This window comes from Lepisma saccharinum, chromosome 25 (genome assembly GCF_977018435.1).
Source record: "Lepisma saccharinum chromosome 25, izLepSacc3.1, whole genome shotgun sequence".
NCBI lineage: Eukaryota > Metazoa > Arthropoda > Insecta > Zygentoma > Lepismatidae > Lepisma > Lepisma saccharinum.
Window position 1 is genome coordinate 49693257 of NC_139253.1, and position 144179 is coordinate 49837435.

Sequence of the window (144179 nt, forward strand, 5' to 3'; positions counted from 1 at the left end):
TTCCAAGATAACCCCACTTCCGGTCGCCATTTTGGATTTCCGATCATAGATTCTATTCATACTTTTTCTCACGTATAGGTGTACGTGATGAATCCGCAAACAGATTTTTCCCAAGTCTTACCGTTTCCTAGATAATCCCACTTCCGGTCGCCATCGCTTCTTCGAAAAGATGATCGAGGAGGTTGGGAAAAATTGGATGCATGCTAAAATTTATATTTAAATACCGAGAAACTTCTATTTAAATAACATCTTGTAAAAAAATGACAACTTGTATAACTGACTTACCACTTGAACTGCTGTACAAGATTTTTTGAGTACACAGTCGACGGAGGTGAGGATGTTGCGAGGCTTGTTGAGTTAAGCAAAAATAGTGCCTGAATTTCGTCCACCGTGCGAGATGATTTTTATGGACAATCTTCGCAAAATAAGCGGTATTAAAAGTTTGCAGAATCCCGAGTCCCTTTTTCGGGCTGCAGGCAAAAAGTTAGCCGATAGGATGGACGAGCTTTATGAGGCGAGAGAAGGAAGGCGATGATATACAGATAGATGATTGGTATGAGTCAAATGCGGAAACAGGCAACATCATTACACAACTTATCGCATTGACTGAGGCGCGAATTTTTTTTCTAACCTGACATGATATATAAATAAAATACTTGAGAAAAGTGGGAATATAATTAAAGTGTCAACCCGATGTGAAAAAAAAAATAATCTGTTACGTTTAAATCCACATCGATAACCACATATATTATTTCATTAGTATATGGGGGTTAGTCTTGTAAAAGAAAATGTTATATAATATTTTATATGTTGTTGAGAGTAGAGAAATTCCACGATAATTATTGCAGTTCATTTTATCACTGGAACAATTGTGGATTCTTTCCACTGTTGAGGAATTTCTTCTTTATTCTATATTAAACAAATTAATTTATGAATTTGACACATTATTGAATTCCCATCATATTTAATTAACTCAGCTGGTATGCGCTTTCTTATTTTTTTTTAGTTTTTTTAATAGCATCTTTAACTTCAATCAAATTAGGTTCTGCTGTGTGTACTTCATTTACTTCCGATTTATCTCCTACATGAACATTTAAATAGTTCTTCCATCTGTTTAAAATATCGCTTGGATTCGAATTCTTGAAGTGGTTGAGTTTTTCGAGAATATCATGCATTGCACGTTTATAAGTAATTATATTTTCGATAGAAAGCACATCCTTTATCGATGTTTCATGAGATTTGGTCACCTGCAAAAAATTAATCTGTTTATCTCCTTGTTCTATCACGATAAGAAACTCAAAATATAGAATTTTCCTTATCCTCTGCTTACACATTTTCTCTTTTCACATAATCTCTATCTCAATCAATTATATCCCCATACCTCTTAGAAACATGTTCCCTACCTTCTTTAAATGTTCAACAGTCGCAGCAAGAGCGAAGTAAAATGAAGCAATTTAATCAATAGAACACTACAAGAATAAATTTACGCTGTGTGTGTGTTAGCTTCTTTGGAAAAATAATTGCAATTAAGAAATTATTAGCCCCGTCTAGTTCGCTGCACTTTTAGAAATATAGTGGAGTGCAGGTAGAGCAAAACTGTATTCAACCAAATAGGCGAATAGCTGTATTCAAGTTAAAAAAAAATTCAACAATTTGCCTCTGCTTTAATCATTCATTTTGTTTAGTTAGCTTGCACCATACACCACACCTCCAAGACATAATACTACACATACTAACACCAAATACACTACTTAACACCAAATCAATAAAATAGACGAATTAATGTTGCACTGTGTAACCGTTTATCTGTGGTGTAAGAAACTAGACGCACATAAGTAGTAAGCATATATTATATTTATAACCTCAATTTACTAATCAGTGAATTCCTATCAACACAATTCACGTAACTTTGTTACAGGAGTCATGACATTCCCGAGCCAGTATTATTGATGTGACATTCTTAACAAGTTAATGCCCACACATAATTGTAAGTACAAACATTCTTAACAGGTCAATGTCTTAATATTTACACATACATAAGTGCATCAATCTTTACACACACACACACTCACACACACATAGGAATATTTTAGAATAGAAAGAATTTCCCTTAGCCAAGTCCGCCTATGGACATCACCTTTGGGTTTCATAGTAATAGTATTTTATTTATATATCATGTCAGGTTAGAAAAAAAATTCGCGCCTCAGTCAATGCGATAAGTTGTGTAATGATGTTGCCTGTTTCCGCATTTGACTCATACCAATCATCTATCTGTATATCGTCGCCTTCCTTCTCTCGCCTCATAAAGCTCGTCCATCCTATCGGCTAACTTTTTGCCTGCAGCCCGAAAAAGGGACTCGGGATTCTGCAAACTTTTTAATACCGCTTATTTTGCGAAGATTGTCCATAAAAATCATCTCGCACGGTGGACGAAATTCAGGCACTATTTTTGCTTAACTCAACAAGCCTCGCAACATCCTCACCTCCGTCGACTGTGTACTCAAAAAATCTTGTACAGCAGTTCAAGTGGTAAGTCAGTTATACAAGTTGTCATTTTTTTACAAGATGTTATTTAAATAGAAGTTTCTCGGTATTTAAATATAAATTTTAGCATGCATCCAATTTTTCCCAACCTCCTCGATCATCTTTTCGAAGAAGCGATGGCGACCGGAAGTGGGATTATCTAGGAAACGGTAAGACTTGGGAAAAATCTGTTTGCGGATTCATCACGTACACCTATACGTGAGAAAAAGTATGAATAGAATCTATGATCGGAAATCCAAAATGGCGACCGGAAGTGGGGTTATCTTGGAAACGGTAAGACTTAGGAAAAATCTGTTTGCGGATTCATCATGTACGCCTATACGTGAGAAAAAGTATGAATAGAACCTATGTTCGGAAATCCAAAATGGCGACCGGAAGTGGGGTTATCTTGGAAACGGTAAGACTTAGCAAAAATCTGTTTGCGGATTCATTACGTACGCCTATATGTGAGTAAAATGTGAATAGAACCTATGCTCGGAAATCCAAAATGGCGACCGGAAGTGGGATTATCTTGGAAACGGTAAGACTTAGGAAAAATCTGTTTGCGGATTCATCATGTACACCTACACGTGAGAAAAAGTATGAATAGAACCTATGCTCGGAAATCCAAAATGGCGACCGGAAGTGGGATTATCTTGGAAACGGTAAGACTTAGGAAAAATCTGTTTGCGGATTCATCATGTACACCTACACGTAAGTAAAATATGAATAAAACCTTTGTGCGGAAATTCAAAATGGCGACCGGAAGTGGGGTTATCTTGGAAACGGTAAGACTTAGTAAAAATCTGTTTGCTGATTCATCGCGTACGCCTATACGTGAGTAAAAGTATGAATGGAACCTATGCTCGGAAATTTGAACGAAGCGAACAGGGAGATCGAATACGACGTGGACGTAGGCGACGGGTTCGTTCATCCTCACAGAGCGGACCTCTACCTTCAATTCGACGTGGTGAAGAAGGAAAGCGGATAAGCGTTCCCCCAGCAGCAGCAAATTTGATACTCGTGGACAACTTCGTGCCTCACCTGTTCTCGCAGGTGGAGGTGAGGAAACACAACACCGTCATCGACAGAATCGATTATCCAGGCATCACGTCGACGGCAGTGGGAACATTGAAATTGTCCAAAACGGACGCGGCATACTATCAGGCGGGAGGTTTCGAAGCGGGGACGAAAATATCGACGAGAAATCACACGGTGCTCTTTCCCATGCGTCTGCTTCCCGGTTTCTTCTCGGACTACAAGGAGATCATGTGGAAGGGAGGATTGCGCGTCACGTTTCGAAGAGCGGCCAACGACAACGACGCACTGATGCGATACACCAACTTGAACGCAGACGGCACGCCGATAGCCAACACATTACCCGAAGCAGCCAAGTGCGTCATCCGGAGCATGGAGTTGAGAATGCCGATCGTGGAATAGGAGACGAACTACGCCCTCAAGTACAAAGCCGAGATATTGAAAAGTCCGCAGGTGCCGATTCACTTTCACGGTTACCAGTGCGTGCAGAAGTTGGCGTCGGGAAGTCACATGGAATTCGACGCGACGACGCAGTTCAACAACATACAGTTCGACATGCCAGATTTCGTCGTAGTGCTCTTTCAGACCGGGCGCGATAAGAATCAGGAAAAAGATTCCAGCAAATTCGACGACTGCAAGATCAAGAACGTTTATCTCAAGAACGGTAGGAACGAAGTGTTCCCGCGCGAGAATTACAACCTCGACATGACCAAAGACGATTACCTCAAACTTTACGAAGCGTTCTCGGCTTACAAACGCGTGACCGAGGGAAGCGTGGACATGTGCTACACGCCCAGCGAATTCAAAGCACGGAGACCCATGTTCGTCATCAACACGACGAAGAGGAAGCAGGTGGTGGTCAACGATCGCACCAACATCAAGATCGTCTGCGAGTTCAACAGTCCGTTGCCCGAGGATACTCTATGCAGCGTCATCCTGGTCGCAGAGAAGTCCTTCGTCCACGACGTGAAGAACGAGAGGGTCACGGAGCAGTTTTAAAAAAAAATTCGTAAAAAAATTGCCACATACTAAAAAAAATCAACAAGGTTATATAAAATACAATGTAAGTTAGTTCGGTGCGCAAATAAAAAAAATAATAACTCGTGAAACTCTACAGAGGCATGGCTTCGATAGCCATGACCATTTAGAACTGGTGTTGGGCACTACGCACCCCTCTCTATGGCGGGATATCATTTTTTCTATTTTGAGGGCCTTAACAAAAATAATTTTGATTATCACACACACACACCGCAGAAGATCACACATGAGGTTTTTTTTTAAAAAAAAAACAACATCGTAGCAGATTACGCTGAGAGCACAAGGTCGTAGTAGATTACACTGAGGGACCTTACAGTAAGAGGAGACAGCAGACTTATAGGAAAATGTCGTAAGTCATTTCAAAAGTGTAGGTCAAAGGACGAGGTAGCATAAGAGCAAAAATTTGCAGGAGGAGGAGCTTAAAAAAGTGATGCCAGAGCTTTTTCTGTCCACTTTTCTTTGGGGGTTGGCAACACTGAACCTCACTTAAGGGCGCAGAACTCTCTAAAGTCCACTACACATCGTTCCCGAGAGAGGTTTACAAAGATCACGATATATAAACACGCTGTGAAACATCGTCAGCGCAATAAATGAGAGAAAGTGAGTTTTTTGAAGTTTTGGTGATCCCCAAATGAGTAAAGTGAGTTTTTGATGTTTTGGTGCTGTTTTCTTCGCTGCAAAACATCGTCAGCGCAATAAACGAGGCGCGGAACGTGGAGAGAAAGTGAGTTTTTGAGGTTTTTTTGATCCCCAATTGATGTTTGTCAACCCGGGCACTACCACTACTACGTGAGTTTTTGAGGTTTTTTTGATCCCCAATTAATGTTTGTCAACCCGGGCACTACCACTACTTTAGCACGTAATAAAAAAAATAGGTTAAGTTATATCACGTAAGATCGTGGCATTCGTACCAAGTACGAGTGGGAAAAAAAGGGAAAAAATGGGAAATTTTACAAAAACATCGCTAAACGCTAAAACGTCGACAAAAAATTGTCAAAATATGTCAAAAAGTGGTATTCAATTGATAAAAAAAGAGGCTAAAAAAGCACTCGTACCAAGTACTACTTTGAAACAATCAATTAGCACTACTCAGTGAATATGTTAAAGTCATTTTGGAGAATTTGCATGTCTGATGGCTGTTTTATTTCTCTATTAATCTTGCAATCATCGGCAAACATTAGAATTGTGCTTGAGATGGGGGAATTAAAGATGTCTGTGAGATCATCCAGATATAATACAAATAACAGAGGGCCAAGAACGCTTCCTTGCGACACACCAGATATAACAAGAAGACAGTTAGAATGAGTTTCAGGAAGTATAACGCGTTGTTGTCTATTTCTTAGATAGTCTTTCACTAATTTTAACGTCTTTCCAGTGATGTTAAATCTGTTAGATAATTTATGCAGTAAATAATGGTGATCCACTGAATCAAAAGCTTTGGACAGATCAAAGTAAACAACATCTAATTGATTAAGATTAGTAATTGCGTTATGGCACAGGATTGCATAGAAGACAGCTATCTTATTGACTTATTTGAGACATTTTAAAATTAAATGAGGGAAGAGATATGGTTCTATGCAGCATATAATTTTCCAAGGTGTAGCAATCTTGATTTTCAATGTAAGCGTCTATATGTTCAGCTATATACTCGGTCTCTAAAATTCCTAATACATTTGGGGAGAGAAGGTAAAGATTATTGAGGCTGTGTAAACTCTTCCACATCTACAGGAAGGATTAAAATTCTCTGTGTAATAACGGTTTACGTTTTCACTTCAAAGTAACGCTGGCGGGTAGTGATTTATTCGTGTTAGCAGAATTTCCTTTCGCAACGTTTCCTTCAAATATTATCTGTTCACAAGAAACTGAACAAATTGAAGCTAGTGTTACATGCCGCAATGCTAACACCACAATTTACGTTATATCTTCACAAGTTTGGCAAGTTTATTTCCTCAGTAGTTACCTGTAAGTTTTTATATATAGGTGCGTTTGCACCAAATATTGATGGAGATATTTAATAAAGAATACGAAGATGAATTAATTAATGAATAAATAAATAATATGAATTTATGTGATATTGATTATTTAGGGAGAAAATTGAAAAAACCAATTAGCTCACTGAATTTAATATCGTACTGTGCTCTTGCCACCCTTAGAGTTAGGGTGTGAATTAACGTCACAGTAAATAAAAGTTACCCTTTATGTTTGTAATAAATATTTCTGAAATATGAACTTGTTTATGAATCAATAAACGTTTCATGCACGAAATATTACGAAATCAAATTAACAGTCCAGAGACAGTATAATTTAATAATGAATTGAATGGAAGGGGTTTATATGACGGGAAGATAGTAGTATGATTTGTGGTACAACCAGCACGAGAAAGTATGAACCCCCCTCAGGCAGATTTGCCTACACTTAAAACTTGCTCAACATGCCCATATGAGCTTTTTGCTCAAGTGTGGAACCCCCTCTAATCCAAGATTTTTGTAAAAAAACCCTCGGGAAGTTTCTGAGAAAGTATGACCCCCCTCAGATTGATTTGCCTACACTTATAAAAGGCACATCTGCCAGATTGTTGTCCATAAATTTGTTAAAAATAAGCCCCTCTTGATATTTTTTTGGCCACACTTAAAACTAAGCCAAAAATGCTCATAAGAGCCACACCCACAACCACCCACACCCACACATATTTACTTCCGGTCCACTTCCGGTCCACTTCCGGTCCACTTCCGGTTTGCCTACTTCCGGTCCACTTGTGGCCTATTTCTGGTTTATTTATATTGCATCATGTTTTGCAACAAATTATTAGACATGTGTTGTTTTCTGATTGGTTGCTTATGACATAATGTAATGATGTGTTATATTCTGATTGGCTTATTGTTTCAGATGTTTTCAATGCGGTCTGTGCTTAGGCTATATAAAGAGATTTTGCATTGCATATCAGCCAGTATTGTGAGAGTTGTTGAAGAGTAAGGGTGTGTTGTTGCAGTGCTGCTCATATTTTTTTAAACACACAAATATTGCAAATTTATATAAATTGAATTACAAATCTATTTGATTTAATAGACAGAATTTTTGACAACCTGTCATAGGTTTATTAAGCATAGAGTTTTGATTTGAACCCCAAGAAATTTTATATAAATACCAAAGCCAAAAATATTAACACACATACACACCCACACACACTAAATATACAAAACACACTGCTGAACCCAACTGATATTTTTTTATTAAGCATAGAATTTTGATTTGAACCCCAAGAAATTTTATATAATAAACATAACAAAATTCTAATATTTATTTTTGTTTAACAGGCACAACAAGTTCTGAGCACATAAGCAGTTTCTGAGGAAAACAAGGCAGCAGCAGCAGCAAGCAAATAACTTATAGAAGGCAGTGTGTATTTTTTCTAATTGCATGGATAATCTTGACACAGGATTTTTTGAGAGAAGATGTATTTCAAAATACATAAAATCTAAGTCACTTGTTGATGATTTAAAGCTTAGATTCTTTGGCCTGTCCGAGTATGACCTGTTTGCTGTGCAGAATGAAACTGAAATGCAGTGGGTGCTTGCCAGTGACAGGCCATTCCAATGCCTGTATCTCAACTTTATCAGTGAGTTTGAAAGGCTTGTATACAACAAGTACAAGAGAATTGTTGGATTGTTTGTTAATTTTTATACAGACAGGTGCCATTATAATTTAAGGTTGAAATTGTTTGACAATTATTGGTTCAACAATTGCTATGAGCATTGTTTTGAGTATAGGATGCCCATGATTGCATCTCAGAGTTTAAATTGGAGACATTATAAATATTCAAATAAAATTATTAACAAGATATCTAAAAATAAGAAGATTGAATTTGTTACAACTGATAATGGGAATTTGTACAGTGGTGAAGATTTCAATCCAGAGTTTGTATCTTATTCCGACTATATATATATTTGAATGAGCTTGTCATGTATTTTATAAGGCAAAAATTTAGAGATTGCACTTATGATTGTATTGTTGAGGCACTGGGGCAGAATAATTTGCATGACATATGCAACTGTGGGAGAGTTTTGTCCAGCCTCTCAGTGTGATTTCAGGCACAGGAATCTGGCAGTTGGGAATCTACCCGCAGCAGGCAGCCCTGTTTATTTCAGCAGAGACAGCAATCAAGGTAAATAAATATTTGCTGCAAGTGTAATTTAATTCTCTTCTCATCAGTGTAACACATTTCCTGTCTTATGCAGTTCCAAATCCCTGCCCCCACCAGTGCTGCAGCCAGGCTCGGGTCTGTATGCAGGAAGAGGCAAGATATTTGTTTGAAATCTGCTTGGGTATAATTTTCTGAAGCCTGTACCTAATCACAGCACAGCTCTGTCAGAGATAGGGACATTGAGTATAAAATCTGTAATCAATATTGTCAGTAATCAATTCTAACAAGTTTAATTCTCTTCCCATCAGTGTAACAAATTTCCTGTCTTGTTTCACATGCAAATCCCTGCTCATCAGTGCTGCAGCCAGGCTTGGGTCTGTATGCAGGAAGAGGCAAGATATTTGTTTGAAATCTGCTTGGGTATAATTTTCTGAAGCCTGTACCCATCACAGCATAGCTCTGTCAAAAATAGGGACATTGAATAATAATTAATAATTATTCTTGTCAGTAATCAATTCTAACAAGTTTAATTTTTAATAGGTTCTTCTCATCAGTGTAACAAATTTCCTGTCTCATGCAGTTCTAAATCCTTGCCCATCAGTGCTGTAGAAATATGAGCCAGGCTCCGGTCTGTATGTAAGAAGAGGCAAGATATTTGTTTGAAATCTGCTTGGGTATAATTTTCTGAAGCCTGTACCTAATCACAGCACAGCTCTGTCAGAGTGTAACAAATTTCCTGTCTTGTTTCACATGCAGTTCCAAATCCCTGCCCAGCAGTGCTGCAGCCAGGCTCGGGTCTGTATGCAGGAACAGGCATGATATTTGTGAAATCTGCTTGGGTATAATTCTCTGAAGCCTGTACCCATCAGAGCATAGCTCTGTCAGAGATAGGGACATTGAATAATATCTGTAATCAATAATTAATAATTATTCTTGTCAATAATCAATTCTAACAAATTTAATTTTTAATAAGCTCTTCTCCTGTCTTGTTTCACATGCAATTCCAAATCCCTGCCCATCAATGCTGTAGAAATATCTTCCAGGCTCGGATCTGTGTGTAAGAACAGGCAAGATATCTGCTTGGGCATAATTTTTGAAGCCTGTACCCATCACAACATAGCTCTGTCAGAAATAGGGACATTGAGTATGTATTATTACTGCACCTGCCCCATCTAACATGTTGCTGTATTTCTTCAATACATTAATCATAATCAATAAAATATTCAGAACAAACCTCTATAAGATATGACAACCTGCAATAATTTGGATGTATGAGATGTTTTATTTTCTGTATTTTTCAGCCTCTTTTATTACAATCTTGTTTCTCTCTCCAACATTGCCATCACTATAATTCCACATGTTCTATGCTAACAACTTCAAAACTGAAAACATATCTGTAATCAATAATTAATAATTATTCTTGTCAATAATCAATTCTAATATTTAATTTTTAATAGGTTCTTCACATCAATGTCCTGTCTTGTTTCACATGCAATTCCAAATCCCTGCCCATCAGTAAAGTAAAAAAAATTTGTAATTTAAATCTGCTTGGGTATAATTTTTTGAAGCCTGTACCTCATCACAGCATAGCTCTGTCAGAAATAGGGACATTGAATATAAAATTATTACTGCACTATATTTTAAAACCTGTCCCATCTAACATTGCTGTGTTTCTTCATAATCAATAAAATATTCAGAACAAACCTCTATAAGATATGACAACCTGCAACAATCTGGATGTATGAGATGTTTTATTTTCTGTATTTTTCAGGCTCTCTTGTTACAATCTTGTTTCTCTCTTCAACATTGCCATCACTATAATAATATCTGCCACATGTTCTATGTTAACAACTTCATAATCGATGCAAAAAAAAATAAACCTGAAAACATATCTGTAATCTAATCAATTCTAACATTTAATTTTCAATAGGCTCTTCTCCTGTCTTGTTTTACATACAGTTCCATCTCTGCTCATCAGTGCTGTAGAAATATCAGCCAGGCTCGGGGGTCTGTGTGTAGGAACAGGCATAGTTGAAATCTGCTTGGGTATAATTTTCTGAAGCCTGTACCTAATAACAGAATCACAGCATAGCTCTGTCAGAGATAAGAACATTGAGTAATATCTGTAATCAACAATTAATAATTATTCTTGTCAGTAATCAATTCTAACAAGTTTAATTTTTAATAGGCTCTTCCTGTCTTGTTTTACATACAGTTCCAAATGCCTATCAGTGCTGTAGAAATATCAGCCAGGCTCGGGTCTGTGTGCAGGAAGAGGCAAGATATTTGTTTGAAATCAGCTTGGATATAATTTTTTGAAACCTGTACCTCATCACAGCATTGCTCTATCAGAAGATAGGGACATTGTATTATTACTGCAAAACCTGCCCCATCTAACATGTTGCTGTGCTTCTTCATAAATCAATAAAATATTCAGAACAAACCTCTAAAAGATATGACAACCTGCAACAATCTGGATGTATGAGATGTTTTATTGAATTTTATGTTTCTGTATTTTTCAGGCTCCCTTGTTACAATCTTGTTTCTCTCTGAAACATTGCCATCACTATTCAAACCTGAAAACATATCTGTAATCAATAATAATTATTCTTGTCAGTAATCAATTCTAATAAAACAAATTTCCTGTCTTGTTTCACATGCACATGTTCCAAATCCCTACTGATCAGTGCTGCAGCCAGGCTCGGGTCTGTATGTAGGAAGAGGCAAGACATTTGTTTGAAATCTGCTTGGGTATAATTTTTTGAAGCCTGTACCTCATCACAGCATTGCTCTGTCAGAGATAGGGACATTGAGTAATCAACAATTAATAATTATTCTTGTCAGTAATCAATTTCTAACAAGTTTAATTCTTCTCATCGGTGTAACAAATTTCCTGTCTTATGCAGTTCCAAATCCCTGCCTATCAGTGCTCAGCCAGGCTCGGGTCTGTATGTAGGAAGAGGCAAGATATCTGCTTGGGTATAATTTTCTGAAGCCTGTACCTCATCACAGCACAGCTCTGTCAGAGATAGGGACATCTGTCTTGTTTTGTATGCAGTTCCAAATCCCTGCCCATCCGTGCTGTAGAAATATCAGAGCTATGCTATGATGCTGTTATTAGGTACAGGCTTCAAAAATTATACCCAAGCAGATATCTTGCCTGTTCCTGCATACAGACCAGAGCCTGGCTGATCAGAAATAGGGACATTGTACTATTACTGCAAAACCTGTCCCATCTAACATGTTGCTGTGTTTCAATCTGGATGTATGAGATGTTTTATTGTTCTGTATTTTTCAGGCTCTCTTGTTACAATCTTACAATCTTGTTTCTCTCTGCAACATTGCCCTGCCACATGTTCTATGATTATATGCTCTAACAACTTCATATGAAAACATATCTATAATCAAGTAATCAATTCTAACAAGTTTAATTCTTAATAGGCTCTTCTCATCAGTGTAACAAATTTTCTGTCTTGTTTTACATGCAGTTCCTGCCCATCAGTGCTCAGCCAGGCTCGGGTCTGTATGCAGAAAAAAGCAAAATATTTGTTTGAAATCTGCTTGGGTATAATTTTTCTGAAGCATCACAGCATAGATCTGTCAGAAATAGAGACATTGGGTATTCCCTCCTTATCCTGTATTTTTTGTTTTTTGCAGCAACAGTGTCCTCTGGATTTACCTCCAGGGTAAACATGACTACTGTACTTATATGTTTTCAAGAAACATAGGATTTTGTATCTCCGAAACGTTTCAACTGCTGGGCAGGGATTTGGAACTGCATGTGAAACAAGACAGGAAATTTGTTACACTCTGACAGAGCTGTGCTGTGATTAGGTACAGGCTTCAGAAAATTATACCCAAGCAGATTTCAAACAAATATCTTGCCTCTTCTTACATACAGACCCGAGCCTGGCTCATATTTCTACAGCACTGATGGGCAGGGATTTGGAACTGCATGAGACAGGAAATTTGTTACACTGATGAGAAGAACCTATTAAAAATTAAACTTGTTAGAATTGATTACTGACAAGAATAATTATTAATTATTATTCAATGTCCCTATTTTTGACAGAGCTATGCTGTGATGGGTACAGGCTTCAGAAAATTATACCCAAGCAGATTTCAAACAAATATCTTGCCTCTTCCTGCATACAGACCCAAGCCTGGCTGCAGCACTGATGAGCAGGGATTTGCATGTGAAACAAGACAGGAAATTTGTTACACTGATGAGAAGAGAATTAAACTTGTTAGAATTGATTACTGACTTATTGATTACAGATTTTATACTCAATGTCCCTATCCTCTGACAGAGCTATGCTGTGATGAGGTACAGGCTTAAAAAAATTATACCCAAGCAGATTTCAACTATGCCTCTTCCTACATACAGACCCGAGCCTGCCTACAGCACTGCTATGCAGGGATTTGGAACTGCATAAGACAGGAAATGTGTTACACTGATGAGAAGAGCCTATTGAAAATTAAACTTGTTACAAATGATTACTGAATTATTAATTACAGATATTACTCATTGTCCCTATCTCTGACAGAGCTGTGCTGTGATTAGGTACAGGCTTCAAAACAGATTTCAAACAAATGTCTTGCCTCTTCCTGCATACAGACCCGAGCCTGGCTGCAGCACTGATGGGGCAGGGATTTGGAAATGCATAAGACAGGAAATGTGTTACACTGATGAGAAGAGAATTAAATTACACTTGCAGCAAATATTTATTTACCTTGATTGCTGTCTCTGCGGGTTGATTCCCAACTGCCAGATTCCTGTGCCTGAAATCACACTGAGAGGCTGGACAAAACTCTCCCACAGTTGCATATGTCATGCAAATTATTCTGCCCCAGTGCCTCAACAATACAATCATAAGTGCAATCTCTAAATTTTTGCCTTATAAAATACATGACAAGCTCATTCAAATATATATATAGTCGGAATAAGATACAAACTCTGGATTGAAATCTTCACCACTGTACAAATTCCCATTATCAGTTGTAACAAATTCAATCTTCTTATTTTTAGATATCTTGTTAATAATTTTATTTGAATATTTATAATGTCTCCAATTTAAACTCTGAGATGCAATCATGGGCATCCTATACTCAAAACAATGCTCATAGCAATTGTTGAACCAATAATTGTCAAACAATTTCAACCTTAAATTATAATGGCACCTGTCTGTATAAAAATTAACAAACAATCCAACAATTCTCTTGTACTTGTTGTATACAAGCCTTTCAAACTCACTGATAAAGTTGAGATACAGGCATTGGAATGGCCTGTCACTGGCAAGCACCCACTGCATTTCAGTTTCATTCTGCACAGCAAACAGGTCATACTCGGACAGGCCAAAGAATCTAAGCTTTAAATCATCAACAAGTGACTTAGATTTTATGTATTTTGAAATACATCTTCTCTCAAAAAATCCTGTGTCAAGATTATCCATGCAATTAGAAAAAATACACACTGCCTTCTATAAGTTATTTGCTTGCTGCTGCTGCTGCCTTGTTTTCCTCAGAAACTGCTTATGTGCTCAGAACTTGTTGTGCCTGTTAAACAAAAATAAATATTAGAATTTTGTTATGTTTATTATATAAAATTTCTTGGGGTTCAAATCAAAATTCTATGCTTAATAAAAAAATATCAGTTGGGTTCAGCAGTGTGTTTTGTATATTTAGTGTGTGTGTGTGTGTATGTGTGTTAATATTTTTGGCTTTGGTATTTATATAAAATTTCTTGGGGTTCAAATCAAAACTCTATGCTTAATAAACCTATGACAGGTTGTCAAAAATTCTGTCTATTAAATCAAATAGATTTGTAATTCAATTTATATAAATTTGCAATATTTGTGTGTTTAAAAAAATATGAGCAGCACTGCAACAACACACCCTTACTCTTCAACAACTCTCACAATACTGGCTGATATGCAATGCAAAATCTCTTTATATAGCCTAAGCACAGACCGCATTGAAAACATCTGAAACAATAAGCCAATCAGAATATAACACATCATTACATTATGTCATAAGCAACCAATCAGAAAACAACACATGTCTAATAATTTGTTGCAAAACATGATGCAATATAAATAAACCAGAAATAGGCCACAAGTGGACCGGAAGTAGGCAAACCGGAAGTGGACCGGAAGTGGACCGGAAGTGGACCGGAAGTAAATATGTGTGGGTGTGGGTGGTTGTGGGTGTGGCTCTTATGAGCATTTTTGGCTTAGTTTTAAGTGTGGCCAAAAAAAATATCAAGAGGGGCTTATTTTTAACAAATTTATGGACAACAATCTGGCAGATGTGCCTTTTATAAGTGTAGGCAAATCAATCTGAGGGGGGTCATACTTTCTCAGGAACTTCCCGAGGGTTTTTTTTACAAAAATCTTGGATTAGAGGGGGTTCCACACTTGAGCAAAAAGCTCATATGGGCATGTTGAGCAAGTTTTAAGTGTAGGCAAATCTGCCTGAGGGGGGTTCATACTTTCTCGTGCTGGTTGTACCACAAATCATACTATTGAAGATGTACACCATTACAACGCTCCTCATATTGTCAATCACACATGAAATGTTTGCACAAGAATACTGAGTTGGCGAACTCTTGTAGGTAATTTATATGTAAAGAAGTACCAAAAATATTAATAAGTTTGAATGTTAGTTCCAAACATTTGTTGCTTGACAAATAATTACTAATATCCATGTTGAAACTGCAATAAGAATTAGTGAAAAATAAAGAAAAAACAGTAGAGAACAGTTAACGCTCTGGAAAGATTCGTGTAAAAAATGAATGAGCCGATGTGTCTTTTAAACATTTTAATATTTTGCTATAGATAATGTTTTAATAATATAGATAATTTTAGCTTATCAAAGTGCAAGATTTTTGTAATTAAATACAATTTTTGTTTGCGCCTGAATCGAGCAATGTATGGCATCGCTTGAAGCAAAAAGCTTAATTTGCATACTCTTTAGTGTTCCTAGGCAGAGATTTACTTTTCTCAAATTTCACAGAAAACTATCTTGCAAATAAAATTACACATAACGCCGAAACCCACAAGATAAAACTGAATCAGAATTCTGATATTAAAAAATACATCTGTTCCATGCAAAGACAAACCCAATATTGAGGAATGACACTGCGTCGACGCATCTGGTATGAGAATGCCACATTTCTCGATGTGAGGTACTCTTACCAAAATAACATTTTCCTTAACACAGTAGTTAAAACTATATGTAACAAATGTGTCGAATGAGGCGAAGAAAGTCGTTTGTGTTAAGTGCCTGTGACATTGAAAATCTCTTCAATATAATTTCGATTTCCTTTTGGCTCTGTCAAACAGAAGAAAGCAAATAAAATATTAATGTAACATTATTATACTACAAATCTAATGTGTTCGAGTTCTTATAAAGTTTTTAATCGATTATGAATTTCCAGTCAAACAATGCAAGACCATTAACATTTCATCGTTCCGTTCTATACCCTGTACCAGCTAACTGTGGAGCAGGGCTGCGCATAGCGACAGTGAAGGAGGCATTGCCAGAGCGAAGCAGGAAAAGCTGGTAACTCCAATCGCCCATTACGTAATCCCGATTCTCTCACTGTTCATTGGTGGAATCGTCTTGCGTGCGTCACTACTTGCGCAGATACTTGTTCTCGTTCGCCTGCTCTACATTTAGCTGGTACAGAGTATATATTTTAGCTGTTACACCAGGTGTACATAAAGTATTGTTATAGTTCACTTAGGATCTCAAGTGTATACATTTCACAACTGTTTTACATGTTATTTTTCAATTTTCATTAATCATACTAATGTCAATAATTGTAATGTTTCTAAATGCCTGGATTTGCAGCTTGAAATACTTTACATAATATACAAAGAATTACTATTTCTGGAACTGAAATTAAAGAGGATAAATTGGTCAGTATACAAGTACTCTTTTTCAAAACAAAAACTTTTTGATATTGATGAATTTAATTTTATAGGGGTGAGTTAATGTTATATTATATAATTTCAACCTCAGGATAGAGAGAGCAATTTCCTTGGCATGTTAATGAATGAAAACATTGTGTCTTACCGTTTCAATAGATGACGATATCTTTGTATAATTGGGTCACGTTGTCACCAAAGATACTTTGCAAGAATAGCATTGTTATCTTCTACAACAACGATCCGATTGTCAGGAAACTATTGAATTATAATCATGACAACGACCCCGGAAATAGTGTCTGTCGAAGTCATAATCCGATTCCTCGGGAACCGTGAAAGATTTGAAAACAAAAAGCTCGAAAATGTCAACATTGTTTTCTGTTACATTTGTTAATATATTATACATCATGTAAACATAGATAAACACGACTAGAGTTACTGCGAATACGTAATGTAAACGAGTGCTGCTTTACGTTGTTCTAGGCATATGTCGTCGGTGATAACAGTGGTTTAGCCAATGATTTTTAGCTTTTTGAGAAGAGCAGGGCTTTTGCACTATTTCTGAAGTAGTATTTGAACTATACTTATATTTTATGTTATATTTATTTATTAATTAACGCCTTGTTTTAAATGGCGTTGTGTTTGTCCTACGCAGGTTCATTTACAACCTGCATTTTTAACATTTCCAAAGTAACTTCTTACACCCCTTTTAAGGTACATAAGGGGATCTTCTCCGTATACACTGAAGGGTGCAAAATGGCTATGCGTGCCGACGCATCCAAAATTTTTAACTCAATTCAATCCAAAATTTATCCAAATTCCAATAACAACCCCTTCGAAATAATGACCCCTTTTCTCGCGAAACGGGAACTGTAGACTATAATTTTATTTATATCCATGCCACAAGGAGAGACACTTCAAAAGGATTTTCCATGAGACTGATGTTGATGAGAAACTTAATATAGGCGAAACCACGAAATAGACGAAAGGAGATTTGTTTTGAGCTCTGATATCGGCTACGTCACAGGGATGAGACCTACGAGTTCGAAGGCATCGTGTTTCCAATTTACAGTGCGTTGAGATAGAAACAACAAAAGAGGTCATTATTACTTAATAATACCTTCCCTAACAGCAAGCAATAGCAAGTGTACGTATATTGTATGGACTTTGTGCAATGGAAAACGTGACGTATGTTTCAACGCATATTATCAGGTTGATCAGCGCTATTGTGTTTCATCTATTGTGTACATTTGATAGTAGTTAGAAAGTTTTGCATATGGCAATAATCTTGTTTGATTTTTGGATCCCAAATGCCCTGTAACTACAATACAGTTACATATTCTCCTCCCCGATGGCACAGTGGTAGCGTTGTCGCCTTGTAATCAAGGGGTCCCGGGTTCGATACCCGCTGGAGGCACGTAGTGGTTCGGATCCCACTTTAAAACTGTAGGTCCAGTCCCGATTAGCCTTATTGTGCATAAAGTGGACTTAAAACACCAACTCAAACCAAGCCAAACATATTCCCCACCAAAGAAGTATTGTGGCTTCTTTTCACTCTTGCATTTTAATATTCTTTCACGTATGATACATTATTTTATTAATTAATTATGCGCCAAAAAAGGGTCTTGGTGAGAAATAATGGTTTCAACTTTCTATATATTCAGGACCACGACCCTGATACTTTGTGGTCTTCTCGTGACATAAGATTTGGAGTGAGTGGCCTTACACCACAAGGCAACGACTATCTGTGAATAGAAGCTTAAACGTTCTTCGACTAAGGTACATTCTTCTAGAATCCACTGACGTACCGTACCAACCCTTTGGAATGGAATGAAATGGTCGGACATACCTATGTATTTATGCTGCTGATAGTCATTACGTGGATTATTTCCATTTGTAAATTAATCGCTGCAAGCAAAGGATTAGCGGGTGAGGATTTCAAGCTAATGGTGAAACATATAATTAAATTAATTTATTCCCCTCAAACATCGCGGAATAAATTAGGAAAAAAATAATAGAGAAAATTGGGAAATTTTTTATGGAAGTGTTTTCGAAGCTATTTACGAACACGATCTTTAAATGATTAATATTGAGATGAAATGTCAACATAGGATTTGAGAATTGATTATTTTCTATAAAGCTATCTGTGGCTTCACCTGTGTCACGAACTAATGCATTGTGGGGTTGACGGCTCCCATTAACCCCCGAGGTAATGTCCAGCTTCTGGGAAGGGGAGAGCCAAGCAATGAGTAAGTTTTCAGTGTTGCCCTCTCTAATGTCGCTAGTTCCGAAAATGGACGAGCTGCGGCTTATTGTAAAGGAGGGAGACACTGGTTTGTTTGTTATTACCGAAAGCTGGTTAAAGGATGGAACGCCGCTCTCTCTTATTAGTTAACAGGGTTACGAAACAATAATAAAAAATAGAACCAACAAAAATTGTGGCGGAATTGTAGATTTTCACAAATCTAACTCAACTGTCTGTGTAATAGAGACGAGAGTAAATACTGAAGGGATTGAAACATTAACTTTAATTTCGAAGTGCATGAACAAACAGCTTGGTGTATGCTTTATAGACAGACCACGTAATGTCCCACACACAAAACGTACATTTCTCGAAGCGTTTATATTTGAAATATATCCACTCGTGAACTTTCTGCTAGGAGATGGAAACTGTGATTATTTTACCCCAAAGAAACCAGAAACACGGTTCATAAAGATAAATTTTTGATTCATAGTTGTTACTATGTTCCTAAACCAACTCGAATCACAGAATAAAAACACTACTTGACATAATAGCCGTTGACAACATCGAATTACTATTCAAAACTGACGTCACTGACGTCACTGTTCCAATTGGTAAATCTGATCACCGGCACCTCGCACTAGCTATATATACTGCAGGAATTTTAGAACTTTCAACGAAGAAATGTTCGCAAAAGATATAAGTGATGTTGATTGGTTGGAGGTACATTCCCTCGATGATGTTAATGATAAAGCAGAGTTCTTGACAGTGGCGGCACCAGGATTAATCATCTAGGGGTGCTTTGGGGGTGCGGAATGAAATTTAGGGTGTGCGACGTTGAAAATGAAGAAAACATGAAATATGCATGTATGTTTTAGTCCCTAAATCAAATATCGATCAACCTTTAGCAGGCATCTTTGATAATATGGTAATGGTACTGAAGAATACTAACTTGCTTAATTCTTGCCTGATTTTAGCACAACAACGAAGTTTGGGAATTTGAAAAGAACAGCTTGTTCAAGGGAGGCCAATAACAAATATGGACGACTGGAGGAATTTTTCCATGGAGAATCAAGCAAGGCAAAGCATTTTTCCACGGAGAGGGGTCGAGGTATATTTCCTCCCTCTCTCTAAAAATATTCTTCGGTTTTGAGTTACCATGTCCCTGCAACGCGCTTATAAACATTAAAATAAATGACCGTGGCTGAAATATACAATTCTAGATTGACATCCATGGCTTTAAGTCCACTTTGTGGACATATAGGTTAATCAGGACTGCTTCACTTTTCTGAAAATGTTCCGTTGCATTGTTGTTCGTTTTACATAATAGCCTACCATCCGTCTGTCCAGATGCTGTGGTGTCAGGACAAAACGCTAAGTGCACAGCAACTTCTTAGTTAAAATCCCTTGGGCTGCACTGTCCCCAATAACGAACTATAACATTTCTTCGCAAATGTCTGGGCTCTTGGTAACAGTCTTTGAATAACTCTGAAGTGGTACGTTTACTAGAACAAATAGAACGAATTAACAAGGAAACTACCGTCACGATACAACTCGTGTTAAATAATTTCCCGAGAACGACCTGATGATATATTAAAAGCAACTGACATTTTTGTTCCAATTCGACTTCAAGAAAAGAGGAAGACCAAGTAGATGAACAACAAAACCGTGTATCAACAGTGCAACATACAACTAACACTGAGATATATACATTTATCGAAAAACACAAACAGACTACTTGAAACACAAGAAGAAATAATAATTCTCAACAACATATCTGAAGAAATAAAGACAAGGGCCGCTGATTTTTATAGACTGCCGACAGTACATGAAATTATATGCGGAATGTCATTGAGAGTGAGAGTCATTGTTTGCCGGTTGTCAGTCTCGCTTCAGTAGCTAACATTTGGATCTCAATATGACAACGACATGACATAATATGACACTGTAAGAGGTAATATTTTAGGTAGAATATAGGTTTTGGATAGAGGGTGCTGAAGGGGGTGCGGAAGAAAATTAGGGGGCGCACAAATACCCCTTCGCGCCCCCCTGGTGCCGCCGCCGGTTCTTGACCTCGAATATACAAAATGTGTTTGACACACACGCATCTCTAAAAATGATAAAACAAAGTAAGAAAAGTGCACCGTGGCTCACCGGTAATGTTAAATTGTTGATGCGAATCAGAGATAACTCGCTACGAAAGTTCAAACGTTCGAACAATCCAAGCGACTGGGAGCATTATAAGGAACTCCGAAACTTTACCACGTCCGTCATAAGGCAAGAAAGGAAAGCTTATCTTACCTTGAAATTTGGTATGGAAAAATTAAACCGAAAAGAAACATGGGATGAGTTGAAACAACTTGGTATTGTTAACAATAAAATGTGTCACAATAATGCATCCTCACTCATAAGTACTATTGAAGATTTAGATGCAGTTAATGTTCATTTTGGTAAAATTTGCAATGAATCTGAAATTCCTCATCCACTCAAGGCTCAGCAAATAAAGTATTTCGAAAACAAAACCTGTTACACAGGAAAACAATATTTTAACTTCACTGAAGTAACTGAAGAGGATGTATTCATCCATTCATTCATTGTTTTCTGCCCAGGGGCAGGGCTTTTCTTGCAAGCTGCATGCTGTTCGATCTTCAGCTCTTCGCTTTGCAGCAGCGAAGGACCCATTTACTCTGATGTCGTCAATCATTTGGTATCTCCTTCTTCCCCGGATTTTCTTCCCTCGACCACTCCTTAAATAGATGCTAGGATACAGTTTCTTCTCATCCAGTGGCCCAACCAATTTATTTTTCTCTTCGTGATTATGTCCAGCATTAATCTCTTTTCCCCCAACTCTTTCTAGCACCGTTTCATTTCTCACTTCTTCTGCCTATTTCACCCGTCACTTCGTCCCCATAACCACATTTCCAGAGCTTCCAGTCGCTTTCTCTAACTTGTTCTCGGTGTCCATTTTTCCGCACCATATAGAGCTACACTCCATACAAAGCATTTCATTAGTCTTTTCCTCAGTTCTTTGTTCATAGGATGTATATAAAACTATTTATAGCTTACGCTCAAATAGCTCCGGAGCAGATGGTATCAGCACTAAAATGCTCAAACTACTTTGCCATTTAAGTATCGTCTCCGCTAAGGCATGTCATTAATTTTTCACTTTCCAGTGGCGGTTATATATATTTTTTTAGATTAACATTTTTTTGAGAAATCATATTTGAAAAATCATATTTAGCCTAACCACACTAGGGTTACAGAAATAGGACTTTGGAAACCTTACCTCAGTTGGGTATATATATATATATATATATATATAATTTCTTTACTACAGAAAGGATGTTTAAGAGGTGATGAACTGATGATGATTCGAATTGAGAATGAGCAGTAACAACGTAGTCGAAAGAAGGTGAAGTTGCAAAAAAAACCGTTAAGATCTAAAAAGAGGCTTAAAAAGGACCCATAAGCCAAAAAAAGGCCGAAAAAGGCAAAAAAGGACAAATAAAACCCACCTTTTTCTGGCCTACAATGACCCAAAATGAACATATATTATGTTGGGCCTCGTCTTCGGACACTAGGAAAAAGAAGGATATTTCCTCAACTTCCGAGCCCTACTTATTAGCTATCCCTTATTTTAAGTCCTCCTCCGTGGCCTTGCGGTTTAAGGCGCTGTACTTTAGGCTCCGATTGCGGGTTCAGTCTCTGGGTTCTCGGCCTGTGTGTAGGACAGCAGCAACCCACCATTGTTAGGAAATTGGGGAGCTACGAGTGAGTAGCGTAACCCGGTCTTGGAAATCTCCTATAACGGCTGGGGGTTCGACGTGCTGACCCCACGTCACCTCATTACCGGTTGAAAAACTCAGCACCTCTAGGTACGACTGTAGGAGAGAGACTGGCAGTCGGGATATAGCCTAAGGCCCTTACGGGCTGTAGAGCCGCTGGTTATTATTATTATTATTATAAAGGAAAGTTGAGAGTATTTGTTTCTCGTTACAAATCAAGATAATTAGACCTATAGGAAGCAGTGATTGATATACCCATCTCAACACCCCTCAATATGTAATCAACTATTTGTGAATTTTTTTCGCCACATTTCTATTCACGTCTTCTAGATTGTAACCTTCGGACTTTTCATTTTTTTGTCACAGATTTGCGTCAGTTTTTAATTCATTATCTCGCTTTCCTTGGTGTTAATATAATGAAGCAAAATATATTCATATTGGTTACTATTTTTGAACTCTTTATGTATTTTACAATGGATATATATTTTGTAAGAAATAGAGATGCAAGTTCTTTTACGTTTTGAGCTTTCTGTTTGAAAAAAAATGTTTAATTTTTGTTGTCACAACTGAATTAATGGCAATGTGGAGAGGGACATCTTTCTCCGTGTATATACTTTTATCATTGTTATTCATTTCTTCATTTTTAATAGAAAGACACTAAACTACACTAGCAATTCTTCTTCCTATTATCAGATTTCTTTAATACATTTGATATTCAATTAAGACAGTTTTGAGTTTGTATTTCTTAAATATGCAAATTGGGTTTCTCGAGAAATATTCTATAACCATTAAAAGTACTTAAAGACATCTAACTCAAGGGGGTATCATTTAACATTTCTACCATATTTAAATATATATATATAGGGTGTCGCAAAACTCTTTCAACAACGCTTGGGTGCTGGTAGATATCATAAAAACAAGTAACTTTTCCCTATAAAGTTTACCTCGAAAGCGCTTGGTTTCTGCGCTATAAGCGCTTAAAATCTATCCTGTACGTATACAACCCAACACAGCAAACGCTTGCTCTGACATAACTGCCAGGGGCGCGTGGCAGGGTTGCCACTAGCGTTCCTCGTTAAGGGAGACGACTTGAAAACAACAACTTGGGAGTCTTGCCTGGGCAAAATCAAAAACATTAATGATACTTGCGATGTTGTAAGAAGCTTTGACAGTATTTATAAACTTACCAAGACAAATAATGGGCAGACTGAAATTAAAGATTACTCATTCTAAAATATCTCTATAATTGATTGATTGATTGATTTGATTTATTTTAATTCGCTTTTCTGCCACCTTTGGCTAATCGCGAAGATGAGGATGATATGATGAAATAACAAATGACACCAATGTCTAGGCCAGGATTTTAACCCGAGACACATGGCGTCGTAGCGAGTTGTGTTTACCAGGGAGTGTGCCTTGTATCATGTAATATCAACAATTGCAAGGGACACGTGAGATAGGGGAAATCCACGAACGAACAAATGTAAACATGATGTGTTTGTTGCCTCGTTTCGACCACGCAGACTGTAATGTTATTACAATTTATTTATTAGGAAATTGTGAACTATCGCTATTGCGAATCGAATTCGTTATAAAAAGTAGGTTGAAAGGAAACAAGAATCTCCGGCAGATGAATATTCTTGAGCCACTTCGGTGACTGAGTACGTTTAGTGATCAACACATGATCTCTCTACCGAATGTTCCGGACACGAGTTTCAACGTGGACAAAGGTGTCACTGGATCTTTCGTCCTCGTATTTACTATTTGCCTGAAAGTGCAGAAAAATGACGTACAATGAGAAGAATATAAATTCACAAGAATTTTCCCGGAAATTCACCTAGATGTCAAAATTCCGCTCGTTTGCTACAAAACATTGTTTCCAGGGTGAACTAAAAGTTGACATTTTGGTGCCTTCCAAAAATGTTACTCTTACATTTCAATGTTGATATCAAGTTGCTACAATGAATGTACAATTTATGACGTGTACTCAATGGTTTCCTTTTGTTCATTTTTTTTCATGTTCGATGATCAGAATGCAAAGCAAAGACACAAAATGAGAAAATTTTTCCTACACATGAAAAGAGTGTAAATTACAAGATTTCTCTTGATGTGCCAATATCAAACGATATCGTGAAGTGCGGAACAAACTAGTACAGGCAGTAGGCACCGAACTCACTGTAATTCCTTTCAATAAAATATTAATTTCTTCCTACAAATTCTTTAGTAGAACATTCAAGATGAACCAGTTTGAGTGAAGAGAAAGAGAGATAGAGGAAGAGAGGGTGTTTTTAATTCGCATGTTCCTAGTATTGCAAATAATCGTTGGAATTTGTTTGAAACCACTTTTAAAACACACAATTTTTCTTACACGCATATCAGTTCTCGCTAAAATGTATATGTTACCACTGTTTTCTAAAATAAGCCAGGGGTCTTGGGTTAGAATCCCAGCTTGGGCATGGATGTTTGTGAGTGTCCATTCATCAAATTCATGATATCATCCATCACTCATCCCATCTTCGCAAATTAGACAAAAGTGGCACAAAAAGCGAAGTAAAGAAAGTAAATCAATGAATGAATGAATCAATCAATCAATCATTCAATTAAATGAGCCTTGCAATTAATTGCTCATGAGACGAACACGATTAGTCATAACGCTAGCACACATAGCAATAATTTTCAAATGAATTGTAATAACATTACAGTCTGCGTGGTCGAAACGAGGCAGCAAACACATCATGTTTACATTTGTTCGTTCGTGGATTTCCCCTATCTCACGTGTCCCTTGCAATTGTTGATATTACATGATACAAGGAACACTCCCTGGTAAGCACAACTCGCTACGGCGCCATGTGTCTCGGGTTTAAATCCTGGCCTAGACATTGGTGTCCTTTGTTATTTCATCATATCATCCTCATCTTCGCGATTAGCCAAAGGTGGCAGAAAAGCGAATTAAAATAAATCAAATCAATCAATCAATCAATTATAGAGATATTTTAGAATGAGTAATCTCTAATTTCAGTCTGCCCATTATTTGTCTTGGTAAGTTTATAAATACTGTCAAAGCTTCTTACAACATCGCAAGTATCATTAATGTTTTTGATTTTGCCCAGGCAAGACTCCCAAGTTGTTGTTTTCAAGTCGTCTCCCTTAACGAGGAACGCTAGTGGCAACCCTGCCACGCGCCCCTGGCAGTTATGTCAGAGCAAGCGTTTGCTGTGTTGGGTTGTATACGTACAGGATAGATTTTAAGCGCTTATAGCGCAGAAACTAAGCGCTTTCGAGGTAAACTTTATAGGGAAAAGTTACTTGTTTTTATTATATCTACCAGCTCCCAAGCGTTGTTGAAAGAGTTTTGCGACACCCTGTATATATATATATATATACAGGGTGTCATTTTAATGGCGCCCACGGACCACAGATTCGTATAGAGGACATCAAAACAAACGACTTTTCTCACTAACATTTTTCTCTTTGGTGCGTCGATACGACGCTACAGCCGTTCAAAAAAGACCGTTTTGCCGCCTGGATGCTGGCAACCCAACACAACATTTGATCGTATCTGTGGCGTCATTTCCTGTGGCGAAACAGCGCACGGCAGGGTTGCAAGGAACACACAAATTTTGTGAAAAATGACAAACTACTAACCACACTATTAGCTGTTAAACGAAGCGAGAAACGTGTCCAGAAGACCGAACATCATAACCTACCAACCAGAAGATCAGCAGTCATCTCCGGTGAAGGGGGAAGTGAACCAACGATATGAGAATGGTAAAAATACGTATTCAAAATGAAGTGTCAATATCGGATTTTGTCTCAGCCTACATATCAAATATCAACAACAATAAATTTTATTGGATTTACAGCTTACATGTGGCTGTTTACGCCCAGTTACATGTCAAATATTTGCAAATCTCGTTGCAAGGTTGATATCTACAGGTTTGTGTCCAGATGCCATGTGGTACTTTTGTGCTGATAAGGGAAGTATCCGAGGTTCACGTTGTTACATTACGGCTAAAACACGTACAGCCACAGTAACAATCTAATGATGAATCAGTAGCTAATATACTGCCCTGTTCACAGTTGTAAACTATTACTTGTGTATCCGGTGCATAGATAAACACAGTCCTCGGAGAGCTTGCATTACTACTACTTATATCCCTGTATTTTTAACCATTTTTGCCACTTGCCTCATAATGTCCTGAATATACATTATATTATCCTTTGTGTTGCTTACCTTTGGATTTTGATTTGATTTGATTTAGTTTATTTTACTTCGCGTTTTGTGCCTCTTGGCTAATTTGCGAAGATGGGGATGAGTGATGAAATGATGAAATTGATGAATGGACATTCACAAACAACCAAGCCCGACCGGGATTCGAACCCGGGACCCTTGGCGTCGCAGCGCGATGTGCTAACCACTCGGCCACAAGGTCGGGCGCTTACCTTTGGAATTTTGAGTTCTTTCATTTCTATTTTGTCATCTGTTCAGTGTGTCACAGACAACTAGTATTAGAAGGACAAAGTGGATAAGACTAAATTGTAGATGCCAACTTGGTAACTAAATTTGCAAATATTTGACATGTAAGCTGATACAAAATTCGATATGACCACTTCCACTTGAATTCGATTTTCATTCTACCATTTTTCGTATCGTTTGTTTACTTCCTGTTAGGTTACAGAACGTGTTTTCTCGTTTTGTTTTACGGTACATAATGTGGCTGATTGTAGCTATGTCATTTTTCACAGAATATGTGTGTTCCTGGCAACCCTGGAACGCATCGCTTCACGACGGGATATGACGTCACAAATGCAATCAAATGTTGTGTGTGGTTGCCAGTATTCAGGCGGCAAAACGGGCTTTTTTGAACGACTGTAGCGCCGAAACGACGCACCAACGAGAAAAATGTTACTGAGAAAAGTTGTTTGTTTTCATGTCCTCTACACGTTTCCGTGGTCCGTGGGCGCCATTAAAATGACACCCTGTATATATATATATATATATATATATATATATATATATATATACAGGGTGTATATAAACATGTGTCATAAACTTTAGGGATTTATTCGTGACATCAAAACATAACAAAAAGTTCATATGAACATGGGTCCGCAAATCCTTCGTTATGGAGGTATGAAAGGAATTCCCTGTAGTGACTCTTGGTTGTGTAATGTACCTCAAATGTGCATTTGTACTCACTTTCTTGTGTACAGTTGGGCAGGGCATTTGTTTTTTTGTTTTTTGTGTCTGATTGTCGTTTGTTCTGTTTTACATTAACTTCCATCACAACACATCACAACGATGTATTCAGTGTCTGAAATGACGGATATGCACTACATGTACGGCCTAGAAGGTGGGAGTGCGGGCGCAGCACGTCAACGTTGTGCTGAACGTTAACCTGGGAGGCAGTTACCTTGTGCAAGAACGTTTGTACGACTACACCAACGCTTGCGAGAGACAAGCACATTTGAGAAGAGAGTTTCAGATGGTGGGAGACCACGCGATGTACGAACGCCTGAGCTTGAAGAACTGGTTCTTCGGACTCTGGATGAAACTCCATCAACCAATACAAGGAGCATTGCGAGAAGTGAAGGCGTTAATCACATGACGATCTGGAACAGTCTGCATGAAAATCGTCTGTACCCGTATCACCTTCAACGGGTGCAAGGATTAAATGAGACACACTTTCAGCCACGAATAAATTTCTGTCAACGCATATTAGGGCAGTGTTCTGTGTTTCTGCAGTTCTTAGCATGTACCTTATTCACTGATGAGGCTGGCTTTTCACGTGATGGGATCTTCAATTATCATAGCAATGACATCTGGGCTTATGAAAACCCTCATGCAGTGCGACAAGACAAACATCAACAGACGTTCAGCCTCAATGTGTGGGGTGGAATCATTCATGATCATCTCATTGGTCCCTACTTCTTTCTCAGACATGAGTTGCTGCATTTACTTGATGTTGTACCTCTAGACGTCATACAACGAATGTGGTTTATGCACGATGGTGCTCCACCGCATTTTACACGGATAGTTCGCCAGTATCTCGATAACAAGTTTCCGAACAGATGGATTGGTCGCGAGGGATCCATTGCATGGCCTGCCCGATCGCCAGATTTAAACCCAATGGATTTTTTCCTTCGGGGACATTCAACTCCCGTACCCAATGTCGATGTTCTGAGGGAGCGTATCCAACATGGATTTGACCAAATACGGAACACACCAGGAGTTTTCCACAACGTCCGGCAAAATATGTAACACAGGCTCAGGGGATGCATGGAAGTAGGAGGTGGTCGCTTCGAGCAATTTTTGTAAATGACAATGTGTTTGGTAAATGTGTCATTTTTGTGCCATGAATATTAAATCCTTTCATACATGTAAATGTGTTTGGTCAAGGTCTCATTTTTGTGCCATGAATATTATTTCCTTTCATACCTCCCTAACGAAGGATTTTCGGACCCATGTTCATATGAACTTTTTGTTATGTTTTTATGTCAAGAATAAATGCCTAAAGTTTCTGGCACATGTTTTTATACACCCTGTATATATATATATATATATATATATATATATATATATATATATATATATATATATATATATATATATATATACACACACAGGGTGTCATTTTAATGGCGCCCACGGACCACAGATTTGTATATAGGACATCAAAACAAACAACTTTTCCCAGTAACATTTTTCTCGTTGGTGCGTCGATTCGACGCTACAGCCGTTCAAAAAAGACCGTTTTGCCGCCTGGATGCTGGCAACCCAACACAACATTTGATCGTACCTGTGACGTCATATCCTGCGGCGAAACAGCGCACGGTAGGGTTGCAAGGAACACATAATTTTTTTGAAAAATGACAAACTACCAACCACATTATTATCTCTAAAACGAAGCGAGAAACAAGTGCAGCAGACCGAACATCATAGCCTACCAGCCAGAAGATCAGCAGTCATCTTAGGGGAACGGGGAAGTGAACCAACGATATGAGAAATGGTAAAAAACGTATTCAAAATGAAATGTCAATGTTAGATTTTGTCTCAGCCTACATCTGAAATATCAACATCAATAAATTTTATTGGACTTACAGCTTACACGTGGCTGTTTACGCCCAACTACATGTCAAATATTTGCAAATCTCGTTGCAAGGTTGATATCTACAGGTTTGTATCCAGATGCCATGCGGTACTTTTGCGCTGATAACGGAAGTATCCGAGGTTCACGTTGTTACATTACGGCTAAAACAAGTACAACCACAGTAACAATCTAATTATGAATCAGTGCCGAATATACTGCCCTGTTCACATTTGCAAACTATCACATGTGTATCCGGTGCATAGATAAACACAAAGTCGTCTTAGAGCTTATATTACTACTACTTATATCCCTGTATTTTCAATCATTTTTGACACTTACCTCATAATGCTCTGAATATACATTATATTATCTGTTGCGTACCTTTGGAATTTTGAGTTCTTTCATTTCTATTTTGTCATCTGTTCAGTGTGTCACAGACAACTGGTATCAGAAGAACGAAGTGTATAGACTAAATTGTTGATGCCAACTTGGTAACTAGATTTGCAAATATTTGACATGTAAGCTGAGACAAAATTCGATATGAACACTTCCACTTGAATTCTATGTTCTTTCTACTATTTTTCGTATCGTTTGTTTACTTCCGTGTTTTCTCGTTTTGTGTTACGGTACATAATGTGGCTGATTGTAGCTATGTCATTTTTCACAGAATATGCGTGTTCCTGGCAACCCTGGGACGCATCGCTTCACGACGGGATATGACGTCTCAAATGCAATCAAATGTTGTGTGTGGTTGCCAGCATTCAGGCGGCAAAACGGGCTTTTTTGAAAGACTTTAGCGCCGAAACGATGCACCAACGAGAAAAATGTTACTGAGAAAAGTTGTTTGTTTTGATGTCCTCTATACGTTTTCGTGGTCCGTGGGCGCCATTAAATTGACACCCTGTGTATATATATATATATATATATATTTGAGTTAATATAGCTCTATGAAAACTGTATGATCATGGAGGCTATACGAAAGAAACGTAATGATCCAGAGAGGTGTTGAAGGGAAAAGAAAAATATTTCTTGACAAAATCGGTTTAGAAAAATGTTTTACCTTTGAATAAGATGATTATAGTAATTTATAGAGATACGCTTTGCATGTGTTTCATAAGAAGGAAATTTACAATTTTTAAAACTAAATCTGAGGCAGGTCTCAAATTCGTCGACTTTATTTGTATAAAAACTACATTCTGTATGGAAAAATTTACTTTCACTTTTCAAGGAAAACAACTTTTATTACAAAATACTTCTTCTTCTTTTTTTCAATACCATGGCTTATTTCCAAGATATTTCGAAACAAAAATTGACTAATTAAAAAAAAATGTAATCTGTCTCCGTGTGTGTTGAATGTTTGATTCATGATCTCATTACCTAAGATTCTTGGTTCAAATCCTGCTGTACAAGTGTTCCGTTGCCTTTCCCTTTCTTCAACTTCATATAATATACACGTGTGAGAAATAAAACAAGCAAAATACAAAATACAAAAAATCTAATGAATGACTTCATGAGATTGAAATGTATGAATTGTTCGGTTAGAAATTCCCCAGTTTCCCCATTATCCATGGCCAAAGTATTCGCGAATTAAAATTTCCACCTGAGCGCTAGTGTCGCTTCCAATATGGCCGCTCAATATAGGATAAATCTTTGTTTACGTTCAGTAGTAGTACTTAATAGCAGCGTGTTGTCATGTCTGATACGGAAGAAACATTTAAATTACGCGATATTTTTAAATAATGCGAATGCGATTTACAGGAGAAAACTGTAAACATACCGTTGCAGTTCTTCCCCCAAAGAGGAAGGCTGGTTTTAAATAACACAGAATAATAATAATAGAATTCACAATTTCATCGAGGCTATCTTCACTGAAAAATGACTTATTGAATGAAACAGCAACATTAGCATGTCAATTTTCTTTTCCTGGTTACCTTTATGATTACAGACAATAATTAGTAATTCTCAAACTATTTTCATCTTCCCACTTAATCGACTTGAACCTGTTCCAAATTTCATACATAATATCACCGACAAGGTCTGTGCTGATAATACATTGTTTTCGAAGGAAAATGTTTTATCTATAAAGAACAATTTAAAACTTTACTTTCATGGTAATATAATATCTTCCGGAAAATAAAGTGAACAGACTCGTGCATTCTTCGTAATTTCCTTGCCGTATTTCAATGTTATCCTCCATCTGTCAATCAATTCTCTTTTTCCATGAGCCGGTCCCCGTGGTAGAGTGGTTAGCACATGGCGCTACGACACTAGAGGTCCCGGGTTCGAATCTTGGCCTGGGCATGAATGTTTGTGAGTGTCCATTCATCATATCATCACTCATTCCCATCTTCGCAAATTAGTCAAAAGTGCCACAAGAAGCGAAGTAAAATAAAGCAAATCAATCAATCAATCAATCTTTTTCCATGATTTATTTACAAATTTCCTTTTGTTGATTCCACGGGGTGGAAACGCATGTGAACTTTTCACTTGTCCTGGTCCACAAAACGATTTAGAGCAAAAAACTGAACAGTAGACGTTACTCCTTTGAACATTTCCCATGCTTTGAACGACTTCAACACAACATAGTATCCTACAGAGACGTAGTTCTGGATAATCCCACCAGATGCCATATCGGAAAATTTTAATCGCGAATAGACTTTTCCTTCGGATTATTTTTAAAAATTATTTGATTGAGCTACACAAATACACGGTTCTAGGTTATTGTCGTATTACTCACAACACAACTCACGAGTTAAAATAATTAATCTTAAATAGATTTGTATAATAAATGTTTTTGTTTTTCTGTAAAGTGGATTTAAATTTTGCAGTTGTTCCTCTCATTCCAGCTGGAATCTGAGTAGTCCTTTGCTATGTACATATAAAATATTATTTTTGAACAGTTTTATGACAATATATCGTTCTGGATAACGCTAAATGTATATTTTGTCAAAATTCTCGACAACACAAGTTAAACATTAGCCCATAGACTGAGAGCAGATTGTTTCAAGTCTCTCCGAGAGATTTCAAAAGCATAATGAAGATAAAATTCCAGAAACTATCAAATCGAATAAAATAACCAACTCCATAACATTCTTAAACCCGAAGGTTTATGGATGCATCAACAAAAGCCAATTCTGGACAAGATCATTCATTTAAGTCCATAATAATCGAATAAAATACAATTATAATATTGATCGAATTTTAAAAAATGTAATTGCGTTTCCGTCGAGAGTAACGTGGAAAATCTCTGTTGATAAGTGAATTCAGTTGATGCACCGTCTATAGTGGCAGGCACAGAGCTGTGAATCTTGCTCTGTACTTAAAATGGTGTAAATAATGGTTGAGTTACGGAAGAGATAAATCACATAGAAAAAAAGTCTTGCAAAAAAATAGTTCATTGTTTCATTTTACAATTTTTCCATTTGGATTTACACTCTCACCGCTATCAAGCTGTTATCTACTTTCTAAACAGATAAAGTATATATCCTTCAACCCAGATGCTGATACACTTAATATGTAGCGTTTGTGAACCAAAAGCACTCAAACACGAACATTGATTTTGCAGCGCTGATATAAGGCTCAAAGGTGCTGATATTAAGATAAAAAGTTCTTGAATGTAATCAGATTCCACTTGTACTAAAATATTAGAAATACCTTACTTTATAGAAAAAAAATACAAATGTGAAAAACCTAATCAGCATAGTAATATGAGCAAAATATTTACGTAAAGAGGTTGTTCATTTCTTCTTACCCAGTAGGGACATGAAGAAGCCGTAGGCAATGCAGAGAGGTCTTCCAAATACCCACTCCCTGTACATGGCAGCAGTGAACGCCATTGGATTCCCCAGCACAGAAATGGAGAAATCGGAGCACACCAGGTTGAAGAGAATCACATTTAATGGTGTCCACAGCTGAAAAGAGGAAATCCATAGTAATTATATTTACAATTAGTTCACAATTGTCGAAAGCTAACAATGAATTAAGAAGTGATTGAAATTACTTGTTAACATTGTTTTGGGATGTGTATTGAGCATTCTCAGCCAAATAATGAACGAATCGATATAGGTCCACACAGCAAAACCAATATATATTTTCAGGTCAATGAATAAGTATATTGACAAATTTGCAATAGAAAATTAACATATAACAACATGAATACAAATCCAATAGTACTACTGAAACAATGTCATCGTCACAGAAAAACGTATTGTGGTTTTATCTGCGTTATCATACATTTACATTTACAATTTTGTAACATTTTCCAAGCATCCATGGCGGAGTGTTTAGAACAGCGCTATACGACGCCAGAGTTTTCGGGCTCGAATCCCGGCCTGGACATGAGTGTACTTTGTGAGGTCCCTTTATCAAATTCATCATATGATCACTTATCCTCATCATTAGCCAAAGGTGGAAGAAAAATGGCGCTAAAAAAATCAAAGCTTAGATTTTCGTCGAGATTGATACTGTATTTTGTTCTAGTTTTTAGGAAAAGATAACAAATGATAAATAAATGAAGTATTATTTTCTTCCAGCACTGACAAATACTTCCTGGATATCCTAATTCTATTGTAATTGTAATAATGGCCGTACATACACAGTAATTCCATATTCCTACAGACGCATGGTACAGATGTCGGACTGTACGGTCTTATATATATATATAAAAAGAATTGTCACATATGAAACTGTGCTGAGGATGATTCTGCTTCTCCGATTTATGTTTATGTAATCAGGAATTTCCGAAAAACTAAATATGCTGACCAAGGCAGTAATTTATTTTATTAAAAACATAAACTAAACGTAACGTTTGAACCTTCTAGCAAGGTCTTCTTCACACTCTGTATCAAGTACAAATGTAACAAGATACAAAAACAGGGCATTATATATACACACAAACATTACTCCTTCCAGACTATTAGAAATTGTTCTGGAACTTTCTAGCAGATGTCTTTCCCTTGTCAACTGTACTTTCACCTAAAAGGCTATACATATTTACTACCATATAGAATGTGGTTGAACTTTATATCTCACGCTTTTCTTCCTTCATTTTTCTTCCTTCTCCTCTCCTCTTTCTCTCTTGTCCTTTCCACTCTTTTTAACACCTTGTTCCATTCTTTGTTTAACTTCAGTCCCCCATTCCAGTTCATTGTGTCTTCTTCACCTTTCTTCTCTATTTCCTTGGCCTCTTTCCATTTTCTCACTAGCATTCTCTTCTCCCTTCCTATCTGCTTAGCCTCATCCCACTCTATGTCATGTCTCGTTTCTCTCGTGTGTTTAAATATTGCATTTCTCTCTCTCTTAAGTCGTACATCATCCCTATGTTGTTTCAACCTGTCTTTTAGCTTTTTTTCGTTTCTCCTATGTACACACTCAGACATTCTTTACATTTCACTTCGTAGATAATCCCTTCCTCTTCCGCTTCTCTGTTTTTCTTTTTCTTGTTTGCATTCTCCGCTATTCCTAAGATGCTTCTCCCTCCCTTCCTGTAAGTTTTAATGCCCACTTTCTTAAGCACTTTGCATATCTTTTCTGTGGTCTTCCCCATACTTCTTATTCCGAACCTTCCCTCTTCTTATTTCTCTTCCAATTCTTCCCTGCACCTTTTCTTCCTTCTTCTGTTTATGTCCAGTTTATCCTGCTTCTCATACCCATTCTTTTCCAGCTGTTTCCATAGGCTATTTATTTTACCTTCTCTTTCACATTCTTTCACGCATATTTTCTTTATTCTGTCCTCCATATTCTTTATAAAATTTATTTTTGTCACCTCACTTACATCACTTCTTTTGTGGCAGAATACCCCTGCTGCACACTTCTTCTGATGCCAAGCGGTTTCAATTTCTTGTCCTCTCTTCCTTTTCATCAATATATCTAGGTAGCTTAACTTGTCTTCTTCTTCTATTTCAAGTTCCAATAATATCCCTCTTTCTTCATCTTCTATTTCTTTGGCAAAAATGTCTAGCTGCCTCTTCGTTCCCTTCCATATGCCAAAACAATCGTCCACATATCTGCAAAACAGAATCATTTTTTCACCTCCTATTTCTATCACTTTCTTTTCCCATTCATTCATAACCAATTCAGCCAATGCTGGGCTTAGGCTAGAACCTATATTCAGTCCTTCACTTATTAACATTATTTTATCTCCCATTATACTGTAACGGTTATTCCAAATGGTTTCCAGCGCCTTCATTACCCTTTCACTATCCCATTCTTCTATAATTTCTTGTCCTATTCTCTTTTTAATAATGTCCAAAACGTGTCCCCTCTTGATGCTCGGGAACATACTTTTCACGTCTAAGCTAAACATTGTCGTCTTCATCTCATTTAACTTAAGTCCTTTTATGAGGTCTAGTACTTGTTCACTGTACTTAACTGCTCTGCTTTCTTGCTGTGTTACTAACACTTTAATAACTTTCTTTAATTTCTTTTCCAAGGGTTCCAAAATATTGTTTCTGCAGTTCATTACTGGTCTTAACTTTATCTCCTCTTTGTGAATCTTTGGAAAGCCATTCAAACTTGGTAGTCTTCCTTTATGCATTTCTTGAATCCTCTCCTCCTACAGTCTTGTATGACCCTTTTCTTTTATAGTTTGTTCTTCTTCTCTTCCACAAATCTCCTCATATCCGCTTTCTTTTAGGTCTTCAAACTTCCTCTCGTGCCATTCTCTTTCCATCACTACAATTGCTCCTCCTTTATCTGCCTGCTCTATCACCATATCATTTTTTGTCTTGATTTTCTTCATCCCTTCCCTTTCTTTTTGACTCAAATTATCTACTTTTCCTTGTTTTCTCATTTCTTTCTTCAGTATGGCTGCTGTTCTTCTTCTAATCTTGTCTCTTTCTGGTTCTTCTTTTATATGGAGCACTGCTTCTTCAATGTCATATATAACTTCCTCATAATCTACATTTCTTTCTTTAACTATAAAACCTCTTCCTAGTTTTAAAAAAAGCTTCGTCTTCTTTTTATAGGTCTACATTCCCTATTAGCACAACACTTCTTCTGGTATCCTCTTCTTCTTCCTCTTCTAACCTTTCTTCTTTCCATCCTAGTCCCTCTCCTTTCTTCTTCAACTTTATTTTTATTTTCTCTCTAAATTTCTCCTGCCAGCTTTTCATTTCGTAAAATGTATATTCTCTCGTAAAAATGGTGAGACCATCTTCAATAGCTTTTTCAATTCTTGTCAGATTCTCCTTTATTATTTTTATCAGAGAAGAGGAAGAGGAAGGGATTATCTACGAAGTGAAATGTAAAGAATGTCAGAGTGTGTACATAGGAAAAACGAAAAAACAGCTGAAAGACAGGTTGAAACAACATAGGGATGATGTACGACTTAAGAGAGAGAGAAATGCAATATTTAAACACACGAGAGAAACGAGACATGACATAGAGTGGGATGAGGCTAAGCAGATAGGAAGGGAGAAGAGAATGCTAGTGAGAAAATGGAAAGAGGCCAAGGAAATAGAGAAGAAAGGTGAAGAAGACACAATGAACTGGAATGGGGGACTGAAGTTAAACAAAGAATGGAACAAGGTGTTAAAAAGAGTGGAAAGTACAAGAGAGAAAGAGGAGAGGAGAAGGAAGAAAAATGAAGGAAGAAGAGCGTGAGATAAAAAGTACAACCACATTCTATATGGAAGTAAATATGATTAGCCTTTTAGGTGAAAGTACAGTTGACAAAGGAAAGCCACCTGCTAGAAAGTTCCAGAACAATTTCTAATAGTCTGGAAGGAGTAATGTTTGTGTATATATAATGCCCTGTTTTGTATCTTGTTACATTTGTACTTGATACAGAGTGTGAAGAAGACCTTGCTAGAAGGTTCAAACGTTACGTTTAGTTTATGTTTTTAATAAAATAAATTACTGCCTTGGTCAGCATATTTAGTTTTTCATAATCATGGAAACAAGACTTAATGGTGTTAAGAATTTCCGCTAACACCAAAACATATCAGTAATGAGGTTCTTTAAACAACGAAACTTTACAAAATTACTAGTAACATTATTAACAGTTATAAAACAATTGCCGGTCTGTACATCAGTACACACTGCAACAATAAGCAAGAATAACACAAAACCTTCGAAATATACTCCACAGTTTAAAGTTGGACCTATTTGTTTATGATTACAATGGTGTAGTTCGTGTATGTGTAAATATATTACATATGTATATACTGTACGTACAGTCACGGACACTGTTGGGTTGTAACGACCTTATTGAAGAAGCACTGAAGCAAGCCATCCATGTCTGACCACCAAGCGCCATGTGACTAGACAACCTAACCAGCACTGAAATTCTGCGACTCGTATACCAGTCACGGGTATACATCTCTGTAAATTGAGTAGTGATGCCAAAAAGAAATACGAGATGAAGATTGTCGATCGTAAAGTCTCGTGTTCTCGACATGGAATAATACTCGGTCCACGTTACGTTCCATTATTTACTGTTGTTTGGGAACGAACCTGACGGACTGGGTTTATATTTTCACTCCTTGCATTGCAGTAAATTCCATATTTTACAATTATATTAATGCTTTGAACGAAAATAATGCCCAGAAAAACATCGAACACACGTTCACACCATTCGTCTCACACACATGCACGTGAAAAAAAAACACACAAAGCTAAGTTTTAACTTCCAAGTGAATGTCCAAATAACAGTAAATAGAGAAGCACGATGTGCGAAACATGGGATTTTTCACAGAAATAATGCGTCTATTTGTGACATACGTGGTTTCTATTAATACACAATGACGCAATTATGAGAGAAATTAACATGCATTTTCGTCTTCAGGTGTTGAGGAAGGAAACAGACGGACTGGAAAAAAGAAAACATGGTGCTATTGATAGAGTACTGGTTAGCGTACAGATCTTTCATTAGTGAGGTGTAGGTTCGATCCCCACCAAGGTCATTTTTTTATTCTTTTCTATTACTGAAGAAGTATGAAATATTGTTTTCTAGGCATTTTGACGAAAGGATACGCATCAAATTTGTTCGTATAATCTGTATTTTCATTCTTCTAATAAATTCTCTATCGCAATGGAATATAGAGATTCTCTATCTAGGCGATGGATATCTTCTCAATGGTTACGTAGCTACTATTCTCCAGTCCCTTCCACCCACTTGTCTTATTTATTTACTTCATTTCATATCTGACGAAAACACACAGATATAGTTAGAACAAGAAACACACCTCGCGTCGAAGGTTCCAGACTCGAGTTCTGGCTTTTTTTTTGAGAGGGTGATTATTCTTGTGTGTCTGTTTATCATCTTTGTCAAAAAAAATATTCCTCATTATTGCCGTGATTAACCTAGGGAGAGACCAAACCGACTGAAATATCAAAAGTACAGAAAATGCAAGACACATCTGCCTAGGCATGTTATACCTTCGGAATTAGCAATCTGAAAATTAAGTTGAGTTTCAGTCGACTACTTGCGAAGGAGTTTCGAGTTGTCTCGTTTGGGGTTTTGGTTATCGTGTCGGACTAGCATGCGGGCAACCCGAGTTCGAGCTCAACGGAAGGAAAGTTTTTTTTTGTCTAATTTCATCGAACCTTATTTATAAAACTGAGGTTTCTGCAAAACCTTTTGAATTGCATGCCACTTCGTATGTTGGTAATCTGAAAGCAGCAAAGATGAAAATTTGATGTTCCGAAACGACGATGTATTTGTGTATGTGTTGAAAAAACGCAGTTATTTATTAGCGAAAAACATGCAGCCACGTGATCATTGAGAACGCTTCCTAGTTGTCAGTGCTAATATGGCAGTAGCTACAGTCTGTCAACACACACCAACTTTCACGTTTCCCGTAAAATGATTACCTTTCCACGTTTCAAAATCATGAGTGCTGTCTAAAGCAATACACTTTAATACTTGCGTTTGCATGTTCGAATCTAAATTAATACGAAACTTTTTTCCCCAACAAATGACATTGAAACCATTAATAACTGTTTGCAATGTGATATTGATATCATATATGGAAAGAAAAAAATGGAGAATTTCGCTTAAAACAACTTATAAATAGGGAGCGGAAGTTGATGAAATGTCATCTTTTTTTCTGACATCTCGGACACGATGCCCATTAAATATACACAATATTAGACTTCATCTAGAACCCAAAAAAGGTAATTATAAAGTGCATTTTTTTTTGCATTTGTTGCCATTTGTGAGGTTTTAGGTAATTTTCCCCGATTTTCGGCATTTTCCCGTCATTTTTTGCAATATTCGGTATATTGTTTTATCAAATTTTGTTACTTCTTTAATTTTGGTAATATTCTTGAATCTTTTCACCAAGGTGAATATATGTCTATATATATCTCGCAGGATTGCAATTTACGAGCAAAAGAAATGCTGAACTGGTGACAGTCTTTGTTGTGTCGGGGGAAACCACCAGGTGCCCGTCTGGGGCAAACTCAGATTTAAGATCAGATAAGGAGAAGCTTGAAATACCATAGCTAGACCCCGTTTGCACTGAAAATCCTCGTTGCATATTTTAATTGAATGTGCATGTGCTATCATTTGGTGCCCTTTTCTTTAAAACAAGATTGCATTTTGTTTAATTTCATTTTCATTTCAATTTTTAAACTGAAACTAACAAATTTAATTGTCATTTTACGTCATTTTTTCCCCATTTTTTAGGATATTCTATAGGTCATATACCTATAATTTTTAGGTCATTAACTTCCGCTCCCTACTTATAAATATATTAAATTATGTAGACCTGATGCGAAACGTACGATGCACGATCAGAGAGCCTGAATGTTGCATTCAAAACTGCAGAGAACAATGACTGACTTATGAACAGTGAAAGGTTTTTCCATGCTCCAATGGGATTTTATTTATAACTATAAATAAACAAGGGAGAAGGACACAGGTTGGTATGATGAACTAAATTGTAATCTAAAAGTTTTAATTGAAGCAACAAAACACGTTCGCATTCAAAAATAGGGCATTCAATTTCAGGCACATTACACTAACTGTAAGACTATTTTCAAAATTAATAATATTTGGATAACCGGTAAATCCAAACTTGATGTTAACCACCTAATGCACTTGATAATCAAAGAAACATAATTTTTCTTGAGTATGCCCTTTACTTTGTGTCTTGATTGTTGAAATAATACGTTGAAACGAACAGTAGTATGTTTTAGAGTGTGTTTAGAATCTCTTGTGTACTGCATGGGAATACTGAAGTCATTTTAGTTTCCTAATCAAATAACAATTATTCAGTGTAATCTTTAAAAAGGAAAGTCTTTGTTTCTTTGCAGCTGTTCATGACAGAAAATCAACTGCAAGACAAGTTACCAAATTAGCAAAAGTTCTCTTACATATTTGTGGCATGTGCTTGTCTGCACATATAAAAGATAGACAATTACTTTTCTTGGGTAGCTCGTCCTGCTTTTGTCAGAAAACCTGATCAGCATACTGAACCAAGCCATCACACGAGACTTCAATAATATAATTCTGTTTCTGGGGTCAAATAACTCCAAAAAAGGCAATAAAATTGTCAGTGTGAGGAGACGGAGAAATAATTTCCTTTTATCTTACATTATACTCTGTCTGTATGCCTACTGTGGTTTGTCTGTCCCAAAGCTGAAGACAAACCGCTGTCCGTTGTAACGAGTGGCATGTTTTCTGCCAGCTTACAAATCACGTAAAATACCTTCGTTCACTTCAGTGTGCTGGTTCTGCAGACTCAAGGTCATGTCGACTGATAAGGATATACCACGTGACTCCGGGGCCAACTTTAAGCACCGAAGACAAGCTTCAGTAACTTTGCGAGGTTCCTTCTAGTCCTTGACAGAGCGCATGCTCCGTAATTATGTGCAGAAAACCCATGTTTTCTCTGTATAAAATTTACGTATGTTTGGATTGTGTGCTCAAATGTTGCAGTAAACATAACTCCGTGAAACACAACAATAAGTACAAGCGCTTCAAAGATTAGAAACTTAGCAAGCGTTACTCATAAGCCGATTAGATTGTCCGACTGACAGAAGACCAGGTGGTGGGTTGGTAGCGTGTTAGTTTGACACGCAGGGGATACTGGGTTCGATTCCCGTTTGATTGCCTCCAATTTTTTTCTTAACTCGAGCGACTATATATTTCAATTTATTTATTGCGAACATTCTTATTTTATTTGCTGTGCGAATTGTTGAATTTTGTTTTCCAAACGATTACGATAATTTCTTGTGAATAGTATTATATGTATTTTCTCGAAAGAAATGTATACTTTTCGCCAGGCATAACATTTTATTGAGTATGATTGTAAAATGATGAGAAATGTGAAAAAAAAACTATCGTAAAAAATAATATTCACAAATAAAATTTAATACGGTAAAGTAAAGATTTCCACACAAAAATAAAGTAAAAATGTATTTAACTTTTACTCCAATAAATTATTAAATAAAATGCAATAATTAGTTGCTGGAGTTATTTAAAAGAAATAGGGCAATAGAACGGGAATCGAACTCAAAGCTTTGTTTACGTGAAACTTACCCGCTACCACGGGGCCACTTGACCACTTGAAAATCATGTAATAACTTCGCCTCATCAAGGCACTTGGAACTCATCGAAACTTTCAAGCGCCTTTTCCATGATTTTTTCCTTCTTTTTAAGTCCACTTTATGCACAGTAAGAAAACTGGATCTATAGTTTAAAGTGGGATTCCAACCACTTGTGCCTAAACCGCGTATCAAACTTTTCCTCGGGAATTGTTGGCTAGCGTGCGATATTACCAATACTCGGTTCGGGCATAGATGTGGGTGTTTGTCCCAATCAGAATACACAGAATATAGAGGAAATTGACATGTGTGACAACTAAGAAAAAGGTGAATAACGAGCATACTATTAATTTTGAAAATACTCTTACAGTTAGTGTAATGTGCCTGAAATTGAATGCCCTATTTTTGAATGCGAACGTGTTATGTTGCTTCAATTAAAACTTTTAGATTACAATTTAGTTCATCATACCAACCTGTGTCCTTCTCCCTTGTTTATTTATAGTTATAAATAAAATCCCATTGGAGCATGGAAAAACCTTTCACTGTTCATAAGTCAGTCATTGTTCTCTGCAGTTTTGAATGCAACATTCAGGCTCTCTGATCGTGCATCGTACGTTTCGCATCAGGTCTACATAATTTAATATATTTATAAGTAGGGAGCGGAAGTTAATGACCTAAAAATTATAGGTATATGACCTATAGAATATCCTAAAAAATGGGGAAAAAATGACGTAAAATGACAATTAAATTTGTTAGTTTCAGTTTAAAAATTGAAATGAAAATGAAATTAAACAAAATGCAATCTTGTTTTAAAGAAAAGGGCACCAAATGATAGCACATGCACATTCAATTAAAATATGCAACGAGGATTTTCAGTGCAAACGGGGTCTAGCTATGGTATTTCAAGCTTCTCCTTATCTGATCTTAAATCTGAGTTTGCCCCAGACGGGCACCTGGTGGTTTCCCCCGACACAACAAAGACTGTCACCAGTTCAGCATTTCTTTTGCTCGTAAATTGCAATCCTGCGAGATATATATAGACATATATTCACCTTGGTGAAAAGATTCAAGAATATTACCAAAATTAAAGAAGTAACAAAATTTGATAAAACAATATACCGAATATTGCAAAAAATGACGGGAAAATGCCGAAAATCGGGGAAAATTACCTAAAACCTCACAAATGGCAACAAATGCAAAAAAAAATGCACTTTAAAATTACCTTTTTTGGGTTCTAGATGAAGTCTAATATTGTGTATATTTAATGGGCATCGTGTCCGAGATGTCAGAAAAAAAGATGACATTTCATCAACTTCCGCTCCCTATTTATAAGTTGTTTTAAGCGAAATTCTCCATTTTTTTCTTTCCATATATGATATCAATATCACATTGCAAACAGTTATTAATGGTTTCAATGTCATTTGTTGGGAAAAAAAGTTTCGTATTAATTTAGATTCGAACATGCAAACGCAAGTATTAAAGTGTATTGCTTTAGACAGCACTCATGATTTTGAAACGTGGAAAGGTAATCATTTTACGGGAAACGTGAAAGTTGGTGTGTGTTGACAGACTGTAGCTACTGCCATATTAGCACTGACAACTAGGAAGCGTTCTCAATGATCACGTTGCTGCATGTTTTTCGCTAATAAATAACTGCGTTTTTTCAACACATGCACAAATACATCGTCGCTTCGGAACATCAAATTTTCATCTTTGCTGCTTTCAGATTACCAACATACGAAGTGGCATGCAATTCAAAAGGTTTTGCAGAAACCTCAGTTTTATAAATAAGGTTCGATGAAATTAGACAAAAAAACCTTTCCTTCCGTTGGGCTCGAACTCGGGTTGCCCGCATGCTAGTCCGACACGATAACGAACACTCGAAAAGAGACAACCTAGACCTCACTGATGAAAGCTCTGTACGCTAACCAACACTCTATCAATAGCACCATGTTTTCTTTTTTCCAGTCAGTCTGTTTCCTTCCTCAACACCTGAAGACGAAAATGCATGTTAATTTCTCTCATAATTGTTTCATTGTGTATTAATAGAAACCACGTATGTCACAAATAGACGCATTATTTCTGTGAAAAATCCCATGTTTCGCACATCGTGCTTCTGTATTTACTGATATTTGGACATTCACTTGGAAGTTAAAACTTAGCTTTGTGTGTTTTCACGTGCATGTGTGTGAGAAGAATGGTGTGAACGTGTGTTCGATGTTTTTCTGGGCATTATTTTCGTTCAAAGCATTAATATAATTGTAAAATATGGAATTTACTGTAATGCAAGGAGTGAAAATATAAACCCAGTCCGTCAGGTTCGTTCCCAAACAACAGTAAATAATGGAACGTAACGTTCCATGTCGAGAACACGAGACATTACAATCGACAATCTTCATCTCGTATTTCTCTTTGGCATCACTACTCAATTTACAGAGATGTATACCCGTGACTGGTATACAAGCCGCAGAATTGCAATGCTGGTTGGGTTGTCTAGTCACAAGGCGCTTGGTGGTCAGACGTGGGTGGTTTGCTTCAGTGCTTCTTCAATAAGGTCGTTACAACCCAGCACTGTCCGTGACTGTACATGATATATATATATATATATATATATATATATATATATATATATATATATATACACGTATGTGTGTGTGTGTGTGTGTGTGTGCGTGTGTAGCAGGGCATAATATTTTTAATTTAATTTAATATTTTAATTGATACAAGTCGTTCAAATTACACACGTTAGTACGGAGAAACTCTTCCTCTATACTAATGTATTAGTGTTAAACATTCTCTCCTTCACAAGCGGTGCGTTTGCATCATCGTTGAACCGAACTCTCGAATCCTCTTTGAAAGAATTCAGCGTGCACTGTATGCCATTCTTTACAGTCTTCTTTTGACTTGGAGAAGAGGTGTGACACCATTCCAAGGACAGATCTTTCGTTTCCGGATCATAAAGACTTGCCCATTTTCCATTCCTCGTTACCAGATCTGGAAGAAAAACATGTCTCAATTGGCTAAAAACTCTCAGCAGACCAGATCAGACTTTCAACCCTCTCTTCTTCATGCCGGGTGTCACCTGCCGAAGTACACACACTTTCCGATACCTTAGACGTCCACCATATCCTATATGGCATTATGAGAACAGTTCAGCTGTTCATCGAGCTTACGGATTGTGGCTCGTCTGTACGAGCAAATCGTTTCGTCCACTCGCTGAAGATTCGTGTCGCAGTTAATGGTGTTCTACTTCGTCGTTGCTGCCCAGTGCTGGTTTTCCCTTCCTTAAACTTCATAATCCATCTGTCAGGAGCGTACCTTCCAGTCTATCTATGCTATCTGCGAATTCCAAAAAAGTGGACTAAAATTCAGAAGAAAAATCTATTGTACAATATGCATAACATCGTTCACTTTAATGAGAAGATAATGATGCTTCAGGATTTACAGTTTTAAGTCACTTTATGTACAGAGAAGGTAATCGGGACTGTACCTACTGTTTGAACTGGGATCCGAACCTCTATGTACCTCCACCGGGTATCAAACCCGGGATTCCTTGATAACAAGACGACGACATTACCACTACGCCATCAGGAAGGCCCAATGGCGCTTCAGGAGTTGACAACCTCGTTTCTTAGGAGTTGACAGCCTTGGCCGCCTTTGTAAAGCACAGAAGGGTTAAAATTAGCTAGTCTTCTCACAAAATCCATTGTTCCCTTTCCAGCATGGAACTTTCCCAGGAATGGGGAATTTTGAAACCAAAAAATTACAGGAAAGAGGGAAAGTGTGGCACGTGACAGGAAATAATACCCTATAAGCCAGGAATATTACTGGTTCAAAGAGAAAGAGGCCGTTGACCATTTCAAGCAACCAGGGTATATAGTTTAGTATAGTGACGAGGATTTTTGGTCGAGAGACGAGTGACCGCGAATAGTTTATGACTGCAGCTAAAAATAAGAGAAGCGATACTTCTCTCTCTCTCTCTCTCTCTCTCTCTAGTTGTAGTTAAAGAGCGGTCAGATGAAACGTTTCATGAATATGTGAATCTGAAATTTACGCAAGAGAAGAGGAGACTAGAGTTCCTGTTCAAAAGAAGCATTAAAGGCGATAAGCTTATTATATCTCTCTTATTCAGTGTGTTTGACTTAAAAGTATAATAGAAAAAAAAACTTGTAAGTTTCTTCTACCTACAGAGTAACTCAAAAAGTTTTTGTTTTTTTTTTACGTACGTAACACACTTTGATATGTGCACCATTAGTTACATGATAGATGTCCAACCTATTTTGAAGCTCCACCCATGTGTTGAACAGCATTACTGGAGCCATATTCCGGACTGCAGCACAAATGTGACATCGTAGATCAGGAAGGTCACGAACTTGTGTTTGGTACACTTGAGACTTTACAAAATCTCATAGAAAAAAAAAAACAAGCAGAGTAATGTTCGGGGTTCTAGGAGCCAAGCGATAGGAGCAACTCTCTCAATCCAGCATCAAGGAAATCCCTCACTTCTTGCACGTAAAGGCACGGTGCTTCGTCTTGCTGGAAGATTACATCAGGTGGTACAGCTGAGGTACAGCATTCATGTCGAGGTATGTTCTTGCATTCACAGTTTCTATGATCCAATTCTTCATGAATGCGCACCACACAATCACCTTGGGGGAATCACGTTGGATGCACATGGGCAACCTAATGAGTGCTGACGTTTTGCAAGCATGGTAAGAAAAAAATGAGATTATCTTTCAATCAATTATGAACGGCTTATTGTGCCTTTGATTAAATATTACACGTTATGATTTTTTCTTGTATTATACTTTTATGGTTGATCTAATATAATCTATTTTACTTCGTTTTTGTGCCAGTTTTGGCTAATTTCCGAAGATGAGGATGAAATTGATGAATGGATACTCACAAACATCCAGGCCCCGGCAGGGATTCTAACCCGTAAGCCCTGTCGTCGCAGTGCTATGTGCTAAGCACTGGCTTATTATAGTTTTAAGCCCGACACACTGTGTAAGATATAATAAATATTTCACTAGTGGAATCTCACATAAATATTTCACGAGATTCCACTATTTCTTGTAAATAAGCATGAAATACTTGAAACCCTATCCTTACCTTGCTCTTTCAATGGCATATTTTCACGATTATTTGTGATGTACGTACACCATTTAAAAGGACTTCGTCAAAACTGATTGAAAGTTAATATTTTTTTATTAAATCTAATAGTCAGAAGAAACAACTACCATTTACTCCATGACTTCTTTCACGGGCACTGTCTGTTCCTTCCGACATCATTACTACCGTAATAGAAATAGAAATAGAAATAAAAATTATTTATCAAAACTTTAAAAAAAAATAGTGTGTGCTCTAAAATTGAATTTTCCATGCTCCCTATATATGTGTGCGGGCGGGGATGTGCATGAGAAATTCAATTTTAGAAATATGTATATATGTATGTGTGGAGGTTGAATTTTGTACCCCCAAATGAAAAACGTTCCTGCGCCACTGCTTTCATGTATTTCCCCTGTGGTTCAGAGACTATTTTTCATATAAACATGGTTTCATACCCATACACAATAGACTACTCAAAATTCGTTAATTTCCAAGAGTGATGACGATTAAGGGGCGTGAGGGGGGGGGGGAGAGTAAGAAAATGTAAACTAACCTTGCCCCTTCCCCTCCACACTTTTGTCACTCAATCGCCGCTAGTGATTTCCAGTGCATGGGCAATATATTGTGTAAACACACGGAGGTAGCAACTAACTAATAAAGTGGGTGGAAGTGTTATTAACAAGAAATTTGCTATAGAACGACGTTGGATAGTTCAATCTTTTTTCGGCAAACAATACAACACATACACCTTCGTCCCCCTCCGTAGTTGCTTGATCATTCGTCGGCTTGAAAATACAAAGAACATAATAATATTGTCGTGATATTGTTTAGTACGATGATAAAATTCCTCTGCACTAAATTTCCCCTCTTTAACCCCCGTGCGCACGCCTGTGAAGGCGACGACGTTACCACTATGCCATCGGGGAAGCCCCTAAATTATTCAACTATCACTCTTTTGTAATTTATGAAAAAAAAAGGAAAAGGTTTAGTTCTCTTAACATAAATAGTACATTTTTCGTCAAGACCCGAAAAACTGTGAAAGGTGGGGAGCGGCGGTGAGGTTGGTTGAGTCTTGTGCATTTTCTGCGATCCCGGGAAAAGAACGTAGCATGAGCTGGACTGTCTTATCAATTATCCTGCGACGTAAAATTAAAATCATAGCATTTCAATACCAAAGAAAAAAATACAAATATATAATTTGAAAAAGGACTTTATTTAACTTACTATTATTCGACGTTCCATATTTTTTTTTAAACAATAGTAACCCACATTAACGAGAAATGCAAAATATTGCTGCTTTTGTGCGGTACGCAACTATTCGTAAGACCCGTGAGCGGGAGAAATAATGTCTGCTCAAAGTTAGTGTCAAACTTGAATGTGTGTTGTGTTGGTTTGTCTATCAATTACACATTTAAGAATAAAATGATATTATTTGGCGTTCTAGAAGTTAAAGGTAATGCTTTGTGCTAATTGAAAATGCTGTTTCAAACTATGATCATAGAACACCGAGCCTTGCTTCTGTCGGCCAAAAATGTCGCGTTGACCTATTTCCATTAGTATATTCCTTACAATGTATGTTCTTTGCAAACGCAAGGTTTTTTATCACATAAGTCTGTAAATCGTCGTGCTTCTATCAATCCGAGATTTTTATAAATTGCATGTTAAAAAAAGTCAACTTAATCTACAAATAAAGAGATGAAACCGGTTTCAACAAAACATTTTTTCTCTGATCACTCATAAATTGCTTTTATTAATTTTTCCTTTGTTGCGCATCAACAATTTTGTTTTTAACGTTTTCTTTACATTCATTGTGTTATAGTTGTGATGTGTTTGTGTGTGTCTTGTATAGCAGTTATGCTGTCTAATGTGTTTGTGTTCGTCTTGTGTAGTAATTGTGCTGTCCAATGTGTTTGTGTTTGTCTTGTGTACTAGTTCATCCATTCATATTGGGGGTTAGGCGTAGAGCTGACAACTCTGCACTGTAAAAAGACATGTCAAGAAACAGCAATATAAGGCCATGGATGTTATCAAGGTAAAATATTCCGGAGGTAAAATAGTCCCCCGTTCGGATCTCCGGGTGGGGACTACTTTGGGAGGTCGCTGGACTAAGGATAAGATCTACGTTAGGAATAAGGATATTAAATTAGGCACCTGGAATGTTCTGAGCCTTTACCGGCCTGGGGCATTTCAGTGTACAGCTAATGAAATAGTTAAGTATAAATTAGATGTAGTAGCTGTCCAGGAAGTTAGGTGGCCAGGAGAAGGGAATCGTAAAACTAAAAATTAAACTTTTTTCTATGATGGTACTGAAAATCATAATTTTGGAACAGGCTTTTTCATAAATAATAGAATTATCTCGGCTCTTAAAACAGTAGAATTTATTAATGATAGGATATCATATGCAGTTTTACAGGGTAGGTGGTGTAAAATTATTTTAATAAACATACATGCACCAAACGGAAGATAAAGATGATAATACTAAAGATGATTTTTATACCGAGTTAGAACAGGTCTTTGATAAATTTCCTCAGTATGATATGAGAATTCTGCTAGATGACTGTAATGCACAGATTGACAAAGAAGAGACATTTAAACCCACGATTGGTAAAGAAAGTCTTCATTAATTAAGTAATGATAATGGTATAATATTGATTACTTTTGCAACCTCAAAGAATTTAATTGTGAAAAGTACCACTTTTAAACATAACGATATCCATAAATATACCTGGTCTTCTCCAGATGGTAAAATTCATAATCAGATAGATCATATTCTCATTGATAAGAGAAGGCATACTAGTATAATTGACGTTCATACACATAAAGGTGCTGACTGTGCCACTGACTGCTAAATTAATTGCTAAATTAAGAGAAAGACTCTCAGTGATAAATCATAAGCAACAAAATCTAAAAGTTCTAAAATTTGATACAGGAAAGTTTACTGATGAAAGAATTAAGAAAGATTACCAAATCAAACTGTCAAATAGATTTGATGTTTTGCAGGATTTAAATGATGATGAAAATATAAATGAAACAGACGTAAATAAGAATTGGGAGCACATACGTAATGCAATGGAGTCAGCAGCTAAAGAAAGTATAGGATACCATAAACCGAGAAAAAGTAAGTGGTTAAATGACTCTGATGATACAAATCTAAACAATTATAATAGAATAAAGCGAGAAGTTAACCGCACATTTAGAAGTAAAAAAAGAGATTACTTGAAAAGCAAAATTAACGAAATTGAAACAAACAGCAAAAATAAAAATATCAGAGATTTATATAAAGGTGTAAATGAGTTTAGAAAGGGGTGGCAACCTAAAGTAAACTTGATAAAAGATAAAGACGGTGATTTTCTAGCTGACCCAAACGATATTCTAAATAGATGGAAGAACTACTTTAATGACCTTTTAAATGTCCATGTAGGAGATAAATCAGAAGTAAATGAAGTACACACAGCAGAACCGTTAGTTCCAGAACCTAACTTGACTGAAGTTATTAAAAGGCTAAAGAATAGCAATGCACCTGACATTGATTTAATACCAGCTGAGTTAATTAAATACGGTGGAAATTCGTTAATATGTGAAATTCATAAATTAATTTGTTTAATATGGAATAAAGAAGAAATCCTTCAACAGTGGAAAAAATCCATAATTGTTCCTGTGTTTAAAAAAGGTGATAAAATGAACTGCAATAATTACCGTGGAATTTCTCTACTCTCAACAACATATAAAATATTATCTAACATTCTTTTAACAAGACTAACACCATATGCTAAAGAAATTATAGGTGATTATCAATGTGGATTTAAACGTAACAGATCAACTACAGAACAAATTTTTCACATTCGACAGACACTTGAAAAAAAGTGGGAATATAATCAAAATGTCCATCAGCTATTCATCGATTTCAAAAAAGCATATGATTCGGTCAAAAGAGATAAATTATATAATATATTAGTAGAGTTTGGAATACCTAAGAAGCTTGTTAGTATGATACAAATATGCACCAGTGAAACAGAAAGTAAAATTCGTGTGGGTATTAATATGTCTGACAAATTTACAATTCAAGATGGGTTAAAACAAGGAGATGCATTATCTCCATTGCTCTTTAATTTTGCCTTAGAATATGCTGTTAGGAAGGTAAAAGAAACTAAAGAAGGACTAAAATTAAATGGTGTGACTCAGTTGTTAGCATATGCAGATGATGTAGACTTACTGGGGGATGATGTGAATACAATTAAGAATAATGCTAAAATATTTTTCAAAACTGCCAAAGAGATAGGTTTGGAAGTTAACAAAGAGAAAACTAAATATATGCTTACAGGCCGAAACCAAGTGTTAGGTAATAATCAAAATCTAATTATTGATAACAACTCGTTTGAACCAGTTTCCAAATTCAAATACTTAGTAGTAATATTAACAAATGAAAATTATATTAAAGAGGAAATAAAAAGTAGGCTTAATTCAGGAAATGCATGTTACTTCTCTCTTCATAAACTTTTGTCTTCTCGTTTAATATCTAAGAAACTAAAAGTTAAAATATACAAAACCGTAATTTTGCCTGTAGTATTATATGGGTGTGAAACTTGGTCCCTTAAATTGAAAGAGGAACATAAATTGAGAGTATTTGAAAATAAGATCCTTAGGAAAATCTTTGGACCTAAAAGGGATGAGGAGACAGGTGAGTGGAGAAGGTTACATAATTTAGAACTACATAATTTGTATTCATGTACAGATATTATTAGAATAATTAAATCAAGAAGACTTAGGTGGGCAGGCCATGTGGCACGAATGGGAGAGGAAAGAGGAGTTTACAGGATTCTTGTTGGGAAGCCTAATGGTAAGAGACCTGTAGGAAGGCCAAGACGAAGATGGAGGGACAACGTTGAGATGGACCTAAGAGAAATCGGTAGGGATGGAAAAGAGTATATAGATCTTGCTCAAGATAGGGAAAGATGGAAGGCCTGTGTTGCTGCAGCCATGAACCTTCGGGTTTAAGAAGGCTAGAGAGTTAGTTAGTTAGTTAGTTTATCATTACTACCGTACTATTGATACGTAAGAAAATATTCCCCATTTATTTCAACACTGGTTCACACTGGTTGCATGAAAAACTAGTAGTCTAAAAGCTTAGCACAGTTTACGTATCTTGCCTGAATACTGTATATAATAATAATAATATAATATAAATAACCCGTGGCTCTACAGCCCGTAAGGACTTAGGCAGATCTTCCGTCTGCCAGTCTCCCTCCCACAATCCTACCTAGAGGTGTGGAGATCTTCAACCAGTAATGGGGTGACGTGGGGTCAGCACGTCGAAACCCCAGCCGTTATAGGAGATTTCCGAGACCGGGTTACGCTACTCACTCGTAGCTCCCCAATTTCCTCACGACGCGACGGTGGGTTGCCACCGGTCCTAAACACAGGCCGAGAACCCAGAGACTGAACAGAGATTTGGGAAGCAAATCGAAGAACCTGATAATAAATAACGCGTGAATATATTGATTTAGTTATTTTCGGCTCTCATTTCCAACTAAATATTTTAAATAACAATATCACATCACTTCAAAATCACAAAAAGTTATTCTTCCCCCCTCCCACCCACCCCACCCCCATGCACGTTGCTGTTGTCAATGTTGTTATCTCCGTAAACATTATGTAGGCCTTCTGTGGGTGTCAGAGAGTATGCAAAGATCCTTCGTCAAGAACATAATGACGACACGTTGCTTCTGATTGAAATCCATTATTTACAAGTAATGAAGTAATGAAGGAGAAGAGTTATTACAGATGAAAAGTTACTTTACCAACAATTTTACGTACAATTTGAACATTCTTGGGAATGATTCACTTTATTTCAAAGTAGAGCAAGTTTCAAAGCATTTCAATACTCCATACAAACAAATTTAATACCCACGACTGTTTATCCTCTGGTATGAAAATCGGCATGGGAATGGCTCTACGCTCATTGTTATTCTGACAGGAGATTGCAATTTTTCAGAATGAAATGGCTTGGAAGCGATACAATTTAATGCACGAATAAAAAGTTAATTTCCAACAGTGATTTTCATGTGGAATAACATGTAATAGTTAAACGGTAATAGAAAATTTTATAAAGTTAATATTACACACACAAACACACACCCACACACACACATATACACATCAATAAAGTATTGCCGGCTCCGGTGGAGGAGTAGTTAGCACATCGCGCTACGACGCCAGGGGTCCCGGCCTGGGCATGGATGTTTGTGAGTGTCCATTCACCAATTTTGTCATATCATCACTCATCCCCATCTTCGCAAATAAGCCAAAAGTGGCACAAAAAGCGAAGTACCGGTAAAACAAAGCAAATCAATCAATCAATCAGAACAAATAAAGTATTGTATTAGTATTTTCAGCGTGATGGCGTAACGTTACATATCAGTGAGAGAGATTAAACATACTATATTTCCTACTTAAGAACTATTTACGCTCCAAGTTTTTTTTACTCTAAAATATGGAATTATTTTTTCAGTCCGGTGGTAACAAAATGTTTGAAATTACTGGCCCCCCTACAACTGCTATGTTCCGTTTTGTATATTTCTCTTCCTCCTCGTTCAAAATCCTTTCATTTTGTTTCAGGTTGTTTTGTCAATCTTCTACAGTAAGACTTCTTCCCAACTAGTGACTAACGAATATTTTTACCTCTCATTTCGATCCTGAACCTTTTCGCAAATGAAGTTCATAACTGGAATGGTGAGTGTTTCAAAAGTCAATTTGATTTGTTCTCAGAAATATGCTCGGTAATAGCTACAGCTTTGAAGACTTTTCTTAAGAAACTCGCAGAATAAGACAGAAGCATAATTACATTGAGGTTGTGCTAAAAATAAATAACAACGAACTTCTCAATTCCTGGAAAGGTGTTAATTTTTTGCGAAGTCATACAACTGCAGAGGGGGAAAGTGGCACAGAAAAGAATGTTATTGGGGAAAAACAGTCTCCGCTATAAAATTGTTGAAGTCTTCAACGGTCATTCTGAATTTAATTAAAATACGAATATTGAACAGGTAAATTTCAAAATTAAATTTTCGTTTTTTCTAATATACTCTCTAATATCTTGACTCCAAATATAGTTCTGAAATGTTTCTGACTTCTATCTCCTAAAAATGTATAACGTTTCTCAACCTTAATCAAAAACACTTTGTAAACTATCTTAATAGAGTCCATAGATTATATTCTTTCTCAGTGTTACCATCCTTTGTTGTTGTTTTATTAAACTTACTTTTTGGAAGAAGCCGTATTGAAGGGATTGACTCCCTATAAGCACTGTAGCGACACTAATTCCATGAACTCTTAATTCGTTCCTTTGAACGCACCCTTGGGTTTCTCTACTGATCAAGTTACAAAGTGGATGTGACAAGACAAACGAACCATCTTTTGCGCAATCTATTCGATGAACAGTTTTTCAGATATTGATTCCAAGATTTCCACTGAACAAGGCAAGGAAGGAAAGAACATAATACTGAGGATGACAATGGTTTTAAGAGATATTTCCGAGTAACTGCACGGCCGAGAATCATTCTTATATTAGAGTTTCTTATAGAACATATTCATCCTAATAGTTTAGTTACATCTTATCAGAAGTATTTATCCTACTTCTTACGGATAGCCCAAAATCTATTTGGGATGATTTATTTTCCTTTAGATTTTTCCGAGTAACAGTTCTGGGGTTTCATTCCTGCTACTCTCCGTGCTTTCAACATTTGATCAAGATACTATTAACTTTGCACAAGTCATTTTCTCAAACTTAAATTTCGCATTAACTTACAATGCAAAACAACAATTTTGAAAAATCCATTTTCAAACCAAAGTGCAATTGAAGCCCGTTTGATTTCGAATCAAAAGCTATAATCTGTTCTAAAAGAATCTTAAACAGTATCTACTGGCAAGGCAGCGAACTACTTAATCACGAGCAAATTTTCAATCATAAAAATACCCACTGGAACATTCAGAAACTGCATGAATATTAATCTTATAATTTCATTATTTTATTTTATTCCACTGTTATTGTTGTTGTTGTTTTTATTATTATTATTATTATTATTATTATGTTATTCATTGTTCCAGATTACTGAAATATATATGTATACTAAAGACGAGAGCAACAAACATTAGATACCTACGTATGTAAACCTTTTATTTTTTCATTATATATATATATATATATATATATATATATATATCTTCTTATTTGTATTGATTTGTAACCCTTTTCATGTTTCTTTCAGTGTATACCATTTACTCCAACGGTCTATTGTAAGAACGGTCCAGGAGGCCGAAACACACCTGATCTAATAAAGATGATTTTATTATTATCATTAGAGTTGGTTCAGGAGTTCACAGGATTCTTGTTGGGAAACCTGATGGTAAGATACCTGTAGGAACGCCAAGACGAAGATGGAGGGACAACGTTGAGATGGACCTAAAGGAAATGGGTAGGGATGGAAAAGAGTATATAGATCTTGCTCAAGATAGGGACAGATGGAAGGCTTGTGTTGCTGCAGCCATGAACCTTCGGGTTTAAGAAGGCTAGAGAGTTGGTTCAGTCTCAATGTAGTTTACTTTAATTGACGAAAAAAATAATAACACAGGCTCCAAATCGATTACTACCACACAATTTTACATTAAAATTTTATTCCCATTAATTATCAGTGAGGTTAACATTGGGTCTCCTCGTGGGAATATATGCATACATCATGAAGGATCACGACATCTAAAATAATTATTCTGAAGGTTATGATGCACATAGTCATTGTGCAGTTTACTGAAACATGCTCCATTTGTTACAGTTTTTGAAGCATTTCATTTCAACTATCATCATTAAGAGCCCGTATCACCGCTGGTGACGATACCTAAAAAATAGGTTCTTGCGTCGACCTTCTGTGCTCGAACAGTCAAGTGTGTGCCATGTAAATTTTACTGAGTTAAAGATCGAATATGAAATTAGTTATGCCGCGAAGCCTTTTTTTAAATACATTATCTATTAGGTAGTTTTCCTTATCTCAATTTCGTAAAATTCACTTGCTCGCCAATTGTATGTAATAACTTAAATCAACATTTTAAAGCACAAGAAAGCTTCAACTGTTCTTCTACAGCAAAGAAATGAAACTGATCTTACATAATTTTCTTTAGAATGTCTGTAGTTTTTCGACGTACAGAGCAATGTATGTAAATTTTAACTTCGACTTTTCTAAGCTGGTCGCTCTAGCCGTTTCCCCCTCTGTACCGCTCGCGCTCAACGCCGCCCCCCTCCACACTCCTCCGCCGTCCCTTTTTTTTTCACAATCGGCCAGTCTTCCAAGAAAACCGCATGCTGAGAGCTAGGAAAAGAAAAAAGAAGGCAGGGAAAGGTTTTGGGTGAGAATCAATGGTTTGGGCGATGCTTGTAAACAGTTCTTCACTACGCGATATCCATGAGAACAGTGAAGGACGGGGGATTTCCCCAGTATATTGTTCACAAATGGGAAGTTCTGGTTGCACAGACTGAAGTACACCTTTACAAAAGGTTTGCCTACAAAAGAAAAATTGTGCCAAATTATAACTTTTTTTTTGTGTGAGAACACGAAAGTCCATTACCAAGGGATTTTTTTAGGGGGAAGGTGACTTTACCCAAAGTTTTTAGGTAAATATTGTGTAAATTCTATCTGGTGGTGGATTATCAACCAGCCACGCAAATGAATGACTTTTCAGCTGTCGATCATATTTCTGAGGGTCAATGGTAAAAAATACTTGATGATCTGTTATGGAAATAGTGCTATTTTTAAACATTTTGAACGTCCGTTCAATTTAATTTCGGATTTGACTCCTTTCATGATTTGTAAGTAGGGGGATAAAATATATTTACTTAATACTTTACTGCGTTATTTTATCACCAATTATATATATATATATATATATATATATATATATATATATATATATATATTACAGTCAGACCCAAAGAAATCACAACATAAGATAGTTCTGTGTCATCATATACAAAAATACTTGTAGGCATAGGTCTTATGTAAAATAAAATACATTAATTATATGTTGTTTTTTCTTTTCCAAAGACATTATTTAGTGGAATAATATGACAGACTTACTATTGATAATGACCATACAAAACGCACCATAAAAATTTCATTCACTTTCAATTTTCTGGGGCCGGCCACCGTGGGGGAGTGGTTAGCACATCGAGCTATGACGCCACGGGTCCCGGGTTCGAATTCCGGCTTGGCCGCGGATATTTGTGAGTGTCCATTCATCAATTCCATCATTTCATCACTCATCCCCATCTTCGCAAATTGGCCAAAAGTGGCACAAAAAGCGAAGTAAAATAAAGCAAATCAATCAACTTTCTGGATATACGACAAATAACACTATTTCTGTATAAGGAATTTTAGGCGTGCTCAGATCCTCCGATTATGGGGAGCAAGGGCCTTGATAAAAGTTTAGCTGACGAAATAAATCCCTCATTCCATCTCACTGTTTTATTACATTGATGGGAACAAAACAGGATCGTGTGTGTCCCGACCCACCTAAAATCACTTTATTAGATTAATTTCAACTTCAGTGTCACCATTGTTCTCTACTGGCGCTTTATTTTCCATCTCTGTCGTTCAAAGACTAATTTACGTATAAACGTGGATTAGTACCGCAAATTCAAAACAACCACACATAATTTATTCATGTGCAATATATGGGCAATTTATTCTGCAGACACAGACATAGATAATACAACTAAAGAATAAAATATGTGGAGGTGTTAATAAGAAATTTGCTAGTGGGAGAGTCCAATTACATAGGAAGTAATACACTACCCTTTCCTTACGTAGTTACTTGGAACTTTCGTAGGTTTGAAAATAGTATTAACTTTTATTTCTATAAAAGCATAATGTTGTTTAAGAACTTTTATTAGATTCCTCTGCACTAAATTTCTAAGTGAGACTATTAAGGGGCATTCCCCCCATTTACCCACCGTATGCAAAGAATGTGAATACTTTTTTGCTGAAATGGGAAAATGAACCACAGCAAGAAACTAATAAAATACGTCTGTTTTTATGAACAGCTGCAGAATTATCTACTATAAACTTGTTGAAATTCACAGTTTTGCTAGCTTGTACTCATTGGACGAAATACATACAGCCAGGGACGGCGCTACAAGGAGGTTAGGGGGGATGAAACCCCAACAACAGATCTAAGCTCCCTGTAGCCGCCAGATTTTTATAGTACGGTAGACTCCTTTCGATCGAAAATAAAAGAACTAGAAGCTATCTTACGTAATATTTTCCATTATAAAACTTTCCTTAGGGCAAGGCCATTGCGATGTTCAAGTACATTTCCTGCTTTTATAAGATCGCAAGATTAGTACAACGTGTTGTACGTAAAATCGTGGTTGGAGGTGGCAGCTGCAGATCTGCATGGATCAACAACGGACATTGATTATTTAGTACGTACTAAGTAATTGTTAAATCACAAGTCTCCAAACTTGCCAAAAACATTTACAGATACTGCTGCGTATCTGGTAGGTGGATGTGTTCAGTGGCTTTGGGATTGCTGTTTGGTTGTTGGAGGGTGATGATAATACGATGCCTACGAAGCTACGAAGCTAAATGTTAACAATTATTATCCTATGTAAATCATGTCACTATTTTTGGAACGAGCGTTAAATATTAATTTTTATAAGTTGGAGGATGTTACCAATTGTATTGTGAAGATAACACTGAGAGAACAAACATATTTTCACTGCAAATTCACGTACACTAGGAGACAAAAGCGTTGACTATCAATATCATTGACATAAATCAACGGATACAGATGCAGCTCTCGCACTGAGCAGTTGTGATTAGTAGTGAAAATAATTACCAATAGTTTTATACGTGTTTCATATTTGATTCTTATCCATGGAATAGAAATTGGCCTCCGTGATGGAGTGGTTAGCACATCCGATAGTTCGAATCCCGGCATGGATGCTCTTTGTGAGTGTCCGTTCATCAGTTTCATCATATAATTAATTCATCCTCAGGCGGAGCACAAAGCACGACGCCTTAGGTTGTAAGACACGTTTTTATTATGTTAAGAAAAGAAAGAACATCAAAATCATCTGATCTAGGATAATCCACCAACTGCAGAAAACACAAAAGAATGTCTTCAGCCTGTTCTGCACATGTGTCGCAACAGGCTGAATAGCTATGCACTACTACAAAACATCGTCATTATTTCTCTAGTTTACAGCACCATACAGGAGAGATATCCTGCTCCTCGATGTTATAAACTATTCCATATATGTTGGTCATAGGCGTGCGCACGGGGGGGAGGGTTGCCCCCTAATCACGGATGATCGCAGATTTTTCCACAAAGGGACAAGAAAGGTATTTTTTTAATGGAGCATATTACCCCGATACTAGTGCTGTCCCCTCAAAAAACACCACTTGAATTTGAAATTATCGCATTCCTGCGTCCCCATTACATAATAATTAATGTAAATTACTATCACTGAAATCTATTATACTTGTGAAATATATACTTTTAGGTTGACCTTCGTTTTCGAGGTGTGGTCATCCTTGCCCCCTTCTAGACGTTCCATGCACCTATATTATTATACTTTCACCTAGAAATTTAGTGGAGAGCAATATTGTCGCTGTTATTAAACAATATTATACTCTAAAAGGAAATGGCGCAACCACAAGGGGACAGGGGGGCATTGCCTTATGCCTTTTTCCAACCTTGGACGGAAATCAATTATGGGGGGGGGGGCATAGATTGAAGTAAAAGAAAGCAAGACTAGCAGAATATACTAGTAGCAGGACAAAAGGATACTCAAGACGGAATTAGTTTTCACGTCCATCTTGCATTATTTCTTCCAGACGGTCAGGATCACTTGCAGGGGGTTACAGAGGGACAATTGTCCCCTCGACTTTAAATTTTATACAAATAAAAATACATTTCGTAAAATTTTCTTTCTCGCTTCGCTCGCGGTACCTGCTTTTCTTGCAGTCTTGTCAACTTCCGAGCCGTAGCTAGGAAGTAGCGGGATTTGGCCCTGGGCGCCGAACAATCTGATTGAGAAAAATTGTAAAAGAGAATGCCATGCCGTCCCATGAAATTTTTTGCGCCCTATTAAATCAATACTGTTTTCAACTTTCAAAAATATGGATCGAAAAATGTTCTTCCTCGCTTTGCTCGCAATTTCTTTTCTCCAATACATTGTAGATTACCAGAGAGAAAGTAAGTACAAATAAGTAATTCAGACAGTTGCTGCTATAACAGTTTGGTTTGGAGGAAAAGAGCGCTCACATTTCAGAGACAATCTATATATTTTTTGCTGTTGGTTTGTTAAGGGGCGGATGAATAGATTACGTAATGTATTTAAATAATATGTTAATACCTGGGTGTATATATATATATATATATATATATATATATATATATAATATACACACGCGCGCGAACACATACACACACACACACACACACACACACACACACACACACACACACACACACACATATATATATATATATCACATCAATGCAAAAAACTAAAACAGTGAGATAAAATAAGGTTTTTCTTTCCCGATCTGACTGAATTTTCAAGGCTTTTGCCCCCACCCCCTTATCAGAGGGTCTGCGCACGCCTATGATGTTGGTACCTTCTTCTAATAATAAAAACAAATTAAAATAACTGTAATATTAAATTAAAATATTAATTAATATTGTTATTCCATGAATGGGAAAAAGACGACATAAGAATATTCATTATCTAGCTCATGAATAGTTCAGATCGCTTCAATTTCGATAAAATCAACTGCCCTGGCAAGGTGATTGTGAAACAGATAAAGAATTGAATATTTATTGAATAACGAAAAAGGATGTTAGATCCATTTGACGAAAAGAAAAGCTCTTAATTTAATATTTAAGCATATTATTTAAGTAGTGGTGTGCATAAATCTTCTTTGATACAGTCATCCAAAGTTGTATGACCCCAATGTAATCCTTCCCTTACAATAAGTTTGACGGAAATACACCTCTCTCGATTATACGACAGATGCTAAACAAAACAAGCATATTTACATTATTTAATTTTAATACTTCGTAAGTCTCTCGTGGAAGAGTCGGACTCCCTGGACACACCACATCCCCTAAATAGTCCTTGGCTCTATTATGTTACATGTAAGTTGTATACCGATGTTCGTCAATGTGTCTTTTTCTTCTTTCAGACACTCGGAAAAAGTGTTGTCTTGTCACAGAAACCCTCTCGGAGTTATAAACGTGCGGGCTCAAAAGAAAGGTATGTTATGGTCAGAGTCTGACCTTCCAGGCGGGGTGGGGGTGGGGGTGAGTAGCGGACAGGTAACCTTGTCTTCTGTTTCTTTCGACAGAGCAACCCTCTCACCAGTAAAGTCTCAATAGGTCTCCCATGCAATGGATTTGAGTTCGAAGGGGGAAATGGAATCAATATTGGTAAGACTAGGAAGAAAATTTGACATCTGTCCGGTGCTTTTTTCGAGTAACGCTGATACGGGCTCTTAAGGAACGAATTTTAAGGTGCAGCCCCTTTCTAAAAATAGGCTATAGCTGTTTTTATACCGATCGTTTGAGATATGTATTTTCGTTGCACTTATTCGTGAGATTAGCACATTTATCCCATTTTTACCCACCCTTTTACTCGTTGGAAGTGGGCACTTTAAGGGGTTCCCCCTTTTTTATCTCCTACAGCATCTTTTTCCTTCCTTTTCTATAATGTTATGTTTAAAAATTGGACAGAAAAATAAATGGTTTTCACTCTTCTTAAGCAGTTACATAAAATCCTATAGTTTCATTTTGTAGAGCAGAACGAGAGCTATAATATGGTGTAATATTAATTATACCAGGTTTACCATGTTATTTGCTACACTGTCTAATAAAGAATGTTAATGTAACTGGTTTTGACCTCAATTTTGTCAGCACCTTTTTCTTTTTTTGCACCTTTTTGAAAACATTTTCAGAACCTTCTTATCCCTTTCTCGGCCATAATTTTGCACCATAAAAGCCGTTCTATAATCATTATTAACTTGATGAACCTGTAACTTATTTATTATGCGTCTTTTAGACTACTTGTCATTTATCTTGAAAATCCATGACTGACGGATACAAGCAATTTTTCAAGAATCGTCAATTCTCTCTCTCTTTTCTCTCTAGACACCTGTTTTACTTGGTTCAGTTGTATACTGTTTTCAGAACCGTACCCATCCCTTAATATCCATAGTTGTTCAACACCCTAGATCAAATTAAGCTAATTGCAATCCTGTTTTTTTTTCAGTGAACGGAATAAAATGAAATACAAAAAATTATACAAATACCAAATTAATATCCGTTATATATATATATTTTATATTTGAAACATAATATAAACTTAGGTATATTTAGCTTGCTTTTGTGGGTTCCAATTATTCGTCTAGGGACAGTTGAGATTATAACCAGTTGACAAGGAGACACTCAACATTGGTAATTTGCTCACTTCAGAACACTCTCTTCTTCAAGGGAAATATCACTAACCATTAAGCACTACTTGACATATCAAAGAGCTCAACTACATAACGTGGCAACTCTACTCGTGAGAAGGCAGTGGATTTACCTTAATTGGGAAACAGGTTCACTAATCACACAGCCACTGCTTGTTTCACGACACTTGGACGAGTCTAGAGCAGTAAAGGAAACAATATATTTATTTTCACTTCTCCTTAGATTAAGATTCCACCTTTCTCAAACGGTTTTAGATTATTTCTAAACTAAATGTCCAACAATGTTATGTTCTCACCATAGCATTCCGGAAAAAGTTTGTTTCCAGTTAGTGTAAATTGCGAAAATTTTATTATGTGTGACGGATGATCTTCCTGCATCTCACCAAAATATACTTCCTTATTACAGTTAAGGGTTCGCATGACATAATGGTACTTTTATTAACAATGAGAAAGAACCAACACTTTGAATACATTGAAGATTTATTGTTGTTTTGTATCTTCTGCACGTAAGCGCATACTGAATGTATGTCGTTGGAGGTGGGCACATCAAGGGGTTCCCCACTTTTATAATCTCCTACAGATGGCAATCGCTCTCACCTCTCAATCCACCCTGGGATCAGTTTGCTCCTCGAATTTTCTCTCTAGGTTCATCGCAACGATGACGATGATGAGTGGATGTCTACGTACACATCCATCTTCCACAAGATTCGAATCCATAACCTCTGGAGGCAATAGAGTTATAATGTACCCACCGCCACAGGGGAAGGCATAAACCATCACGAAACTAAATTGTTCCCTGTGTTCAAATAAATACACTACTAGAGGAAAAGGTCTAAATATGGGCTCTCTTAGGGCCTCCCCCATGGCGTAGTGCTTTTTGTTTTATAAGGACATCGCTTTACAGGTATGCTACCAGTTATTACGACATGAGACAATTACACCATCTGTTAAAAAGTTATATAGAGAAATCAATAGTTTCAAGCACGCCGTACCACGAATAGTCAGGGATTTCAATACACATAATTGGCCACAAATATGGGAAAATGTCTCCGCCAAACACCTTTCAAAAGCGGGCCAATCAATATGGTACAAAGTGGTTCATCGTGTTATAGTGACAAGAGATAGGACATACCAATATGGAATCAGTGACTCTCCTAACTGTATATCATGCAACGTGCCTGACTCTTTAGCCCACAGGATAACGAAGTGTCGAAACTCCTCCACGGCATGGAACAAATTACGAACAATGCCGCACCTCATTAACAAAGTTTACGGATACAGATATAGTTTTTCCTGATTTCAATTTTTTTCCACCAACAAAACAACGAGCAGTACAATGGTTGATAACTGAATACTTATTATATATATTTCACAATGACGAGAGCAGTTTTCAGAAACAATTCAGTATCTTCTTGCAAGAACAATACGAAAAAATTCCTCTCCAAGCAAGGAAGAAATGGTATGCAAATTTCTTATTAGTGCTTTATACTTAATTTAGGTCAAACAAAAATGTAAATGTTAACCAGATAGAAATACAAATTGTAATAGCAGTAATACACTTATGTAAAAACAATGTAATTCCATAACTTGTATATCAGAATGAGACAATAAAAAAAAAATAGTGGTAGCGTCTTTGCCTTATAATCAAGGGGTCCTGGGTTCGATACCCGGTGGAGGCACAAGTGGTTCGGATCTCACTTTAAACTGTAGGTCCAGTCCCGATTAGCCTTACTGTGCATAAAGTGGACTTAAAACAGCAACTCAAGCCAAACTAAATATGGGCTCCCATTTTATGTTGTCATTTTCGGAGGAAGAAAATTAATATATCAAGCACCTGCCTTTAAAATGCATATCTATGAAATATATACTTAAATGTAATAGCATGCTAAAGTATAGAAGGTCTCCATTTTTTTAAAAAAAGAAGCAATTTCCAAAAAATGGTAAAATGATGTATTTCAAAATTGTGGTCTTATTATGGGCTACTCCATTTTTTTTAAAAAAGAAGCAATTTCCAAAAAATGGTAAAATGATGTATTTCAAAATTGTGGTCTAAATATGGGCTACTAGTGGCAATATCACAAAAAGCAATTAAAATTTTAAAAAACAGTCATTTATCGCTAAAACATTATAAAATTCCTATTTATTAATGATCTGTTGTTTTGAAAATCACGCGGAATGGGAAAAATCGAAATTAAGAAAAACATCCAAATATTTGTTGAAAATGTGATCTCAACATTAGACCTCATGTCATAGCCCATATTTAGACCATTACGCTATTTTTCTTCTTCAATTTATTTCCGCTGTCTCTGGTACATATTTCACAAACAAATCATGGCATTATAAAAGCCCACATTTGTTTCATGTACCGCTAATATCATAACATATACAAAGCAGATGAGAATTCAGAAAACGCTGAGTTAAAACATACCTGCAAAAAGTTTTCGGAGGTCGCAATTCTAATACAGCGTCTAAGGCCGAAACTAACCACCACTTTCTCTTGCGAATTGGCGCCGCAACCTTTGTCCTCATCAACCTACAACTGAATCGAAATATTTTTCTGAGAAATTCTTTAAGGATATTGTTATTATTATTTTTGCCTTCCTGGCTCTCTTAAATGATCGTTTATTGCCTCTATTCCAAAATAACGACCGCAACGGAAATTTGATTTAAGTACTCACATGGTTTTCGACTATGATATAATATCTCATCGAGATTCTATTTTGACCTTTGGCGATACGTTTCAGAGATATGTGTCATGTGTTTTGAATTGTAATCAATATATTTGTGCTTTTTATGTATGTTTGGGAGCTGGAAACTATCTAGAAAGCAGTCAGTTATGCTATCATCACAAAGTGCTGCATACGGAAATAGCAATCTTAGAATCATTTAAGTTGGAAGAATTTTGTATCCCTTAAGTGATAACTCTCCTGATACCTATTAATTCTGTGTACATTTTATTTTATGATATTCTCAAAAGTAGCCATTTCACTTGCGTATCAGAAACTAAAAGAGACCACTTAGTTTTTCATCCAGCATAGAAGCTCTCTGAAATTGGTATATCTTTAATTATTCCTGAATAATTCTTATCTTATTGTTTTCAGTTATGCTGTTTCTGTAATTCGCTTATCCTCTGGTATTCTGTAGTTATTAAATAAACATTGATATGCGAACAGTGTCTATATTAAAGTACATAAAAGCAATTATATGTATGCGTATATAAAAAAAAACTATTACACGTTCGAGGCAGAAATTCATACCAAAGCAAAGAAAAGAGATATTAGATAAAGAGAAATTGAAATGTGGAAACAACTTCCAACCCTTAGACCATTTCCATTTGCACCGAGAAAACAAAGTTACTAGAACCGCCAGGGGGAGACAGAGGGAAGGGGGTCACGTTTCATCGTTACCCAAGCGAACTTCCCTTAGCAAATTATTCTCATACCGACTAGTTTCTCTGTTAGAATGTGGAAGTTTCTGTCGTCCTTTTTGCCTCTGATCTTTCTAGAATAAATTTGTTTGTTACCTGGAGCGAAATGAGAACCTTGCCAACACTCTCCACCAAGCATTTCTCTGACACGTAACCTATGCTGCGAGTTTCATCAATTCTCTTTTCATCCTCTTCGTTGCAATTAACTTAAAGAGACGTAAAAATGGCAAAATTACATTCTTTCATTCTTCTTCTTCATAAGGCACTACAACTTCATACACTGAAAGTTTTCGCCTTCTCAACAATTTCTCTCTATTTTTTCTGTCCTCGATACACTCCTACCATTTGTTGATCTTCAGATCTTTCTGATCCTTAGTAAGATCATCTATCCATCTGTGTTTGGTCTGGCTTTTGCTCTTGTTTCTACTGGGTTCAAGCTGTATATCCCTTTAACTTGCCTTTCCTCTGGCATTCTGTGAACATGTCCAAGCCAGATAAAGTTTATTATGGTGTTACTTTGAATTATTCTGTTTGTTTCATTATTATTTCGGATTCTCCAAGTACCATCATCTTCTTTAATTGGGCCATAGATTTTTCTTATTACTTTTCTTTTATGGTATAATAAAGCCTCAGTTTGGCACACTTTGATATTGGTGTGAATAGCTCCAAATTGGCATAAAAAGCTTTGTTTCCGGATACAATTCTCTCTTTGATTTCTTCTTTCTCGCACATCTTAGGGGTTTTGCTTTTTGTAGATTTATTACAAACTGTTTCAGCTGTTGAAATGTTTCAATGAAGGCCTTTTTAGATCTTGCTGTGAGTACTATGTCATCTGCATAAGCGTTGCATTGTTTTAGTCTCGTAGATATATTGCCTCTTAGATTCAAGTGTTTCATAACACTGGTCTACATGGGTAAAATTGTTTTTCAAATTTTGGGTGTTTTATATGTATTTTAACTCGCTGATTCTGAAAATCACAGTGGTTTTCCCCTATCACGTAAGATTTTCTAACAATTCAATATTTATGAACTTAGGTACTCTAAGCTACGTTCTTCAGAAGTTCAGACGTTGGTCGCTAGATGTTTCGGCTTACATTGACAGCAATTTTTACACGATCCTGAAGATAGTTGAAAAATATCTTTCACAAATGAATCTGCTAAAAGCAGTATTATATAACTCGTTTATTTGCCATAATAACAACGCTCTAACGAACAACCTTATTGTAGTTCATTTAGAAAACTTTCATTTCCCGTTTTCGTTCACAAAAGCCCGTAATGTAGTAGTGCCATATGATGAACAACATGGCATTGCGTGGGTGTCGTAACAGTCCAGATGTGTTTTGCTACATTTGTGGTGAATTTGTTCCTAAGAGACAAAGACAGAACATTACAGATTTTGTAAAGAAAGCTTATTACGCTTACTTTTATATCAAACTTGGCGATCAAGATATATCATGGGCTACGCATAAAGCATGCCGCTCCTGTGTGAAATCTCTTCGTAACTGGACTAAGAAGAAATGGGAAGCTATGCCTTTTGGATTTCCCATGGTATGGAGAGAACCTAAAAATCATAGTGATAATTTCTACTTCTGTTCGTGTGAAGTTATAGGACATAGTGCTAAAAGTAAGAAGCAAATATTTTATCCAAATATTCCGTCAGCCATCAGACCTGTGTTGCACGGTCCTGACATGCTTGTTCCGACAGCGCTATCCTTTCTTCAGTGTGGTGCTAGTGATTCTAGCTCAAAAAGTGACAACATAGATGTAAGTGAAAAGGAATATGACATTTATGAACCCCCGAGTAGCTCTTGTGACCCGAAACGTTTCACACAAGGCGAACTAAATGATTTAGTTCGAGATTTGAGGCTAACTAAGACATCGAGAAAAACCGTTTGTGTCCTATTTTTTGGAAGAAGAATCCCTTGTGTATTGATGTAATGTATCTGGTTTAATGAAGGAGTTTCGTTTTCCTTACGTATCAACTGATTGGAGACTATTCATCGACTCGTCGAAAACAAGTTTAAAATGTGTTTTGTTGCACAATGGAAATAAGATTCTGTCTGTTCCTATTGCACATTCTGTTTCACTAAAAGAAACGTACGAAAATTTGAAAATGATTCTGGTTAAAATTAAATATTTTGGACATGGATGGGTAGTGTGTAGTGATCTGAAGGTTTTGGACATCATACTTGGACAACAATCTGGATATACCAAAATGCCATGTTTTATGTGTGAGTGGGACTGTAGAGCAAGGAATGGACATTGGATAAGAAGACGGTGGCCACTATGTCCGTCGTGGAATCCAGGATCACTAAATATCGCACACGAAAGTATAATAAATCATAAAAAGGTTATACTTTCCCTTCTTCACATTAAACTAGGGTTAATGAAACAGTTTGTAAAGGAACTTGACAAGGAGGGACAATGTTTCAAATTTATTTGCAGTACATATGGGAAGATAAAGGATAAAGGAAGGTGTTTTTGTAGGACCCCAAATCAGAAAGTTAATAAAGGATGAAGCCTTCGAAGCAACAATGACTCAAGCTGAGAAAGAAGCTTGGATAACATTTAGGAGTGTAGTAGAAAATTTTCTGGGAAACAAAAAGAGCACAGACTATGAAGAAATTGTTGAAAATATGTTGGAAAAATTCCATAACCTCGGTTGTAACGAAACCAGTGGCGTGCGGTGCTAAATCAGGCAGGGGAACAGGTGACCTGCACTTGCCCACTCCCCTCCCATACCTGTCGTAATATAATACAGTAAACCAAGTAAAATTCAACCCTTGTTGAAATAAACCAAATAAACATACGAAACATATGTTTAATATTTTCAGAAGTGACATACATGAAGCACGTTAAAATTATGAAAATAACAATGTTAAAGCAAATATGATATAATGTAAACAAAACATTAAAATCAAACATTTCCTTTGTTGATGCGCAACAAAGGAAAAATTAATAAAAGCAATTTATGATTGATCAGGAAAAAAATGTTTTGTCGAAACCGGTTTCATCTCTCCATTTGTAGATTAAGTTGACATTTTTTTTTCTAGAGTTGAGCATTGTAATTCAAACGTCCTTAATGAAATAATGGCAATCAGATGGCCGAGTTTTCATGACGTCCGCTAGATTTGTAGAAATTGTGACAAAATCCGAACTGTTCCAAACTTCCTCTCGGGAACAAACAAGGACAACAAAAATTTGCCACTGGAAGAGTATCCAGTTAATCATTTTACAGAGTTGTAGTAACTTGTTTGAAAATGCCTTATGTACGATTTCGTTTTAGTTTCTAATTAGGTTAGGATAGGTGTATGTCTGCTGTCTTTTCTGTAAAATTCAATGAACTAAAAGCTTTCGTCTTCAGCCGGTTAGTGTTGCCCACGAGACGAGACTTTGGCCTGTCTCGTCTCGTGGAGTCTCGTGGAAATGCTGTCTCGTCTCGAAAATATTCGTTTGTCTTATGACACATGGTCAATCTCGTCTCGTCTCGAATTTTTAAAAGCCTGTCCCGTCTCGTCCCGTGGGCAACACTACAGCCGGTCGATCATACAACATTCGCAACATTCGCTGTCTTGTCCTGCGCTCCGCTTGTCTTGCTGGTGGAACAGGTGGATGCGAGCTGTTCCCTCGGAAGCTATTTCGCAGTGTTTAGCCAAGGCATTTAGCAGACGCTTAGACTCTAGAAGATTTTTCCAGTTCGTTATGACTGGCCGACGCAATTTTGCAATGAGATTAGGAAACTATAGACTTACTACACTCCAAACTATCACTACGACGCACTTAAGCTTTAGCACATAGCAAAAACTCGAAGGAAAACGAATTCGCTATGTCTCTCGTAGGGAACAGCTTGAGAGTTCAGCTTCCGCAGTGGGAAGTGGCTCCATGAGGATAGTTTACCTTCGCGCGTGGTCGGAAATACTCGGCGTCGGAGCAGAGGGTGGGACGACGAGGGTGGGTGAAGTAAACAAACTTCCAGTCAGGGTGAAAGTTTTCCTTCGGCGTGTTGATTTCGGAAGGAAGAAGTGCACTTATAATGTTATTATAGATAATTTAAATAGCTAAAAAGGGCGATAAGTAGAAGGGAACAGCCTGTTCCCTCTGTTCCATGAAGGACCGCCACTGAACGAAACTAAAATTGCACTTTTTACATTCGCACCTTGATTACTTTCCAGAGAACCTAGGACAAGTGAGTGAGGAACAAGGAGAAAGGTTCCACCAAGATATGAAAGAGATGGAACAAAGATACCAGAGACGTTGGAGTGTAAATATGATAGCAGATTACAGTTGGACATTAAACAGAGAAACGTTAGATGAAGAGCACAAGAAACTTACCAAAGCTTACAGAATGCAGCGCATGAAAGAGAACTAGAAACATCAAACAAATAATACATTTTCATTTTATTGCATTTGATTGAAAATAAAACTTCAGTCATATACTCTTCTGACGAACTTTTGTGTCTTATCTTCGAATCGACGCGACCGTTTCTTAAGAAAGGTGTACCCCCTTACGCAAAAGAGCATTCGCCTGGAGAGTGATTTTCTGAGAGTAGACTAAACTTTATCTTATTCCACTGTTTCACACACATTTTGAACAATTATCATCTCCTTAAAAAGGTTTCCAAGAACACAGGTCAATGAACTAACTCGTAGCAAGTACAATATAGTAGAATAAGTTTACAATGGTTTAAATTTCTGTGGTACGGAAGATAATGCTTATAAGTTATAAACAATTTAAACTTTTTTTATTGAGCTAATTGAAAATAGGTTATTTTAACAGTAGCATCTTGCGTCTGTCAAATTATCTAAGGGGGGTACAGGGGGTACAATTAGATTTACGAATTTAGGGGTACAGTACCCCCTTCAAAAATTTAGGAGATACAATGTACCCCTGTACTCCCCCCCCCCCGTTCCTGCGCCACTGAGTGGTAATGTCGTAGCCTTGTGATCAAGGGTTCCATATCCTGTGGAGGCACATGGCACAGTGGTGTGGATCACACTTTAAGTTGTAGGTCCAGTCCCAATTAGCCTTTCTGTGCATAAAGTGGTCTTAAAACTTAAAAGAACAATTCAATCATTTTCATACGTATTTAATAAGATGTAGAATAGTGTTTTTGTGCATAGAATTACGAATTATACATATAATATTTCACTTTATGGTATAATTATTTTCTTCGCCTGTTCAGATGTTAATTTCAAGCTAGAAGAAACTATAATGTGTTTTTTTTAAAGGTCTCTATCTTTGGTAGCCGAACAATTGCGATGGCGGACAATTGCGATGACGGAGAATTGCGATGAACACAGAAGTGAAAGGGCGGGTGAACAATTGCGATGATATTTTAAATCTTCTATCAAACAGAAGGTTGACTGTTAAGTCACGGTGTGTTAACCCCGTACAATACCTCTTACAAGAGAATTATGTGAAATATTAATATTTTCGGTTGGAATTTGGTTCAATCAAGTTTTTGAACATGGGCTAGAGCCAACAGACCACCTTTTGAAGTGTGCCGTTTCCTCATATTTGCGAATACACTTCCAAACTCTCGTCGATTTTGATGTCACGCTTCTTCCTTTTCTGACTTCCTAGATTAAGTTGCAACCGCATGTACTTGATGTTGGTGGCTCTTGAGGAATGAATTTTTATTTTTGGATGCGGTCATCCAAGCCATCATTTATTTTGTTGTTCCAACGTTCTACAGCATTATTAGTTCTGTGGCGCCCTTGGTTAGGTTAGGTCCTGACCGCCGGAATCGTCCTACCATTAATTTGTAAAATGACCTTCACCGTCAAAATCATCGCAATTGTCCGTGATTTTGGCTTCATCGCAATTGTCCTCGGCCCCTTTCTTTAGAGAGACAACATGAACTCGAAGCTAATTCTACATTCTTGAAAACCTTAAACAATAATTTTATATCTGTAACGTAATATGTTTCATACTGCCCAGCAATAAACAAGTTCGATCTATTCATAGAGTAAAGTAATATGTATGTGTGATAAAACGATGTTCTCGCACGTTCAGTTACAATAACATTGAGGCAAATGTTATCATGGGTGGATGGACATACCTCATAGTTTCATAATCTTCTTGCATGTCCATCCTGTCATAAAGTGAACTTGGCTTCATAACTCAATTGTGCATTCTAAGAGTACGTTGAACATAACTTTGAAAGTGCCGGAAGCAACCAACCAACCGTGAATCTACTCTTCCATTAGATATTCTGTGTAAGAAGAGATTGAAGCAAGACGATCTCTGTAATTTAAACTTAGACACTAGCTTAAATTTAACAACTTGAAACATATTAGGCTTGCAGTATTTCTTTACAAAACAGTTACAATATTCTGTACGTAGTACATATTTTGCATGTTTTGGCTACATGAAAATTCGGCGTTAGCCATGACAAGCCATGCAGTGCCAGTAAACCTTATGAGTGTTACAATCATTTCGTACCAAGAATATGTTTAGGTATTTTTTTTTACAAGTGTGTCATTATTGTCAATGACAACAATTAACTACCTCATTATTGTTGAATTCTCCCGTTGCTACGCATTACTATTAAAACCTCTGTAACAGGATAACGTGCAACTTGCAACATGGTCCATTAACCATATTTCCAGTGATCAGCAAGGGAGAAAATTAATCTGCAGGTAAGTGAATGCAACAATTTCCAAGATTAAACTATTTTTACAGCTTGTTCAATGAAGAAGAACTTTAAAAAATCGACATGGATAAGAAATGTATTTCCCTTTTCCTCAAATCCAGAAATCAAGTTTCGTAGCTACGTAGCTGCAAACGTGATTCAAGTTACAGTTACTGATTTTAAAAATATAAATCAAAACTTGATCTATTTACACCTTAATATAGCCTACATAAAGAAACAAAACATCAATAACATGAAGATTTTATGGATCCACAAAGTACTTACAAAGTACACAAGCAACATGAAAGGAACTGCTAATTTATTAAGTACATTTGAAATATTAGTAATTGCCTATATCCGAAACTTAACACTGCAATTACTGCTATTTGTGCAGGTAATACTAATAAATATGTATTCTACATTCTGACGAATGATTTTTAAGAATTCAATTTACCTGATGTTTCTTCTTCCTTGCCAGTACCTATTACTGCTTCAGGAAAAAGGATATAGCTCTTCTTCTCTTTTCTATCTGATTTCTAGGATTCTTTTGTTTCCTTTTCATTCAACACAGCTAGTCTTCCCTTCCAATTATCTGAACCTCTCTAGCTGCGCAAATGCAACGCATGGCTACCGAGAAATTATTAGCCGCGTAGGTCACATACGGTGTTATTTCCTGTCTCTTCAAAGAAGCGGAGAAAAGTGTGCTTCAATTTAGACTTTCCAAGATAATACATACCTAATACGTGTTTAAAATTATATTCTCTCGTTTGTGAATTATAATTTCATTTATACTGCTTTCTCTTGATTCATGCATGACTGGGCTTAATTACAATAGGCCAATTATGTACTTTCCAATCTTTTTTTTGACCACAAGTAAAGTCAATAATTAAGTTGATATTAAAAATCCACATTGTTATTTGTATAAGCTAACGTGACCGCCAGATAGATAAAAAAAAATAGTCTCAGTGGTTTTGAGCTATACTCAATTATCCATAAAGAAACATTAAAATTGCTACGAGTATCACTGGTCTAAGTCCATTTTGCTGACTGGAGGCTGATGGTTGTTTTTTTAGTAATTCGTTTTTTTCTATCACGTCAGGTTTCTGAGGAAAATAGAAAATTATCTAATATTAGGGATGTATATTTCGAGCAATGAAACAACATAGTCCGTAAAGAGGTCAGAAGATGGCAGTACATGGAATATTACAATGAATATTATTTCAATCAGTTATTCGAACATTGTTAAATGTAGAAACACAAGAGTATATTAACTAAAGAGAATATTCATTTAAAATTCTATCCAATTACAAATGGAACTGAGTATCGTATACGGAAGCAGAGTTAAACGATCATATTCGTGATCTTGATCTACCAAAAGCGCCAGCAGAATTACTAGGTTCTAAACTAAAGGAAAGAAATATGTTAGCGTCTGGAACAACCTTCATGTATCGGGACAGAGAGAGGCATATATTAAGATATTTTCAAAGGGACGACGGACTTGTCTATTGTACAGATGTGAAGGTACTAATTGAAGCTATGGGATATACATATAATGCAGAAGAATGGAGGATTTTTATTGATAGCTCGAAGAGGAGTTTGAAGTGTGTGTTGCTCCATAATGGCAATAAGTTAGCATCCATTCCTGTTGGCCACTCCGTACATTTGAAGGAAAGCTACGAAACAATGAAAGAACTGCTTCGAAAGATAAAGTATGCAAATGACAGTTGGCTTGTGTGCGGAGATCTCAAGGTCATTTCAATGTTACTTGGTCAACAAGCAGGTTTCACGAAATATACATGCTTTTTGTGTTTATAGGACAGTCGAGCAAGGAACGAACATTGGGTACGAAGACTGTGGCCTGCCAGGAAAAGCTTTGCAGTCGGGGCGAAAAACGTCCAGAACAAACCGCTTGTTGATCCTAACAAAGTGCTACTTCCTCCTCTGCACATTAAGTTGGGATTAATGAAGAAGTATGTAAAAGCTCTGGATAAGAATGGGGCTTGCTTTAAATACATTTGCTCAAAATTTCCTGAATTGACGCATGAGATAGTAAAAGCAGGTATTTTTGATGGTCCTCAGATTAGGATGCTAATGAAAGAAGATGAAGATTTCTTACAATGAACCGCACAGAGAAAGATGCATGATGTGCCTTTTCTGATGTCATTACAAACTTTCTTGGAAACTTCAGGGCGCACAACTACGAGGTTCTAGTTGGAAAATTTGTTGGTGACGTTTCAAAAGTTAGGAGTAAATGTGAGTGTAAAACTTCACTTCCTGGACAGCCACTTAGATGTATTTCCGTCCAATCTTGGTGTCGTAAGTGAAGAACAGGGCGAACGCTTCCATCAAGACATAAAAACCATGGAGCACCGATATCAGGGGAGATGGAATGAAAACATGATGGCCGACTATTGCTGGTGCTTGCAGCATGACGTTCCTGAGGCCACATACTCCAGAAAATCAAAGAAACGAAATTTTTTGCCTAAGTAGGTGTGCATGTTGTGCTATTCTGTGGTGTATGTTACTTTTAGCATAAGTACAGGCATCAGGTGTTGATTGTATGTGCTCGTGAAGCAAATTGATCAATTTGCCGGAATTGCCTAAACTTTTTGTCCATTAAGAACTCCCTATTGAGAAAATAAAAACGTATGTTTGTTAAACAACGTGACGTGATACTCTGCATGGACATCTGACTACGTCCCATTCTCTTTGCAAGTGCTGTTGGAATGTAAGCCGGATATAATTTTCTGAAAATTTTGAAATGTTACTTGTGAAACAATGCAACTTAATACCCGTTATCAGCTATGCCACCTATGTATAGTCCTATAATTTCATTATGTGCAGATATCTATCTATATGGAAAATTGTTGGAGTTAGCCCAGTATTAAAATATTGTGAAAATTTTCAAATGTGATTTGTGAAAAATGGTGACGTGATACACTTTTTCTGACTACATATTTGGAATCAGCGACCTCAAATTATATAGAATCAGTTAAAATATCTAAGTCAGCAGAAAAAATAATTCATATGTAGACCAGTGGTATATACACTAAATGCATTGGTGAAGCGTGACATCTTCACGTAGTCATCGCAAGATTTGCCAAAAGTCAGGGTTGATCTTTCAATGGGGGGACAAGAAGGGGGGGGCAAGGAGGAGATTTCTCTATGATAAACGTCAAGGTCATTGCCAATTCAATGTAAAAGCTCATGCCACAGATCTTACGACTACAAAATGCATAATTGTATCCCATACGATGAGAAGTATTAAATATGATTATATCGTTCAATATACGAGGTTTTCCCTCTTAACAAGTGGAAATAGCAGACATTAGCAGTGTCGTGCCCATGATTTCCGAAAGGGAGAATTACGTGTACTTTTTTATAGTAATCATTTCTCATTCTGCCATCTTTTTCTACCTTTGACGATCTTATTTTTATATTGAGCCTAATCAGGGATTATAAACCTCACCAACCCCTCCTAGAGCACGCCACTGGGCACTCGGAAGAATCTTGATGACTCAAGAGAGACCCTGTCGTGTGGCTGTAAACATGGGAATGGGGGCTGAAAAGAGGTCTGTTATGACCGAGACCTTCAACAGTGGGGAGGGAGTGGGAGTAGAGGTTGTTGGACCATGTCGTAGAGTCTGCCCGTTCGGAAGCGTTGGACTGTTCTCGTCACCGGCAGAGACTAGAGAGATTCGCACCGTTCTGCGATGAGCTGAGCCGTCCAACACCCTTGCCTTCAAACTTCGCGGGAGGGTTCAGTGCGAGCCACGAGGGGCAGTACCGAGCCCTCATTTCGATGCGCTAAACTTTAGCGAATCTCTTGCATATTTCGAGCTGTTTCATGCTGTCACTTGGCTTATTTCGCACAAATATGCGAACATCCTGACTTCTTTCTTTTTACTTCTTCTCTAAAAATTTTAAAATGCAATATTTTTAATATTTTGCTTGGTCATCGCCGACGACCGGACTGACTAAATGTATAGAATTAATCTTGGCAAGAGAAATTAAATATGCCAACAAGTGATGTTTTACGCTTGTAAATTAAATATTTCCCAGTCTTCGTGGCGAAGAGATTAGTGTAATGATATTCGAAGCGAGCAAGCGTCGTTTCCTTTGTTTCTTCATTTATTCCATCAGTTCACTTTTCATTCTCATCGTAGCTGTTAATCTAGCAAGATATAAGGTGACGTAAAATAATAAGAAAATGCATTTATCGAAGGCTCGATCTGCAGATGGTCACAGGCGGAGATAGCATGATGTAAGTTCTCTGATTGGTGTCAGATTCTTCTTCCAGGAGGAGGGGTCACTCATTTTTACTGTCACTCACTAATCATTACGCCATTCAAGACTTATTATGAAATTCGTAACTCTTGTGGGTGTGACACCTTGATTTTTGACACCTTGCAGAATTTGTCAAGCTTTAGATGTTAATTGAATAGGGAAATCTGTGTTAGATTATTTTTTAGTCATTTGGCTAGTTAATTATCTCTAATGAATTCCATTGGGAGATATAAAGGGCGAAGATCAAAGCCTCCTACGCAGCTACATCTAATTACTGCTTTGATGATCGACATCATCCATTTTACATGGCTTATCATATGGTCAAAGTGGATTCGGTTTCGGCCGAACTCTTGCTCTGTTGTGTCGTTCTGTGAATGTGGAGGTCACATTGTGTCAGGAAAATCGTCAGTGTGCTGGTAGAGTTTGATATGCAGAATGTGTCGAAATGGCCGTCGAAATGTTACTGTTGGAGATAGTAAACGGAGTCGTAAATAATATTTTTAAATATTTACATTATTTATTAGTTTTTTAATAATGAAAGATTGTAGTTAGTGCATTGCAATTTCTATGTAATTTTAAGCCGAAGTTTATTGGCCCCGATTGCGATACTTCTTGATCGGTGTGTCTCTCAATAGTCTACGTTCATAAACCAAAGACTTTTATTGGCCACTATTGTCACTCAAATAACGCAAGAAGTCAAGTACTCGCTCATGCACATTATATTCCATGCCACCCAAGAAGTATGCTTTCGACCCACAACATTCCCTTGTGCACTCTTGTAACCTTTCTCAAGAGGAACAGAAATTAACCAATGTCATTAATTTTTTTTATATCTACTCATGTAAGTTGCATAGAGTTTTTCATTTGTATTTTCAAATTATACTCTATTGGTGGATAGGTCTATTAAAAGAAATATTCAAAATAAGAGATCTGGGATTTAAGTAAACAAAGACAAATTTGAAATGCTCTATATGCCTAACAATTAACGAATATACATTTCTAGGAAATCGTAATTCAAATATGAATTGTCAAGGACACTCGGTTGCAAATAAAATGGACTACACAATGAACGTGAGTCTTCTTCTGTCTTTTCTTGTTTTAAGGTAGAACGAACAAAAATAAGATTTGAAAATAACTGCTTTTTTCTCTTCTCAATAGAAGTTTAGTACGTACTTCTTCTCTTAGAAGTGGAATGAAAGCAACTAGGGCATGAAAATGATTCCTGATAAAGTAACGCTTGGGGAAAAATCGAGATACATTCCTTCAAGGATGATGGAACTCAACAAGCAATTAAATAAATGATATGAACTGAAACTTGAAATCCATCTGGAGTAGAAGAGTAATATGTACACTAAACTACTGTACACAGTATCGTCAATAAAATCTCTCTTCCTCTCTCCCAGGGACGGCGACAGGGGTGGGCACGGGTGGGCAATCGCCCACCCAAAAATTCCTGTGCCCACCCGATTGCCCACCCAATCAAATTGAATAAGTGCATATACTTGGAGATAGCTATACGAATGATTCGATAAATAAGTGTATTCTGGTGTTCATATCATGTATATTTTACTTGTGAATTGCCACGTCCTCTCACGTGAGCATCTACCAGCTTAGCACAGGGTAGAAACGATGAGATACCTCTGGGTACAGATCAGGGTGACTAACACTACGAATATGTGGAAAGAAACAATAGATTTAACCCACTACGGAGGGTACAATTCGTACTATATTCTTGAATAATTATATACAAATATTAATATCTTTGTGAATCCTTTTATACAATATTCTTCTTCTATTGTAGCTAATCTTCTTTATGCTTCTTCTTCTTCTTATAATCAATATGGCCTCTTCTTCTTATGGCCTCTTAATTAATATGGCATCTTCTTCTTCTAATTGATGTGGCATCTTCTTCTTATAATTAATATGGCATCTTCTTCTTATAATTAATATGGCATCTTCTTCTTATAATTAATTAATATGGCATAATATATCATCTTCTTCTTATAATCAATAGAGCATCTTCTTCTTAAGGTGCCTTCTTCATGCAGTTAATAAGGCTTCTTCTCCTTATAATCGCTAAGGCTTCTCCTTCTTGTAATCAATAATATTTCTTCTTCCTTTTCTTTGTCGATCCAAATAAAATCAATCCCCCGACAAACAAAGAAAAAGGGGTTAGTTAAAGATCGCCGCCTAGCCGGCGCTAACCTTAACTTGGAGCTACAGTGTATGCGCTTCCAAATGTGCTTGGGTGCTGCCGTGAAATGGCGCTACACCTGGTGAAAAACAACCCAAAAACCACACGAAACTCTCAGTTCGTGGGAACCGTAATAGACACAAAATCGAAATTACAATTCGACTTCTCTACCTTTGTATATTAATCACTTATGCCATTACTGAATAATAATTCCCCTTTTCTCCTTTTTTATATCCTGTTATTATGTTAAATTTATTTATTTATTTCCTCATAATTAGTATTAATATATATAATCGCTATTTCATCATATCTGCTCTTTCCGTTGTCTCTATTTACAATCGTATAAGTTCTCCTGGGTGGTGCCATCTCTTACCCACTTTCTAAACTGCTTTATGCATCACCTCATATAACCGTTGTTCCTTTTGCATGCTGCCATCTATTGTACTTTATTTCAAAGAATAGCAATGCAGTTTGTGTACGTGACACAAAATTCCCCTCCTCTGGGTAAAATTTTTCCTTCTGAGAAGATTCGTAGGCAAGGAAAAATTTTCTTCAACATCCATTCTTACTATTCACTTCTCATGTGTACTTTTCAACATTTGTTTAACGTCTTCCGTACAATTATATATTTTTACATTATCTAAGTTTTCTCTTCTTACTTCCTTTGTCACCATATCTTGTATAACTATAGTGTTCCTAAACGTTTCTAATACAATATACGGACCTTCGTATTTGAAAAACAGTTTTTTAATTGTGCCGTCAATGGCCTTACTTATTGGGTGTGTTTTACAATAAACTATATCACCCCTCTTTACTTCTATCTTCTTTCCTTTCACTTCATCTTTTGACGTCCTCTTCTTTCTTTTGTTATACAGGTCATTGAAAAATTCTTTCCTTGTTCCTCTTTCCATAACCTTCTTTGGCCATTCTAAATCATCGAAAATCATCGGCTCTGCTTCATATCCCAAGAAAATCTCTATCGATCTCATATTAGCCTCAGCTGATATAGAGTTATTTAATAACATAACTATCCTATTAATTACTGCACACCACCTTGCATGATGATCATGACAGTACATTCTGAGTAACCTCACAATCTCTCCATTGTAACGCTCAATTGGATTTGAACTTGGATGATATCTTGTTACATTAATCAATTTTATCCCTTTGAAATATGTATACTCCTTGAAATACTCCGAAATAAATTGAGTCCCGTTGTCTGTCAACATTTTCTTTGGACTACCATAATGTTTGATAAATCCTTCATCCAATTTCTTGACTATCTCTTTGGTTGTGGCTTTCTTTAAAGGATAGCACATGATAAACTTGCTACATATGTCCACACACGTCAATATGTACAAAAATCCCTTAGACCTAGGTAATGGTCCTATTAGATCTATCGAAACCATGTCTAATGGCCATTTAGCGATAATATGTAATTCTTCTTTCTTAAATTTTATCTTTGAAGGTTTAGTTTGTACGCAAACTGTACAATTTCTAACATGGTTAACAACGTCACTCTTCATAGTCTTCCATACGTAAAATCTTCTAGCTAATCTCAACGTTTTGTCAACTCCGAAGTGGCCAGATCCTTCATGCACGACCTCGAGTACTCTTCTTATCAAGGTTCGTGGAACACTTATCCTTACTTGGTTCGGATTCTCATAGCTAACTTGGAAAACGATGCCATTTATAACTTTATATCTACTCTTTATCTTAGACATCCTTGTTTTCTTGTTTCCTTCCTCTCCTTCCAACACCTTGATAATATCCCTTAATTCCTCATCTTCCTCTGTTCCAACTCGCCATTCCTCTTCTTTAATACCATTTACTTCTTCCTCAGCGATAGCGTTGATTTCTAGCCTAATGACTTCCTCTGGTTTCTTCAATTCCTTTTCTACAGCTTCTCTCTTTGCAAAGGGTATAGGATATTGCTTTGACACTATTGGACTTGCTGTGTCTACCTCAATCCTATAGGTGTATACATCCGTCACTCCTGGGCGCTGGCTAAATATTCCCCTATGTCTCAACAAAATATGTCTTAAATCTTCTTCTTCATTTTCCGAGATCCAATGACACTCTTCCACTTTGGCTTGTATTTCTTCTTTCGATGCATTATATTTATGGTCCTCTCTTTCGACCTCTTTTTCATATTCACTTTTTATATTTTCATTTTCAAGTATATCATCGTAGTATTTCTTCTTATATACTGCATCATGTTTATGATATACAAGGCTTTGCTTCCTAATGCCTATTTCGCTCTCAGAACCTTATATTTCATCTTCCATAGGGATATCTACTTTCATATTCTCTATTGATTCTAAATTTAGCCGTTTTTCTTTTATGTGTATGTGTCCATTGTAGTTTTCTAAGAAAGGTACTCCTAGGATGATATCACACCTCAAACCCTTTATCACCAAAAAATTTACTTCGAAATTCGCTCCTTTGATGCTCATCATGATGCGTACCGTGCCCTGAATTTTGTAGTCTTCATTTCCCGCAGCCATAACTAATCTGACTTTGTCCTTTTCAGAAGCGTCTAATTTTGCTTGTGGGTATTTCTCTTTAATTTTTTGCCAACATTTATAGCTCATTACTTCGACGACACTCCCACAATCGATCAAGCATTTAATCTTAATTTCAATTATTTCTGCTTCCACATACAATGATCTTCCAGGTTTTAAATTTTCAAAACTCGGCTCTCCAATTAAAAATAACTTCAGAATTCCTTCTTCATTTATCTTATATTCTCCCTCCATATATTTATCAGTTTCTTTTGCTCTCACACCTGGGAGTTGCTGCGAGAGCTCTACAAGTTTAGCCTCTCGGCCGCTTCCACGTTCCTCGACTCCTCATTTACCTGCTGCCATCCAGCATTTCCTACTTCGTTCTGCATTTTGTTTCTGACTAATTCCACTGCTTCTCTTCGCTCTTCATGTATCTCAGGATTTCCCCTCTCGTTGTAATTGTTTCCTCTATGTTGCCTTTCATCTATCTCCATCCTTCTTTCTGAGTTTCTTCGATTCACATTTTGCCAATAATCATTTCTTCCTCTATATCCGCGGTTTTCTCTCCACGATCCTGTATTCCTTCTATCATAATTTCTTTGCTCTTCCTGAACATGATTTCGCCTTCTGCCGTTTTCGTTATCTTCTAAAAATCCTCTTCCTCTGCCTCTATATGCATTTCTGACTTCTATGTTCCTAATCCCGAATTCTTGTTTCCGGAATTTCTGCTCTGGACGTTGTTCCTCTTCAGGATGATGCCTCTTAGGATAATATCTACCTTCCTTTTCTTTATCCCATGACCTTTGAGTCTTTTTCAGCATGTCATCTGTTCTAAGGTATTCAATCAATTCTTCCACCTTCCTTATCTTTACTACAGCCACCGCTCTTTGCGTCCATATTGGTAGTGTTTGTATCACTTGTCTAACCAGCTCTTCCTCATTCCATTTTTCATTCAAATTTCTGAAGCTCCTTAACGTTTCCCATGTGTGTGCTTCCAAACGTTCAACCTTGGACCAATCTATATATTTTCTTTTTAATGTCTCCAATTGGCTGTCCTTAATTTCCTCACTACAATAATATTCCAAAAATCTTTTACTGAACTCTTCGAATGTTCCAAACTTGTGCTGATTTAACTGATACCAGCCTGCCGCAGACTTTTCAAAACATCCTTCGATTAAGTCTAGTATCATATTTCTTGGTATCCTCAATAGCTTCACGTTAGTTGTTAATTCCTTCAGGAATTTTCGTGGACACTTGTCAGATATATTTCCATTAAACTTGGGCAAGTGCTGTAATTCATTAGGTTTAGGGATTCTTGTCTTATATCTTCCCTCTTCTAAATTACATCCGTTTACTTTTTCCAACCATCTTCCATTGTCGCTCCCTTCTTCACTACTTTTCCATTTCCTTTTCTTTCTCTGATGATTCCTTTCGTGCTTTATTTCCTCTTCTGTATTCGATTCATCACTACTACTTTCCTTTTTTATTCTTTTCTTTTCGTACTCTCCTTTTCCATCATTTCCTTCTCTATTGAAACCTATTGGCTTATCTTGTCTTCTCATATCCTCTATTTTAGAAATTATTTCTCTCCATTGTACTTTACTCTCTTTCTTTCCTTTGTCGATCTTACTTTCGAGGGTTTGTATTTTCTTATTACTATCCTCTAATTCTTCCCTAACTTCTTGTCGTTCTCTAATTATCATTTCTCTGAATTTCAAAGTTTCTTTTACTATTGTTTCTTCTGTCACAATTTTCGTTTCTTCTACTCTGTTTTCTACTTCCTCTATTTTGGATATGTTAATATCTATCTGCTTCTTATTTGCAAAAATTTTGTTTTCGAAACCTGTACTCCTCTGCTGACCTTCTTCATTCACCCTTGAAGCTTCCCTTTCGATCTTTCTATTAGTCTCTTCATATCTTTTATCTGACATCCTCATCATTTCTTCTATCTTTCTCTCAAATGTTTTCCTGTTTTCTTCACATACTTCTGCCACTTCTTCCAACCTTTCTTTAACTTATTTGCTGTTTTCTTCCATTCTTTCTTTAACTTCTTTGCTGTTTTCTTCCATTTTCTCTTCCAACCTTCTGCTGTTGTGATCTTGACTTTCTTTTATATCCATCATCATTTTCATCAACATCGTATTTTGTTCTTCTTTCTTTCCTTCCTTTTCTTTAACTTTGCTTTCCTGCATTCCTTGCATTCGTATCCTTCTCCCCTTTCACATATCTTCTCATATTTTTCTTTCCGGATTCCTTCACATATCCAGTGTTTAATTTCTTCACATATCTTACACTGTATTATTTCTTCCTTATTTCCTTCTTCGCCACAACATATATATTTTCCTTCTTCCATTTAAGCTTTATTTATCTTTCCAAAATCTTATTCTTTGCGTTATTTCAACCTCTGATCTGTATCGTGCCCCACACGTTGGTCGCCATTAATCAATGCCACGTCCTCTCACGTGAGCATCTACCAGCTTGGCACAGGGTAAAAACGATGAGATACCTCTGGGTACAGATCAGGGTGACTAACACTACGAATATGTGGAAAGAAACAATAGATTTAACCCACTACGGAGGGTACAATTCGTACTATATTCTTGAATAATTATATACAAATATTAATATCTTTGTGAATCCTTTTATACAATATTCTTCTTTATGCTTCTTCTTCTTCTTATAATCAATATGGCCTCTTCTTCTTATGGCCTCTTAATTAATATGGCATCTTCTTCTTATAATTGATGTGGCATCTTCTTCTTATAATTAATATGGCATCTTCTTCTTATAATTAATATGGCATCTTCTTCTTATAATCAATATAGCATCTTCTTCTTAAGGTGCCTTCTTCATGCAGTTAATAAGGCTTCTTCTCCTTATAATCGCTAAGGCTTCTCCTTCTTGTAATCAATAATATTTCTTCTTCCTTTTCTTTGTCGATCCAAATAAAATCAATCCCCCGACAAACAAAGAAAAAGGGGTTAGTTAAAGATCGCCGCCTAGCCGGCGCTAACCTTAACTTGGAGCTACAGTGTATGCGCTTCCAAATGTGCTTGGGTGCTGCCGTGAAATGGCGCTACACCTGGGGAAAAACAACCCAAAAACCACACGAAACTCTCAGTTCGTGGGAACCGTAATAGACACAAAATCGAAATTACAATTCGACTTCTCTACCTTTGTATATTAATCACTTATGCCATTACTGAATAATAATTCCCCTTTTCTCCTTTTTTATATCCTGTTATTATGTTAAATTTATTTATTTATTTCCTCATAATTAGTATTAATATATATAATCGCTATTTCATCATATCTGCTCTTTCCGTTGTCTCTATTTACAATCGTATAAGTTCTCCTGGGTGGTGCCATCTCTTACCCACTTTCTAAACTGCTTTATGCATCACCTCATATAACCGTTGTTCCTTTTGCATGCTGCCATCTATTGTCCTTTATTTCAAAGAATAGCAATGCAGTTTGTGTACGTGACACAAAATTATCTGTGCTAGAAATGTTCACATATTATCAACTCATAAAATGCCAATTTTGTCATTAGAAAGTGAAAGTAATTACTAGAGCTATTGAAACAAAAACTGTGATCAAATGAATACTTCCATGTTTAAAAGCAGCAAGTAGGCTTAGGAGGCTCAAAATTATGCAGGGTATGATCAAGATTAGATCAGAATTTAGGTTGAACTTGAGGACTGCAGCTCTGGGCCTCCATATACGTATATAAATCCCGGCTCGGATATAGTTAAAATAATCTCCAAACAAACAAATAAAAACATCATCTTAGCGTTACTTCCTCCGGCAACACAATACATTATTTCGACTTTTTAATTATTATTATCATAATTTAATCAAGAAGACTTAGATGGTCAGTCCAGGTGACACGAATGACAGAGGAAAGAATAGTTTACAGGATTCTTGTTGGGAAACCTGATGGTAAGAGACCAGTAGGAAGACCAAGACGAAAATAGAGGGATAATGTTGAGATGGACCTAAAAGAAATTGGCAAGGATGGGAAAGATTGAATTGATCTTGCCCCGAATAGGGACAGATGGAAGACTTGTGTTGCTGCAGCCATAAACCTTCGGGTTAAAGTATGCTAGAGAGTATAATATAGTTTTAATTAGCTCTGCATTGAAATTCCAGAAGTGTCCCTTTTTTATTTCATTACAATTTTTATATACCTGTTATCTTCAAATATCAATATGGTATGAGAAATATCAACTTTATATTCATTCTACTAATAAGAAGGAATCACAATAATCACTACAATACTGAAGTGAATAAATTTTAATAAACCAGTTATGTATGAAAGTCCTCTTCCGTGGCCGTGCGGTCTAAGGCACCTTGCTTTGGACGGCGGCTGCGGGACGGCAAGTGTTCGATCCTGGGTTCAGTCTCCGGGAATTTTCGGCCTGTGTATAGGGCCGGTGGCAACCCACCATCGTGAGGCAATTGGGGAGCTCCGAGTGAGTGGGCGTAATCCGGTCGCGAAGTCCTACAACGGCTGGGGGTCGGTCGGGCCGACCACCCGTCCCCCTAGTCTGGCTGCAGACCTCCACGCTCCCCTGGTGCCCTGCGTGGGAGGGAGGCCAGCAGTCGGTAGGTAAGCCAGGGCCAAATATTGGGCTGTAGCGGTATAGGGTTACAAGTTATGTATGAAAAAAGCTACAGAATTATTGAATTACTAATGAGTGGCTTATCCTATTTAGAAATCCTCGTCCCACACATAAATTTTGCCACATTAATCAACCGAAAATATCAACAGAATCTGTACATGCAGCTGAAGTAAAGAAAAAAAAAGTTATGTCACGAAGTATCCAGAAGACGATTTTGTTAGTTTGTTTTTAAGCCCACTTTTATGCTCAGATAGGCTAATCGGGATTAAACCTACAATTTGATGTGTAGTCCGAACCCGTGTGCATTGTGCTTCCACCAGAGGAGGGGGGAGTCGAACACAGGACCTCTTCATTATAATGCGACAGCGTTATGCCATTGGGGAAAATATACAGAAAGAACTCGCTCCAAACGTGGCATTTTATCACCACAGAAGATGCGTCCATTTTAAGAGGGTGATTGCTTGATACAAATATTTGTGACTTTCGGAAAACAACGTCATTGTTCACGGAATTAACTGCCTTGATCCACTAATGAAACGCTGTGCGATTGAAATTATCACCTCAGCTCTCTAAGAGGTAAGAACTAATGAAACTTCATTTTTGGAAGAGTAAGTTGCGGTTGATTTGTTTTATTTAAAGTCATTTTTCTGATAATAACGACGATAAGGTTCAATGGTGATTAAATGAAAGTAACGAAGGGGCGAAAACAAACACATACTGACACTCAAAATACAAACCCTCATAAATTATTACTTTGACAGTGGTTCCAAGCGCCAGAGACTCGTTGCCCTGAAAGAATAAAGTTTCCAGGGTATGCTGCACAGGGTAGAGGTTGTCATTCTAGTGTGTTCGAAATGGTCACACCATACAACAAATAGATGAATTATTACTGGCACGGTGATCAACTTCGATGAATTCCTTGTGTCCTAAATCATTTTGTTACCTCAAAAAAATAAATTCATGTAACCATACGTGTATTGCTTCTCCCGTATTAGTAACATGACAGTTCAGAAAACGAATAGCAGCTTATCTAATAATCTCTTCAATTCTGAACAGATTTCTCAATCTTACTTGTTTATTACTTATGAGTGATATTTTTGTCAAAATAGACTTTCATTACCCTAGGAATACTTCATGGACAATGAACAAAGAATTTGTTTCCGTGTGTGTTAAAAATCATAATACGTTCATTTTAATCCAAACATTCAGTGGCGGCGATTAGGAGGAGCGGAAAGTGGGGAATGCAGTTCCCCCGCCACATTTTGCCACTTTTTGCCCCCACACTATGGCCTCCTTATGCTACCAAGAAAACGTACATTGTGCTTGCCCCTCAAATGTTGTCACCCAATCGCCGCTACTACAAATATTCAGATAGATTTGTCAGTTGTGCAAACCTTGTAAGCTAAGAAAAGTGACCCCCAAGGAGTAAGAAAGAAATTTCAGTCAAAAACTCATACGATGAAAATACTATGCTCAGGAACATGCATTTAAATTACGAGAAATTTCACGATTGTCTACCATCGCACTTTCTATCACTGTCGCCGAATACATAAAATCAAGTATGTGCCTTGTATTTGCAACACAAGCTTAAACCTGATTCACATTTATTTCACTGTATTAACATGCATGAAAGAATGTGATTAGAATGTATGGCTGGGATATAGCTGCGCATGGGTAAACACTTCCTTGAAATAATTTTGTGCATCAGAGACAAAGCGAAAGGAAATGGAACAAGATGAGACAATAGATTAGAAAAGAAAAAGAGGAATGCAAGAAAAGGAAAGGCAAAAGAAGTAAGAGGAAAATCGGGAGTGTATACTATAAGATAATATATACTATATATGGTCTTACATTTATACTGCCCACCCTAATCTATCAATAAGGAGCTTCTGCCCACCCGGTCGAAAATTTCTGGCGCCGCCCCTGCTCTCTCCTATCAGCCGGCCCCCGTGACAAAGTGGTTAGCACATCGTGTTACGACGCCAGGGGTCCCGGATTCGAATTCCGGCCTGGTCATGGATGCTTGTGAGTGTCCATTCATCAATTTCATCATATCATCACTCATCCCCATCTTCGCAAATTAGCCCAAAGTGGTACAAAAAGCGAAGTAAAATAAAGCAAATCAATATATATATCCAATGGCGCAGTGGTCGCCTTGTAATTTATTTATTCGTTTGCTTCATACAGAGAGAATCTCCAATTACAGGAAAGCTTAAATATATTCAAATAATAAACATATAAGAGTGTACAGGGTGGGAAATAACCTTTTGCTAGGGGTCTGCAGGAAAAAGTAACAACAATTAAGAAATTATGGTAATACCAAATGTTTACTACGACAATTGTGGTTACAAGAACGAAATAAAAGTTAGTTCACGACAAAGCCCCTTGCTTCAAGGCAAATGTTAAAACCAAGACCTTCTTCGGCGAAGTGGCATTGACTTCTTCAGCAGTTCTGAATGGCCGGGTGCATCACCGGACCTGAATGCAGCGGAGCACTTTGAAGCTATTCTGAAGGACACATTTGAGTCCTTGATGATAGTGGAACGCGGACAGGACAGCTATTCCCGGCCAACACTCCTTGCACATCTGGAACAAGTCCTCCGTGACATGGAATGGAATACGGACTGTTTGCGAATCTTCTGAGCTCCTACCCTGATCGTCTTCGTGCTGTGAGAGAAGCAAACGGCGGGCATACTAACTTTTAATTTTGTTTTTGTAACCACAATTGTCGTAGTAAACATTTGGTATTACCATAATTTCTTAATTGTTGTTACTTTTTACTGTGGACCCCTAGCAAAAGGTTATTTCCCACCCTGTAGATTACATATAAACACACACACAAACGCATTTATACACACAAGAAAATAAGTGAAGTACTACAGGAAAGGCGTATAAATATCCAACCATATACACATATATTCATTGTTCAGAACATAGACTTTACATAGTATTGAATGGAAAATAATAATTTAATAAAAATAGCATAGAAGGTAAAATAATTTCAGAATAATGGAAAATAATGCACAGTACAGTAGAAAATAATGCACAGTAGAATGGATTCACATATGTATACCTAGTATTTTTCAAAAATTGGTTTTAATGTTTTTAGATACAAGGAAAGTGGCAGACTAAAATCCAGATTTTCATGCTTTGTAGAAAAATTATTATATGCAGAACAAATTCTGAATATAGGTGATGATTTGTATTTTTCTGTTCTCGGGATATCACAGAGGAAAAGGTGTCGCATCCGTAGATTAGATTTTCTAGTATTAAATTTAAACTGAGGAAGAAAGTTACTATTATCCAGAATTCCATTTACTGTTTTGTAAAGAAATATTTGTTGTGCTAATTCTCTCCTACTATTGAGGCTTACATAACAAGACTCTTTCAATAAATACTTAAAGGATAATTTCATCTCGTAAGCAGATACTTGATTCTTCCTGTAGTATAAGTACCGTAGAAATCTTTTTTGAATTTGCTCTATTCTATTTTTATAAGATATAAACCCAGGAGGCCACGCATATTCGAGTTTACTTCTTATCATACTGTTATACAATAGTACAATGACATTTAAATTATTTAGGCTCTTTGCGCTTCTTATAAAAAATCCTAGCCGTCGATGTGCATCCTTAACAATATTCGAGATATAAATTGCAATCATCAACAACACCAAGATCTTTGACAGAGTACACTTTTTCCAGCTTTTCATTACTAATTCTGTATGAATACTCATATGGGTGTTTATTGATCGAAAATACCACAAAGCTACATTTTTAAATATTAAACCTTAGATCGTTATCCATACTCCAATCATAAAGTACATTTATATCATTCTGAAGATCTAACATTTCTTGAGTACAATTAATTTCATTATACAGTTTAATATCGTTTGCGTACATGAGAAGTTTGGAATACTGAAGTTTATGTGGCAAATCGTTTATAAATATAATAAACAGAAGTGGACCAAGGTTCGAACCTTGGGGGACTACAGAATTTACAATGTATTGACGTGAATCTGATTGTTTGTAAGTCACATATTGTTTCCTATTGTGAAGATACGAAATAATGATAGATAACATGTCACTTGTAAAACCAAAGTTTGCAAGTTTACATAGTAATATATCGTGATTTAATTTATCAAAAGCCTTTGAGAAATCTATGTAAATAGTGTGAACACTTGACCGATTATGAATTGAATTATAAACATCTTGAATGAAATTTACTAAATTTGTTACAGTGGATCTCTGAGGAAAGAATCCATGTTGGTTACTATTTATGTAACTTTTTACATGATTAAATATTCTAGTTATATAGAATTTGTTCTAGTACTTTGACTGGAGCACTGAGGATTGCAAGTGGTCTATAATTTTCCATGTTACTACTATCTCCAGATTTCAAATTTGGGCACACGCGTGTTAATTTCCACATATTGGAAAGCCTGATTCCAATATTAAATTAAATATCACCAGCAAAGGTTTTTTCAAGACCTCGGTACATCCCTTTAATACGTAAGTCGGTATGCCATTTAGACCTGCTCCTTTTTTAGGTTTCAATTTCTTGATAGCATTATTAAACTCGCCTTCAGTAATTTTTTCAATACATAATGAATGTGGAACTCGTAACAAATCATTTCCTGATACTCTATAGGAACTAGGAGAATCCGTATAAACAGATTTAAAGTAGTGTGCAAAAGTATCTACAATATCCTGACTAGTATCGAAAACTTTCCCATTGACAACCATAGCACTATTACTGTGTCTATTTTTATTAGAATTATTTTAATATTATTTTTTTCCTTAGTGTAATTAAAATAAGCTTTATTTATCAACGATTTTGACTTTTTCCTGGTTTCCTCATACAATAATTTACTGTCCTCTGCATGTTTCATACGATTTCTGTTATACTCTCTTTAACTTCATTATCTCACCAATTTCTTTCGTAAACCAGCAAGGGTATTTATTATTTACATAAGCTTTATTTTCTGGAATTGATACTTCGTATACAGTATTTACTACATCATAAAATTGGCTTACTGCTTCCTCTACGTTTCTGAGACTATTCAAGAAGATTCAGTCAGTGTTCCAAAATAACCATAGATTTTCAGAAAATTTGCTTTTCGAAAATTGTACACTAAAATCTTATCATATCATTTTTTAAAGTATTTGTTAGTTTCCTTATGTTTGTCCTCTTTAACAAGAGGTGATTCTTCTCTACTGAAATGTTATTTTTGGTGTTAGTTAAGATCAAGTCCCGTGTTCTATTATTACTATTTTTAATATTATTAATCGATTATAAGTTAAGAAGACTTAAAAAGTCATCTAACACTCTACAACAACTTCCTCCATTTTGTAACCTATAGGTTGAAGTCACCAATAATAATGAGATTATTGTTTGGATTTCTTCATGGTCTTCAAATAACGTATAAAATGCTACATATTTGTCTACATTAGAACCAGGTGTATAGTAGACAACAACAATAATATATGTTATATTACATATGGTTACTTTTACACAACATAAATCAAGGTTGTCATCCTTCCCTAACTGCAATGGCAACTCCTCCTCCCCTATTATTAACCGGTTTATCATGCCGATAAACTTTATATTTCCCATTAAACAGTTCACCATCATGTATACCCTGATGTAACCATGTTTCTGTAATGAGTATAATGTCGCACCTATTTGAGATAACATTTATATAGAATTCTTGGGTTTTTGTACACAAGCCTCTTACATTTTGATAGTAAATTGTAATCTCATCTGAAGTAGCCTCTTATGATATTATAGGTTATTTACACCTTCAATCATCTTTAGTACGTGTACATCCCTATCGTCCTCTTTTTTCCTTAATCTTATATTCCCTGAACTATCTACCCACAAATAGGCATAATTTCTTTCATGCTTAATTTTTCTGGCTTTCCCATAGACAATCTTTCGATAAGGTGTAAGGCTTTAATTAATATAGATAATTTCATTACTCGTGTATCCTAATATGAGTACAATTCAAGTTTCTTTTTACCTTGCGTTTTGCCAAAAAGTTTTCCTTATCAGTACGCCTAACAAATTTTACAATTATACCACCTGATTTTTGATGAGGGAGTTTTTTTCAATCTGTGACAAACATCAATCATATTGTAAACTACATTCACATCCAAGGCAACTCCCACATTTTTTACATCATGAGTATTTTCATTGTGGGTTTTGGGTACACCATATATTTCCAACGTGTTACGCCTTCCATATTGTTATAAGTCATCTAATTGTAACTGCGTATCTGCTAGTTGCTTTTTTAACAGCAGATTTTCTTTCTTCAATTGTTCAACCTTCCCGACACAAGCGGCAATACTTTCCGATTATTTTTTTTTTTGATTAATTCTACATTTTCATCTCATTTCTGATGGGCTAAGTCTAAGGATTTTCCTAACTCACGTTCGATTTCCTCGTTACTCTTCCTAATCTCGACAACTTCTTTCTTACACCCAAGCAACAGTTTGTAAACATCCATGAGGGTCGGGACTACAGATTCAGATTCCAAGGTGTCTGAAACTTTTTCAGTGTGTAAACTATGTCTCGTTTTCTGGCAACCTAGTACATCGCCAGAGTTGATTTGAAGATTTCATAAATTCCACGTCCGCTTCCTTTAATTGAACACATGTTACGTGATGTCAAGTAAAACAATCATTGCACTGTATTTTGGAGGCTATGTCCTGTCGAGGAACAGGTTTTGAACACTCTTCATACACATTCATTTTCGTTTTCTGTGCTCCAAGAACGCTGTATAAAAGAGTTCACGTTCCACCATAGCTTTCCAGACGTGTCGTTTGTTTACATTATGTTCTGGTGCAAATATATACGATTAATTACATTATATAGTATAAATTTCTTAGTTTTTGCAGAACCTATATTGTTCAGTACTTACTGGGTAACCTCAACAACATATTTACATATTAGAGTGGCAGGTACAGTTTAAATTTCTTGAAAATTACAGAGCACAAACGAACCGAGTACTACACTATCATCTTCTTCTTCTTATATCATCAAGGGGTCCCGGGTTCAATACCTCGTGGAGGCAAAGAGTTAGGTCCAGACTCGATTAGCCTTACTCAAGGACAAATTTAGAGAGGGTCCAGAGGGTCCGGACTCCCCCGAAAGATGTATCAAGTACTAAAATTAAATAATGAAAAATATATTCGTTTAGCCGTTGTTGTATAATTTCCTCTGAACTTATTGGAAGACAAGGATTATATTGGGAATTTCTTGCATAATCGATGGTTATTAATTTCCTCTGAACGTATTTTAATCAGAATCTTACTTTTCTCCAACTACATGTGACATCATTTTTGTTATTCGATAAATATTCAATTATTCATCTATTTGACATTAATTTCATTGCCAGGGTACTTGTTTTTATGTAATTTATTCTGATCTTAACTAAAGGTAAGCTACGTAATGATTATGCGCTGTTATATCTCTATTTTTATAGCTACAGTCTTTCTACCTAATCTTGTAATAATAATATAATATTAAGTTATGTCTTGTAATTAGTATTAATTTGATTTAATATAATTATTTTAATTTAAACATTATTATTATTATTATTATTCCTGAGACACTTGGTTCGGTCCACCCCGAAACATATTTCTGGCCTTACTGTGCATAAAGTGGACTTAAAACAAAACAAAATCAATCAATCAACCAACACACATATTTTGTGTGGTGTACGTGCTTGTGATATGTTTCATTTGTGAAATTTTTCCTGTATATCTGTAATACAATTACCACAGCTATAAATACTAAGATATTAACTCACCTTCTACAACAACGTCCCACATAGAATTACATTTCCAAACTCGTCAGATGGAAAGGAATGTTTAACTCATGACTTTGATTTTGATAGGAATCTTATTACAAGGAAATCGCACGTACATACCTAGTTAATTTAGAAGAGAACTTAAAAAATACGTCCTGAATTGTTTCTCTTTTGTTTTCGATTTTGCACAATCGTCATTATTATATTTTAGTATCTCTCAACATGCAAATTCTTGAGAAAAAAAACGCGAATAGTAATTATTTTTACCTTAAATATTCACTTTGATGATTGATTTTGTGAAAGCATTATTTTCATCATAAAATTCTATATTCTTTATTTGGCGATAAATTCGCTCATCATTAAAAAATAATAAACTATTAATTATGATTATTATCGATCTTCTGATAATGGTAGGGTTGACTTAGGGGCAGATTGACAGAACTTCCACTCACTTATGGAAACAAAAATAATCCATTCACAAAAATTGTGCAAGTTGGTTTTGAGAGAGTGACCTATTTCCATGTGTGTGTGTGTGTGTGTATAAATGTTTAATTTTTATGACGGTCGTTTAAATGATAATTAATGAGCTTTATGAGAGAGAATCCCCGGGTACTACCCATCCTATTTTTCAATTAAGGTTCAACTTATGTGAATACACATGTTAGATTTGATTTTACGACAACTCCATATTTCTGTAAGTTAATTATAACAATAAGGATGACTGAAAGAAATAAGCGTGTCTTATTGGTAAAATGTATAACTCAGCGCTGTAAAAAGTTTCCTTACGGTGACACATTAAAATCTACTGATGGTCCACCGTAAGTTCATTCTACATTGTTTTCACCGTAAACAAGGGAAACTCAAAAACATGAAACACAATTTTTAAATTACAAATTCTATACATGACAACAATAAATTTTAAAAGTATTTCAGAAATGTTATAAAACATTTATTATTATCGTGAGGGATGCAGATTTGTAGTGGAAATGAAAAATAATTTACGTAAAAGAAAAGAATAAGAAAAGTTGATATTCAAGAAACAATGGTCTTGGCAGTGGCGACTCGTGGCTTTTTTGAAGTGTAGGAAGAAGTTATGGTAAACTGAGGAAGGTTTGAAAAATGCATTCAATTACAGTCGCACAAATCGCTCGTACTATCAATTGCATTTAGAATGTTACCTGCAGGCCCATGCACAAGGTAGGGCAAGGGGCCCTTGCCCCCTTGAACTATTAATTTATTTAATGTGAACCTATAAAGAAGACAACGAAAATACATGACGATATTTCAAGAATTTCGATTGTGTGCCCTTTCCCTGTCGTGTGGATTGAGGATAATAAAAAGTGCTGCTTAAACTCTGAAATTATGATAAATATTTCTAAATTGTACTAGGATTTATTATTAATTACTTTTTCTGATAACTACAGTTTTAAGTTCAATTATGCATATATTTTTCGAGTTTTGAACTTGCGTTACATATTATTCACTACACAAAATTGTGTAGAATGGCTCAATAAACGAGATGGGTTGAGCATAGAACTTGAAACGGTTTGAGAAAATGATTCGTTTACCACCAACCTTCTATAGATTTACTGCCGTAAAATCTCCTCAGGAACAAAATCGACAGGATAAAGAAAAGATAGAGGACGATGGATTGTCGCATGGTTGTAAAAAAAGCGTGTTGAAACAAGTCCACTGGTGAAGTATAAATAAGACTTCAACGTAATTTCAATTTCCTTAAAACCTATTCCTTTGAATTCGATTTCCCTCTCCCAGGGACTCGCGTTTGCAGATTATACTAGATTTGATTATTATGCCAAAAGCAGGATGCTAGGGGCCAACGAAGAACAAACTGTGCTACGTTTAGTACTATTTTGATGGGGTTGGCACCACTGATGTAGGAACCCCTCGATGATTCCTCGCTGGATGCTTTAAAACCGCAACCATCCCCCTGCTCTTTTCCCACTCCTCGCCCATCTGTTTGTAGTGATACCAGCGAGGTTCTTCTGGCGGGGCAGCAAAGCGTGTGTGTCCATCGTCTTTTAGCTGCCGGTGGAAGGAGCGCCACCAGTCAACTCTTGACAGTAGGTAACCTAGTCAATTGTGCGTACATTGAGCTCATAATTTTATAACGCGCATTATTATTAAACTCCTAAAAAGTAGAGAAATGGAAGCAAGTATAAATGAACTGTCGTCACTTCCTACATGGAGGAATCGCCCCTGGGTCTTGCAATACTGCCATTGGAGAGCACCAGAAGCAAACAAATAAAAGATGGACAGTGCTGGGGCATTGCTTTATCTGTGCTTATGTTATCCTTAGTTGTTTCTGCAGTTAACATTTTCCTTACGAAGACAACCGTAATTTTACGGTGATATGTTTGGCGCCCTAGCTGTCGGTCATTTCTCCGTAAAATTACGGTCATTACACTGTAGTGTTCTTGGATAATGTGCATCTACTTCATCGTTTGTCTCCGTAAAATAAGATGGCATAAGAAGCGAGATTCGCACCTTAGACCCACAGATCGAAATGCGACATGAGACCCATGCAGTTGAAATATTGAGATGAGAACGAAATAGGCGAGACTGAGAAAAGTATCCTACATATAGAATAGGGACGAGATATAGACTTCTTGAACAAGACTTTCAACCTTCTCTTTCATGCTCAGACATTATATTTCGTACGGACCTACATATCAAAGTGAAACACTAAGTACCGTGCATGGTGCCATTTCCGGGATCCCTTGATTACCACTAAAACATCGAGGAGGCCCAACAGTCGTCTCGTTCAAGTCTTAATGTGAGGTCATATATATAAAATGACCTAAATAAAAATTGTATTTCAATATAAGGCTTATTCGAACGTATCAAGAAGGAACACTAAATGATAATTACCATTTTTCACAATTGTAAATCCACATTTAATTCTACAATTTGAATAAAATAAATATCCAACATTTTCTTTAGTACATACAAATCCGTTTACGGCAACAACAAAACATCGTATGTTCAAATCTCACTCTCTCCTGTTTCTTTTTCTAAATAAAATGTATTAAACATGCATGACTCTAATGCAAGATTCAAATGTAAAATGTGCATTATTTTTATATTTTTTTACCGAAAGACATTGAATTACCAAACTTTATTTTAAGTGCTGAAATTTAAATTTAAAGTAATTTGAATTTAAAGTATTTTAAATTTACAATTTAAGGTAACATCTGAACCGCTATGTGCCTCCACGGGGACCTCCTGATTACAGGGCGAGCGACAATCACATGGAGATATGTATTCACATATAAATTCGTTCCCTGCGTATAATTATTATTTTTGATTCACACGTCAAAACTTACGATATTACTTTATTTTATTTTTTTTCACACTTTTGTTTTATATTATTTCAAAACCGAGACGAGATCGAAACTTTCCTTCGACATCGAGAAAATAGCGAACCTTTGGTTGTGGAAACCTTATCTTATATCGGTACGTATAAACCATAACCACAGATATTTTTGTTTATTTCGCCATCTATGCTACTGACCACAGCAAGTGGTATCAATTCGAGAAACATGACGTGCAAGACAACATCGATGACTTCCGAACAGCAACAACCAACACCTACCTGCTTGTTCTTCGCCATAAGAACGATGACTGCTAAGTTGGAAATAAAGCCAAAGAGACCAATGCAGAATAGCACAACAGCAGCAGCAATATATCCCTCTGCTGGCATCAACAATTCCTGATCTTCTGCCATCATCTGTTACGAAACGGATGTGGTATAAGTAATCAGTAAGTTTAGAAAAGTTCACACCGGATGTGTCCTCGAGATGGAACCAAAGAAGACTATAAAATTTCAGGACGGTTTGGCACAACGATTTTCTATTTTCAGTGTTAAACGAGAACTTTGAAACCGAGACAGTTCTGGATTGAAATGTTATTTTCAGGACGGACAACTTCCACGTGCAAAGGCATGCTTTGCCTCGCTGGAGCTGGGTAGCCCGTTTCACAAGCTCCGGTCTTCTGAATCGACGATGGACCGTTTGCTGTCAGATATAGGAAGATCGTACTCGTGGGAGTTTGCGCAGAGTTTCTCTCCCGAAAGATAGATCTTTATTCTGCCTTCGTTTCATTGAATAAGAGATCGCTACGGATAAGTTTCAATAATAGTTTAGGACGAGTTTTGCGGCGTGCTTATATGCTATTTAAAAGCTAAAAAGCTATTATCAACAGCTTGAAAAATAGTAGCGTCACAGGAACAGTTCACCCATTTCAAAGAAACAATTTCTCAAACCGCCCATAAGTGACGAAAGATTTGCCATTACTTGCCTAGTAAACTAAGAGTGTATTTTTTATCACCACTTGTGAGTTTAGACCCACCCACCCATTACTTACATGTGATTGTTATTTGGGAAAAACTTTTTTTTCAACGAACCACTTATTTGTTAGCTATCAAAAAAAGCTGAAATATGTGCCATGCAATGAGCACTTTTTTTCTCAATTCATCTTTTTATGTGGAAAATTGTCATTTAAAAAAAAAAAACAATAGAAATTCGATTATCTCGAAAACTACTAATTTTCGGACGGGGTATCATATGATCAAATTTATTGCAAATTGTCTCTACTTTAACCCCTTTCAGGGAATACATCTAATTACAGGTCACCCTGTGTGTATATATATATAAATATATATATGTGTGTGTGTGTGTGTGTGTGTGTGTGTGTGTATAGGAGAGCGTTGGAAATTCCATTTTAGAACAGCAAACATGGGTTTCCTATTTTGCGAAAAATGCAAAATTCGCATAAATAGTTATTATTCAGGCTACATGTTTTGTTTAGAATTTTCAGGTTATTTTAAAGATACATATGTTTTTAAAACCTGTTGTAAATGTTCAAAAGTTTGTCAAAGGTTATTAAGTCCAGTTTATGTTCAGATAGGCTAATCAGGACAAGATCTAAGTTTAAACTGGAATTGGAACCATGTGCATATTAAGGGGTGCCCATCCCCCTCCCCAAGGTCAATGGCGAAATCCCCCCAAAATCATGTCATGCGTACCCCCCAAATTATATTATTAGAACACTCAAACCATATAGTAATCCCCACAAAGTAAAGCTCAGGACAATAATATAATACGGTTCCTCTTTCAAAGAAGTCACCACACCCCGTTTTCTTGGGGTAAATATAATTATTTTAGTAACCTATAACAATAATTACGTGGATTATGTCTTCAGTGCAAATTTAAATTGTTAAAGGAAAATTATACTGTGACGTGAAGTTAGAGATGTGGATTCGATATATTTTTGTTCCAAATGATGCACCTGCTTGAAATTAAGCAGTATACAAACACTAAGCATCATGTGATGGTACAGTATTAATGAATATCGAGAATATCGCTTATGTCTTGTAATGCACCTATAGTATAAAACTTCACATTCACCTCAGCAAAGCGCCAAAGAAACACGCATTTTTGCAACACATTATTGCGAGCGAAGCGAGGAAGAAAATTTTTATATCCATCCCTTTGCAGGCTTTCAAGAATATTATAATGGGGTGTCAATACTTTCTTAAGATCCCGAGATAATGAATTAGTATTTTCCAGCTTCTCTTTTGGCACGTTCAGGGTTTAAACGTCGCTAAGTACATTCCTCAAAATTTAATGTTCGAACTCTCTCCCCACTACAGAAATTCCTTGACAACCTAAGATTTAACACTTTATCAAAAGCTTCCTATCTCCCCCTGTAAATTTAATACTCAATCCTACCACAATAATTTTCAAGCCAATTTTAGACTTACTGTTGATATTGAAGAGTGCCTCCTCCAAAAAATTAATTCGCGGTCTCCACACAAGAATTTCGCAACAGTATAAAACAATAGTAATACACAAGAATTGGATACCCCCTCAATTTAAAGCTCAATCGCCTCTAACTAAAATACCCGCCATAATATAAGACCTAAAGTTGGATACTGACCCCCCCAAAGTTTAATTCAGTATCCCCCAAAGAACCCACTTGTAAAATAAGGCATAATAATTTGGAGGTGGATATTTCTCCCTCCCCCCTCCCTTCGATAACACCCTTAAACACTTTCTTTTCTTCATCTAATGGATTAAATATGGTTTATTTAAGGTGTAAAATTATTACATATGTTTTGGAAAAATATATTTAAATGTTGAATTTTATATTATTTGAAGGGGGAAAATCCCCCCCAAAAATTTAGATGGCGCAACCTGTGTCATTCCCTGTGCATATGCCTCTTTCCGGGATCTATCTAAGGACAACTTGAATGTATATAATATGAGCAATGCATACATTATGTCTTACTTCGTATGGAGGTAATTAAAGAAAATACTTTTTCTTGATAACGTTTTTCTGCTTGATACCTCATTTTCATGCTGCAAACCCTCGAAATGCGGAATTTTATCCTGAATATGTGAAATCAGGTAGCACAGGCTTGCAATTGTAACGGACTGATTAACTTTGCAATTATGATAAACAAAATATGTGACTTATCTGTCAATAATCAGGAGATATCCGCTTTATATGTCTGAAAAATTTGCGTAGTTATGTAAATTCGAGGCGAAACCGAGAATCCGAAACTTGTATCGGCACCATATTTATTTTAAGCATAATCTCTATAGATAGGTTTAACTATACTTTTCCAGACCTTCCCTGACAAAGTTAAGAAAAAAAGATCGGTGAAGAAATTATGTGATAAATACTAAATATGATATACACCGACGGGAGTATTTCAGTCTGTTGTTTCATTCTATTGTCTTTCATTATTCCACGTTGGCTGTGTGGGATCATATCTGCAAATTATTTATTTGCTAATATTGCATGGCATTTTCAGTGCCTTATTTGTGCGCAAAATGAGGAAAATATGAAATCTACTTTGAATGACGGAATATGAAAGCTTTAATTTATCTGTTTTGTAAGTAGTAAACATCCGCAATTACATCTTTTGTGATAATTGACAAAGAGATAAAAAAGGAAGATAATTTTCGCCAAGAGTGACGTGACGTTTGAACTTTTGTTATTAAATAACTAGTTACTTCTTATGGTTTCATGCAAGTTAGAAAACAAAATGTCATGGCTTCTCTACCGTCCTTGGTGTCGGTGATGCGTCAGTCGCATTTGGTTTTGTCCATTATTGGTTGGTTCCAGCAAATTAGCAAAACCTAACAACTTTCTGACTTCAGGCAATTGCATTAATATGCAAGAACAGTTGCGTATTTCTCCGACATTTCACCGTAATTATGTAGAAGAACGTCCATAAATTGTCAGAATTAGGAAGAGGTGTATTTAGTTTGTTCAATTTTGAACGTTGAACACTTAGATGACTTGATATCAAATATTGCCCTGATTTCGTACTCTTTTTCTGTTTAAAATGCTCAGAACAAACTATCTCATTTACTCATTCCGGTGTAAAGGTTATTTCCTGAAACGTATTGCTCAAAAAAATTATTTTCAAACTTTACCGTACAGTTTTCATAAAATGTAACTAATATTTTATAGTGAAGTACATAATTTCTGAAATTTTCATTTGAAAAATTTGAAAGTGAAGCTCAGCGCTACTCTTCTGAAGCAGATTTATATCTTATATTCCAATCCATTACTTCTTTAGAATTGTGTACCCCTCTACACAGAGAAGCTGAAAACTAATTTCCTAAAACCAAACTTTATCATAATCAACCATTTTACAGTCATTTTCATGCCCTTAGAAGAGTTTTCCCAGAGTGCAGACCAATGGAACTAACTATGTACAACAGTTATGTATGTACATACATACAATAGGTTTACAGTGGTTTTAATTCTGTTCGAAAGGAAGATAATCTTTGTAAACAAAATACGTTTGTGTTTAGCTACCAAAAATAGTTTCTTTGAACAGCTACTTAAAAAGAAGTTTCTTTGAACAGCAGCACCTTGCTCCTGTCAGATACATGAGAGGAGGGGGTCCAAGGGATACAGCCCGGATCAGGGATTTAGGGGGTACTCTACCCCTCTTCAAAAATGTAGGGGTACATTGAAGTAATTGACGTATTATAATGTAACAAACGCCATTCTTAATGTATTTTTTATTACTTTTAATTGTGCTAAACATAATATTGGGTTTCTATTTAGAAAGTCGTGAGTTTGCGTTGAAAATCATATTTCCTCACGTCGTCGATTGCAATGTATCCACTAATTTAATTAGCCCCTCTACTAACTTTATGTCTGTGCAAGTAGTTTTTTTTCAACATTCATTGTTGTTCATGAAATATTTCCGGTGGTAATGTTAGGTGACTCGCCCTGTATAGTGGAGACCGGAGCTTCATGACGTCAATTATTTAGTGCGTGATCATTGATACATATACGAGGTTTATTTTTTAATTAGGGGCCATTTTGAAATAAAACGAAAACAAGTAAAAGGAGAAATGTAATTACCTCTGTGGCTATTCATATGTACATTCAGCTACTTCTCAACTTAGTTCCCATAGTTGTTGAGATACTTGTCGTAGCGGTAGATGAGCATTTGTAGACCCTCATCAAAGAAATCTGCCGCCACGTCAGACAGCCAATCCGTCACGGTCTGCTTGGCTTCATCGGCGCTGTTAAATCGCTTCCCAGTGAGGAAAGTCTTCAGTGGAGGAATAGGTGATAATCGCTAAGGGCGACATCCGGACTGTACGGAGGGTGGTCCATCCGCTCCCAGCCAAAGTAGTCAATTAGCGACTATGTGGCAGTTGCAGTGTGTGGCCGTGCGTTGTCGTGCAGCAACATGATAGCGGAAGACAGCATTCCTCGTTGTTTATTCTGTATTGCTCGGCGAAGTTTCTTGAGAGTGTTGCAATACACAGCTGCATTAACTATCCATTCGGCAGAAACTCAATCAGAAACACCCCGAACCTGTCCCAGAAGACGGAGAGCATGAGTTTCTTCGTGGAAGTCACTTGCTTGAACTTCACATTTTTTTGGGAGGGGGGTTTGTGTGGCGCCATTCCTTGGATTGTTGTTTTGTTTCGGGGGTGTAGAGGGACACAAATGACTCGTCACCAGTGACGATATGGCTCAACAATTCGTCACCTTCACTTTGGTACCGTGTCAAAAAAGACAATGCACTTGCCATTCCCTTACTCTTGTGTTCCTCTGTGAGCATTTTGGGCACACACAGAACACACAGCTTTCTGAACTTCAAATTCTCCACTGAAATCGTATACAGTACAGAACATGAAGAGCGAAGCTTGTGGAAACAAATCGGATAGTGTTGACACTGTCACTCGGTGGTTGGCTCGTATCGCGCTCTCAACATCGTGCACCAATGAGTCCGTTATGATTGAGGGGTGTCCTGATCGTGGTTCGTCATGAACATTCGTGCGACCGGCCTTAAACAGACGTACCTACTTACGCACCTTCCCTTCAACAATGACATTCTCACCATACACCTCACGTAACTGGCGAATCGATAAATGTCTGCCGCTTTCACACTTTTCGCGGTCAGAAACCTGGTCACTGATCGTATCTTACACTCGGCAAGATTTTCAATCACTTGCACCACTTCCATTGTCCACAACAACCACACCAAGCGTTTCACAACGTGCAAATGGCGTCTGTTTACGTGCAAGGCATGTCGGTAACTAACGCACATACGCAAAACGCCAAGCACGAAGTGTTGCCAACGTGAACGCAAAACGGCCCCTAATTAAAAAATGAACCTCGTACATCCGAAAAGTACTCTTTGGGAAATTGTTTAAAAGGATAGTAAACACTCCACTTTGGACTTCGAGGGGGTGGAACTTCAGCGCCTAAAACCATCCCCTTGGATGGGCCAGAACATTATTCAACGCCTACTAATACTGACAATTATATTCCAGCAAACTTGCAGTTTTAGCTCTGAGGGGGGGGGGTGAAGTTAGGGCTGAACTAGATCTCTAGATTTGCTATCAATCACAAGGTAAATTGAAATCTACTAGAACGAATTGTAATGGTCGGATTGACCATTACTGGTTTTGGTATATTGTATTAATTAATTGCTGGCCAGCTACAAGGTGTAGGGTTAAGTAATAATATGTTTCCATGGGTGTACTTTTATGTTATTATTGCATGTAAGTGTATGGATTGTGCTTTACTGGATATTATATTCCCCTGTTTTTTATCTCCCCGGTTGTGGGAGCTAGCTGTCTTACAAAAGACCGTTGGCAGTGGAATTTTTCCAACGCTACGGGGTCCTCGTCCACGGACGTTTACCCCGACTATAAAAAAGGTCAGCGGGCTTTAGAAAAAAAAAAACAGTGTTTCCCCATTGATTGACGAAGAGGAACGTCTCCTCAAGTTTAGTCCACTTTTGGTGGCTAGACTTAATATAATAATGTAGCATTTGGTGTAAGCCAACCCCTGTTGCTGTCCCAAGTCCTCTTTTAGAAAAACTTTGAATATGTGGATATTTCCGTATTGAATAATTGATGTGATAGTATAAACAGGACTCAACTATATCTGGCAATGAAAGATCTTGGAATTCCAATAGGATTAATAAGAATGGTGAGGTTAACTATGGAGGGCTCTAATAGTAAGATAAGAGTAGGAGGACAACTCTCAGAACCTGTTGAAATAGAAAATGGACTAAGACAAGGCGATGTGCTGTCCTGTTTGTTGTTTAACATTGCCTTAGAGAAGGTTATACGGGAAGCTCGGGTGCAAATTAGGGGTACCATATATTATAAGTCAATCCAGATACTTGCATATGCAGATGATGTGGACATAGTAGGAAGATCTCTACATGCAGTAGAAGAAGCATTTCTGGCCATAGAAAGGGAAGGAAAGAAGATGGGATTGGTGGTGAATGAAGGGAAGACTAAGTACATGGCAGCAGGCAAAGCACATGGATATAATCCATCACCGACCATGACAATGGCTAATTATACCTTTGATAGAGTGGATGCCTTTATCTACCTGGGTTCTGTTGTGACACATGAAAATGATTCACAGGAGGAAGTAAAGGCACGACTTATAGAAGCGAATAGGGCCTATTATGGACTACAGAGACATTTTAAGAGCACCATATTGTCCAGAACAACTAAGTTAACACTTTACAAGACACTGATAAGACCTGTATTGACCTATGCTGCGGAAACTTGGACCAGTTCAAGGAAAGATGAACAGCTGGTAGAGACCTTTGAAAGAAAGATATTACGAAGAATATTGGGACCAGTATGTGAGAATGGAAAATGGAGAAAGTGATTTAATAAGGAGCTCTACGACTTATATCAAGAACCAACAGTTATTGGTGTAATAAAGGCGGCTAGATTAAGATGGGCAGGTCATGTGATGCGCATGAGTGATAGTGACCCTGCAAAGAGAGTGATGTTGGATAGCCCAGGTGGACAAAGGAAGTGAGGAAGGCCTAAACTAAGATGGGTGGATGGAGTGGATGAGGATGTTCGGAAGCTCCAGTATAGAAATTGGAAAGTTGTGGCAAAAGATAGAGATAGATGGAGACAAATCACAGAGGAGGCCAAGGTTCATCAGTGGACTGTAGCGCCATAAGAAGAAGAAGAAGAAGAAGAAGAATTGATGTCCATAAGAAAGAGTAAAGGCGTAAGGAAACGCACTTGTAATGAACGGAATATCATTTAAGCTGAGGGTAGGCCCGCAGAGATAGTTACGTTAACTCTGCGTTAAAGAAAGTGCCGATGGTGTAAGCCATAGGTGCCAATTATGTTGATTTAGAGATTTGTTAATTTGGTCTATGCAAGACACACATGGAAACGATATGTAAATATGTACATATATAACAACGTATAATCGTATAAAGTCTAAATATTTTGGGATCGTTGATGGGCTATGATAGCCTTTAGCCACTAGCTTGCTAAGCGAGAGAAACGTTGTAAGAGAAAGGGGGTAGCTCTGAAGAGCAACGTCGACACTCAAACTGCAAGGGGACTAGCTCTGTAAATAAGAATACACGGACATATATTTAAAAACACTACCTTTGACTGAACAGGCAGGGGGAGGAAAGACATAAGGAATGTTCGTTACCTGAAGTTCTACGGCGATCTCTTCTCCGCTGGTCCTCGTTGTGACGTGCTCCTACTCTGTAAGAAAACGGACGAGGAAGCAACTCCGGGCTCCAAACTCTGTACTTTCGTAGACCGATGTTATAAACCAGTGGTTTCCAACTTCGAAAGGTCCGAGGGCCAAAATTATATCCAGCAGTTGATAGGCGGGCCGCATTTTTTTTTTGGGGGGGGGATTAAAAATTACAAAAATTGTAAGTACTGAACTGAAAATGTAGTACTTTCACATGATCTAAATTTCTAAAATGAGGCAATAAAACAATGGAATTACAAATCAGAATTGTATAATTACAATTTATTTCACAAAAACCCAATACTTATTGATGAATTGAAAGAAATTATAGACACACTATACAAATAAGAATCCTTCATAGTAAGTGTTCAATGTGAAAATTGAGCCCGATCTGCTTCTTTTATTAAAGTTGTATTTGAATTTCTGTATTTGAAAGTCTCAGAAGGTGAAGCAGTGAAGAATCTGCCAGTCTGCTTCTGTAGCGGTTCTTGATTAACTTCATTGAAGAAAAAGACACTTTCACACGTGTACGTGCTGCCGAACGTCGATGTCATTCTTTGCCCAAAACTACGAAGGTTTGGAAAGCGTTCTTTTGAAAGGTATTTGTAAAACTGTGGCCCCTTTTCTTGCCTAGTTTGAAGGAACACATCGCCTTGCAAATCACGCAATTCAAGTTGGAGAGAAGCTATTTTAATATTCAATCTTACGTGTTTTTTTTTTGTTTTTTTTTAGATATTGCTCATTTCGATATTTGCACAAACTTTAACGATCAGTCACAGTACAATCCGAGTTGGAACACTGGAAATATCTTCGTACTTTGTGCGTAGAAAAACAGATCTCTATAGCGCCTGCAGTTTGTTCCTGAACACAAAGAGTGAAGCCTTCGCGGAAGCAGACGAGTTCATTCCACTAGCGAAGGGATGGAATGCATGGTGTGAAGAGAAAGTTACGTCACTTTAGATTCTTCTGATTATCATTATAGACTGCAAAAGCAATTCTACCTGTGATATTGTCTTTCTTCACAGAGCATCCGTTCCTTCAGTAAAAAATAACGTATTTTAATAAAAATACATAAAATTAATGTATTTTGCAAACTGGCTTCGCGGGCCGCAGAAAAAGGCAACGGGGGCCGCATGCGGCCCGCTGGCCGCCAGTTGGAAACCCCTGTTATAAACGATAACTTTAACTTCCCGATCGTTCGTTCGCTCCTTTTTCTAAACTTCTGATGCCTGTGGAGCTCTCTCGCGATAACCGGATTCAACGTAAAATGAAAACAACTAGAAACGGAGTTATTTTGTAACTACTTCATCTGACGGAAAACGGAAGACAACTAAGACTGAGATTTTCTCACGCGACTTATTTAAGTGAAATTCGAACTATCGGCCGTTACGACAGTTGCTGCGATCGCGTCCTTTGGCAACGGCAATTAAGAAGCTCTTTTCAATGCTTCAGCGGGACCCTTTTTATAACGTGATTAGCTTATTTATTTGTGATGCCCGGGTCCTAGGTTCGATTCACGTCTGCGGCGTGATACGTATTAAACCAATGTATCCTACTAGAAATGTTATGATTCCAAGAAATACGGTACGGTCTATTTTTAACTAGTTGTATATTCACTTGCTGTACATATGTAAACGAACCAGGGACTAAAAATATAAATTCTTATGTGAAACCCACCTTTTGCAATTCCGGCGCAAATATAATCTGCTCGCTTGGCACCCAGGGTGAGGTGAAAGGAGAGATTTGAAGGATTAAAGCAGGAAGTAATCCAGAGGGCCGGATTAAAACGAGGGACTGGGGGCCGACACTTTCACAGAATAGATCGACGATGCTTTTCGATTCACGGCCGATTGGAAGGACTTGACCCTTGAAAGGTTGATGCCACACGGACACCACAAATGTTAGTGGACCTGAATATTATTAATCATTATTATAACTATGTCATTTCTTCTCCATTTACTATCGAACATTTAATTCTTAGACTTTTTCAACAGATGTGAACAATGTGGGATGTTGTTGATACAACTTTTTGTTTTAAGTCTATTTTATTCACAAGTAGGCTAATTAGGACTTGGTCTACAGTTTAAAATAGGATCAGAACCACTATCTGCCTACACCAGGTATCGAATCCAGGACCCCTTTATTGCAAGTCGGCAACGTCATCACTACGCCTTCGGTATTTTACTTCAAACATGACAAGGTGGTAGCACTTATAAGGGTATATACCCTTATCTGTGGTGGCGGTTAGGATGCATTTGGCAATTGCCATGAGCGCTAAAACGTGGCGGGGGTTGAAAGATAGGGAGTGCTGAGAAAGAGGCTGCTAAACGTTGGGGCAACGGAAATAACTGACCCTACAAGCTTGCTGCAGGGGTGGATAAAAGGGATTGCAAGGCGACTAATATCCCTAAATGACCTTGAGAGCGGCACAGGGGGTGACTGTCAAGTGATTCATAGTAATAAATAACACAGTTGCAATATAATAAAGCAAACATTGAAGCATTTTACAACATTTGCACAACATTGAAATCGGCTTAGATCAGGGAGGAAACCCCTAGTCAACCAGTTTGTGCCATACCATTCCCACCAGCACACAAGGAAAACTGCATAGATAAATAGGTAAATGCTTTTAAAGCCTCAATAGGTTTATGTAGTATTTAAGATTATATTAAATGTGACCTCCCTCTAAATTATTCCTTCCATCTCTACCTCCTCTGGACGGCGGCTGCGGGACGGCATGGGTTCGATCCCGGGTTCAGTCTCCGGAAATTTTCGGCCTGTCTATAGGGCCGGTGGTAACCCACCATCGTGATATAATGGGGAGCTCCGAGTGAGTGAGCGTAATCCGGTCGCGACGCCCTACAACGGCTGGGGATCCGTCCCCCTAATCTGGCTGCAGATCTCTACGCCCCCCTGTCGGCCCGCGTGGGAGGGAAGCCAGCAGTAGGTAGGTAAGCCAGGGCCCAATATTGGCTTGTAGCGCTATAGGATTAGGATCTCTATAGTGGAACCACAAGGAAAGAAACTGCGCAGAACCTCATCGCGCTGGCGGGTGGGGGAAAGGACAGGGGGAAGGAGCCTTCCGCGCGGCTCACGTCAGTGTTGCCAGACCTATTGATTTCTCGGGAGAATTCCTTAATAAACTATTGCTATGGAACCTCGAACGGCCTGCTGAAAAACACGTTTCCTGCTCATCTTACTTGAATATGGAGGGGAGAGGTAGAGTGGAACTCCATTCAGCCATGAAAGGTGCTGTTTGAACTGTGAAATTATGCCAAACGATACTCAATTGTGCTAGGACATTATTATTATTTTATTACTATTACTACATTACTATTTTTAGATGGTTGTATTTTATCCCACCCGAAAATCTATTTAAATTTAGGTATTTTACGTCGCTTTTGTGCCTCTACAGGTAAGTACGACAATATGGATGAATGAAAAACTGATGAAATGGATGAAGTGACACACACAGTGAAACGTCCTTGCCTTACTAGGTAGAAACACTGACTTCGTAGCATGGGCAAATTATTTTAAACATGTATGTGTGTGTGTGTGTGTGTGTGTGTGTATTTCTAGCAGATGGGGAGGATAGGTGGCACCCTAGCATAAGCGTTGCTATCTTGAATTATTGAGGAAGACATGCTGTCTAATTCACCAAATATATTTCACATTTTCTCATTATGGTGCAGGACGCGTGCCCACCCCTAACAATAGCTGTACGCCGAACACCTAGCACAAGGCAAATTAATTTGTTATTGTTAGCATTCGACTTGAAAGATTGTAGGAAATGAATGTTGACATAAAAGTACCTATTATTTCAGACGTATGAGTTGATTTCAGTCACAGTAATTTACATGCATTATTATAATAGGGATGTAGGAACGTGATAATTTCGAACTCAAGTGGTGTTTTCTGAGAGAGCAACATTATTACCGGGTAATATGACTCGTTTACCCGCCTGATAAAAATACATTGTTTTCCCCTAGCTGGAAAAAATCATTGGACGTCCCGTTGCCCCCCACTGCGCACACCTATGCCGCCGCCCCCATCCCCCGCCCCGAGAACGTTGTTCATCCGCTACTATTAGATCATCGGATCGGATTTTGTATTTTGTAGCAGATCTTCTGGTTTCCCAAGGAACAATCTCTCGATTTTTTCAAGTCTAACCTGACAACACTGCCTTGAGCACCGATAACGGCAGGGAAGATGCGCGAAAGCTTTTGACGGAAGGTTTTTTTCCTTGTGGTCGAGCTATACCGCCTCACTCATTTCTTTTATCTGGCGCCATCACTGTGGGAAGACCGTGGCTAAGAGGCGGGGCAAGGAAGCAGGGAGCATGTACTTCAGGTTGGGAACAACCACGATTTTTATTTCGGTTTGGGCCCAACCCGACATTTTGTAAAATTCCTAGAAGGGGAAAGTACTCAAATATGTTTTTCAGTGAAGATATCACTACATATACAGAATATTAACTGTTAGTATTGTATTCTAAAATATAACTTTTGACGTCACTACTAATACGAGTACAATTTCATATAGGTCTATTTTCAATTGTAATTCATGATCATCAAAAATGTTGCTAATTACAGTGGTGTACATCTTGATTTTATAGAAACATACTTGACATCTTTAACACTTCCTCCGGTGTAATCTGTAAACTATTTCCATTGTTAGCCCATGAAGGTGGTGTTCATGAAAGGTGGAGAACCATTTCTCCGAGTGGTGATAAAAATAGCTGTTCATAGATTTGGCCAAAATATTGTTTATTACATTGAACGTTGCAGTAGCTAGATTGTGAAACATCTATGATGTTATTATATCTTTGAATATAGATGTTCAATTGTTTTGTTGATTTGGTTTGTCAGGCATGAAGTTAGCCATGTTGTATGTATATTCTAAGTTATGGATTAAATGATTATTTTGTATAAAATCGAACCCAAATGATTTATTATATCATATTACCGTGGTTGGTAATACAACAATTTGGCGACTATGTATGGGATTCAAGGACAGATTCTGGAACCTTTCGATGTGGATAAAGGTAACATTGATTCGTATTTGGAGCGGTTTGAACAGATTTGTGTTGCTAATGGCATTCCAAAGGAAAAGCAAATTAGTCATTTTATTGCATTCTGTGGAGGAAATTTATATGATGTTTTAAGGGATTTAGTTACTCAAGATTCTGTAGCTAGTAAAACATACGAAGTAATAAAAGATGTATTGTTGAATCATTTTCAACCGAACCATAATGTAGTCACAGAACGATACCGTTTTCATCTTCTGAAGCAAGAGTTAGGTCAACCTGTGTCTGATTATATAGTTTCTCTTAAACATGCAGCTACTAAGTGTAATTTTGGAGCATTCTTAAATGATATGCTAAGAGATCAGCTGGTGTTTGGAGTTAGCAGTGAAGTTACAAGAAAGAAATTGTTAGTGTTGCCCACGGGACGAGACGGGACAGGCTTTTAAAAATTCGAGACGAGACGAGATTGATCATGTGTCCCTTTGACAAACGAATATTTTCGAGACGAGACAGCATTTCACAGGTTTTCCACGAGACGAGACAGGCCAAAGTCTCGTCTCGTGGGCAACACTAGAAATTGTTATCAGCAAGCGACGTTTCCTTTCTTAAAGCTTGCGACATTGCCATGAATATGGAAATGGTTGAGAGTGATGTACGGCTATTCCATCAAAAAGGTTTTGCTACTGATTATAATGTACATAAGCTTCATGAAAGCAAGTCTAAACCTTTTCAAGCTTTCTCCAATAGGAAAACTAACTTTAATAATCAGTTTGAGAAGAGCAGAGTTAATGAGAAACCTGGAACTTCAAGACAATGGATTTGCTATAAGTGTGGAAAGATGCATAAAAAAGGTAAATGTTATTTGAAGCAAATTAGATGTAATTATTGTGGATTCTTCGGACATATTCAGAAATTTTGTAGATTTCGTAATAAACCGACAGATAAAAACTTATCAAGTTTACAAAGTAAATCCGCTGAATCTAACAGTTGCTTAAGTAATGAGTCTCTTGATGTAATTTCAAAAGAATGTAAAGATTCTATTAAGTCGAATGCAGAAAAGGAACATCAAGAATTGTTAATTTCACGCAAGACCTTGCACACTTTCCAGTTACCGTTGTACAAGTATGGTTCTGCTATAGAACGGCAATTTGAATTTAACTCTGTAGTTGGAACTTTGCACAATACTGACAAATGTACAATTGATCTGAATTGTGATGGTAAATTAGTTAATTTTGAGATCGATACTGGAGCTTCTGTAAGTGTGTTTGATTAAAAATTTCTCGATCAAACTTTTCCATCTTTAAAGATTCAACCTGCAAATATCAATCTGAAAAATGCTGATGGAAGACCATTAGCATTAGAAGGTCAGGTTATGTTGGATGTATTGTGGAAAGATAACAAATATAATATGAATGTTTTTGTTTGAATTCAAATTCAAATTCAAATTCAAATTCTTTATTTACGTGGGCGAGGTTCAGCCTGAGGCTGTTCTGCCACCTAACCCGTGTCATCGATTACATTTAAATTTACATTTCTTATGTTATTACAGTATTAATACAGTGTACAATAAACTGTATGATTTAGTTACAAAATCTATTGATAAAATAATAGTAATACTTGTATGAATAAAATGATACAAAAATTGTGAAAGACAACTACATAAAAATAAAATAAAATGAATGAAAAATAAGTAAAAATAATAACATGTAGACAAAATACATAACATAAACATACAAGTTACATCATAGTATTTGAACACAATCTCTGCTCTGCCAAAAGAAAATTCTTTACTTCATTTCGGAAAGATTCTATTTTAGATATGCTCGACATGGTCTTAGGTAGGGCACTCCATATTTTTGCAGCAAAATATGAAAACGACGACTGATATGCCTGTGTGTTGCAGAGTGGAAGGTTAAATTTGAAATTATTTCTTGTATGGTGGCTGTGAATACTGGTGCGAGGGATCAACATGTCTGCCAGATACGACGGCTTGCCAGATGTAATAATTTTATGTATAAGGCAATATGTATGCAGTAGCCGCCTACGGTACATATTGAGGATATTCTTATTATTTATGGAAGGTAAAATATGTTCACGTCTCGGGATGCAAAATATGAACCGCATGCACGCATTTTGGCATTTTTGAATCTTTGCTTGTAAAGTTTTATTTATTCTACCAGAGTACACTACGTCACAATAGTCGAGAAATTGATATATAAGTGTTTCAACTAATCGCTGCTTGATTTCTGAAGATAATAGTTTGTTAAATTTAAATAAGAATCTAAGTGTTCCAAATGATTTATTGATTTGGCGGCTAATATGCTCATTCCATGATAGACGAGTGTCAAATATCAGTCCAAGACTTTTAACTACTTGAGCTCTAGGTATGACATCATCATTTATTGTAATTGTTGTATTAGTGTGCTCGACCGAACCAATAGCATTTCGAGTTCCAATAAATGTATAACATGACTTATTAGCATTAATTTTAAGGCCATTTGCATCACACCATGTTTTTATCGCACCCAAATCATTACTTATGTATTCAATACTTATGGCAATTTCTGTTGGATTGAATGATTTGGTTAGTTGAGTGTCATCAGCATATGAATGTACGTTACAGTATTTGACAACTGAGGGTATTTCTGCAATATAAATCGTAAACAATAAGGGACCTAGTATAGATCCTTGTGGAACACCAGATGAAATATATAAATTATTAGATAACAAAGTAGGCGACAGTTTTACACGTTGATTTCGGTTACTTAGATATGAAAAATACCAGTTAAGGGTAGATTGTGAAAAACTGTAATATTTCAATTTACTGAGCAGTAATTTATGTTGTACCGTATCAAATGCTTTGGACAGGTCCAATAATATTAATGCAGTGAGGAATTTCTTATCCATAGCCTGTAGGATGTCATTTGTGACTTTCAGCAAAGCCGTAGCAGTGCTGTGTGCCGGCCGAAATCCTGACTGTGAGGGTGGAAGAATATTGTTTTGGGCAAGGAAGCTAAATGTCTGTTTATAGATTATTTTTTCTAGTAGTTTTGAACACACGGGCAGAACATTAATAGGTCGAAGGTCGTTTACATTAGTTGGTCGGGTCGTCTTAGGGAGTGGTGTTATCAAAGCTTCTTTCCATTTCCTGGGAAATACGTATTTCTCGAGCGAAAAGTTAATAATGTGTGTGATAATAGGCAAAATAAAAGGTAGCGATAACTTCAGCATTGTAGTTGATATTCCATCTGCACCAATAGCAGTAGACTTGATTTCGTACAAACATTTTCTTACAGTATAGCCATCCACTTTTTTAAGAGCAAATTCGGGAAGCATATTATTAAACTTTTGGTTACTAAATTTTAAACATTCTTGAGATATCAGACGTTGGTCGATATTTAGACTATCAATTGAATTAATAAAGTGTTCATTTATCTCGTTCGCATTGTCAAACGTGGAGGGGAGATCATTTTTATTTGAGCCAATGCCTACAGATTTCAGCTGCTTCCATAAATGCTTTGGTTGTCTAGGTGTTTTATTGATGTTATGCTCAAAATAACACTTTTTTTCTTGCCGAATAACGGATGTCGTGAAATTTCTCAATTCCTTTTATTCTTTCCATGCAGATTCAGTTCCGTTTCGCTTGAATTTACGAAACGCATTGTCCCTTAGTTTCATCAACAGCTTCACATTCGATGTAATCCACGGCATACGTTTGTTACGAACTCGTGTTTTACGGACTGGCGCGTGCTTGTCAAAGAGATCAAGTAAGTTGACATTGAAATACTCTACTTTCATATTCAAGTTATCGGTGTTATATATTTTTCCCCAGTTAATTTTTTCTGCATCCTTCACGAATTTATCATAATCAATATCACCGTATTTTCTGTGGTATATAATTCTGTTCACGCTTTCTGGTTTGGTATACGCAAGTACAACGTGGGTCATTCTATGATCGCTATTGCTGACTGGCTCACCGACACCATGTTGGATTATATTTTGCATGTTGCTGACAAACGTCAGATCAATTAATGACTTAGTCGTGGAGGTTATTCTGGTCGGTTTATTGATTATTTGCGTTAATTGAAATTGATTAAACAAATTTTGAATGTAAACGACGTCAGCACAGTCTGGATGTAAGAAATTAATGTTGAAATCTCCAGCTATAACAAGGTCATTAACTAAGGGATACATTTCGGTCAATATATCTTCTAAAATTGACAACTGTGTATATGGAATACGCTTAGGCCTGTATACGGCACAAATACCGAGACGTTCCTTTTTTATTTCAACCGTAGCTGCAAGGTACTCAACGTCAAACCCTCCTTCGATTTCGAAAGACAACGGATGCAGTTTTAGTCCCTCCCGTGCGTATATGCAGACACCCCCACCCATGCTGTAATGGCGATCAGAGCGTATTAAGTCATAACCTGGAATTTTCAATGCATTATTCGTTATATTGCAAGTTAACCACGTTTCTGTTATAACAAGAATGTCAATCTGTTTCTATGTAATTTCGATGCAAGTTTCATGAAGTTTGGGGAATAATGACCTGACGTTTACATTTGCTATTTTGAGACCCAGGGAGCAGCCGGTTCTTTTGTCATCGGCGAGAGGGTGACGGAGGACATGCCCTAGAGCAGTGGAGTTCATTTCAAGGGGGGTGGTAGGTTCTGTTGGAGGCATAACGGTAGAAGTAACTGCTGGAGGGTTGCAGAGCAGAGAGAGGTTGCAAACTCACTACATTTATCCGCAGATGCATAAAGTACACAAATACAAATACAAATAAAAGTTTTCTGCTTTTTACGGTACTTTTGATCATTACAAACTTATGAATATGTTTTTTTTATTTACTAACAATTAAACTTTGCTTATGTACAAGAACGTATCTCACATTTACGAAACTAAACTGTAAAATTATGCAGTTGCGATTAAAATATTGAAAGTAGTAAACAATAATAAAAGAAGCAAAACACGTATATATCAAAGAAACAAAATAAACAAATAAACAAAATCTGCCACAACCAAATGTAGGAAGAACTTGGCTGGATATTTTATGGCCCAATTGGAGGCAAAATGTCATGTTACAGCAGATAGGAGTTCAGAGTTGTTCTAATAAGGAAGTGGTGAGAAATGAGACCAATAAGAACGAAGAATTACCATCAATCGGAAGTACAGTGTGGACAAGAAATTATACATCCAGATTTCCAAAATACGTACGAGCTACAGTTACGGGTCATTTAGGGAGACGCTTGTTATTGGTCAATGCCGGTGGAACAACGAGAAGGGTACACCTGCATCAAGTGAAGTTTAAATCTAACAGGTCGGATACAGACAGGGGAGAAGATAACTTTTGGATCTTTGATGGTTCCGTGTCAGCGCAGGACAGAGCGTGTGAGGAGAGACCGCAAAGTGGGCGAGAGGAAGCTGTTACTGCCTCCGCAGTGAACAGTCCACGACGATCTTTTAGAAGGAGGAAACCACCTGACAGGCTGCAGCTGTCATTTGGAAGAAGGGGAAAGTTGCAGTAGCTAGATTGTGAAACGTCTATGATGTTATTATATCTTTGAATATAGATGTTCAATTGTTTTGTTGATTTGGTTTGTCAAGCATGGAGTTAGCCATGTTGTATGTGTATTCTAAGTTATGGATTAAATGATTATTTTGTATAAAATCGAACCCAAATGATTTATTATATCATATTACCGTGGTTGGTAATACAACAAACGTTTTTGCATCACATTACTTCGTTGCTTCTGTTTTCAAGTCTTTGCATTGTTGGTTGCTTCCAAACTGAAATATCAGCCTAAATAACTAATTTAAATTTCAATATCAGCACTGTACGCGTCACGCAATTTTTGTAAGCATTGGTAATGCGTTGATCAACATTTCTAGATAATTTGGCAAGAATTTGAAATAGATCCTGGCCCGGTAAACCCATGGCTGCCTACGCCTGTGGCCCTGGGCGCTAAAAGATACAAGTGCCGAAAATCACTTCAGGCGAAGGACCAATCTTACTAGCATGCTGCAAAAACAGATTCAAGGGGTTTTCCCTGAGAATCTTGTAGGGGGATCTCATAACGAAGGTCTTATTTTATTTCCTGTGACATTGACAGAAAAAAGTACACAGTTGTATTGAAATATATTAACAGCGTAACATTTTACGACACATACATGGCAAGACTGTAGATAAACGGGGACAGAGGGCTCATGGCACGGGTGCTGAAAGATGTACTAAAGAAGCCAAAAATCAGGGCACCGAAATTAACTTGATTCGAGAGAGAGGATTATTGAGGACAGGCGATATATGTGTGTGTGTGTGTGTGTGTGTGTGTGGGTGTGTGTGTGTGTGTGTGTGTGTGTGTGTGTGTGTGTGGGGTGTGTGTGTGTGTGTGTGTGTGTGTGTGTGTGTATATATACAGGGTGACTGGTAATTAGATGTATTCCCTGAAAGGGGTTAAAGTGGAGACAATTTGCAATAAATTTGACCATATGATACCCCGTCCGAAAATTAGTAGTTTTCGAGATAATCGAATTTCTTTTGTTTCTTTAAAAAATGACAATTTTCCACATAAAAGGATGAATTGAGAAAAAACTGCTCATTGTATGGAACTTATTTCAGCATTTTCTGATAGCTAACAAATAAGTGGGTCGTTGAAAAAAAAGTTTTTCCCAAATAACGATCACATGTAAGTACCGGGTGGGTCTAAACTTACAAGTGATGATAAAAAAAAATGCACTCTTAGTTTACTTGGCAACGTATTAATAACAAAAATGGTATGACACGAAGCGTACAAATTACTTTAATTACTTCCTTGTGTCATCTGCTATCCAACAAGGTACAAATGTTGCTAACATTCACATTTGTGTACAAGAAATAATACTTCATTCATCTTCATGTGAATGGAATCAATGAACAAAACAGTTAAAGAACATTACACGTCTTGCTCAAAGTGGGCACCTCCGTTACGAATGCAGGCACGCAGGTTTTTACGGACGTAACTCGTGATGTGATGGTGTCCTTGATGTGTTGACCAGCTGTTAAGATCCTCTCCCTGAGCTCTTCTTTCGAGTTTACCGGTGTCTTGTAAACTAAGTCTTTCATGTGGCTCCAAATGTAATAGTCGCAAGGCGTCAAATCGGGGGATCGAGCCGGCCAGGGAATCAGGCCGCCTCGGCCAATCCATTTCTTTGGGTAATTTTTATCCAGACACTGTCGCACGCCCAGGCAGAAGTATGGATGGGCGTCATCAACAATCATCTGATAGAGCCATTTTTCCTGCCCAAAATCTTAAATGGCATCACTTATGAACATTTTTAAGGAATGGGATGGCAATGTTGTTAGACGATGGGCCTCTAGCTAATACAAGACGTGACATGATTTATCAGCATGATGGCAGCCCAGCTCTATCCCCCGATCCATTTGACGCCTTGCGACTTTTACATTTGGAGCCACATGAAAGACTTAGTTTACAAGACACTTGTAAACTTGAAAGAAGAGCTCAGGGAGAGGATCTTAACAGCTGGTCAACACATCAAGGACACCATCACATCACGAGTTACGTCCGTAAAAACCTGTGTGCCTGCATTCGTAACGGAGGTGCCCACTTTGAGCTAGACGTGTAATGATCTTTGTTTTGTTCATTGATTCCATTCACATGAAGATGAATGAAGTATTATTTCTTATACACAAATGTGAATGTTAGCAACATTTGTACCTTGTTGGATAGCAGATGACACAAGGAAGTAATTAAAGTAATTTGTACGCTTCGTGTCATACCATTTTTATTATTAATACGTTGCCAAGTAAACTAAGAGTGCATTTTTTTATCATCACTTGTAAGTTTAGACCCACCCGTTACTTGCATGTGATCGTTATTTGGGAAAAACTTTTTTTTCAACGACCCACTTATTTGTTAGCTATCAGAAAATGCTGAAATTAGTTCCATACAATGAGCAGTTTTTTCTCAATTCATCTTTTTATGTGGAAAATTGTCATTTTTTAAAGAAGCAAAAGAAATTCGATTATCTCGAAAACTACTAATTTTCGGACGGGGTATCATATGGTCAAATTTATTACAAATTGTCTCTACTTTAACCCCTTTCAGGGAATACATCTAATTACCAGTCACCCTGTGTGTATATATATATATCCAGCATATCCAGCATCCAGGCGGCAAAACGGTCTTTTTTGAACGGCTGTAGCGTCGAATTGACGCACCAACGTGAAAAATGTTACTGATAAAAGTTGTTTGTTTTGATGTCCTCTACACGAATCTGTGGTCCGTGGGCGCCATTAAAATGACACCCTGTATATATATATATATATATATATATATATATATATATATATATATATATATATATATATACAGGGTGTCATTTTAATGGCGCCCACGGACCACAGATTCGTGTAGAGGACATCAAAACAAACAACTTTTCTCAGTAACATTTTTCACGTTGGTGCGTCAATTCGACGCTACAGCCGTTCAAAAAAGACCGTTTTGCCGCCTGGATGCTGGCAACCCAACACAACATTTGATCGTATCTGTGACGTCATTTCCTGCGGCGAAACAGCTCACGGTAGGGTTGCAAGGATCACACAAATTTTGTGAAAAATGACAAACTACCAACCACATTATTAGCTGTAAAACGAAGCGAGAAACACGTCCAGTAAACCGATCATCATAGCCTACCAGCCAGAAGTTCAACAGTCATCTCAGAAGAAGGGGGAAGTAAACCAACGATATGAGAAATGGTAAAAAACGTATTCAAAATGAAGTGTCATTATCGGATTTTAACTCGGCCTACATGTCAAATATCATCAACAATAAATTGTATTGTACTTGCAACTTACATTTGGCTGTTTACGCCCAGCTACATGTCAATTATATTTGCAAATCTGGTTGCAAGGTTGATATCTACAGGTTTGTGTCCAGATGCCTTGTGGTACTTTGTGCTGATAACGGAAGTAACTGAGGTTCACGTTGTTACATTACGGCTAAAACACGTGCAACCACAGTAACAATCTAATGATGAATCAGTAGCGAATATACTGCCCGGTTCAGAGTTGCAAACTATTACATGTGTATCCGGTGCGTAGATAAACACAGTCGTCGGAGAGTTTGTTTTACTACTATTTATATCCCTGTATTTTCAACCATTTTTGTCACTTGCCTCATAATGCCCTGAATATACATTATATTATGTGTTGCTTATCTTTGGAATTTTGAGTTCTTTCATTTCTATTTTGTCATCTGTTCAGCGTGTCACAGACAACTAGTATCAGAAGGACGAAGTGGATAGACTAAATTGTAGATGCCAACTTGGTAACTAGATTTGCAAATATTTGACATGCAAGCTGATACAAAATTCGATATGACCACTTCCACTTGAATTCTATTTTCTTTCTACCATTTTTCGTATCGTTTGTTTACTTCCTGTTAGGTTACAGAACGTGTTTTCTCGTTTTGTTTTACGGTACATAATGTGGCTGATTGTAGCTGTCATTTTTCACAGAATATGTGTGTTCCTAGCAACCCTGTAACGCATCGCTTCACGACGGGATATGACGTCACAAATGCAATCAAATGTTGTGTGTGGTTGCCAGCATTCGGGCTGCAAAACGGGCTTTTTCGAACGACTGTAGCGCCGAAATGATGCACCAACGAGAAAAATGTTACTGAGAAAAGTTTTTTGTTTTGATGTCCTCTATACGTTTCCGTGGTCCGTGGGCGCCATTAAAATGACACCCTGTATATACGTATATATATATATATATATATATATAGTTCCTTTATCTTAGTTTGGGAGGGGGTGCCATAAAGGCATACGCCCCCTCCAAGACAAAGTCGTTAATCCGCCATTATATACAGAATCAAGTTTGCTATAGAAATTTTCAAGTTCGAGAAAAAAATTCTCCAAACATTTTCAAGCAAGCTCTGTGGCTGAGTGCATTGAGTGGTCGAGTCACGATATCGTCAAAAAGAATCGAGTCTTTAGTCCTCGATCGGCTATGGACGTTCTTTTCCTGAGTACCTCTTCACCAACTTCATCCCAAATTTCACTCATTTTCTTCGACGAGATTGGCCAAAAACGTCAAAGAAGCAATGCAAAATGAGAAAAACACAAGCTGTTATTTTTAGATTTAGATACCATTAATACAACGTAATAATCCCTCGGTGTTATTAACAAAATGTAATTAAATCAACCACAAGGAAGAAATCCGCTAAAGAAGGACATGGTTAATAAATAACATAATCCTAGATAATCAACTTCATGCAACCAACAAAGAAAATATTTAATACTGATTTCATTAAAATCGTAATCCTTGTACACAAAGGCAAACAGTGTACAAATAATCTTGCATCAAAGGAAGTCGTGTCGTTAGTATAATAATTTACAGAGATCAGTCAGACAATTGGGAAATAACAACGAGAATAATCCGATTACAAAAATCTAATTAACAAGCTCTTCTGATATAAAAAATCTTAACATGATCATTCATACACACTCACACACACTCCACACACACACACACACACACACACATGTCTATATAGAAAATAATATTTTGCATATAAATTTCATCTTCAATCACGATATTCTTGGAAATATTGAGCATATCTTATTTTTTTTGTTACTATCGCAGAGACGGAAAAGCAAATTAAATGTTTCCCTTTTAAGGAGGAACTAAAGGCAATTTTGCAGTAACTTTTCGATAACAGATGGCAGCTCCGTTTGTCATGGCAACCGAGTGCCATGTTGCCAGGTCTACGCGTGAATCAAGGGTAGCTAGTACACACTATTGTCTAGAAAGTTTATGCTTGATTGATGGTGGCGTTTCAAGCAAAACTTCAAATATTAAATAAACATTTTAAGGTGAAAAGTGTGACTGAACACATCATTCCCACCTCAAGTTTTTTTTTCAAAAGAAGATATTCTCTATCCGGGAGTTGCGTCCCAATAATGTATTGTAAAAAGATTTACATGGGTGGCAGGAGGTTAAAAATTATAGCGTTAAAAAAAAAACTACATCTGAAAGAAAATAAGTGAGAAGAGATACACGTCGACCGTGCTGAAACAATCGAAAGAACTTACATTATAAGTAAATATTCACATATCAGTAGAAGCTGTAGATGAGTGGTTGTCGGCCTCTATGGCGGAGTGGAGTTGACCTCCTTGGCGAAGTGGCGAGTCTGCCTGCAGCTTGTGCAGGTATCAGTTCGTACCGAGCTCCGCTCTTCGCGTGAGAAGGCTTAGTGATCGAACTGTCCGAGTTAGCTAGGGCCGTATACGGTTTGCTAGTGTTGTGTTAGTTCTTTTTTTTTTTTTGGAGTGCAAGCGAGGTTTTGACTACAATTACCGTGAGCCAGTGAAGATATGATGAAATAGTTCACGATGAATACACAAAGAGAAAACACCTTGAAATTTGTTTTCCGTGAGGTCAAAACGCGACCTACGTCATTGGATTTTCATCGATGGTTTCATGATGTCTACCAAGTGCCTACGAACCAAGTGCTCAGTTTTGAAATAGATTACTTTCGTAAGTGTTTGTACGTGAAATTTGCGACAAAAGTGGTAGGAGAAAGGTTACTAAATGATTTTGGTGCTGAGGTAATCTACAGTGACGTAGATGGTGATCATAAAGTTGAAGTAGAATGGGCCCACCAGCGGCATGTAATCGTCAGAATCCATGTAGTCCCAATTGAATTAAGTGCAGAAGTGATAAGTCGTGTCATGAGGTCTTATGGGGAAGTGTTAAAAATTGAAGACGAGACATACTCTGCAGATCACATTTACCCTACTCGAACTGGACGTGTCTTGATTAAAATGATACTACGTAAACCCATACCCTCATATGTAACAATGAATGGAGACTCTTATTGGGTAACATACCCTGGGCAGGTGCGTACGTGCCTCGCGTGTTCGGGGGAGGATCATGTAGTTGCTCAGTGCCCTAAGCGTCGATCCTCAGGGAACCAGCCCCGCAGGGGACCGGTTAATATACCCGCTGACAATGTACCGATGGTATATGAACCAACTGTGCTACCCGTACGGACTAAACCAAGAGATTCAGCTCCGTTAGTTGCAGAAGTCCCTGCGTCAGGAGATAGCAATGGAGGGAACACGGATAGCCCCAGAATCACCGACGAGGAGACAGGTACCAGACAGGAAGTTAGTGAGAAGAATGCACCAACAGGAAGGGAAGAGATGGAGCAGCCAACATTGACCACTTCAGAGGAGATGCATCACATACCCCCGCCCCCACCCCCAAGTGCTTTGTTCGCGGAGGCAGAATTCCCCGTAGTTACCTCTCCTAGGAAATCACGGTCAAGATCTGTATCAAGGTTACGGTCAGTGGCGGAAGAGTCCATGGTGCTACGTAGAAAGAAGAAGAAAAATAATGAATGCGTAAGTTCCACAATAGTTCATAACGAATTTAGAGTAGAACCTGGTACCCCAAAACAAGATGTTTCAAAGGGTAGTTAACAAGTCATTCAGGAAATGTAATTAAAGAGAAATCTTCGACGAGTAACAAACTTACCCCAGATTTATTTAGTGGAAAGCATAGTTAATGCATTCTAGGCAGAAATTAGAGTTTAGTAATGTTGAAGGATGTAAGTAAGTTTAGTTTTCTTTTGTGGACAGTTCTAATCATGCAAACATTTACCTTGGCATCTATAAATTTGAATCAAATGCAAAGTAAGACCAAAATAATTGCTCTCAATGACTTTCTCATTAAATCGTCTATTGATGTGGCCCTCTTACAAGAGGTAGCCATAGACGATTTTTCTGTACTGAACATGTTTAAAGTTTACAACAATTTTACTCCCTTTGCACAAGGGACTGCCATAGCATGTAGGCGACACTTGGATTTACGTAATGTAGTGCCCCATCCCACGGGCAGGCAAATAAGTGCCAAATTAGGCTCAGTGTTTCTCTGTAATGTGTATGCTCCGTCAGGAAGCCAAAACAGACGGGAAAGAGAAGATTTTTTTTCAACAGTTGTAGGGCCCGAGTTGACATCCCACACACTAGACACTATACTAGTGGGAGATTTTAACTGCGTAATTCGTTCACAAGATCAAAATCCAGGATACAACTTCTCACGTGTACTCTATGAATTAACGCAGGGGTTACAACTGCGTGACGCTTGGATACACACCAATGGCGAAAGTCAAGGTTACACTCATATCACCTCCAATAGTGCGTCAAGGATCGATAGGTTTTATGTCGCACCAAGATTTCAGGAATATATCATTAGTGTTCAAAATTTTCCAGTATGCTTTAGTGATCATAGTGTCCCAATTCTCAAAATAAATTTAGATTTGATCAAACCCCGACAAGGTAGCGGATACTGGCTTTTAAATAGCACATTATTACGCAATGGTAGTTATGTCCAGCTAATCAGGGAAACGTGGAACGAACTCAAGGCCTCTCGGCCAGTGCAAAAGACCCTAATCGAGTGGTGGGAAACTCGAGTTAAGCCTAAATTTCGTCAGGTCAGTAAATTCTTCAGTGCAGAGGTTAGTAAAGATCAAAGAAACAAATATAATTTTTTGTATGCAGTCTTGAATGATCTTCATCGTTTAGCATTGCAAGGTAATTTCGATCGTCCTTATGCAAATGAAATAAAAGCGCAATTACTTGCTATACATAGGAAACGAAAATCTGCAGCAATAATAAAGAGCAAGATTCTTCCTATAGACCCAGACGAGCAAGCCACACTAAGTCACATTCTTCAAGAACATAAACACGCCAAGAGTCACGTTATTCATAAATTAACTTTAGATTCCGGTGAAGTTGTCACCAGCCCTCATAGTATACACGACAGGTTTTTGCAATACTATAAAAATCTTCTTGGTCAAGCCTTTAATCCAACAGAAACGCAATGCAATTTTTTGAACTACCTCCCTGCGTCACTCACAGAAAATGAAAGAACTGAGCTCACACAACCGTTTAGTAAAAAGGAGGTTCATGATGCAGTATTCAAAGCTCCGAGGAATAAAACTACAGCCGAAGATGGATTACCATCAGAATTCTATCAATGTTTCTGGGATCTAATAGGAGACGAATTAACGGAATGGGTCAACGAAGTGTTGACAACAGGGACCATAGGGAAGACCAGTAGCACGGGAGTTATAGTGTTAGTTCCCAAAAAGGCAAATCCAAAGTTCGTCACAGATTTTAGGCCAATTTCCATATTGAGCAGTGACATCAAACTTATAAGTAGGTGCATAAATCAGCGTTTAAAAAAATATATGGTTAAACTTATTGGCAATTTACAGTTCGCTTGTAATACGTCCCAAAGTATACATCACTTGCTACAAACGATAAGAGACGTAATTATTACCAAACAAAATAAGAATGCATCAGAGGCAATTCTATCTTTAGATTTTTCTCAAGCATATGACAGAGTGAGCCACGAATATCTGTACAAAGTCTTAGAAGCATATGGCTTCGGAGACACTTTTCTTAATTGGATAAAAACATTATATAATCATATGCTGCTAAAACTCAAAATAAATGGTTTCTTGACAACAAGTTTTAAAATGCGACGAGGTGTACTACAAGGTAGTCCCTTGAGTAGCACATTGTACGTCCTCACAATAGCCCCCTTTTTGTTTAGTATCCAGCATCATTTACAGGGCATTTCTATGGCTTCCACCACAATACAAGTTGGCAGTTTCATGGACGACGTCACGATTTTTCTTAAGGATGAAAGAGATCTGTACAGTGTTAAAAGCCAAATACATACTTTTGAGCTCACATCAGGAGCAAAACTAAACAATCGAAAATCATTCCTAATGCCCCTTGGCAAGGAGAATCCTTTCACAAACAATACGGAGATCCCTGTAGACAAGAAAATAAAAGTTTTAGGTATAAACTTCTATGCAAATATCGATGAAACGATCGAAGCCAATAGTAATCTCACGTGCGAGAGGGCAATCTACGTCCTCAGAGTGAACAAGATGCGCTCTCTGAGTTTAAAAACACGAGTAAGATTTATCAACGTTTTTGCTCTCTCTAAACTTTGGTATGTAGCAAAAATCCTGCCCTTCAAAACACAGCACTTAGCCAAGGTCAACAAAGCTGTTGGCTGCTTTTTGTGGCACGATACAATTTTCCGGGTGGCAATAAATGAGGTCACGTTATCAGAGAAGACAGGTGATTTGGCACTAATACACGTGAACACACAGGCAAGAGCATTGTTTGTACAGACTGGCCTTAAAACAGCTTTCTCACTGCACGAGTCAACGACCCAAGCATGTATACAGACGATAATACAGGACATTCCATTAGAAGCTCCCATCGATATCCAAAGTATCCCCAAAAGATTTTCGTTTTATAAGGACATCGCTTTACAGGTATGCTACCAGTTATTACGACATGAGACAATTACACCATCTGTCAAAAAGTTATATAGTGAAATCAATAGTTTCAAGCACACAGTACCACGAATAGTCAGGGATTTCAATACACATAATTGGCCACAAATATGGGAAAATGTCTCCGCCAAACACCTTTCAAAAGCTGCCCAATCAATATGGTACAAAGTGGTTCATCGTGTTATAGTGACAAGAGATAGGACATACCAATATGGAATCAGTGACTCTCCTAACTGTATATCATGCAACGTGCCTGACTCTTTAGCCCACAGGATAACCAAGTGTCGCAACTCCTCCACGGCGTGGAACAAATTGCGAACAATGCTCAGTCGTATATGCCGCACCTCATTAACAAAGTTTACGGATACAGATATAGTTTTTCCTGCTTTCAATTTTTATCCACCAACAAAACAACGAGCAGTACAATGGTTGATAACAGAATACTTATTATATATATTTCACAATGACGAGAGCAGTTTTAAGAAACAATTCAGTATCTTCTTGCAAGAACAATATGAAAAAATTCCTCTCCAAGCAAGGAAGAAATGGTATGCAAATTTCTTATTAGTGCTTTATACTTAATTTAGGTCAAACAAAAATGTAAAGGTTAACCAGATAGAAATACGAATTGTAATAGCAGTACTACACTTATGTCAAAAACAATGTAATTCCATAACTTGTATATCAGAATGAGACAATAAAAAAATAAAAAAAAGTGGTTAGCAGAGCGCGCTACAACGCCAGGGGTTCTGGGTTCGAGTCCCGGGTAAGGCATGGGTATTTGTGTTCGTCCAGTTGATAAGAAACGAAGAAAAATGTAAGAATTGAAAAGTGTAAAAGTGAGAAAAAGAGTGAATGGTGGGGGATACCTCCGTATAGGGGGTATTTCCTTTAATAATAATAAAAAAAAGTGGTTAGCAGAGCGCGCTTCAACGCCAGGGGTTCTGGGTTCGAGTCCCGGGTAAGGCATGGGTATTTGTGTTCGTCCAGTTGATAAGAAACAAAGAAAAATGTAAGAATTGAAAAGTGTAAAAGTGAGAAAAAGAGTGAATGGTGGGGGATACCTCCGTATAGGGGGTATTTCCTTTAATAATAATAAAAAAAAGTGGTTAGCAGAGCGCGCTTCAACGCCAGGGGTTCTGGGTTCGAGTCCCGGGTAAGGCATGGGTATTTGTGTTCGTCCAGTTGATAAGAAACAAAGAAAAATGTAAGAATTGAAAAGTGTAAAAGTGAGAAAAAGAGTGAATGGTGGGGGATACCTCCGTGTAGGGGGTATTTCCTTTAAAAAAAAAAAAGAGTGGTTATCACAGCGCGCTGCAATGCCAGAGGTCCCGGGTTCGAATCCCTTCGAGGACATGGATGTTTGTGTTTGTATGTAATGAGAAAAACCGAGAAGATAGTAATATTGATATGAGTGAAAGTAGAGAAAATGCGTGAATGACGGGGAATACTACCGCATTCCTTTAAAAAAAAAGTGGTTAGTGTTACGGCTTGATGTTCTGAAGAATGCGTGTTCGAGCCCGGTCAGGGAAGTTTTCTTTTATTTTAAAGTTGCCAATGAGGCTCCAGCACGTGTGTGTTCGAATCCGCATTTTGAGAGAGTAACTTTTTTATATATCTTGTGTAACTATGCAGATTCTCGAATGCATGGAACGTGGGAATTGCATACGACATGCATTTTCAATCCATGATTTGACCCTCCCCCCTAATTTCTATAGACGTCTTACATTTTTTCCTTCTTCACAAAATCTTTTTACACTTGGGGACCAAACATGGAGCTGTTAGACCACACCTACTTTCAGCGTGACTGTAAATTACATGCCTTTACATTTTAAACTAAAGGTGATTTCGAGTTTGTTTACACAAGTTTTGCATTGTCACCTATTTATACGTTTAATTTAATCTGTATCAAAAGATATGTTGTTCTAGAATACTAGAAAGAGAATGAAACATACGTTTATATTTTTACACAAATTATAAATTCAATCTTTACCGTTCTGCTTAATGCACCTTGATTTTTAAAATTACCAAGGAAAAAAAGGCGAAAGATACTGATTGGGCGAAAAACGATGTGCAAAAGTGGCCGTAAGGACACTAGTTTCGAGTTATTCTTATACACAGCTACAGGTTTTAAAACAAAATTATAATGTTAAGCCGATATTGGATGTTGAAAGAAATCTAAATTTCGAGGATGTCGTTAGTTCCGTTCTAACAATAGTACCGAGGGAACACGAGGGAGACCTGACGTCGGCTTTAAGAAATTCCACTTTTCCCCAGCCATACACCCTCCCATATTATCTTACCATCCAGAGTTTTGGCAAGTCGACCAAATAAAGAAAATAATAAGGTGTACGTCTAATAATAATAATAATCACGCACATTATTCATACATATTTTGTCTATGTAACGTATTCTACATGTAATTACTAAACTAAACCCACAGCGCTACAGCCCTTGAAGGGCCTTGGCTTACTTACCGACTGCTGGTCTCCCTCCCACACTGTTCCTCCGTCACCTGTTATAGCCTGGTGGTCTTAGACCAGTATTGGGGTGACGGGTGATCAGCCCGACGAACCCCCAGCCGTTAATGTAGGTCCTCTTGACTGGGTTCGCTCACTCACTCGGAGCTTCCCAATTTCCTCACGATGGTGGGTTGCCACCGGCCCTTACGTAGGCCGAATAAATTCCGACCAGAGCCGGATTCGAACCTACGCCGTCCCGCACCGAACATGTAATTACTAGAAAGTATAATAATATCATGTTCTCCTCCGTGGCCGTGCGGTCTAGCGCACCTTGCTTTGACGGCATGGTTCGATCCCGGGTTCAGTCTCCCGGAATTTTCGGCCTGTGCGTAGGCAACCCACCATCGTGAGGAATTTGAGGAGCTTCGGTCCTACAAATGGCTGGGGGTTGGTCCACCCGTCTGGCTGCAGATCTCCAAAGCCTCCCTAATGGCTCGCGTGGGAGAGAGGCCAGCAGTCGGTAGGTAAGTGAGGGCCCATATTGGGCTGTAGCGCTATAGGGTTACTATAATAATATCAGTAGTGGGGTTTACGGGGGGGACAGCGCAACTTTTAAGTGTAGAAAAGGCGAGGCTATTTGATTGAACAATCAGATTTGCTTACACTTAAAACAAAGCCAAGAGAGGCCTATACCCCAATTTTTCAGGTGTGATATGCTCTGATTTTTAAGAAATTCTGAATTTCTAGTGTAGAAAAGGCGAGGGCTCAACAGATAGATTTGCTTATACTTAAAATTATGCCAAGTTCCCATATGATCTTATTGCTTATAGTGTGTTTTTCTGTCAAAATCCCAGGAATTGAATTTTAGTGTAGAAATGGTGATCCCCCCCCCCCCCCCCTCAGATTGATTCTGCTATGTATATTAATATAAAGCTTATAGTTACTGGGTTCTGAGGCCCAGTGGAGTGTGGTGCATAGCCCCATGGTTTTTATTGCCTTGCAATCAGGAGGCCTCTGGGTTTGAATCCTGATAAAATGTGAAGCCTCTCCAGATGGCGAAATGTTAATATTGTTGCTTTGTAAGCAAAAGGCTCGGGTTTGAGTCCTGATAAAATGTGAAGCCTCTCCTGATGGCAAAATGTTAATATTGTTGTCTTGTAAACAAGGGGTTCTGGGTTCGAGTCCTGATAAAATATTTAAGATTGAAAACGTGTGGCAAAATAATATGTCCACAAGTGAGATTTTGAGAATAATTACTGCTAGTTGATAGCCCCCAGATCTTAAACCTGGTAAAAAGTGTTTTACAACAATATACTGAATTTCTCAGTTTTCTTATTTTCTCATGTTTTATAACTACTTGCTCAATACAATATGAGAAGAGCGGGTAAGCATAATTAATTGCCTTCATGTCTTGCGTGCCGGCAAGAGATAAAATCTACATGCTAGAAGGGAACATTAATGATTTTTCTGTACGATTCACTGAAGAGGGCATTAATCTTTCAGCACGAGGGGGGAAAAAGTGTAACAAATTCCTAGTCATGCAAGACAACATGTAAAAGTGTAACAAAGATTATTGAGATAAAGATACATATTTTCACACAGTGGCAATGAACTGTACCCCCCTCGTGCTGAAAGCAATTCTATTCTGATAATATGAGCCTAGGCAAAGACTTGGAAAATATTACGGCAGTTCAAAATCCAATTTTGTCTGCATTAAGGTCTCAGAACCCAGTAAAATGTGGGCATATTCCATATTGAGAAGTGTTAATATTGTTGCATTGTAAGGGGCTTTGGGTTTAAGTCCTGATAAAAGATTGAAATATGTACAACTGTCCACACATGAGATATTCACTGCTAGCTGATAATACAGTTGAGGTTTCAAAGCTGGTAGAGTGTCTGGGACCTCTCTGACAGCAAAGTGTTGGTATTATTGCTTTGTAATCAAGGGGTTTCTGTGTTTGAATCGGGTCTCTAGAACTGCTCCGTGACCCTTTCATTTCTTACATCATAAACATATGATTTTTCCCCTATGAGAATGACACTTCTTTCTCCTCTGCTCAGACAGATTCGGCCATGTGTGTAAAAGTTATATCTGTATGATTGTTGTTTATAAACTTGTCAAAAATATGGCTTTTTTGTATGAAAACATGCAATCCTGAATACAATTCTGGTTTTGTCTTGTTCTGTTAATATAAACACAAGTGAGACTTACAGAATATTTATTGTACAGTTCAAAATCCAATTTTGAATTGTATTTAGTTGATATAGAGATGAGGTTTTAAACCTGGTGAAGTGTGTTGTACATCAGCAAAACTATCACCAAAACCTAGTTACTGCTGTTGTTTGGGTATAAAAGCACCAGCTCAGCCATTAACTGCAGAACCCAACTGATATTTTTATTAAGTATAAAGTTTTGAATTGAAGCCCAGAAAATCTTATATAATAAACAACAAGAAAAAATGCCAAAACAAAAATATTGCAATCAGTGTAATAAAAATATATCTAGTTCTCATTGGGCTAGGCACCGGCATATTTGTAAGCCTAGGAAATGCAGAAAGGCCATGAAAATGTGTCCAAGATGCCACAAAATATTAAGCAAGGCATATTACAAATGGCACAAGTGTAATTCTTATGTACAGTCATCAACATTGCCCTCACAACCATCCACATCTGGTCTGAAAAGAAAGCACGAAGCACCTCTTAATGCCGGACCTGCAAAACAGCCACGCTATGAACCCATCCGTAGCAGTTTTGCTGGCCAACTTAGGGATTACCGGTTTGTATCAGAGCCAAGATGTGGCATTGAGAATTTCTTGAACAGTAAAAAACCTGATCTGCAGGCAATTCTTAATGCACAAAATGGCTCTTATAAGCTGTCCCTCAAATTGTTTGTACAATATAAGAAGCCAAACGGCACAAAATTTACACAGCCCCACATAACAGAAACTGTACCGGTATATTCAAATGCAAATTTAGACACAATAATAAGCAGCTTGATAAATCAACTGAACATTAAACACTCTGAATTTGCGGCAAAAGAGTCCGGATGGAGCCTATGCGGTTCATCACACAAGTTATATGTTAATATTTCTGAATTCAGCCCATTACAAGGATCTACTTATGTGCCATTGCCTGCCAATATCAAAAACAAAAGAGCCGTGGTCAATATAAAAAATGCCGACCAGAAATGCTTTTTGTGGTGTATATTAGCTGCTTTGTATCCAGTTTCAAGGGATCCTCAGAGAATAACTTATTACAAACAACATGAGCACGATTTTGACGATGTAATGGAGGGTTTGGAATATCCAATGTCAGTTCAGAATATTGATAAATTTGAAAAAAAGGCCAGGCACATCAATGGCAAACAATTATCTATTAATGTATTTATTTGTTCCACTGGCAATTGCCCGATAGCACCTCTCAGAATCAGTACAATTGATGATGAATCTGCAATTCCGATTGATCTGCTCTTAATTGAAGGAGATGATACATACCATTACACTCTAATACATAATCTTCAAGCTTTAGTGAGAACGCAACTAGATAAATATAAAAACATATTCAAGTTGTGCAGAAGATGTTTAACTGTATTTGATGGTCAAAAAATGGTGAAGGGGGTTCGGGAAGAGAGTGCAGAAATTGCCAAAAATAAGTTAATTGAGCATCTGAAATACTGTGGCAATCATAAACCTGTTCATATGGTGATGCCCAATCCAAGTGAAAATTGCAAATTCAAAAAGTATGAAGCCTTGTTGGAACACCCAGCATATATTGTCTGTGATTTCGAATCGAACCTCAAACCTCTTGCATTCTGCAATCCAGATCCTGAAGAATCTTCAACTACACCATACCAGTTACATGAGCCTTCCAGCTTTTGTTATATAGTTATACGGGATGGTATTGTTATTAAAGAATATTCATACAAGGGACCAAATGCCATCAAAGAATTTGCACATAGAATAGAAAATGAGTGCCGTGACATAGCATCTAACAACTTATTAAAATCAAAACCCATGTTGCCTTTAACAGAGGAACAGATTGAGGATTTCAACAATGCAGAAAAATGCCCGGTATGTGATTCTGAATTTTCAGATACAAATATCAAGGTTCATCACCATTCTCATACAGATGGTAAATTCTTAATGGCCCTGTGTAAAAGCTGTAATATTAAGATCCAGAGACCAAAATTTATCCCCGTATTTTGCCATGGAGCATCCAATTATGATTTCCATCATCTGATCAGGTACGAGGGGTTTGACAAGCAGAATTTAAACATTTTAGCTGAAAATGATGAAAAATATATATCTATTAGCAAGATAATTAAAGTTGATGGTGCTCCTATTCACATAAGATTTCTTGATTCTTACAGATTTTTATCTGCTAGCCTGGCTACACTGGCCTCTCAATTATCTGATGATGACTTGAAAATCACACGTGCTATGTTTCCAAATCAGGACCTGAAATTAATTAAGCGGAAGGGTGTATATCCATATGACTATGTCACAGATTTTTCTAAATTTGATGAGTGTTCCCTGCCACCACAAGAAGAGTTTTATAGCAGAATCAGAGGATCTGGAATCACTGATGAAGATTATCACCATGCCAAATTGATGTGGAACAATTTAAAATGCAAGACATTTGGTGATTATCACATGGCATATTTAAAACTTGATGTAACCCTCTTAGCTGATATATTGCAAGCATTCAGAAAATCTTCAATGCAAAATTATGGACTGGACCCAGTGTATTTTTACAGTGCCCCGGGCCTAGCATGGGCCGCAATGTTTTTCAACACCAAAAAGCTATTGGATCTGATCCACGATCAAGATATGTATCTGTTTATGGAGCAGTGTATAAGAGGAGGGATGGTGCAATGTTCTCAGAGATATGCCAGAGCAAATAACAAGCATATTATGCTGCCTGATTATGATCCAGCACGGCCATCAAATTATATAGTGTATGTAGATGCCAATAGCCTCTATGGTCATGCCATGATGGATAAACTGCCATATGCAGAGCTTGAATGGGTTGAAGATTTCAATATTGAAGATCTTCAGGATTTTGATGACAGTGACTATGGCCTCATCTTAGAGGTTGATCTGACAATTCCTGAAGATTTGCACAATAAATTTTCTGATCTGCCCCCAATTCCCGAGGTTCAGTGCTCACCTGGCTCTAAACAGAAGAAGCTCATGATGACTCTAGAGCCGAAACAGGGATATGTCATATATTACAAAAACCTCCAGTTCCTGATGAAACATGGTGTTCAAGTAACCAAAGTTGGCAAAGTCTTGAGGTTCAGGCACTCAGAATGGTTGAAACCATACATTGATACAAATACAGAGCTTCGAACATCTGCAAAGAGCCAATTTGATAAGGCCTTGTTTAAATTGATGATCAATTCTGTATTTGGCAAAACAATTGAAAATGTCAGAAAACATAACAATGTTAAAATAAATACTGACCCCGGCCGGAGCAAAAAATTGGTTGCAAAGCCCAACTTCAATTACAGAAGAATTTATGATGAGCACATGGCACTTTTCAACATGAAGAAAACAAAGATCAAGTTTGATAAACCTATTTATGTAGGGGCTGTGATATTGGAATTGTCCAAATTACATATGTTAACATTGTATTATGAGGTGCTGAAACCTTTTTATGGTGATCGTGTAAAATTATTGTACATGGACACGGATAGTTTTATTCTTGATATTCAAACAGAAGATGTTTATCAAGATATGTCACAGCCTGAATTGTTTCAATACTTTGATACCAGTGAACATACAAGAATTCAACCCCACAACAAAAAGGTGCCTGGCAAGTTAAAAGATGAGACACTTGGTGATGTTATTGTGGAATTTGCTGGGTTAAGTGCCAAGATGTACAGTTTTAAAACATGTAGTGCTGTTGTCAAAAAGGCCAAGGGCATTGGCAGAGTAACTGTTGAAAAAGAGCTTGTATTTGAAGATTATAAAAATTGCATCAAATCACAGAATTCAATCAGAACATCAGAAAATAGAATTCAGAGTGAGAATCACTTGCTGACTTCAAATATTGTAACAAAAGTAGCCCTAGACCCACATGATGACAAGAGATGCATTTTATCATGTGGCATACATACTTTACCTTGGGGGCATTGTGATTTGAAAAATGGGATTCAATGCCCAATTACAGAGCATGATTTGAAATAAATAAACATGCCTATGAACTTATTTGGGTTCAAAAAACAAGCTATTATGGACCTGCCTACACCACAACCCTCTCCTGATTTACAATCTGTAATGTCTAAACTGAGTGGCTTGTTAATTATTCATCTGAACAGCATACTTACAGATAATGATGAAGAAACAGGCAAAACATTGTACATATTTAACAATAATTTAAATCATTACCAATTACCTGTGGGTGGGCAATTGCAATTTATTACAACCCCTGAGGGTGATGTTAAAATTTCAATAGGGAGAAATATTTACAGAATTAAGCACTCAAACATGGTTTCTGGCACTGTATATACTGTTTCTGCTGGTGACTGCTTATATATTGAGGTCCCTGGATCATATGACAAGCTTATACCCTTTTTTATAGAATTAAGAATCAGATACTCTATAATAAATAACCATTAAAACAAAAATGCCTAATGATATATTTGGCCATACAAGACATGAAGATCACAGTGATGAGATTCTGATGCTTGATGTCAGAGTCAAGAAATTAAGAAGTGATTTACAAGCTTTACAAACCACACTCAATGCCAGTCTTCAATTAGAAATTACAAATTTACAATCACAATGCATGGACCCTCTTCTTAAAATTGATTCCGAACTCAAAGTGCTGCTTCAAAAATATACTGATCTGGCAACATTAGATAATTTTCAAAGTTTAGAAGAAGCTGTAGCAGCTCTTCAAGCCAAATTTAAGACCCAGGCCACCAACTCTGTGCAATTGAAACAGCAATTGGAAGAGCAGATAAATAATGTCCAGGCACAGCTCCAAACAATTGTCAAAAGCATAAAATCACAAGAAGATTTTGATCTAGTGATTTCCACTCTAAAAGAACAGATTCAGTCACTCCAAATACCTAATCTGGACCCTCTGAACAATGCCATAGCCGAGGTTAAAGGAAAAATTGAGACACTTGAAAATTTTATGAACAACTTGCCATCTTCTGATGCTTTGAATGCAATAACTCGGAGTGTAGCAAACATCAAGCTGCAACTTGAAACATATGAAGATTTTGGAAAAATTCAAAGTACCATAACCCATCTTGAAGGTACAATAGCAGCAGTGCAAAGTGATTTGGCAAATGTACAAGAAACTCGCCTGCCTGGGATTGTAGATACTCTTGTCAGTGTCCAGCAACAAATCACAAAGCTTGAAAACCTCAATACTGAATCTGAGCTATCTCATTTTCATCACTTGATCGATGATATCCAAACAAAGCTTGAAATTTTACAACAATCCACACCCACTCAGGCAGATATAGCCCTGCTCCAAAATGCGATGCAAAATGTGGCTGATGCATCTGAATTAAACAATGTGAAATTGGCACTTGAATCTTTGCAAAATACTGTATCAAATCTTCCCACATCACAGGAACTTAAAAATATTAAGAGGGCAGTGAATAGGATATTGAAATCAGAAGATATCAAGAATATCCAGGCAGAGATCAAACAACTCACTCAGACAGTGGCCACTCTACCAACCAATCAACATATTAATGAACTGCATGCCCTGTTTGAGGATATCAGAAGACAGGTCCATGATCTTACTGCTCAAAATTCAAAATTGGCAGTTGTTGAAAATTTGCAACAAATTGTAGCTAATATCAAGCAACAGCTAGGGACCATGGAATCCAATCAAGCAAATGCTCTGTCTGTTTTTGCCACCCAGCTTCAAGAAATTGTGCAACAATACAAAAAACTTATTGTGGACATAAAAATCAAGCCAGGCCACGATGATGTTGTTAGGACCATCAATGAGCACCTTGAATCTGTAACAAGCAGATTGCTCACAGCAGAGAAAGAAATAACAGGCATAATCGAGAATCCAAAACATACAGTAATTCTTGAATTGTACAGCATCCCCAACAAAGAATATGATTCACCATTTACACCAGGTGGCAAAATATATATGCTGTCCCCTGCACAATTTTATTACCAGTTTTTTGTTGGGGGCACACTGAGACCAATCAAGATCAAATATTGGCATCAGCCACAGGCACACCACTACCCCACCTTATCAATAACAAATGCTGACAACAAAGTGAAAATCACCAGTGTAGAGTTAGAGGATTTTACAGACCCCAATACATTAGAAACAGCATATGTTGAAGATGATGGCTCTCTGGAATTTAAAATACAAATAGGGGACAAATTATATTTAGAAAATCCTGTAGTATCAGCTGCTGAACACCCCATAGTTGCAATATTCTTGTTTACATATTATGTCTAGACAAATTATCGTTGATGAATTACACAGACAGGCCCGACATAATTTTAAGAGACTCCCAGTAGTCACAAAGGGCATAGATGATTTATGGCAGAGCGACTTGATTGAGATGGCAAGTGGACAGCTGAAAAACTTAGACAAAATCAACAAGGGCTACAAGTATCTACTTACTGTTATAGACACATTTTCAAAATTTGCCTGGGCTGTGCCACTCAAATCCAAGACTGGAACATGTGTTACAGAAGCCATCAGGACAATCATCAATCATTCAGGAAGATCACCGCGCTATTTGCAAACAGATAATGGCAAAGAATTTTATAATTCAGTGTTTCAACAATTTATTAAAAGCCAGGCAATAAAACATTACTCGAGTTACAGTGATCTCAAGGCCTCAATTGTAGAGAGATTCAACAGAACCTTAAAAAATCTTATGTATAAACAATTTACACTTCAAGGTAATTACAAATGGATTAATATTCTTCCAGAACTTCTACATAAATATAACAACTCGGTCCATTCCACAATCAACATGAAACCCTCCGAAGTAACTTCATCTGATGAGCAAAAATTGATCAGGACTGTTTATTATCCTAGATACCAGCCAACAACAAGAAGGGCCAAATATAAGGTGGGTGATCAAGTAAGAATCAGTAAATATAAGCACTTATTCAAAAGAGGCTTTACAAGAAACTGGAGTACTGAATTATTTACAGTGGTTCAAGTTAAACCCGGGACCCTTAACACATATATAATAAAGGATCACCGAGGAGAAATTCTCAAAGGCAGGTTCTATGAACAAGAGCTCAGCAAAACTAAACAGCCTGACACATATCTCATAGAAAAAGTCATCCGCAGAAAAGGCAACAAGTTACTTGTCAAATGGCTGGGTCATCCGGAAAACAGCTGGATCGATGCAGACAAAATAATAATATGAGCACCTGGGATGTTATAAAAAGGCTGCCAGAACCTGAACAGCAGATTAAGAGAAATGGCAACTTGCTGCCTGATAATATTAGGTGTCTTATTGTTGGGCCATCTGCTTGTGGTAAAACTACATTAATGGTTGATAATTTTTTATTGGCACCCAACTGGCTAGACTGGAAAAACAGGCACTTGTATGTCTTCTCTAAGAGCTTGGAACAATTAAAATATCAGCAGCTGATGAAGCTATATGATGGATTGGATATTGCTACTTTTGAACTAGATGTTAAGCCACTTCATGAATGTCTTGATAACTCTGTTGTTGTGTTTGATGATGTTATACTGGATAATCAAAACAAGGTTAGAAATTTCTTTACACAGGGGCGGCACAAAAACATTGATTGCTTCTACCTGGCACAGACTTTTTCTAAAATACCGAAGCAGCTGATCCGAGATAACAGCAATTTTATATGTGTGTTTCATCAAGATCATACCAACCTCAAACACATACATGATGAATATGTAGGTGGGGACTTGAGCTACAATGATTTTTCCAAGTTTTGCAGTAGGTGCTGGAACCAGGACAGTTATGGGTTTGTCACTATTGATATGACAAGAACACCCAGTAGTGGCAAATACAGAAATAAAATCAACAATTTTCTAGACGTTGAGACGTATATAAATAACCATGAAACGACCAGTCATTGATGATCTTAAGTTAAGAGATTATCTTGTAAAAAGATTTAAGGGATGGAAATCAGAGAACCGAGGAATTTATGAAAAACACAAGCAAACAGAACAGCCTGTAATTGATGCTATTAATAATTTAGGTAAGAATATCAAAACTGTTACAGAGCAGAATCAAAATTTGATCACAGAGCTTGTACCTGTAGCTGCAAGGAACATATTAGATTATCCAATCACCCCACTTTCCAGTATTCATACACCTAGTCCTGTTGCTCCTAGAAGAATTGAAGCTACTCAGGATCCTATTGAATTGGGCCTTCTTGCTCAAAAATATTTAACCACACCTAAAGACAACAAAGATGAGGTGTTTGGCTTATATGCTGACACAGAGCTTGATGGTAGCATCATACATAGAATTGGCAATTTCAAAGTAACATTTATGGGGGATGATCTGATTGTATATTCAGAATCTCGTCTCGGAGAAAGAGGTGGTTTTGTTAAGTACCCCGGCACACCTGGGTTGTGGGAACTGATGACTCGGAAAAGGCCTGGCAGCTATACAGATCAAGATTATGATTATTACAAAGAAATATTAATAAAATCAGATGCCCTCTACCAGAACAATGATCCTACACAAAAAAGAGTCAAGTCTAGCAGTGGAGCAAAATACAATAATTTAATCAAGCCCATATGGTCACAGATCAAGACTGGCAGTGGAATCAAACAATACAACACCCTGCCTAAAGAATTTGTGTGGGTTGATGATGTCAGGAAACTTGTAGACAGGTTGCTGGTGATAGCTGGGGAGGAAAATGCTGGGAACCACAATTTTTACAATGAAAAAGTTGGAATTATGGACATGATAAGCACAAAATTGTCTAATTTTATAGTGAATGACACTAAGGGGATTGGATATCTTATAAAAATTATTAATACTCTACCACCTAAATTTTGGAATGTCTCTGAGGGTCGGGGGTTGGTTAATGACATTATAAACAAGCTGCCATTTGAACTACACATTCCAGGCTATCAGTATTGTGGCCCAGGCACAAAATTGGACCATAGATTAAACAGAGGGGATCCTGGTGTTAATCCCCTAGATGCTGCTTGCAGAGACCATGACATAGCATACAACACTCATTCTGATCTTGACAAGAGACATGTTGCAGACAAGAAATTAGAAGAGGCTGCATTTGGTAGATTTGTAAGCAAAGATGCTTCTTTGAGTGAAAAAATAGCAGCATTGGGAACCACCATAGCTATGAGCACCAAACAAAAACTGGGGTGGGGGTTGTAAATAATAAACCTACAATGAAGGCCAAGGGTGTTATGTATCAAATACCTTATGCAGGTCTCAAATCTCTTAAAACTATTGACAGTCTCTTGACCAAAAAGCAGCGCAAGAAAAAAAGCTCTTGTCTTGCAAAGGGACATGGTATGAAATTGTTGCTTAGTACCCCCCAATTAAAAAAATTACAGCAATCAAGAAAAAAATCACATGTAGGTGGATTCATATTTACCATCCCTGCCATCTTAGCTGCTCTCGGGGCTGTTGGGAGCTTGGCCGGGGGATCAGCTGCCATAGCAAAAACAGTAATAGATGCCAAGAAAAATAGGGCAGAATTAGATGAGCAGAAGCGCCATAACCTGGCCATGGAGAAAAAAGGCAAAGGTGTTAAGAGAGCCATGAATAAGTTTAAAAAAAACAAGAGCCGCTTACAAACCAAGATATTGAAGCTTTGATCAAGCCACTGGGCATCAAACATTTTAGAGGTGTGTACATGTCTGATTCTTTACCAGAGCAACCACTCAACAAAGAGTGTGGCATTGTTAATTTGGATGAGTACAAAAATCAGGGCACTCACTGGATCTGTTATCTTAAATATTTAAACAATGAGGCATTTGTGTTTGATTCATTTGGAGGTGTTCCACCTGAAAATTTAATAAAATATCTAAATTCAGCTAATCTTTATTACAATAATGCCCGTGTTCAAAACTTCAAAGATGTTAATTGTGGACATTTGTGTTTATCAGTTCTCAGATATATGTCTCAAATAAATAAACCATCAATTGAAGATTTTCAAAAGGCCTTGTGGTATCTGAAACATCATGGGGGTATTCCATCTCACCAGCCAAAATTCAATATTGAAACTCAGATTACATGATGATATAGTGTATCCCAAAACAATAGCTCTCAGAGCATTTTACGGCATGTACTTGATACCTAATATTACGCACCACAACAACAAAATTGCAGTAGGGGATCAAAAAATTGTCATCACTCCAGGGCAGTATAATCTATCTACTCTAAATGCTCAATTACCCAGAGGTGTAGTGTTAAGTCAAAATTCTGTCACTCACAGAGTGGAGATTGTATCTGCCACAGAGACAGTGGATCTGGGTACTATAGGAGAGCTGTTAGGATTTGAGAACAACACAAAACTTGAAGCGGCCATCAAACACACTGCTATGAATATACCCAAATTCTTAGCCATAGAGACTCTGAATATTCACTGTAATGTGGCCGAGGGTATGATCACCAAATCAAATGGCATAGGCACTCACAAACAAACCGGCATCATTGCAACATTCAAACCTAATTCCGAATTCATGGAGCCCATCATCTACAATCCATCCCCAACATTATATTTTCCTGTGTGCCATAATAGAATAGATTACATTGAATTGATGGTCACTAATGAAAAAGAAGAATTAGTTGATTTTGCTGGAGCCACAACAACTGCTATCATAGAGATTAATATTTAAATAAAAATACATACAATGGAAAATATTGAGAGTTATGAGCTACAATCATTCCCTCCAAACAGGAGGACCTTTGCAAATTTAAATCAACCCAACACAGAAATTGAGGTCGATCTTGATGTAGGGGATGGATTTATACACCCTCACAGAGCAGATCTATACATCAAATTTGATGTTGTAAAGCTCGATGGAACAGATTATCCGGCAAATTCAAATATAAGATTGGTAGATAATTTTGTGCCGCATCTGTTCTCTGAAATTGAGATCAGAAAGCATGGTGTTGTTATAAACAGAGTAGATTATCCCGGCATTACCTCCACAGCTTTGGCCACTCTAAAATTATCCAAAACCGAAGCTTCATACTACAAAATAGGGGGATTTGAGGCTGGTGATAAGATATTATCTAAAAATCACACAGTGCTGTTTCCCATGCGCCTGTTGCCAGGATTCTTCTCGGATTACAAAGAAATTATGTGGAAGGGCGGTTTAAGAATTACATTTAGAAGAGCTGCAAATGATAATAATGCTTTGATGAGGTACAGCACATTAAACCCTACAGGAGAAGCTCTGCCTAATACCTTACCAGATGCAGGCAAGTGCATTATTCAGACTATGGAGTTAAGAATCCCGGTTGTTGAATATGAGGCCAGTTACGCTCTTAAATACAAAGCTGATATCCTAAAAAATCCCCAGATTCCTCTGCAATTTTACACATATCAATGTGTACAGAAGCCTGCATCTGGTACTTATTATGAGTTTGATGCTACAAATTCATTCTCCAGTATTCAATATGACATGCCTGATTTTGTGGTGGTACTGTTTCAGACTGGGAGACACAATAATCAGGAAAAAAATTCAAGCAAATTTGATAGCTGCAACATCAAGAACATATATCTTAAAAATGGCAGAAATGAGGTATTTCCTAGAGAAAATTACAATTTAGACATGTCCAAGGATGATTTCCTCAAATTATATGAAGCTTTTTCGGCTTTCAAGAGGGTCACTACTGGCAGTACTGACATGTATTACACACCAGATGAATTCAAAGCACGGAGACCCATGTTTGTCATCAACGCTTCAAAAAGGAAACAGGTTGTGGTTAATGACAGGACAAACATTAAAATTATCTGTGAATTCCATGAGGCCTTACCTGAAGACACCATATGTAGTGTCATTCTCATAGGGGAAAAATCATATGTTTATGATGTAAGAAATGAGAGAGTCACGGAGCAATTCTAGAAGATATTTGTTCTATTATCCTGTTGTACAACACACAAACCTCAACTGTATTATCAGCTAGCAGTGAATATCTTATGTGTGGGCAGTTGTATATATTTCAATCTATCAGGACTCGAACCCAGAACCCCTTGTTTACAAGACAACAATATTAACATTTTGCCATCAGGAGAGGCTTCACATTTTATCAGGACTCAAACCCGAGCCTTTTGCTTACAAAGCAACAATATTAACATTTCGCCATCTGGAGAGGCTTCACATTTTATCAGGATTCAAACCCAGAGGCCTCCTGATTGCAAGGCAATAAAAACCATGGGGCTATGCACCACACTCCACTGGGCCTCAGAACCCAGTAACTATAAGCTTTATATTAATATACATAGCAGAATCAATCTGAGGGGGGGGGGGGGGATCACCATTTCTACACTAAAATTCAATTCCTGGGATTTTGACAGAAAAACACACTATAAGCAATAAGATCATATGGGAACTTGGCATAATTTTAAGTATAAGCAAATCTATCTGTTGAGCCCTCGCCTTTTCTACACTAGAAATTCAGAATTTCTTAAAAATCAGAGCATATCACACCTGAAAAATTGGGGTATAGGCCTCTCTTGGCTTTGTTTTAAGTATAAGCAAATCTGATTGTTCAATCAAATAGCCTCGCCTTTTCTACACTTAAAAGTTGCGCTGTCCCCCCCGTAAACCCCACTACTAATATCATAGCTAATATTGAACATTAGGAAAATGACGAATAATAAATAACTCTCTTATACAAATGATGCTATCTAGAAATCTATT

The 144179-nt window shown here is 37.2% G+C and overlaps 1 protein-coding gene across 1 annotated transcript; it reads right to left on the reverse strand.

Moving 5' to 3' along the window:
• Nucleotides 1-33526: 33526 nt before the first annotated feature.
• Nucleotides 33527-103921, reverse strand: LOC145978776 (melanopsin-like). The gene is made up of 3 exons (XM_083111592.1): nucleotides 103796-103921; nucleotides 98006-98140; nucleotides 33527-33700 (listed from the first exon to the last, which is right to left on the reverse strand). Exons 1-3 carry the CDS (start codon nucleotides 103919-103921, stop codon nucleotides 33527-33529), a joined length of 435 nt encoding a protein of 144 aa, XP_082967718.1.
• Nucleotides 103922-144179: the final 40258 nt, after the last annotated feature.

Excerpts from the sequence above, each read along its gene's own strand:
- LOC145978776 (XM_083111592.1), bottom strand. The coding sequence starts at position 103,921 with ATGGAAGTGGTGCAAGTGATTGAAAATCTTGCCGAGTGTAAGATACGA. Across the intron at positions 98,141-103,795 it reads CCAGTTACGTGAGGTGTATG|ATGATGGCAGAAGATCAGGA; the intron begins GTGAGAATGTCA and ends GTTTCGTAACAG. Across the intron at positions 33,701-98,005 it reads TTATGGCGAAGAACAAGCAG|CTGTGGACACCATTAAATGT; the intron begins GTAGGTGTTGGT and ends TCCTCTTTTCAG.